The sequence below is a fragment of the Catharus ustulatus genome, chromosome 1 (genome assembly GCF_009819885.2).
Source record: "Catharus ustulatus isolate bCatUst1 chromosome 1, bCatUst1.pri.v2, whole genome shotgun sequence".
Lineage (NCBI taxonomy): Eukaryota > Metazoa > Chordata > Aves > Passeriformes > Turdidae > Catharus > Catharus ustulatus.
In genome coordinates this window covers 67416755-67532670 of record NC_046221.1, presented here as the reverse complement: position 1 = coordinate 67532670, position 115916 = coordinate 67416755, and the positions used below count along the sequence as shown (strand labels likewise).

The 115916-nt window shown below is 40.1% G+C and overlaps 5 protein-coding genes across 15 annotated transcripts in view; 2 read left to right on the top strand and 3 right to left on the bottom strand.

Moving 5' to 3' along the window:
• Positions 1-500: 500 nt before the first annotated feature.
• Positions 501-17753, bottom strand: PAK1IP1 (PAK1 interacting protein 1). The gene is made up of 13 exons (XM_033053159.2): positions 17614-17753; positions 16115-16277; positions 14129-14249; positions 13964-14038; positions 13308-13360; positions 12735-12880; positions 12547-12644; positions 11760-11859; positions 10516-10642; positions 5629-5712; positions 3194-3295; positions 1252-1339; positions 501-1074 (listed from the first exon to the last, which is right to left on the bottom strand). Exons 1-13 carry the CDS (start codon positions 17674-17676, stop codon positions 1017-1019), a joined length of 1278 nt encoding a protein of 425 aa, XP_032909050.1. The 5' UTR covers positions 17677-17753; the 3' UTR covers positions 501-1016.
• On the top strand, positions 17306-30407 carry C1H6orf52 (chromosome 1 C6orf52 homolog). 8 transcript variants are annotated; one of them, XM_033053215.2, is made up of 9 exons: positions 17306-17392; positions 18797-18962; positions 20366-20446; positions 21655-21788; positions 22387-22518; positions 23409-23528; positions 25605-25800; positions 26356-26401; positions 26859-30407. In XM_033053215.2, the coding sequence occupies exons 3-9, from the start codon at positions 20435-20437 to the stop codon at positions 26993-26995; spliced, it is 777 nt and encodes a 258-aa protein (XP_032909106.1). In that variant the 5' UTR covers positions 17306-17392; positions 18797-18962; positions 20366-20434; the 3' UTR covers positions 26996-30407. The 8 variants fall into 8 exon arrangements, with proteins under 8 accessions (XP_032909106.1, XP_032909113.1, XP_032909091.1 ...); XM_033053222.2 differs by lacking the exon at positions 17306-17392 and adding an exon at positions 17765-17853; XM_033053200.2 differs by lacking the exon at positions 17306-17392 and adding an exon at positions 17882-17956.
• Positions 30408-32747: 2340 nt separating this feature from the next.
• On the top strand, positions 32748-76682 carry NUP153 (nucleoporin 153). Of its 2 annotated transcripts, none has more exons than XM_033051150.2 (22): positions 32748-32958; positions 49206-49422; positions 51649-51897; positions 53152-53291; positions 53375-53503; positions 55279-55395; positions 55524-55568; positions 55665-55718; positions 58407-58553; positions 59288-59340; positions 61835-61982; positions 63552-63689; positions 64049-64141; positions 64372-64459; positions 64727-64846; positions 66461-67075; positions 69217-69411; positions 69953-70795; positions 71378-71737; positions 73374-73646; positions 74920-75079; positions 75541-76682. In XM_033051150.2, the coding sequence occupies exons 1-22, from the start codon at positions 32866-32868 to the stop codon at positions 75623-75625; spliced, it is 4362 nt and encodes a 1453-aa protein (XP_032907041.1). In that variant the 5' UTR covers positions 32748-32865; the 3' UTR covers positions 75626-76682. The 2 variants fall into 2 exon arrangements, with proteins under 2 accessions (XP_032907041.1, XP_032907031.1); XM_033051140.2 differs by having other exon boundaries at positions 32805-32958; positions 64369-64459.
• Positions 76683-78789: 2107 nt separating this feature from the next.
• On the bottom strand, positions 78790-87721 carry FAM8A1 (family with sequence similarity 8 member A1). The gene is made up of 5 exons (XM_033051160.1): positions 87228-87721; positions 83004-83124; positions 80615-80738; positions 80251-80390; positions 78790-79942 (listed from the first exon to the last, which is right to left on the bottom strand). Exons 1-5 carry the CDS (start codon positions 87712-87714, stop codon positions 79798-79800), a joined length of 1017 nt encoding a protein of 338 aa, XP_032907051.1. The 5' UTR covers positions 87715-87721; the 3' UTR covers positions 78790-79797.
• A 7274-nt stretch (positions 87722-94995) lies between these two features.
• Positions 94996-115916, bottom strand: part of CAP2 (cyclase associated actin cytoskeleton regulatory protein 2) — a 68767-nt gene continuing 47846 nt past the window's right edge. For all 3 annotated transcript variants that reach the window (XM_033071432.1, XM_033071424.1, XM_033071440.2), the window contains 7 exons: positions 115575-115680; positions 103245-103425; positions 102233-102408; positions 100911-101034; positions 100602-100684; positions 97963-98103; positions 94996-96428 (listed from right to left, as the gene is read on the bottom strand). In XM_033071432.1, coding sequence (XP_032927323.1) covers positions 96345-96428; positions 97963-98103; positions 100602-100684; positions 100911-101034; positions 102233-102408; positions 103245-103425; positions 115575-115680 — 895 coding nt within the window. In that variant the 3' untranslated portion in view covers positions 94996-96344. The remainder of the gene's footprint in view (positions 96429-97962; positions 98104-100601; positions 100685-100910; positions 101035-102232; positions 102409-103244; positions 103426-115574; positions 115681-115916) is intronic.

Genomic DNA, 115916 nt, shown 5'->3' with positions numbered 1-115916 from the left:
TCCTCCCCTGGGCTGCGGCAGAGGAGGAAAGAGAGCTCTCCCGCCTCTCTCCCCGCCCCCCGTGGTGCCTGCAGGGAGCCAGGGCAACACGGTAACACTGTAACAATCGCGGAATGCCGGCTTTTACTGGCCGGTGCTTGGCTCGGCACTCTGGCTGGCACGTCTGGGGTTGTAAATGTCAGAAAATTATTAATATATTAGCCGCCCCCGCACTTCCGGGTTTCCACCAAAATTTTTGTCAAATTGCTGCGGCTTGTATTCGTGAAATTACTGTAATCCACAGGGTAAGCTCCTTTCAACCAACTTTTTAAATGAAGTGTTAATGAAGGCCCATAATTTAATCTTCTGTCCCTCCATTTATAAAGTGATTTTTAAATATAATTGAATGACAGCACTTGAATAATAACAGTCCACTGCAAAGACTTCCACTGAGAAAACAAGATGAAAAAAATACCCCTGTCTCCAAACACAGAAATTGTACCCAAAAAAAAAGCCAAATACACGTTTGTAACAGATTTTACTTATAGAAAAGCATCATTTTAGCATAATTTCACAATAAAAAGGCAAAATCTGCTTGACATTATAAAGACATGGTATATCAATTCAGAATGCAACAGGTAAAGCACACTGTAATACTCAGTATAAAAAGCTTGAGATACACTGTTGTATTTAGCCAGTTACTCCTGGTGCCTCTTTGTGGATATTTTCTTAATTACAGCATATTTTCTCTCTACTTCATACATGCCAGAAGTATAATTTGGAATATAAAAACACGGAAGTGTTAAAATGCATTGAAACATGTCCAGAAAAATCAAACCCAGGACGCACTTCTCTCTATATACAAACAGCTCTACCTTGTATAAAAACTTTCTGTTCCATCATTCTACTTCCCCTTACAAATAAAAAAGATTATAAAATGTCTTGATGCAGAAAATTTTTCCATCTTCTCACTTTTGCATTCATGCAACTTCATGATCAGGTTTCCTTTTCCAAATACTAAGATGTAAAATTAACAGTTACTTTTCCTGAGGCTTTTCCAACATCTTCAGTGCTAATCTTCCAACCATTAGCAAACTGTATAAGGGGAAAAACCATATAATTAAAAAATAACCCAACAACAATTTGTCAATTCGTTTTCAAATACTTCATGTAAATGGGACCAAAAATAATACACAAAATATGATTCACTCCATCTAAGTTTAATTAAGTGAATAAGAAATCACACACAGGAAGTTTAAAAAAGTATTGTACCTGACACCAGCAATTAGCCCTGCAGGCATGAATTTTCTGGAGTGGTAAAATCTTGTTCCCATGATGGCAGTCAGTGCTCCAGATGTAACTTAAATGAGAGATTGTACAGTCCCATCAGCAGAGATGCACGTGTGGGAGAAACATAATTTAAAAATAACAGAACAGAGAGAAGTAGCAGCACCAAGTAAAAAAAGAAACAGAGTTACTTTTCTTGATGGACTAAGAGAGTCAATAAATTGTTTAAATTTTAAAATGCCTCAGTTTGTAAAGAGTAAGTATTCTATATCAAGTTCTAGAACACAGTGCATTCCATTTGCTTCTGCACATACTTCTCAAATTTGTTTTTCAAAACGTGCTCTTTTTGAGACTGGAAATAATTTATGATGCACTGCTCTAGAACTCACTCCTTCCCCACACAGGCAAATCACTAAACTTGTGCACACAATTCCCCCACTTCTCAAAAAAGGGAAACAGCATTTGTCTAACTTGTAGTAATCATATATAACATGTAGCATCATGTCTAACTTGTAATGTTCTGAGAATTAACTAATTTATGTTTTCAAAAGACTTCAAAAGGGAAGTGTGCTAAGCATTACCAAGGTGAGAGTTAATTGTCCCTGACCACTTGACACAGAGACAGGAGCCAGGTAGTTACACCGACTCAGCAAGACAGAAAGGACAGTCCCTGGAACATGGTATCTCAAATAAAGACTGAGTACTAAAAAACTATAAGGAAAACATACACTGATGAAATCCTTAGTATGCATCAGCTACCCAGTAGTAACAGCTACACACATATTGTTCCAGCAACTCTTTTATCCCCTACTGTTGCTTCTGTGATGACTGGTCCTGCAGGATCCAGTTCATCTTCAGTCTTAGCAATGACATCCTTCCACCCTAACACCAGCCAAATACTGTCACTGACATGTATTAATCTCACGGATATGTAAGAGACTGAGACCATAGTCTAACATGCAATACAACTAAAATACTTCCATATTAAAATGCTTCAAGCTCTAATTAGCAGCCAGTTGCCAAAATGTGCATACCTCACAATGGAATTTTGTTTCAAACAGCAGTGGAACACAACTTTCCCAAAAAATTTAAAGCATGAACAGGAAAAGACACTAAATGCTATTGAGCTACAGAAATGTATCTGTCTCTCACATTTGGGAAAACACTTGACCTCACACTTCTAAAGCTTGCTGAATCAGCAGTTTATATTAAGTTATTAAGGCTTGACCATGCAGAGCTTTTGGCCAGCAGGTGTGGAAGTGGACTGCCTGTAAAGAAGTTTAAGTGGAGAGAAATGCTGGGCTTTCCCCTTTCACTTCTGCCTTGCACATGTCAAAGAGCCAGATGCTATGCCACTGCTTCAGGCAAAAACATGCTGCAGTCAGTGGTGGTTCCTTAAACACTGACTATGCAGTAACTCTCTACAGTTACCTTCTCAAACTGGGGGGAAAGGAAGCTCCAGTTCTGAGAAGGATGAAACAGCATTACTGAAGCTTGCTTCTCTCTTAAATCTCCCCAGGCATCAACACCTTTGTAATTTCACATATTTATCATATATAAAAATAAGCCAATCACAATCTTTGCCATTTTCTGTGATAATAAAATAGTCTGCTAGGGATATGGTCAATCTGAAAGGGAGTCTCACTTCCCAAAATGTTACAGCCTCCTGCAGGATGCTCCAAGTAGGAGGATCCAAAAAGAGGTCAGAAATCCATTTATTAGCACTTCCTTTGCACTATGATACTTCAGACACATCAGTATGAGACAGATGCATGTTGGCAGTCAGCAGTTCAGTAAAGTTTAGACAGGACTGAATTTAGATTTGTAACACTATCTGTGTTTAACTCTTCTGCAAAGGTTTTAGGTACTCATTTTAAAAATATAGGGTAAATATAATATTTTCTAAATAAAATTTTAGATTACTTACTCAGAGATACCCAAATGTTATTTGGATTCTGTGAGACCTGATAAGCACCCAGTCCAGCCAAACTTCCAAAGAAAAGGCCAGCAGCTAGTGATGGAACACTACCTGAATAAGTAGAAGATAATGCCTTTATTAGAAACTTTAAAATTACCTTGGTCAGTAGCTTAACTGTTTTGAAAAACACCAAAAATTTATAAAAATAAGATGGACATTCGCTGTCATAAATATTAGAGAAGGGTTTTTTTGAGACCATCTGACCAGCACCAAGAAACACTTCAATTACTCTAGTATTTAGTTCTCTAACAAGCCATTAATACATTCACGACTGAAAGAACGGTGAGAAAAAAAAACCTGGTGTCTTCCTTGCATAAACTGAAGCATGTTGTTTCAAAATAGTATTATGAAAATTCCTTGAGAGGCAGTAAAATAGAAGGACTAAGTTGTAAGGATTTAAGATCAGAAAAAAGGATGTAGGTGGAGGAGGGCATTAAAAGAATTGCCAAGAAGTAGGACAGAGTTGAACAACAGAGGTCATATCTCCTAAGTACACCTGAGATTTGATCCAAAGGTAACTGCAGACTTAGGAAGAAGGTTCCCTGAACACACCTAAAGTTTGAATCAAGTCCCCACTATAAATGATAACCCCAAGCTACCAGAAAATAAAGGATACCACATCTAAATTGGTGATTTATAGAATATATCAAGTAATGAAGTAGCATGACCACTGTGAGTGGTGAATGCCCTCCATAAGGCTAATGGAGAATTAAGGACTTAATGCTACTGAACTTTATACACTACATTTCTGAGGTCACCTTTCAAAGACTTGAGATTGAAAAGCTAAGCTGGTAAAGATCTCCCCTCAGTGTTAAAGCAGGATTGCATATTGCTTCCAGAAAGTAATAATTTTTCAATCATCAACAAGCTTGCTGTTGTATTACTTTACATCCTGCTTTTGATATAAAAAGCAAGAGACAAAGATGACAGAAAGCACCTGATACACTTGTACACGTGCAAGGAAAAGGTGCACACTCTAGTAGGTGGCTGCTTTGCACAGAGTAAGAGTTAAAAACAAATCTGTGGTAGATACAATGCTTTCCACAAGCCTGTGAGCCAAGAAACATCCATCATATCCTTGAATTTTACCTCAAGGCATTATTTTAAGTAGCTATGACACATACTATGACAACCACATCACCTCTGACTCAAGAAGTTCCTACATCTCCAGAGAACTTGCTAGATGAAGAAGAAAAATCAATCAATGGATCAATAAATCACTCAGTCACTCTTTGATTGCCATGTTCTTCCAAAGGCTGCTACTGCCCCCTGTCTGTGTGGGTAGATAGAGCTGGTTGTAAAAGAACAGATCAGATCAGCTTAGGTCTGTGCATAAAACTCCCACTTTCTTTTGGTTTCTCCAAGTTCTTAGTAAGGATATAATGGCTCCTTTGTATAGCTGGGTTTTTTTCTCTCCAGCAGTTACCACACGAGTTTCTGTTCCCCTTCAATAATCCTGTGACCTGGATTCCCTTGCCTGAGCATAACCATGTCTTCCCAATTGGGTTCCAGAGGACAAGAAAGACATCTATAATTTCATAATGGCCTTGGAGAAATACAGATGCAATTAGTTACTTAAGTTCTCAGTATCGTCCCTTCGGTCCTAAACTCCACTCACAACCCAAAGGATAAATCCGAGCCAGTGGAAAACAGAATAGGCAATAGCATCTATGTAGTCAAATGCACTGGTAAGAGTCTTACTGACTTCAGTAATGCCCCTTCCTATCATAAAAATTGGCTTAGGGATTTTCAAAGTTGAAAGAGAGAGTGTTGCAGCAGGAATTAATCCATAGATCTGTTTGGAGGAGGGCAAACTTAGAAAAAGGCCAGGAAATGAAAGCAGTAGGTCAGAGAGTAAGCTTATGATGCAGAGCCCAGAAGAGGAACAAGTTTAAGGACTGATTTGCACTGTTCAGCTACACTTGGAGAAAAGATAGTTCTAGAAGCTCTCCACAGCTTGCAGTATACTGTTATCAACAAAGATTAAAATGCGAATAAATCTCTTAAGGGGGGAAAGTGGCGATTTATGTCATCTGAAGATACAGAACACTTATAGAATGCTTGTATTTTAAACAGCAGGGGAAAAGCCTTTCTGAAGCAAACTTATGACAGTTCACCCAAAGAGCACAGTACAGATATCAGCATCCACCAGAAGGCAGATTATGGCCTTATCAGCCCAAAGCAGCAGCCCAACTCGAAATCCACCACCACCAGCAGCAATTTATCAGCACATGGCACAAACCGATAACATTTACATAAGGGTCAGCTTGGAGATAGGAGGCTTTCGTAAAAAGCTGCCCAGCTCACACCAAGTTATTGGGGAAAGGGAGGACGGGGTGGGGGGGGAAGAGGGAGGGAGGTAGAAGCACCTTTGGGCACCTCACCTGCTTTTGCATAGCCAATGATCCCTCCTGATGCCACCAGGGCGGCGTAGCCAAAGCCGAACCAGTCCACTGCCATGACGAAAACTGGAAGAGAAAACTGGGGTGAAGATCAGCACCTCTTAACCTTTTTCGGGGGAGGAAAAGGAAACAAGGCAAAGCATTTTGCCATGGCGGGCTGTTCCACGAGCAAGGCCCGCCTAAAGCCTAAGCGCTGAGGCGAGCCCAGGCGATGAAGCCGGCTGTGTGGGGAAGGCAGCCGGGGCGCAGGGACACGGCCGGGGCACAGGGACAGGCTCACCTGCGCGCCGGCCCCGCTCGCAGCACCCGGGGCGGAGCAGGCGGCGGAAGGGGAGGCGAGGGAGCCACGCACCGCCCAAAGCTTCCCTTTTCCGGCTCTTCTGGGGAAGGGAGGAAGGGGTGCAAGCGCAAAACCCGAGCAAAACCTTCCCTGAGAGGCACGGCGGGGTGCGGCCCGCAGGCAGAGGAGGAGGCAGTGTTCAGTGTTCAGTGAGGGACAAAGCTCCCCCGCAGTCGTGTGCGCCTCATCCATCCCGGTCCTCATCCAGAAGCGGGGTTACGTGGTACGGCTGAGAATTTGGGCACGGGTTTTGGTGTGGCATGAGCTACAACTCTGGGCAGCCTGCAGGCTGCTTCTAGCTTTGATCGGTAATTTCGGTATAGCTCTTGTATGGAACACGGAGAGGATTTCTAGGACCTCCAAATTACAAACTAGTACACCAGAAAAAAGTAGTCTTCTGCTGTAGAAGTTACGCAACAGTAGGAGATGGGAAATATCTTGAAAAGAAAACGTGGGTTTTTTTGGGTTTTTTTTGGTTGTTGGTGGGTTTTTTGTTTTTGTTTTTGTTTTTTTTAATCCGGAAAAATGTAGAGATACTTAGATATTTATGCCTACAAAGCTAAACTTTTCTGAGTGCTGAAACCGATTCTCTTCATGTAAATGGCGCTCCATGACTTCACTCCAGTTGTCCATCCACATCTCTCCCATGGACGCTTCACCATATAGAAAGAAGTACTCCTGTAGCCAGATGTCTAAACTGACGGGGTTCGATTCCTCGTCATAATACAAGACATAAAACATGAGAAGCCTGTACTTTCTGCAAACTGCAGCTTTCCGTAGCTGCATTTCAAATTTTGCCATCTTTATGAATTAGCCCAGTGGTCAGAAAGCGGGGAGCAGTTTAATTCCTTTGTTGGCCTCAGTGGTTTAAGTAGGAATCTCCTCCCTCTGTGCCACGTGCCAACCAACAGATACCTAGGCTACACTGGATGAGATTTCCTTTTCTATTCGAGCTGTGTAAGTGAGGTTCAAGCTTCACTGGGCTCTGCTCTGTGATCCAGCACAGGGATTCCCCAAGAGGGGGAGCAGGAGAACTGGAAGAAATGCACAGTTGCTGGAGCTGTTGAACTCACCCGGGGCTCAGCTGCTCCCTGAGCTGCTGTTTCTTGCAGCTCTGGCTCCATCTACTCTGCCAGTGTCATGCTCTCCCACCACTTCTGACAGGGACACCTTTGTTACCGCTGACATCTCCTCTCTTTGCACTGCTGCCTCTCCTCTACCATTCTAAGCAGTTCCCTGAGAACTAGGATGGAAAATGTACTGAAAAGGATACAAAGATACAACAAATTGCCAAGTACTCATTAGTAGCAGAGGAGTCACTCAAGGTATAAAAAATATGGGTTTCCCCCTAAAGACTGTTCTCTGTTTCCAGTTCACAAATTGTTCTGAGTGTCATGACATGCTTCATTCTTTGTTACTACACAGGGGCTTTGGATTTTTCCAAAGGTGTAATATTTACTTCTAGGTCCAAACTTTAGAACCAAAATTCTGTGGAATTTTTAATCTTAAAATAATGTGCAGACTGGATTTTTTTTCCCTAGTGCTTCTGCAAATCTGCTTCTGCAATTGTGATGACTGTGTCCATGAGCTCATGTATTTAAAAATTCAACAATAAAAATCTGGTTTAGTAGTGGCAGACATTTTGTCAAGGACATTGATGCCTTAAGTTTTTCTGTTGTGCTTGGGTGGTGAAGACAAAACAATCCTATCACGGCTAAGGACTCAAGGACAATTTCTTCAAACTTCAGGCCCTAAGCATAAAAAATGTGAAAAGAGGAGGGCAGGCAAGCAAGCAAGCAAGGAGGATGAAACTTCACTATTTGAGACTATTAATTGGACAGTTGACTCCTGCATGCAAATGGACTAAAATCTATAAAGATGTAAGCATCTCGGGACCAAGCCCTCTTTTGTTTCCATCTTGGAGCCATCCAGGCAGGGGCCACAACTGGTACTGGTACTGGTACTGGTACTCAATAAATAGCCATTTTATTCCCCTTAACTCTGTCTAGCCTCTGTTCCACCTCCTCTAGGCATCATAATGATGACATAATAATAACATAAGCACTATCAAATAGAAATAACACTTTACAAGTGAAATCACTGTACACAATTCCCTTATTTAAGCTTGTACTTTTTAAGTCTTGTATTTACTGTAGAAGCCTTATGAATTAAAACCTGTTTTGGCACCTCTTTGTCAAGTCAACAAACCATTTGAAGTCCTATATTATTTGCATGTGTTTGTGAACACATTTAGGGTATCATTAAAATTAAATGATCAATTAAATGAGCTGTGTAAGCTCAAACTTAATCCCTTTAATGTTGAATTAAACTGAGCTTGCATAAATCAACTACAGTAATTTCACAACTATAAGGCGCACCCTTTTGACTAAAATTTTGGCCCGAGGCTGGAAGTGCGCCTTATAGTCTGGTGCGCCTTATAGTCGTGAAATTACTGTGTCTTGAATATCCAAATAAGGGGCTCTGATCATTTTGTAAGTAAGGAAAACAGTTACAGAAGATAAATATGGACACCCCTTCTAAGAGAATACTGCTAGTGCCACAAGAACAATTCTGTAACAGCACTGATTGATGCTCATTTTGTGTCAGTGTCAGAGGATAGAACTGGAGTTACATCCTGGTTCATATCCCTAAACCAGCCTGCATTCCTGTCTCCAGATTTAGCTCAATCTTTTTTTTTTCTGATTTTTTTTACTTTTTGTCTTCCTACACAAATAAGGAGGAATGAAGTTAATCAGAATAAAGTATAATTCCAATTACTCTTTGAAAACAGAAGTAGTAATGGGTACTCCGGTAGTGCAGAAAACAACATTTAACATACCTTACACCTTAAAATAAAGAAAGCAAACATTTATTTCAGCTCTTTGACATTGTTCTCTCCAGCTCAACTTTGTTTTTCCCACTGTATATTTGTAATAAGGCTTAGGATAAATTCCTGTTCCCACTGACTGAGAAGGTCAGGAATTTACTTTTTGTTTAAGTGCAAGCAAAAAGAGATAGGTGACATTTTATCAGCAAAGCAAAATTTTCAAGTGTTATATAATTATTTTTTAACAACATGTCTCAGATCAAGGACTTGAGAAAATACAGTGGGAAGGGGGAGGGTAAAACCTTATTGATATAAACACTTCCCCTAAAATTATGTGTCATATTCTGAACAAAATGTTTCAGTCATGTGAACCATGGGTGCTAAGATTTTAAAAAAATATAAATATATTAAATATGAACACAGTGTGCTTATAAAGTTCATGTATAAGTCCACATCAAGAACTAGAAATTACAGTATTCCATAAGAATGGGATATGATTGTCATATTTTAAGTGATTTCAACATGTTCTTTCTTACAGTAGGAAAAGAAATGCAGGACAAAGGCAAACCATGCCTTGATTCAAATGAACAGTAACATTTTCAACACCAAAATGAAAAATTTAATATGCATTTAAGTGAAACAAAATGTAACTGAGACTGAGCTATTTTTATTATTTTAGCTGGTTTTTTCCAGAGCCAGTTAAAAAATGTATATTACTGCTAATAGAAAAATATAAACATTACATATTATGAATTTATTTTTGCTTTGTTCACTTAAGGAAAAGTTACCAGAATGATCAGGCAGTTTATTATGGCAAGGACATTAATTATTTTTAAACAACACATTGGGTCAGAGGCACATGTCCTGTTAGGGTTTACATTCTTATAAAAACTAGGGCAATACCAGCATTTACTTTTTATACAGGAGAGAAAGTAGCTGCCTTCATGCCGAGCTATTCTGTTTCTTTTTCTTCTTTTGCACTGGAGCGTCCAGCTTTTGTTTCCCAGGAATAATTTTTCTCTTTCTCTTTGCTATTTTAACCCTTTTAGTAGTCCAAAAATCTTTGTCTATCCTGGCTATTGATGATTTTTCATCTTCTGTTTCTGAAAAAAATAAAGGAATTATTCACACTGACCTTTATGTCTAGTCTTTGTAGTCTAAATTGCACAGAGACTTATTTGTACCTCATTTTAAAAAAAGGTTATAAATAGCTTTTTATTTTACAGTCAAAAGTGCTATGTATGCTAGTTTTGTCTGTGAAATTAAAATATATAAAGATCAAGTATGTAAACAGATTGCAGGAAAACAACAGCAGAAAACAAATCTGAGCTAGACTTCATAAGTTTGCCCAGCTACAGTGGCCTCAGGCCTTATTCTGCTTATAGGAAAACAAGATATGCAGTTCTAGCAACTGTTTATTTTTTATCTGTCTCAAAAGGTTCACAGTGGCTTCCTCAGTATGTTATTCCAGTAAATAGAAAGAAAACTTTAATAAGAGTGAAAAGAGGCTTATGTTCTCTAACAAACATATAGGCTTGACACACTATCAGATTGGTAAGTCTATCTGTATCGATTGCCAGCATCATATCCCCACTTCTTCAAAATACCAGAACATTTTCCAATGGATATGGCAGAAACCTCCCACTTGGTGTATTCCATTTCACAGTCACATTAACAATGCAACATACAAAGTTCTGTTTACCTTGAGAAGATGTTGCAGTTTTATCAGAGTTTTCTTTCATTTCTGAGGCTTGGTCAAGCCATACTGCAAGACATGTTAGCCTAGCTTTGGTATTGACTTCACACAGTAAAGATGGCCCATCTTTAATCTGAAAGAATTAACATAAAAGAAGATTATTTAAACTTATTTTATTTCTGGTTAATTTTAATGAAGTATTTGAAGTGATAAAGCATCTTACTGCCCACTTTCATTGTTAGGCAAGTGTATCACTCAGCTCTTGGAACACAAATATTCTATTACAGATATCAGGGGATAAAGTGTCACAGACACATGTGCAGTGTTAACAGCAGCAACCCACTGGAAACTACTGTATTAGGATATTCTACCCCTCAGAGCTGGGCCGAGCAGCCCACACAGTCATGCAAAACTTTGCCTGAAGGGAAAGGAATTTGGTCAAAATAAATACAGTATTACACAGAAAGGTAAAGAGTTGTCTGATCACTCTGTCAATTCTGTACAACAAGTATAAAAATAATCAGAGTGGGTGAAATTAGAAACCGGCAAATTCAGATTTGAAGTGTATATATGTTGAGAAATAATTATTTAAACTATCCGAGATAATCACCATAAAATATAGTACATCCTTTGCAATTAGGCGATAAATTTTAAAAATCTATCTCTGATTTTAAAAGCAATAGACTTTAAAGATAAGACATGATTCCTTGTTGAACTGTGCTACTCAGAACTGTTTGAAAACACAGAAAATACAAGTAGCCAGTACATTTATGTATTTGAAGTTTTCCAAAGGGTAAGTTCCTCCCCTGATATGAACAACCACCTTCCCCTGCCCAAACCATAGACTTTGTGTTTTTAAAAAGAATAGCAAGTCATCAACATTACAAAATTTCACAGCAATCCTTAACTAATTTCATAGTCATAACATACATAACTCATTAGATAGTCATAAGTCTGGCTAGGTCTGATGGGAAGCATAACTTTACATAAAGTGGAGATGAGATCTCTTAATATCATCAGATTTTATAGTTTGTTTAAAAAAAAATACAAAGATGAAAAAAATACAAGTGCATAAATATATATGTGTAGACATACATCTCTACTGAACATAACATGGAAGAAGATCAAGACATCCACATTTCACATAAAATTTCCTCAGTGATTTAAAATGAACTCTTACAACAGAACTGTCTACAATTCTGGTTCTCTGTTAATTTTCTTAAATGTAACAAGCAGTCTAATACACCAACCTTATCAAGATCCAGATTCCACATTTTAATGTAACCGTCGCTGGATGCAGTAACAATAACATGCTGTCCTTCTCTTTCAAAACTATAAATATCTTTTATTCTGTGAAAAGGAATACATTTTATAGCATTGCAGTTCACTTCAGACCAGTAAGCTGAGAGAAATTAAAGATGAATAGGCAACAGTCTACAAAATCAATTTGAACAAAAAGCCCCTAAGTGACAGGCAGGAGTTTGGAACTTGGATATGCTTTGAGTGCTGTCATTTATATTAGGAGCATTTGCTTTTGCTAGTCTTATTAGGATTCAATTCAGAACTCTTTAAGACTTTAAAGCATACACTGTTAGACACATCAGTAACATTGCTGCTAATGTTTTTGTATTTTGATGAATTCAAAGCAACATTTGGACAAATATTTGGTATTCAAAAACAAAGAATATGTGATTACACTCCGATTGTTTGAACTGAATAAAACTGGTTTGTTTTTTTGAAGCATTCTAAAGAGTTTCAGTAAAGACTGGTTAAACAAACACACACACACTCTCTTTCACTCATAGATTTTGAACAGTAATATTCTTAATTCTGTAGCCTATTGTTTTTGTAACATGCATGGACAGCACAGTACTTGTGCTCATACAAAAAGCAAACAAGTCTGGAGTTTAGCACATAAATAAATTCACTTTCTATACTAAAATTAAAGCAAAATATGCTGAACATTACAAGCCATTGAACTTTAGAGAGGACTCAGCATTGACATAAATATTTAAATAGTAAACAAATATAGCATACCTGTTTTCATGAGCTTTAAATTCGCATAGGCATTTTTGAGAGTCACAGCTGTAGAACCTAATCATTTCATCATCTCCAGCTATGGCAAGGACAGAATCCTTGGAATGGGAAAAGAGAAATGCAAGTGTGATTAATTTCATGCGTTTCAAACCAGTTAATTTCCCAATGCCTCTCGTTTTTGTACTTACTGTAATAAATCTAAGTGAAGAAATCCTCTTCTCTGTTGTAATGGTGCCTGTGATTGAAGCTGTGTCAAGTCTGTAGATATCCACTTTGTTTGCTATCACGGTCACATATTTCTCTCCATCAGGGGACCATTTAATTATGTGTGCATCTGTACACATTGATACAGAGAATCTAAAAGTAAGAATCTTTGAATCTGCTAGACTCTGTTTTCTACCTAGACCTAAGAAAATATTCAGTGAAAAATGAAATAAACTAGAATAAACAGCTATGCTCTTAAATGTTTATTTCTGATTATCAGAATAATGTAAATAAAAAAAAACTAACACACATTTATTTAACTGCTCTGACCTCAAATTTCAAGAAAAAAGGATTTACTTTAGTGGTGCTATGCTTTTTGTTTGCTAAATGATTATTATTAAGGACATGAGCTCACATATGCTTGCCTGCAAATGTAAAAAAAGACATTGTGAAAGTTTGCAATTAATTGACTTGATTAATTCTGTCAACTTTTATTTACATGAAAAACAAAACTATCAAATTGCACTTAATTAGTGGATTTAGATGGATAAACTCACTTTGCTTCAGGTTTTTGATGAAGGCTGATCGTCCTTCAACAAGATTCCAAGTTCTGAAACACAACAACAGGTAATGCGCACTCTGGTTAAAAAAAGCACAGTGAAACTGAAATCCAATCTGCTGACATGAGGCACCCAAAGGAAGCTTTTAAGCCTCTCTATGCATTTTTCTGCCTTCTTAATGCAAGAGAAAACGATGAGTTAATACATTGCTTGCAAGCTATAATGTTGAACATGTGTTATTTATTTTCTAAACCACCATTTGCAATACTGAGCCCAAAAGGAGGCCAATAGCAATTTGTGCTGTTAAAATAGCATTTCATGTGTTTAAAACAGGTATTTACAGCAACATGGAAACTCTCCAAGTGAAAAATCACACTAAACAAAACCTGGCAGTTTTCAAAAGTTTAAGCAAATGGTGTTCCAAAACGCAAACATATTTAAGTATCTACAAGTGACTTGTGTAGAGTCAGAGCTTACAAGAAGGAAGAACAGCTGGCACTTAGAACTTCAAATGGATCTTTGAACCATTTGATAAAGAATATGTTTTATCAGTGTTGCATGGCCTAGTCCCAGCATGGAATTGCTGCTTACACCACCTTAGTAAGAGTTACTGAATTATGATTCTCAATACTCCTTCATCAGTTTTGACTCACCTTAATGTTTTATCTGTTCCAACTGACAAAGCTAATTTCCCAGAAGGATGAATAGAAAGAGATGTCACATGTCCCCTGATAAAAACAAAACATTAGCCAGATGTATTATTTACAAGGAAAATAGACATGAAAATGTATGTGAATACTAAGATTTAAGAAACTCACTTATGTGCCTTAATGGACTTCAGACATTCCCATCTCTTTGTGTTCCAGATACAAATGAGTCCATCCTCAGCTCCACTCAGTAGATGTGCAGTCCCATAGAACTCCAAACAAGTTACCGTGCCTAAAAATACAATTAACAATGTTGCACACATTGAACAGTTACTGTACAAATTAACAGAGAATGTACAACTTAACAGAAAAGCTTCTTCCATCAAGGCATGCCAGCTACTACCCTAACCTTGGGAAAATCTAAATTTTTCTGAAGTATTTCTTCAAAAAACCCTCAAACTTTCTTGCTATATTCAATAGTCTGATATGCTCTACCAGGCACCCTTTATCCACACACGTCTGAACTTCATCTGGTCTGTTCTCTGTCACAGCAGTACTCAAACTCTCTGGCAGAGAGCTTCTACCAGTGATAGGAATGCTCCCAGTGCCAGTGTCAAAGCAGTGTCAAAGCCCTGCTCCTGACACACAGCTGAATTTACTGCCCATGCTGCTTCCCCATAATCACCAGACGTATCATACATGAGTTAAATGCAGCTACCATGCTCAGTCTAGCTCCTGGATCTTTTTGGTTAATCAATACTGAGCTATAAATGACCCAAACATTTATGTGGACAGCCATTAACAGACGATAGTACCAATGATATAGACAAAGGGTGCACCCTCAGCAGGTTTGCAGATGACACCAAGGTGTGTGAGTGGTGAGGGGTGGGATGTCATCCAGAGGGATGTGAACAAGTTCAAGTAGTGGGCCACGGGAACCTCAAAGCTCCACAAAGCACAGTGCAAGCCGGTATCAGGACAGGCTGGGGATGGACAGATTAGGGCAGCTCTGCCAAGAGGGATTTAGGCTTGGTGAGGGATGAGAGGCTGGACACGAGCCAGCAGTGTGTGCTTGCAGCGCAAAAAGCCAGATGTGTCCTGGGCTGCAACAAAGGCAGTGGGGGCAGTAGGTAAAGGAAGGGGACTCTGGCCCTCTGCTCTGCTCTTCTGAGACCCCACCTGGAACACTGCCACCAGCTCCAACAGGACCCCAGCATAAGAATGATGTGGACCTGTTGAAGGAAGTCCAGAGAAGGACCATGAAGATGACCAGAGAGATGGAACACCTCTCCTGTGAGGAAAGGCTGAAAGAATTGGAATTGTTCAGCTGGGAGGAGACTGCAGGGAGACCTTATTGTATTCCAGTACTTGAAGGTGGCTTACAAGAAAGATTGGGACAAACCTTTTAGCAGGGCCTGTTGTGACAGGACAAGGGGGAATGGTTTTAGACAAAAAGAGGGACAATTTAGATTAGATATAAGGAAGAAGTGTGTTTACAAAGACAGCAGCCTACACTGGAACAGTTGCCCAGACATGTGGTTGATACTCTGTCCCTGGAAACATTCAAGGCCAAATTGGAGGGGGCTCTGCGTAACCTGATCTGGTTGCCGGTGTCCCTGCTCACTGCAGTGGGGTTGGACTACAGTATCTTTAAAAGATCCTCTCCAGCCCAAACTGTTCTGTGACTCTATCATGTACTTTGCAGTTGTAATTCAGGCAGCAGTGGGAAATGTACCAGGTTAACTCTCTTGCAGCAGCAGCCTGCTCCCACACACAAACGCTCTCTTTTGTGTGGCTCTTGTACATTTGTGACAGGCAAGAACACTGGGAAAGACAGTAATTGGAAGTAAGCAGATAGATAAACCGTCCCCATAGAAGAAAAATGGCACATAAGCCATTTGTGGGTCATGACTCCTTAACCAGTTAAAACTACAAATAATTTAAAGCAGCAGCAATATTTGTAAGCTAATACCAAAATATTTTTTTTAACTTTTATGCTCAAAAGCTTACCTTTTTGTATCATCACACCATTATGACTGTAACACTACCACTACTACAGTCTTACTAGAAAAAAAATCAGTTTTCTTCTGGCAAGAGCCAGTTTTTCAGCTACAATTTTTCATCATTTCTGTTTTTTACAAAGAAATGCTCCCTTACCATTGTGCTGTAGCAGAGCCCCATGTTCTATCTTCTTTTTCATGTCATAGATTTGGATTGTCTCATCTCTGCTCCCAGTGACCACAAATCTCTTATTCACTGCTACAGCTGACAATGAGGCAGAATGGGCATGATGTGTAAAATCAGGGACGACTGTCCAGGACTGTAAATGAAATGCAAAACAAACAGGTCTTTCTCAAGTTTACCATAGAAATCTTCCATTTCATTGTCCTGTAATTTTATTTTTTAAAAGCAAAAGCTGAAGAAGTACATGTGTAAAAATCAGAATCACAGAATCAAATAGGTTGGAAAAAGCTGCTGGGATCATCACGTCCAATCCATGACTGAACCCTGTCACCTTGTCAACCAGACCATGGCACTGAGTGCCTCGTCCAGTCTTTCCTTAAACACCTCCAGGGATGGTGACCTCACCACCTCCGTGGGTGGCCCATTCCAATGTTTAATCATCCATTCTGTGAAGAAATTCTTTCTAATGCCCAACCTAAACGTCGCTGGCACAATGTGAGGCAATTGCCCTGTCACTGATTGCCTAGGAGAAGAGGCCAGCCCTCACCTGGCTACACCCTCCTTTCGGGCAGTTTTAGAGAATGATAAGGTTCCACCCGAGCCTCCTTTTCTCCAGGCTAAACCCCTCCAGCTCCCTCAGTCACTCCTCACTGGACTTGTGCTCCAGACCCTTCAGCAGCTCTACTGTCTTTCTCTGGACCTGCTCCAACATCTCAATGTCTTTTTTGAATTGAGGGGCCCAGAGCTGAACACAGCACTCGAGGTGTGACCTCACCACACCTCGAGGACGGGGGTGGGGCGGGAATTATACTTAGCTGCAAGTCTAATGGGATCTTACTGAGTTAATGTGCTGTTAGGAGATTAGTCCAAAGGATTTAAGCGTGCAAACCGCCCCTTGTAATCAGGGCTGTGTTTATACGAAGCTGTATCGGCACAGAGATAAATCCCAAAGGCAGAAAGGCGGATTCTCTCGTTTTCCATCAGGGCAGACACGCCTTCCACCTGGCCCCAGCCTCCAGCCCACGTCCCCTCCATCCTCCGCGCCGCCTCGGGAGGAGCGCCCTCGCACCGCGGCGCCCGCACCCACGTGGCTGTCCGCAGCCCGGAGGCTCCGCCACTCCCGGGAGCGCTGCGGGGCAGCGAGGGGGCCGAGCCTGGCGGCAGCGGCCGCGGGAGAGCCCGCCCCGCCCCCGCAACGCGCTTTAAGAGCCCCGGCAGCGCCCGGAACCGCGGCTGCGGACGGGCGAGACGGTGAGTGCCGGGGCGCGCTTCCAGAGGGGCGGGCGGGGCATTTCCCCCACACACTTCCCGGGAGGCGTTCGAGACCGGGCTGGCTGGGGCTCTGAACATGCTGGTCTCGTGGAAGAAGGCTCTGCTCATGGCAGGGGGTTGGAAGAGATGGCCTCTGAGGTCCCTTCCAACCCAGCCCGTTCAGTGATTCTTTGCTTCTTCCCTCCCCCAATTCCCGTTACCTGGCCGGGCCGCGCGGCGAACCCCAGCAGCACCTGCTCGTAGCACCCCGCCACCAGCTCCATCCGCCACCGCACGGCGCCGCCCCGGGGCTCCGCACGGTTCTTCCGCCGCCCGCCCGTCCGCCGCGCTGCCTGCGCCGCTCCGCGCCGGCCCCGCGCGTGGCGTCCGGCAGCGCTCGCTCCCTGCGAGCGGGTGAGGAGGATCCTGTGGGAGCCGCCGCGGAGCGGGACGCGCCGGAGGTAGCGGGCAGGGGTCAGGCTGCGCGCGGGGCAGCCCGCGCAGGGGGGGCCTCGCGGGGCGGAAGCGGCGCTGGCGGTGATGGCGGCGGAGAGAACGAGAGGCGTTAGTGCCGGGATCGCGAGGGAGGGGAGCGGGGATCGGAGCTGCTAGCTGGGAAAAGGGGCGCGAACCGATATTTTGGGAACGAGGCGGGGTGGGATGGGCTGTTGGGGCCTATCCCTTCCCTGGGGCTGTGGGGCCCCCGCCTCCCTCAGGGCGCGCGGGGCGAGTAGGCCCCGGCGGTGCTTGGGCCGAGGCACCAGAGAACCAGCCCCTCCCCAGCCGCAGGCCCCACCGGCTTTTATTATTATTTCGTTGGGTCGTTTGATATTTTTATATTACTTAATTTCTTATCGCGTAGTACAATAGGCGGGAAGCGCGGCCCCGGCGCCAGTGTGGCCGCTCGTGGAGGGCCGCGGCCGGGCGGGGCGCACTTGTGGTCGGGCTCTTCCCGTCGTGCCGAGTGGCTCGGTTAGAGAAATGCGTCACGGCTCAGGCCTGGGCTCGGCCCAGGCCACCGCGCCGGCCCCAAGAGCTCGGGGAGGCTCCCTTATCCCCGTACCCTGACCCAGCGCCTCGTGTGAGCGAAATTAGTGCGGAAGGAAGAGGGGGAGAAATTGCGCGCTGCCTGGGTGAGCGGTGTTTGCGATTCAGGCCCTGAACAGCTTCGCCCACTTTTTACCCATATGAACGCAATAACGCAAAAAGTAGAATAAGATAAAAAACTGTTATGATGTGTGTGTAATCTAGTTAAGGAGGTGTTTGAATTCTGGAGGTTGAAGCTGCCTCACTGCTTAAATGAAAGCTAGCTGTGACTGTAGATATAGTTAAAACAAATATAGAAAACCGTGGTATAATAATACATGCTGTTCTAACTGCTTTTAAAATGTTTCCGTTTTCTAGTGAAAAGGTCACCATCGGACAAGGAAGTGTACAAAACCGGTTCTGCATAAAAGTTGGTGATAACCAACTGAGAAGCATTTTCATCACTTGCCTCCTGATAGCCTCTTGTAACAAGAGTGCTCTGTCGTGCTGCCATCTTCCATTAGGTCTGCACGAGTGAAAAGTGGTAAGTTTAAAAAACATTACTGCACAGCTGTGAACTCGAAAATCAGTATTTCAGTGTTGTGAGCATGGAGGAGTTTATGGTTACTTTTATTAAAAACTGTTAGAGGAACATTTTTATGTGGATATTTGCATTAATAATGATCGCCCTTAACAGAAAGAAGTTGCTGCTGATAATTCTTTAAGGAACACAATTAGTTTGGTAGCATGTGCTCACTTTAGCATACACTAACCTTACTAGTATTTAGGCCTGTATTTTTAGGGCTTGTTTGTACTTGACTCTTTTCCTGGCTTTACAGTGGCTGTGGAGATGGAGTCTGGTAATTCTGAATGGCACCATGTATGGATGTTCTAATTATGGTTTGTGGCTATCCTATGTCAAGTTAGTCTAATCCATGTTCAGAGTGCTCTGAACTGCTCCACTCTGCAGGCAAGCCTTTAAGGCATTGTAGATGTTCTGTGTTTTATTGCATTATGTGCCTGTGGATTTAATCAGTCAAAACGTAAAACATTACATAAATTCTTGCATGGAAATGGGAACTAAAACTTCAGCAGTTAAGTATCTGCACAGGAGTTAAACCAGATGGAAAAAATTGGTAGGGGTGAATCAGCCTGTGTGTGAAAGTAAATGCAGAATATTTTGCAAATGAAATTTGAGATTTGCACTGATTTATATTTGTTGGATGACTGGGGAGAAAGCCTAAATAAAGGATATTGGGATTAGTGAAGATACATAGCTCTTCAGGAAAGTGGGTCCACTGGTTTAGTGATGGCAGTAAAATGTTATTTGTTGGTTTTAGTTTTAATGGTAATGAGTGAAATGTGTATGTGGAGGAGGTGAGAGAGAGGGAGGAGAAAAGGTTCAGCAAAAGATCATGTTTGCTTGTACTGTGCCCTCATCCTGGTTTTATTTCTCATATTCTTTAGCACATAGGAAGTACCACTGCTTGTTTTCAGCTGCATAGTTTGTGGTACCAGTAAATTCAAGTTTGGCTAAAAGGGGAAGAAACCGGGGAAGTTGTGCAAAGCATACTGAGGCCTGTATATTTTGCCTTGTTTTTAAGTCTTCTAGAATCTTTGGGATTACTGGGTTATTATATGTAGGTATTTCAGAATTAAGGGTAAGGTGTATGTGACTTAAAAGATCTCTGTAATTTTCTGGTGCTTTGGACAAGGGAAACCTTTGTGGTCTGTTACAGTTTAGGACTGAAGATTACATCTAATCATAATCCTATTGGCTATATATCCTTTTTATCTTCCTTGTTCTAGTAGTGACAAGTCAAAACTTAATTTTTAAAGTTTTGAATTAATAACATGAAGGCATATAGTGAGGTAAATGTATTTGGAAGTAATTAATATTAAGAATAAAATCCTTCATCCTCCTTTTTCCCCCCACACTTTTTTCAGCTGAAGGAGTGTAATAAATTGAACCTGTGCAGTTATACTGATCGAGAAAGACAGAAGACAGTTTGAACCATGGCAAGCCAGGTAAGATCATTTAGTCAGAAATACAGGCTTGCAGTGCCTAAATGGATTCCAGAACCATACTCAGAATTCCTAATAAATGTAAAGCTGACATAGCTAGCTTGCTCTGAGTTGGGTTATCTTTTAGTCCTATGATTTCTTCCAGCAACGTGGTAATCGGTGGCTGTCCTCAGGACACTTAATTGTGTCAACTCAAGCAGGTTGGGGGGCATTCAATTAAGTTTTGCAGTTTGCATTATTTGAGCATGGGTTCTTCTGAAGGACCTTGTGCATAACACTCTCTGTGTAAGATACACATGGAGATGTTATAGAGGAAGAACATTAAAGCCTGCGTAAGTAAATGGTGTGGAACATCATTCTTATTTTTGGAAGTCCTTGTTCTTCAGAATCTTAATTGAGGGAGACATCTGGTGTTAATAAGGCTATTTCCATTCCTCTTTTGCATAGTTGCCCCACTCACTTCCTTTTTGAACTGTGGCTTTTGGGGGTTTATTTTTTTTATTTTTAGGGTTTTTTTAAGTTGTTTTTGTTTTTTTTATTTTTTCAATTTTTTTTTTCTTCCCTGAGAGGCACTTTTTATGCCTCTTTCTTCCTGGCCTTGTGTCTGGGTTCAAGTTTTCCCTCAGCCAAGCTAGTGCCTGTTCCTGGTCTGCCTTCTCCTTAAATTCCCTTAATTGGCCTCTTGTTCCTGGCCTGGGAGAGTGGCTCACTGCTGGGTAGCGAGGAGAAGCATCTCACAGAAGAAGAATTCCTAGGTGAGGAGAGTTAGGGACAGCGGAGATCCCTTCTAGGCAAGAGTGACAATTTCCCTGCCTCTTCATCGTGAAGATCGTGCTGCGGCAGGGGTTTTTGCATCCTGGAGCTCAAGTGGAACACAGTCCAGTCCTGAAGCTAATTAACATTTAGGATTGGCCGGCATCAAAGGGCTATCTGGTTTGTCCCTAGTTCCCAGAGGAAGCTGTCAATCCTTTAGCCAGCTTGACAAGTCAGGGGAATATGGCTGTTCATACAATCCTTTGGCTCTGTTATTTTTGCCAGGCGTTTTCCCCAGAGGCTGCTTTCCCTCATGGGAGGCGGAGGGAGAAATGGGACCCCAGGCTTCTTTCAAGGGCAAGGTGAATATGGGGAAATCACCTGTGGTGATGGGGAGTGGGAGGGAGGAATGTAAATGAGGCTAAATACTATAAAGGCAATGTTTTTTCTCCCTACAGGACTTGATGGCAAAAAAAAGAGAATGTCTCCAGGCCTACAGCTGGTGGAGAACACCACAGAAGAAACGGAAGAAAAAGAACAAAATAAAACCAGGAAGAATAGAGTTCGTTCCAAGTAGTACTAACACAACCAGGTAAAGACCTTTAGAAAGGAGCACCTCTGATCCTTTTATCTGTTCAAATTGCTAATGACTAGCAAATGCTATCAATTATTTTAAAAATCCTGTAATGTCACACCTGCTGCCTGTGCACTAAGTATTGTTTGTGGAATTGAATTGCCATTTGAATAATGAAGATTTTCTCCTCATTTTTCTCTCTCATGATTGCTTGAGATGTGGTGTCAAAATAGTCTTAGTTCTATTTGAATTCTGACTTAACTTAATACTTTTTCTTGGTATTTTTGGGTGTCCTGCCCATCAGACAACAAATAATAGTTTCTAAAACAAACTTCTAAAAAACATTCTCTAATAAATTTGTTTTAATTTGTGTAATTTAATTTGTTGTCTTTGTTGAAATGTTTGCAAAAGTAGTAGAATGGACTCAGAAATTGAGAACTTGCTGGAGTGATGGCATTGCAGTTCTGTACTGCTCAGTAGAGTTTTGCAGTTAATCCTCTCTTCATATTTTGTCTCATTTGTCCAGTAATAACTACTTGCTTGTATATTAGAGACTTTAATACTGAAATTAACAGTTATTCTCCAAGTTAATGGGGTTTCTCTTATCTTTTTCAAGACCGGATTATTCAATATTTGTTGGGGAGCTGACTCCAGAAGTAGATGATTTTCAGCTCTATGACTATTTCCTAAAGAGGTACCCTTCATGTATCGACTGCAAAATAGCAACAGACCTGCTGGGATATTCCAGGTAATGCCTGTGAAAATGTGTTAATGCTGTCAATGTTTGTTGCCATAAGTAGTATAGAAGAACTGGTTTTGAATTTTCTTCAGAAGCAGGAAGAGAGATTAGTCTCTGGCATTATTTTTTAACAATAGATTCTTGTGGTTCTAAAATGTTATGGTTAGTTTTAGCTGTTAATATGTTAAGCTTCAATTCAGCCAAATGCATATCTGCATGAAAACAGTTAAGATAGTGCAAGAAGGGAGAGCTCTGCATGGACATCTGTGCTTACCTACAGCAGTCTGTCCACTTAGTTGTGTGCAGTACTGAGGACAAAATAATTCCCTTTTTATGTGTGGAAGAGAAGTAAGGCCTAGCAAACCTTAAGGGGTTGGGAGATGGAACTTCTAATACTAGTAAATAAAGCTTAGTAGAAGTTACACTGGCCAGGCAGAGTGTGAAGCAGGAATGAGTGAGTTTGCTGTTCAGAAAATACTGGCTCTAATGGACTAATTTAAGAAACTTAAAAAAAAAATTAAATCTGAGAGAGCAAATTTAGATAGAATGTTAGAGCTATAGAGCAGTAGGAACTAGTTAATACTGATACATTAACTGCTGTAAGTATAACTGCATAAATACAGAATCTGGTTACTTACGCAGATAGCAGTTAACTTATATTGTTTCACTGCTTTCAGCAAGTTGCCTCTTAATGCTATCAACAAGGCTTTTTGCTTCTGGCCCAAGTTTTTAATTTTGTGAAGGCATCTTCTGTGCATGTGCACATGCCAGAGATTGCTTAGGAAATAGGAGCTATAGTAGCTACTCTTTTCTGTTTTCATGAAGACAGAAATTGAATTAATTGGCTTTGTAACTGTTATGAATACTAGAATTTGTTTTCTCCCTTTTGAAAATTGTAGAGGGTATGCCTTTGTCAGATTTGGTGAGCAAGGTGATCAGATGAGGGCACTGCAAGACTGCCAGAATGCACCAGGTCTGGGGGGAAAACGAATCCGGCTGAGCATAGGAATTTCTAAAAGGTAACAAATGAGTTGTGCATTGATACAGTAATTCTAAATAATCGGATTCTTTTAGCTCTGCCTTTGTAAAGACTGTGGCCCTTGCTATAATGGCTCTACACGACGCAAAATCAAAATCACAGAAGCATTATGTTTTGACTGTCTGGATCCATCAACCTCTTTGAGGATTGCTGGGGAAATCCAACTCTTAAGTCTAGCCAGATTGTATAACTTGGGCTTAGCTGCTCTTGTGAGCAGCCTGAATGGTTATAGTAGTGAAGCTGAATGCAATTGTAAATATTTCATGTTTGGGCCTGAAGAAGGTAAAAGGGACAAGAAGTGTTTTTTATACTAGGTAGCTTTTCTTTTATGCGTTTCCCCTTGCCTAGGACAAAGTAGCACATTGTTGATTCTAAACTAGGCTGACAGAGGAACTCTTCAGTGGAAAAATACCGAACATAAGGGGAAGAAGCCAAAGGAGACGTTGCTTGAGCAGTTTGTTTAGGATACTGCTCTTTGCTTCTGAAGTGATTAGGGTAGTCAGAAATTTAAAGTTGATTGGTTTTAGGAGGGTTTTTTTTCTACCAGCACAGTTCTCTCAGTCAGTTAAGACAATCCAGTTAGAGGCTTGATACTAAGTTTGATAAACTTACATCCAGAATACAGATAAAAATAGAACTTTGTATGAAAAAATTTCAGTATACGTGAGGTTAGCTTGTGTGTTCTGTTAGAAGGCTAAAAATAACAGCTCCTGCTTCTTTTCCCTTGATAATTTTGCTAATGTTGCCTCATGCTTTGGAGCAGAAATGGCCTTACCCAAGAGAGCACTTCAAGATTTGCTTTGACTAACTTGCTGTGAAAATGAGGTCCCAGAGAAAGTTTCCCTTGCTTCTGCTATCCAGAAGCATGTCAGCAGTATTTTTAGATTTTTCTTTCCTACAGAGTTGGATGTTTGAGAGAAGTTGGAAGCGGAAGACTGAGACATTGTGAAGTCATTTGTTTACTACAGTAGTAAGACAATAAAATACCTATTTATTAGAATGTATGTGTAGCTTCACAGTAATGAAGCAAAAATGTGGATATTCAAATACACACCACTAATTTACACCTGATTCTGAATGGCTGAGTACTATGCTCTCACAGCATCCAAAAAATCCAGCTGTCAGAGTAGTTTGTCATTAAGTCACTTGTGTTGGAAACTATTTCTGAGCTCCTTCAGTTTATGTTCTTGGCAAAAAGCCCCAATCTGAATTTTCTGTAGCAAAGTGGGGATGAAGAGGCATTGGACACTGCAAGCACAGGAGGTCTGCTTGTATGTAATCAGTGAGGAAATGTCTAAGCATAGGGGATTTCTTGGAGTGTGCAGTTAATTTATCCCAATTTTTTCATGTGGTGTATCTCTTGTTTTAGAATAGACTATTCTTGTTCAGTGATACTTGTCATTAGTCTACTTGAAGTTTGTCCCTGAGAAAAACCTGCTCAGGAGAGGGAAAGTAGTGAAAACTAATCACCTGGTCCTTCGGTCCTCATAACTAATGAGTTTTGTCATTTTCCTGCTGCTTTGGCTTCATTTGGATAATGACAGTGCTGACTTCACCTGACAGCTAACCTTTGGCATCTGTTCATGGACCAAAGCTTGAGAAGGTGAAGGCAGGCAGTGTCAGGTGCTCCTCTGAAACAGATAATCTGACTTTACCCTATTGTTTCTGGAAATTACAAGATTTTGTTTTAACAAAGCAAAAGGTGGAAGGACTAATTAAATGTTTAAAGTGTCTTTAAAACAGCAGTGCTTGGTATAGGTCTCTGATCTTAATGAATATTCTTTTTTATCAGTGGCTTGCTTAAACAGATACCAACAGATATTCTGTTTGAATACAGAGAAATGTAACTTGAGTTAATCCGTAGAAATAATTACTTTTGGCATTGGTGAAGGTGAGCATTTGCTCTCCTCATACACATGAGGTATTGTGCTGTGACATTAAACTTAGGCAACTATTTAGAAATATTTCCTCATAAATTTGGAAATTGTTTAGCTTCAATACTGGATTTACAGTTTGTTCTCAAACTCTTAACTATATATACTTTGTCATGTTTCAGGCTGAAAGCGGAATTCCAGCGGTACCAGTCATACAACTATAATGATTATTATCAAGATTATCAGAACTACTATTCACAGTGGAATTATGATCCTTATGCTGACTACAACTACAGCTCCTATACTCCCTATGATAGCATGCAAACTGTTGGAGACTGCTCTTTAGGAGATGCTGTTATGGCTCCAGCTGTTTTTGAGGTAAAGATACTACACAGTTAATTAAAAAAAATGAAAGATGGCTAATAAGTCATATGGACTGTGTAAATCAGAGCAAAAGAGTCCTAAAACTGAAATAATGCAGGCATGTAAGTGTGAAGGTTATGTTCAGTATTTTGGATTTAAGTTCTTGAGTAAATCTCTAGAATTAGAATTTAGGCAGTAATACTTGTTCATGTATGTCAAATAACAGTTCTGACAGCAAATTTTTCTGTTGCGCTCATCCTGTTTTTCTGATGTACTTTGCTTAAAGCAAAATAAAGAATTGTTGTAAGATGATCATATCTAGGTCATGCAGTTGATCAATTACAACTTCCAAAGTGCATTTCAAGTGGAACTGTACTGTGGTTTTCTTTAAAAAGCCCAACCAAAGCATTAAAAAGCAACAAACACTCCACAAGAAACCCTTCCCTAACAAACACCACCTGCTCCTGCTTATTTTACAGTTGTGGAAGGAGGGGAATATTTGGGAGCATAACATTATTTTGGATTTGTGATGCTTTCTGAAACTGACTATGATTAAATTTTCTTTTTTAGGAAGCTTCAACTATGACTGAAATTAATGATGACTTAATAACTGAAGGTAATGATAATTCCATCACTGCAGCTTGAGTTTTGCCATACTTCTGCCCTTTAACAATACAAGCCAGTGACTGTTGCATCAAGTAGAATGGGACATTGTCAACAACGCTTTGCAGTAGGCTTCTTATAACTTTGCCTTCATTCTCCTTCCAGAAGGGTCTGTTGAACAAGTTACTATATCCTTGTAATGATTCTGCTAAGAGAGACATCCTGTAATAGTGTCCAAAAATTTAAATTATCGCCACATCTGTGCCAGTATAGTTCTAGTGTTTGACTACATTAATTCCAAATGAAGCTGGACTTGTTAGCTTTGTTGAAATTCTAGATGAATAAACATCTCAGATGTACTAAAATAATTAGATTTACCTAAAGTACACTTTATCAGGCATTTACTTCATGCTTTTGTGTGCAAGTCTCCCAAGTTCTGACACTTGTACTTAACAGGCTTTTTTTTTCAGATCCACAGCTATACTTGGATGTTGATGAAATGAACAGACAATTTATGGAGACAAGTGAAGAACTTTATGATGCCCTCATGAATTGTCACTGGCAACCTCTGGATACGGTCACTTCTGACATCCCTTCTGCTATTTAAGTGTCTTATATAGCATGACCGTAATGACCAAGGTGCTAAAAGTACATTTCTTCTACATTACTCTAGATCATAAGTTTTAAAGCACAATGATAGGTTGGGTTTTGTTGGGTTTTGGTTTTTTTTTTTTTTTTTTTGCTATGCTTTTGGCAGTTTCTGTAATTTTTTTTGTTTTGTTCATCACTTGGAGCATCTTGAAATCATGTAAATATTCTAGAAATGTAAAGAGTTCAATGGGGTCTAAAGATAGACTTGCCTGTGTAAATAAAATTTTGTTTCTGCAAACTGGCCAGCAAGGGATTTTACTTATGTATGCGAAACACCTTCTCTTCTGGCTTGTGGAATTTAGCTGGAGGCAGTAGGGGTATTTCACTTGTCTTTGGTATGGGCATCATCCACTAGCAAGAACTAGCTCCTTCCAAGATACCTAGGCAACCTTCAAGCTCTTAATTTTAACAGTTTTAACATACAGAAGGATAAACTTTGAGCTGCTGTAGCTGCAAGCATTCCAAAGACTAAGGATGATACCCACTGAAATTTGATTTTTGCCCATCTTGTTAGTCTTCTCATCTGACCCTTTACAGCAAAGAAACTGCTGTAATATAATATCTGTTCTTACACATAAAATCTTTGGAGAAAAAAACCCCTGTGGTTTAAAAGGAGGTAGAAAAACCCATCAGGAATTACAGTACCCCAGAATCCTCTGTTATTTGTTCAGTCTTCATGCTGAGATGTTTCATAGTGAAGAGATTTATAATATTTTAGTAGGATGACAGTTCTCAGTGTTCAAGTCAAGAGATTAGGGGAGGTGGCAATGAAGAAAGTTCTGCTTTAAGTTAGCAACTTCTGAGGTGGCTTCCTCTAACCTGTTCTTATCTGAAAGGATATAAAGTATTTTCTAGTCATAGGGACAGCTTAAGCTCCTGTTGGTACTTAATGTACATAATAAAATAAATTCAGGCTGGAAACAAAAGAATACTTCTTGAAGAGAAAAAGGTAGAAATTATCTTATAGCTAATATATGTGAAAGGTTCTAAAGCTACTCAAGGCATTTTGGTACTGCCCTGTGTATTTTGGGGGCAGCCTAAACCATAATTGCTAGAATGGCAATTTTTTTTTTCTTTAATGACTTAATTACATTAAAGTGGTTGTCATAACCTATATGCTGTTCTTAAATGTGAAACAAGTACTGCATTGCAGAGTGATGACTTGGCATGGCAGGTCCCTTCTACCTGCTCACTAGAATCTCCCTCTTTTTGCAGTTTAATTTCAACTGGGATTTTTTTAAGTCCAGCCCCCATGAAAGGTCTTTTGGTGTAATATAGGAACTTCATTCTTCCTGGATTTTGATCATTGTGTATGTAGAAGGACAGAAAACAACCCCCCCTCATTTAGGCAGGGAGATTACTACCACAGTCTTAGAAATTGTTTCCCTGCTTTGGGAAGAACTAGTTGCAAAGTGGCTGAAAACTGGCATTTTGTAGGTGAATGTTTCCCCAGTGTGAACTGGTCAGTCTTTGGAGGGTCATACTAGGGAGATTATTAATGGGAATGTGACAGAAAGTGGAATAAATGAAGCAAAGAGTCTAGATGGGAAAGGGATTGTGTGCCTGCATAGAAGTGCTTCACAGGATTGCAGAAGGGAGGAAACTCAAGATCGGCCCCTTGAATTTGGATGTGGAGATGTTAAACCTTCAAAACCATGCTGGATTTGATGTCGTTTCAGTTGTAGTGCACAGATGTGGTACCTGAGCTTGGTAGTACAAACCAGTTGCTAGGCAAAGGATTTTGTATCTAGCAAGCACTGTCATCATAAGATGGAAGATTATAACCCAGGCACAGACCTTGAAGCTTCCTGCTTTGAAGTGCATATCCTGTTTTGCATAGTGTTACCTTAACACCATACTTAAGCTTCAGCAAGTAATTTGTGGAAACCTTTCATTGTGTTACCAGATGCTAAGGGTGCGTGTTGGCTTGGTAGAAGTCATGTGGAGTATCCGTCGATGTTTAGCTTTTGCAAGGTTGATCCATTTGTGCATTATGTAATGAGGAGGCCATGTAGTTGTAGTTGTATGATTTCCCTTAGATCAGCACTGTATCACCACAGCTCATAAACCTCAGACTTTGTAGTCTCCATATCTGTGCAGATTTTACATGTTAGCAAAGTCTCCACACTCGGCATTAGAGACTGTTGTCAGACATGCATCTTCTGTTCTAGCCTGTAAAGTGTCTGTATAGTGAAAATACTGTTTATGAAATCAGTGAAAGAGGTTGTTTGGGCCATTAGTTCTGCAAACCTGAGAAATGTTGGGGAATAGATTTTCTTTAGTCAGCACACAAGAAAAGTGAGGTAAAGAAGGGAGTCTGCTGGTTGCAGCCTTGTGTTACTCTTTTAAATACCTCTCTGTTTTCTGTCTCCTGAGCCTTTCTAGTCTATACTGCTTACCAGTTAGGAGTTCATCTATGGGATCAAGATACTGTGTGCAGCACACATTCTTTACTGTAAAGGCACACCAAAAAAACTTTTCTGTATTGACATAAGCACAAATTTTGGGAAAAAGTGAGCGCATCAGATGTACTGGCGTTCATTGCTGAGACTTTTAACTGAGGAAACTTCCAGCACTGGTCCAACTACTGCCTGCATTAGTGAGCTTACACAAAGACCTGAACACATCCATCATGCAGATGCCTGCTCTCGGTTCTACAAAGAGCTGATTGCAGTAGAAACATTTAAAAAGTATTGGGAGCAATGTTTTCCACACCATGCTATTTCACTTTGGTTGTGTTTTGTCTGTTTTACCCAGCTGAAATGTTGTGGGGTTTTTTAAGTCTGATGAAGGGGTTTTTTGAAGAATATCTAGTACTGGTTTTATAACCTCTTCATTGTACCTAGCTCTGATAGATAGTGCCTTTACCTGAAACCCACTTCTTTCTTGAAGAGTAATGTTTTTGTTTTCCACTTATCTGAACAGAAGAGCTTTAGTACCATGGTTTGAGGGGCTAATGATCTTGCAGTCAGTGAACAGGGAAAAAGAAATAGGCTAAAAACCCGTGAAGACTGAAAAGTGTAAGGTTAAATGGTACTTAAGCCGTGAATGTTTCTTTTTGCAGGAATGCTCTTGGACCAACAGCTTCTTTCTAGCGCTACCTCAAAGTAACTTGCAGATATAACTCACAGGGAAGATTGATCAAATGGTGATGATCACTATCATTCTGCTGGAGATATATATATATTTGCCTTTTGTTTTGTCTCATTTTTAATGACATTTATTTAACTTCAGTGACTCATGTCAATAGACGTTGTTTGACTACATCAACAAGTATTTCTGAGTCATGAGTTTCTTTAAAGGTATGTCACCATATGGAAATTGTTCTAAATAAGTAAATAAAGCAGCACTTGAATTTACAGAGCAAACATAGTGTAGCTGCATTTGACATGTATGTGGAAGAGAAAAATCGTGTTTACAACTTACCATAATATTTTTAGCATGCATAAAGAGGGAAGGTTGTATTAAATTTGCCCAGCTCCTACATGACCAGCACAGGAATTATTTTAGTCAGTTCCCCACACAGGTACCATTTTAGAAGCCAGCATTGTTACTAATGAATGTCTCTTACCAGTGGGCAGAGTTTCCATCCCTCTGTAAATCTAGCTGTTCGCATAATGGAAGCATATTATGCTCGCCTTCCTTCCCCTCCTCTTAAGCTGAAAGCCAGTATGGTAATTGCATCCTGGGCAAAATGAGTTACAAATCCGGGCTAAAATGCAATTTTTAATACTTTGATAATTATATTGATGTAGATCTTGACATGCCCATTGTAGAAGCAGACCATCATCCTAAAATTTAGTCAGCAGCTATAGTACACCAGCCATTTACCCAAAGTGAGGTGGTGAGCAGGTGACTTCAAACACGCATGTTCCCAGATAGGGGATTGGCCATCACTGCAGTCATCCTTCTACATGTAAAATTGCATTCACAGTCGTGGGGCAGGAGAGTAAGAGTGTAGTTTATGAAGAGGAATATCTGGAAAGTAATTCCTCCCTGCTGGGTATTGGATAATTGTTATCTCCTGTAGATAATGAAAATGCGACAAAAAAAATTGAGGAGTTAAAGCCATGTAGGAGAGCTGGGAAGACCCCCAGTGAAGTTCAAAAAAAGCCAGTATGAAGCAGAGATGAGGCACCACAAAATTCCCCAGTATAACTTCTTACAGCTGCTCTCTGTAGCTGCTGCCTGTTTACATTACTGCATGCTTTCAGAATTTACCCTTGTTTGAGCGCTCTATAATCCTCTCCCAGTTCCACACACCCTTTTTTCAGGTGTGTGCTGGGATAAATGTGTTTGGGTTTTTTTTTTTGGTGGCAGAAGGGGTGTGTGGTGCATTAGGACTCTATCCTGAGTAACATTTTTATTGACTTGCACATAGGCAAGGTACTTGTGATTTTCACAAGCTGTTTCACAAGTGATTGTGAGCTCCATCCTTCCCACGGCATGTTGATGCTAAAAAATAAAATGTGAAACTATAGATTTTTCTCAACTTTCAGTATAATAAACCCACCCCCCACACATTTTTATGTATTTTAACTTTGTAATGTAATGCACTCTTCCTCATGTTTTGAGGAAGTAAAAGCCATGTTTGAAGCTTTTTCTCCCTACCTCCTTTCCATATGCCAACACTGAGCGATGAAAAAGCTGCACCTCTCTTTCTCTTGCTCACACGAGCCCAATCACTAGTGGCAGTCTGGGGCAGCACCGCGGACCTCCCGCTGCCGTTTTTCCTGCTGCGTTCTCCACGCTGTTCCTCGTCAGGGACAAGGGAACATCCCCCTCGAGCTGTCTCTTGGGGGAGGTTCAGCGTGGGTAAATTGTGCCCCTGGGGCAGAGTGTCTGGAGGAGGGGGCCAAGCTCTGCTCGGAGGTGCCAAAGCAGCCGGTCAATAAGGCAGCGGGCAGAAACCGATGCACAGGAAATTCCACCTAAATAGGAGGAAAAACTTTCTTTGCTGGGCGAATAACCGCGGACTGGAACACCACAGAGGCTGTGGTGTCTCCCTCGCTGCAGAAATTCAGGCATTGTCTCGATGCAATCCTGTGCTATGACTGAGAAGGGCAGCCCAGATGATTCACTGTGGTCCCTTTCAACCTGAGCCTTTCTGTGAAACGCCGCGGGAAGAGGGGAGAAGGCGGTGGAATCAACCCCGGCACGAAGTCCGCTCTCAGCCCTCAAGGCGTCCCTAAGCTGCGGCCGGGAGCGGACATTCCCCTCTGCACACCCCTCTGCGGATGGCGGCAGATCGCAGGGAGCGCTTTTCCCGCGCAGCCGGCGCGGCCCGGCCCCTCTCGCTTCCCTCGAGGCGGGGGCGGTGCGCGTGCGCGGGGGCTGCCGGGCCGTCCGCCCGGCGCCGCTGGTGTGACGCGCCCGCGCGGGCTGGTGACGCGCGCGCGGCCCGGGGCGGCCGCCGTGTGGTTGGTCGGCGGGGCAGGGGGGGTGCGGCGGCGGCGGCGGCTCGGGCCGCGGGCGGGCGGGCGGACAGCGCGCGGGGCGCCGCCGCCGGGCGGGAGATCGCGAGCGAGGAGCGGCGGGCGGAGGGATCGCGGAGGGAGCGCGGGGAAGAGAGAGACGCGCGAGAGGGAGAGACGCGCGAGCGCGGGTAGGGGCGGGGCGGAGGCCGCGGAGGAGCCCCCCGCGCGCGCACCAGAGGCCGCGCGCAGCGCGTGGCGGGCGGGAGCGGCGCGGGGGGAGAGAGGCCGGGCCGGGCGCGTCCCCGCGGGGACAGTGACAGCGACAGCGCTGCCGGGCCGCGGCGGAGCGCAGCGGCCGCACCAGCAGGAGGAGGACGAGGCCGCTGGCGGCGGCGGGCCGGATCGCATCATGGCCTCGGGTGGCAGCGGCGGCGGCAAGATCCGGACCCGGCGGCACCACCTGGGAGTCGCGAAGCCGCCCTACGCGAGGGGCAAGCAGCAGGTGAGGTCACGCGTCAGCCCCGTGAACCCTTTCCCCTCCTGCCCCGCTTCTCCCCCGCCGCTCCCCTCAGCGGCGGGAGGAGGCGCCCCAGAGGCCCGGCCCGGCAGAGCCGCGTCTTCCCTCCGCCACCCTCCCCCTCCCCCAGCTCTCCACGCAGTCCCACGTGCGCGGCTTCGGGCCGGGGTTTCCCGGTGAAGCGGCCCGCGGGGAGGGAGAAGGGAAGGGTTTCCCGCCGGGGCCGCGGGGATTGTGGGATTTCCGGGCGCTCGCCCCGCTCCGGCACCGTCGGGCTGCCGGGGGGATTCTCGCCTCCCCTTTGTCTCTCGCCTGTCCCCCGCTAGGCAGGAGCAAAGGCGGGAGGAGGAGGAGGCGGCTGGGAAGGGGAAGGTGCGCATTCCCTTTCCTCGCGGCTCGAGCGGGCTGGCTCCCACTCCGCGGGATGCTCGTTTTGTCTCTTGGCTGCCCGGTTAAATCATGGTTGAATTGATCTTAACCGGGTTATCAAGTTAGAGTTACTCGTCAGATTTAAGTGCATCGCTTCCGATATTTGCCTTTCTTGACAAATTCCAGGTTGCAGATGAGTCTCTGAGGGTGCTGGGTAGTTAGGCATCTTCCATTGTAGTAGGTTTTTTTTGTTTTATTTTGTTTGTTTTTTGTTTTGTTTTGTGGTTTTGTGGGTTTTTTTGGTAGGATGCTGCCTGCAGAACCCCTGGTGTCTTGCCTGTACCTAAACGTGCTGGTGCAGTGCAAGCGAAATGTAATTCATGAGGCGTTTGTTCTCCTTTGTGTTGTTGGACAGAATAGATGGATAACAGAAAAAAGCACTTTGTAAATTGCAGTACAAAGATCCTGTACCGTTTAGAGTGGCTGCAGGGAGTAGAAGCAAAGATCCTTCCCAACTCCTGTTTCTCAGGGAATTTCAAGATGCCTGGAGACAGTGCTCTGGAAATGCCTTTCACGTGTATTTATGAATGTGAAATTGACTGTAAAACCAAAGCGTTTACTTTATTAAATCGGTCCTATAAGCCAGGAGATTGAATATGATATGCAAATTTGAGGGTGTGTTATGCATAAATTGTTGCTCAATTCGTTTTTATTATTTGGGAAGTACTGTATGTAATCCTTTGTATGGCACACTGATCAGCAGGGTTGTCCTTGTAAAGCGGGCAGGGTGATGTTTCATCCAAAGAATCACTGCGCTTGCAGAGCAAATGTTGAAAGATCTTACGTTGAAATTGCAATATCCTACACGTGGTGATACTCTGTAGATAAAACAGATTAATTTAAAATAATTAGGTTAGATGGCTTTCTGATTATTCTATTGTCTGTTTCCTCTGTTTTCTAGTAGGTTTATTTAAACAATGGGGCAAAGCAAACACGTGCTTGGGGGGTATCTGTGGGATTCAGCCCAGAGCATGGATGCTGCAAATCAAATATATCAATCAAATTAACAAGTAATATATTGGGGAAGAAGTGGTAAATAGGCAAACGGATAGGTGTCAGATATGTGCATTTGTTGTAAGAGATAGCTTTTTAACCCTATGTAGCTTGCTCACCTGTGTTACATAAAAAGGTGAGCTCTTGATAGATAGCTGACTTGAACTGGAAATAATTGATAAGTGTTCCTTTTTTCAATATAACAGCCACTCTGCAGAAAATATTCTGTGGTTTGGTATTGTCTCTCAATAATGAGTTTGGGAAGACATGGAAGTGCTCAATGCAGTCTGGACATGATCTCCTGCTCCCCTAACTATTGTCAATAAGTAAGCTAATAAAAATACTTTATTAACTGTTCTAAGAGCTTGGGGTCAAGACTGCAGTCCTGAAAACTCAGTCTTTTATCATCAAGCTCCAAAGGTGCCTAAGCACTGAATGCTATATTGCCAATACCTTTCAAGTTCTTAGGATATCTGGTTCTTTTCCACTTGTATGAAAGATGAGTAGCATGATGCCAGGCTTACAGTAGTAAGCCCGTTGTATGTTTTTATGATGTCGTTATGCTTTCTTGTTGTTGTTTTGCCATAGTCTCCCAGGGAGCTTGGTCAGGTGGGAATTCTCCTTTTGTGCCCAGCGTGCTGCAGAGTCAGTCTTCTATTAAGTGCAGCAGTGGCTTTAGAAGACATTTGGAAGAGGAGGTGATGCTACTTTTCAAAGATTATTAGCTAAAGCATTTGTTCAAAATGTGGTAGACCCTGCTTCAGATTTCTTTTTTGCCTTGAAGCATCAACCTACATCTTCCACTTTCTGGGCAAATATCCCAGTTGCCAAGCTGTGTGTTGTCTTTGAGTTCTTCTGACTGAAACGGTGTTGTTATCCGGAAAAAGAATGCATGATTTATTGAGCTAGGAAGAGGATGTAGACGAAGATGTTACCTTCCAAGAGTGGAGGCATACAGCCTCTGATCCATGATATCAGGCATTATTTGTTTTATATAGTCTTGGAATAAACATGCAAAGTGCAAAATTTCCTGCCCTTTTCTCCCCAAGTGCCTGATAGAGCCGTATTTCATTATGTTTGCATGTGTGGTTTTTTTTAAGTGTAGAGTCTTTTTTTAAACTAGTCTCAAATAGGAGAGATGAACAGATGCTGCTTGGAGGATGTGACTTGCAGCTTGTATTTTTCTGTTGGAAGATTAGTAGATCTCCCCCACTAGTGAAGGAACTAAACCATGGCATTTTCCTTTCTGGGCTACCATCCTGCTTTATAAAAAGTGCACTGTCAGCAGCTGTGTTATTAAACCAAGAAAAAAAAAAAGTACCAGTACCACCAGGTAAGGATGGTACCCACTCACCCATCATGAAGATTTGAGGTGTGGTAATAGCATCTCAGAATGTAAAGAGCCTTTTTATATCTCTTTGGTGGGTGTTCTTGGAGTAGAATTGTGTAGTTCTGCCCATTGACTATGCTTTTCTAGGGGCAGAATGTTGACAGCTCCTCACTGAATGCACTGACTTTAGGTTATGCTGTGCTCAGCATGCTGTTTATTTGGCCATCCCATGCGGAAATATCCTGCCTTCTCCTGCACTTTTAAAGAAGCTTAGGCACATGGGTTAAAATTACAGCTTCTTTAAGAGCTAAGCACATGCCAAGTGAGGGAGCTGTTGTGTCCAGCATCTGGGTTTCATCTTCCAAATGTGACCCCAGTGTTTCTAAATGCTGGTTTGTTCTGGTCATTTGGATAGATTGCTGATGGGAATTACTGATGCAGCTGTGTGAATGGGAAGGATATTTGCATTGCTGGCTTATTAAATTGCTTCTAGCAGAGTATCTTTGTGTTTCTGCTAAAATTCTGTTAATTTTACGTTTAATTCTGCACTTTCATGTGTGTGCACATGCTGGTTTAACTTGGAGCAGTGCCATTCTCATCCAGCTTTCAGAGATTTTAAGTGTGACCTAAAGGAGAAGAGGAAAAAAAATACTTTTCTTGGTAATTTAAAAATTTGATAATTAAGCATTCAAATGAAGGAGTCAGAGAACTTTGATTCTTCTGCACTTTTATTTAAACTCATACAGGCAGATTTAAGCATGAGAAAAAAACAGTTACCTGAAAAGTGTTTATAACCTTCCCTAAACTTCTATATTCATATTAAGCTTTAACTTAGAGCTGTATGATATTAGAGATAATGTCTGTAGATTAAAACTTCTGCTGGGAAGTGATTTTTTTTGCTATGTGTATATGTGCCAGTGCATATTTATAATGTAGCTGTCCAAATACAAAGATGTTTTCCTTGATGAAACCGGTGTAAGGCTCTGCATATATTGTAGTTGGTATTGTACTGATGTAGATAGGATGTAACCTAACAAAGGGGACCAGAAGGCCGCTGAAAGTCACTTTCATTGGCCAGGTCATGAAGGCCCCTCTGGATTAGTGAGTTTCACCAAGTCTCTTGAGACATCTGGTAAAGTTCTTCCCACAGGGACTAGGTGCAGGATTAGGAACTGAAAACTGTATGCAGCAGAGTCTAAAGCATTGCTTTGTCACCTGCTGCTCTCTTGAGGGTAGGCCTTGCTTGGCAGTGACTGCAGACAGTGGGCAGAAGGGATCTTACAAACCACAGGTTTATTTTGTGAGGGAATTTTGAGACTTTGAGTTCCAAGAGTATCATGTTGAGTAATGTCACCTAGGTAAATGTTTCATAGACCTTAAACAGGAAAATGCTCATTAAAGAAATCTTTATTAAGAGTATCCACATGGACCTACACAAGTACAGTTGTATAAACTGCTGTCAACAGGATTGCACCTTGAAGCACACTTAATGTGTATTTGTATGCAATTCTGCTTGATTTGGTTTAGTAGTAAACTAGCACATTGAGCTAAAACAAATAGATTTGAATAAATGTTTAATGTGTATTTAAAGATTTGTTTTAAAAGATGGGCTAATAGTCAACATCAGAAGTTTTGTCACTGTCCCAGCAATATGATACTGTATTAGCAAAACAGGTGTTTAAATTTGACACTTGGCTTTCTACTGTAAACAAAAATGTATCCTAATTGGGAAGAACTTATAGAACTGAGATATTGACAGGTTTCTCTCATTTAGGTTAGCAGTACACTTCTACAAATTGTAGATGATGATTGCTATTGCATTTCATTAATATTCTGGGGTTTGTTTCAAAGTGTTGTTGTGACAGTCTTGGAGGTTGTGAAGTGTTGAGGACAAACTATTAGTGAGGGGTGTCTTAGGAGGAGAAAAAAGCAGATGAAATAATTGACTGTGTTAGCTGGGACACTGCAAATTGTCTTTGGTTGCTGGCAGCACATCACTTCCTCTGAGTTATTTATTCCTCCAGTCAGTAATTAGAACCAGTTCATGGTCCCTGCTGTGGACAAACTGAGCTGCTGCTGATTCTAACAATTCGGCAGGACAGAGTTCAGAATCTCTTTTTTGTGCCCAAAAATGTTTGAGCAAAAGTATTCCAGGTTGGTGCAGGTGGTGGGCTACCATAGCATCATGTAATGAATTCATAACACTGGGATGACTGGCTCAGGGGACGTGGGGCAAACAGTGGATGTTGTTTACCTGGACTTTAGCAATGCCCACAGCGTGGTCTCCCATGTGATCCCTGCTGTCCACTTGGCGAAGTACGGACTTGTCAGGTGGATCGTAAAGTGACTGGAAAATTAACAGGACCATTGACCTCAAAGGGTTGTGACCAGCAGTACAAAGATCCAGTGGCAACCAGTTGCTAATAGAGCTCTCAGAGGTTAATATTGAGGCTGATGCTCAGTCTTTATTAATCTTTGTTATTAACAGCCTGGGATGAAGGAATGGCATGGATCCTCAGCAGTTTCCCAGATAATACCAAACTCTTGGGAACTTCAACCCTGTTGTATAATGAAGAATAGGGCTGCCATTGAGGGAACTTGACAGAAATGGGCTGCCAAGAAGCTTGTGAGTTTTAATAAAGGCGAATGTGAAATGTCCTTCATCTGGGACAAAACAACCCCACCTACCTACTGGACAGCAAGTTGGATCTGAATCAGCAGCACACTCTTGAGGTAAAGAAGGCCAGCTTTATACTGGGAACTATTAGTAAGTGTGTGGAAGGATGTTAGGGGAATTGTTTCTTGTCCTACATGCAGCACTTCTAGGACTACATCTGGAGTCTTGTGTCTAGTTTTGGCCTCTGCAGTTTAAAAAAAACCAAAGAAAACATATAGAGTGAGTCTGGTTGAGAGACACCAAAATGATGACAGCTTAGAGAGCTATGTGTGTTCTAAGAGCAGCAAATACCTAATAAGACTATAGAGAAGGTGTAGCAAGGCACTTCTAGGAGATTCATAGAAGTACAAAGAGACAATGGACTCAAGATGCATAAATGGAAATTCTGATTTCATAGTAGGAAAAGTCTTTTTAACTGTGAGGCTAACCAGCATGTTGGAAGAACTGTCCAGAGAGGTCTCAAAACCCAGCTCAGCTGTGGATGACCTGCTGGTTTTGGCCATTTGCTGAGGAGGAGTTTGTAGTAGTAGGTGATCTCTCAGGTGCCATGCAGCCTCCATGTGTGTGTGGTTCTGTCAGAGCTGCTGCAGCTGGACCACAGAGCACAACGGGCATGTTTCAGCGTAAATGGCACTGTTACTCTAGGTTGGTAATCCTTTTGCTGGTCCATTCTCTAGCTCTGTCTTCAGGGTTGTGCTGTCTCTTGAGGAAGGAAATAATGCCTCTGTCTCTGTTGCGGTTTTTCCAGAGTAAATTGTGAACTTGCCCTTAAAAAGAGAGTAACTAAAAGGCTTTTTTCCTAGGGTTGCTGTTTTGCAGGCCAGTTTTTAAAAATGCCTTCCGTCTTCTTAGTGATAGGTCATGTGATATATTTTTCCATTTTTCTGCTATTAAGTTGTAAAAAATCCCATGTTTTTTTGCTTTTTAATGTTCTGTGTAATCAATTCAGTATTTATTGTACTGCACTTGGCTTGGTGCAACTCCAGTATCAATGCAATCTGGGGCATGAGTAGATGGAGAGCAGCTCTGCCAAGGACTTGGACTTTAAGTGAGAGAGGGTTGATTCACACTGGATGTAAGGAGGAATTTTTTTTTAAAAAATGAGATAGTTGAAACTCTCTCTAAACATGAGTTCATCTTTACATTGCCATTTGCTGGGATGAAATGTGTGTGCTAGCACAGGATACACCAGCGCACGTTGAGTCCTATGGCTGTGAATAGCACACACACAATTTGTGAATACTTGAGCCTGTAAAACATCTTCTTTATCCTTGCTGAGGCTATTAAATATTTTCTTGATGGCGCTTGGAAAAAGTTGTGTGAGAGTATTTTGGGGGCTGGCTGACCTTGCTTTTGGTTATGACTGTATTTTGAATCAAGTGTTTTTGAAGTAGGTATGTCTCAAGACTCCTTCCCTTGTTAGAACTCAAGGTCTGGTGACTTCCAAGACTGAAATAAACCAAGCAAAGAGCAAAGCTGTTCAACTGTCATTTTCTTTGAGACAAGATTACAGTGAGGCACTGAAATATTTACAGTAATGAGATACTAAATTGGTGAGGCTGCAATACAGGTGCATTTGTAATAAAAATAATCCTAAAATAAACAGATGAAAACAAGGTTTAAATTGATTTAAATGTCGTTGTGTTCAGGAATTGCTGTGGTGCAACCAGATATGTATTAAATTTATCTATTGCAGTGCATATGTTGTAATGTCAGCCTTCAGTATTTGTTACTAAACTTACTTTACAGAGTTGTAGAATTTATACAGATTTGTAGATTATTTTTTAGTGATCTTCAGTCACTAAAAAAATAATCTCTATATGCAATGGCAATTTTTCATGTTGCTGGTGAGAGAACAGTGTCTGAAGATACTGGTTATATGTTTAAAGTGAGATGCTCTTAGTTCTGTCAGTTGCAGTGTGATGAAAAAATACTCCAGAAAGGCACTGCTGCCTCTCACAACTAAAAATTACAACCCTGCAGCAGAGCTGGTGCTACCTGGGCTTTACAGTTTCAGAATATTATCTTAAAATGTCAAAGAATGTAAAAATATCCCTCACTTCTCCAGCTAAAGCAACTGTGTCCAGGGGTCATTGCTTTGGTTTCACTTAGGCACCAATTCTTACATTTTCAGATCTAGTCAAGAAGTGTGTGCACCAGGGTTAGATGTGTCCAATCTAAAGTAATTGCAGGTTATGCTGGTTAGATGAATTGTGAGGCTTGACTTTTGTATGCTGCACAATGTCTGTGTATGATACTTAAAGAGTAGGAAGGCTTTGAGTTTCGCTGAAGTACCAAATTACTGCCGCGAATAACTAAATGTGATTATTTAGTTGATTTTAGTTGATTTTAACTTGCCTGTTCAAATTTGTGAATTAGATAACATACTGAAAGTGCAGCAGGATTGGCTGTAGATTTTGCGAAATGGCTAGTATGTGGTATTGTCAGCTCAGTTTGTAGATCAACATGGACAGAAAAGATACTTCACAGGGAGGATGTGAATATTTTGCAGTCTTTTGCCAAAAATGCATTATATTTAAAAATTTAATTCTAGTCTTCTGTTTTGAAAACTGCGTTTTCCAGAATGTCAGAAGTGAGATTTTGTAGCTTAATTTTGTGAAATGTGCTTCAAACCTTCAAGCCTTGTCCTTGCTCAGAGGCACTGAACGCAGGGATGGGGCACGACCAAGCTGTGCGATGACCTCAGATGGCATTTAACTGTTGCTTCAGGAGTTGTTGGAGAATTTGGGCTGCCCATTTTGGTGTTTTAAATACATAGTGTGTCCTCACCACTAGGTACCATAGATTAGCCTGTGATACCATGTTATGTTTGTGAGTGCTTTCAGGCAAAATGGCATTAAAAGTGTTTTATTCTTTGCTGGGAGCCTGATGTACGTTGTAGCAGGTAGCAAATTTGTAGTGTGAGGTATGCGTGAACTTCTTGGCTGTAAAAGGAGGAAAGAGGATGACTTGGCCATTATCAGTTGTGTTTGGTGATTTTGAAATACTGTAATGAATTGGGTGTTCCTGTATATAGAATGCCTATAAATAAGATGAACAATTTTATGCCTAGTGTATTTAAATACTAAATATAAAATTTGTGTTATACTTTGCTAAACGTGATAACTTGTGCTAATGGACTTGTAAAGACCATCTGGTGCCATGGAAAATGTACTTCTTCACCATTCTAGTTTTAAACTTCTTTTCCGTGTGGTTATGTTAGAAATAAAAGTAAAAATAGTAAGTTTAAGCTATAGAGTTTCCTTATAGGAAAGATACTCTAAGCAGCATTTCAATTAATATAATTCTAGTTACTGCTTATGAAACTTAGCTGGAGACACACTGTGGCAGCTAATTTGCAGCAATCTTCAGTTAAAAAAATACTTAACTGCTTGGAGTTCCTTCTTAAGTTGGGAAAGAATGGACTTTAAAACTGCATGTAAAATTGTAAGGAAAAACAGTCTCATGAATCTTAAACTTTTTGGTTTTGCTTCTCATAGATTCCATCTCAAAGTGTAACACTGAATGTAATTTACAGTGCCCAATGCTGATCGCTGCTGAGGGTTAACTAGTGCCTATGTAGTGCTTCCTAAAAGGAAGGAAGAAAGGTATCTTGTACTTCATGGTGCCGTTTTGTGATGTTGTCACTGTGTCAGCTGAAGGTGTGAACAAAACTTGAGATAAAACCGTTCAGTGTCACAAGGATTTAACCTAGTGGGTTAGGCACTGATTTATCTCTCTTTATGCTCTCTTTAGAGCACATACTGCTGTTTTGCTCTCAGTTGTAAGTGACAATGATGTGTACAGATGTGCAAACAGTGCCAGAAAATACCTGAATTTCCCTGGAATGTTTGTTCTAAAGCTAACTAGACTAAGGAAAATGAGGCTCACTCAAGCAATAAGAAAAAAATACACCAATATCTGGCAATGTAATCCTTTCTTCATGACTTTGAGGAGTAAATCTGAACTAGCCTACTTGCCTTAAATAAAATTTTTGTTTTTCAAATGTTACGTAATTAATAACATTCCTGAAACATATTGTTCATATTAAATCATAAGTCTTATTGTCTTTTTTCTAAATGAAATATCAAACTCTGCTGTCCTACATCCAAATAGAAGCCACTCCCTGAATAGCAAAAGCAGAGTTAGTCTCAGCCAGTCTAAGTCTGCTGCTGCAAGAGACAATCATGTCATGTTTCCATTTCTATTCCTGCTTTTGCATGAGCATCAATGCAGGCTCATGGTAAGCTGCACCAGCAACCTGATGCCCTCACTGTCACAGTCTATTGACAGATTTTTGGTTGGATCTGTTTAATAGAGCCTTGCTACAGTTTGTCACTTGGTTGCTTATATGTGCTAGTGGCAGCAACAGGGAAGGGTGAGGTGAAGAGGAGAATGGGGCAGTGTCCTTAATGACAGTATGGACACAGGATGATTGAAAGGACAGAGAAGTTTTATTTTGTGTTCCTCTGGTTCTTGCTGTCTGATTGTGCTTACTCTCAGGCCAGGTCTGGTGCACTGAGTCAGTTTAACTCATTAGCCTAGCAGAGAAACACATACTTTTTGCCAGATTAATGAATTCAGCTGCTATGGAGAGTAGCCTTCTGTGTGCCAGAGCTGGCATAAGCTAACTGTGGGGGATGGAGGGCAAGAAAACTCCTTTTTAGTGTTCGGAAATGGTTAGATTGATCTGCTCTGTCTCAGTGAACTTCACCATTAGGGGCAAGTTTTCTTTTTGAGGACTTACTGATTCATATGTTCTTATAACTTCATACTTAAAGTTGGAAGCAAGGAAGTCTCTGAGAGGCTGGAATTTGATGCTTTTCAGAGGTGTGTGTATGGTGAAGTGGAAATTAGCTCTTCTACCCAGTTGTGTATTTTGCATTTCTGACAAATTTCTGTAAGTGTATGACTGTTATATGATTTTTATACAATTTCTTTCATACTTCAACCTCCTGGACTGCAATCATCTCGATTACAAAGTGTTTTGAGTAATGTGTCATTGCTGAGTGCTCTTGCCAGCACTTTCCTCACTCTATGCTATGTGAAAGACCCTTACAAGCTGGAACAACTGTTGTATTTTGTAAATATTTTTTGCCAAGAAATAGTGTGCCTTTAAGTTTGGAATTCAAACTGTGACCACGAACTACTGATTTTTCTTTCTTTTCCTTTGAAGAAATGGTATTTTAAAGTACAGTAATTTCACGACCATAAGGCGCACCGGACTATAAGGCGCACCCCCCTGGAGTCGGCAAAATTCGCAACTTTGTAGATCAGATAAGGCGCACCGGACTACAAGGCGCACTTTTTTTTTTTGCAGTGAGGCTCCGCCCCCAGCTCACCCCGTGCGGTTGCTGGCCAAGGCCCCGCCTCAACCCAGCAGCCATGGGCCCCCGGGCCTGCCTGTACCCGGCAGGGGCGGTGCCGCAAGCCACCGGGTTCCCCTGGACCCGGCAGCCATGGGCTCCCGGGACTGCCTGGACCCGGGAAGGCGGGTGCCGCGGGCCCCCTGGGCGGCATTCACCCGGCAGCCATGGGCCCCTGGGACTGCCTGGACCCGAGAAGGGCGGTGCTGCGGGCTCCCTGGCCCGCCTCCACCCGGCAGGGGTGGTGCCACAGGCCTCCGGGCCCGCCCCCAGCTGGCTACTGTGGCACTTCCGACTCCCCCCACGGCTCACAGCTCACACTTCTGGTTTGGCAAATTTCGCAACTTTGTCCATCAGATAAGATGCATCGGACTATAAGGCGCACTTCTGGGTTCGAGGGAAAATTTTAGTCAAAAGGGTGCGCCTTATAGTCGTGAAATTACTGTAATTAATTATGACACCTGTTTGTTAACTGATACTAATGTCTATATATCTTTTGCTTAGTGTTGCAGCCAGCAGGGGTTTATGAAAGGCGAGTCCTGCTTGACCAATCTGATCTCCTTCTGTGATAAAGTTACCCACTTGGTGAATGAGGGAAAGGCTCTGGATATGGGATGTCACCTACCTAGAATTTAGTAAAGCCTTTGACACCATTTCCCATGGCATTCTCCTGGAGAAACTGGCTCCCCCTGGTGTGAATGGGTATGATCTTTATCGAGTAAAAAACTGAATGGCCAGGCCCAGAGAATGGTGGTGAATATGATTGCATCCAACTGGCGACCAGTCACAAATGTTGTTTGCCAGGGCTCAGTTTTGGGGCCAGTCCTTTTTAACATCTTCATTAATGACCTGGACAAGGGGATCAGTTGCACCCTAGACCAGTCTGCAGATGACACCAAGTTGGGCAGGAGTGTTGATCTGCTAGAGGACAAGAAGGCCCTAGAGGGGGATCCAGAAAGGCTGGGTAGATGGACTGAGGCCAGTTGTATGAAGTTCAATAAGATGAAGTGCCAAACCCTGAATCTGAGTCACAACAACCTCCTGCAATGCTACTGACTGGGGTAGGGGTGGCTGGAGAGCTACCTGGTGGAAAAGGACCTGGGGCTGCTGGTCAGCAGTGGATGAATAGGAGCCAGCTATGCCCAGGTGGCCAGAAGGGCCACTGGCCTGGATCAGCAATACTGTGGCCAGCAGGACCAGGGCAGTGATTGTCCCCCTGTACTCAGATCAAGTGAGGCCACACCTGGAATCCTGTGTTCAGATTTGGGTCCTCTCTACAAAGAAGACACTGAGGGACTGGATGGGTCCAGAGAAGGGCAGTTGGAGCTGGCACTTGAGGATGTGGTTTAATGGTGTACATGATGGTAGTGCTGAATTAACAGTTCATTCAACAGTTTGATGATCCTAAAGATGCTTCCAACCTTAATGATTCCATGACCTCATGAAAAGAGGGCTTTGGACTCTCCATGGAAGGATTTGAGTCTTCAACACAGGACCTTGGGCCCTGGAAATGGGCTTTTGGAGATGAGAAGGAGGGTTTAAACCATGAGATTGGGTTTTCTTAAGTTTTTGTGCTCTCAAATAATGCTTCAATATCTTGAACTAAATCTTTGCTCCCTAGAAATAGGTTTTGGAGGCATAGAGGAAGGCTTTGTGCTCATTAGGTGTAAGGCTGAATCCTAAATAGAAGGTTTTGATTCCTGTAAAGGAGGCTTTGGAAGCTAGGATTTGAGCCTGAAGATGTGCCTTTGTGCTCTAGGAAGAAGACTTTGAATTCTGCAAATGAGGCTTTGGGCCTTCCAAATCAGACTTGGTGCCTTCAAAATAATGCAGGGCTTGAAAACTCACAAATGAGTGTTTGTGCCCAAACAAGGAGGGTTTGGACTCTGGTAAAAGTTGGACATAATAATCTAAGAGGTCTTTTCCAGCCTTAGTAGTTCAGTGATTCCATGATGTCAAGCCAGTATGCCTTGGAGTAGCTATTACTGTAGTTACTGTTGCTATGATGTTTGTATACATAGACTTAGATAGACCTAGCAAAGCTGCAGACACTTGAGATGATACACAGATTTTGAAAAACTGTTGTAAGTCCCTATTCATATGCTACTGGTGTCTTTCTGGTGGATTTTCATTTTGTTCAGCTTTCCTGCTGATATTTTTGGGGATGATTGTATTTAAGTGTGAAGACAGCAGTTGATAGTGACCTCTGAAATCAGTCAGTTAAGGAGTAAAACATGTTCATTGAATAAAACACAGCAGTCACACAGTTGGGATTGCCCCACTGTGTCTTCTGCCCTTCCATGATACTAAGTTTGGTAGCTGTGTGGCCTGTAGAAATGTGAAGTTATGAGTATTGGACTGCATGCCAGCACCACGTCGTTTGCTCTCAACCTGAGACTGGGAACTAGAACAGTTTTTGTGCAGTAGCATGTTCAGACTGGCTGTATTGAATGAAGGTGTTCTGGAAGACACTGGTTCATATTTGTGGCATGAGAAGATTTGGATCTGAACAGTTTGCTGGAGAATAAGCCTGCTAGAGTTGTCTGTTGCTGTGTCTTTTGTATTTCGTATCTGAAGATCTGTTGGCATTAATAAGATGTACTGTCCTTGTCAGCCTTCTAGAAGGATTAATGATTTCTCTCTGAGAAGATGGGATGGACAAAGGGCAGAGCTGGTGACACAGTACTAGGGGGGAAGTGCTCTGCTGCTGACAGGGTTTTGTTTGCATGTGCTGGGAAAGGATGTTCAAATGCATGTGCTGAAGATAAGAAAACTGCAAGTTAGGGAAAGATTAAAATGCCAGCTTTAAAGTGTAAGTCATGACATTTTGCTGAATTGTTCTGGCAAGAATAAGGAGTATGTATGTTGAAATGTGTAGTTGGCCAGTGGCACCTTCACTGCCTGACTTGATCAGGAATCCAGCCACAGAGCTTTATTGATTGACTTTTAGCTCTGATAGGCAGGTAAGAGATGATGGAAGGAATTTTTTTTTATGTGTGTGTCATCTGTGTGTATTTGAATAGGCTTACGTGGGGCTTGTGGAATACTTTCAGGGGGAAAGTGTCTTTTGTTTTTAATGGGATCTGTGTTTTGATGATGGCTCATTCATAATGCTTGCATAGTTCTTTCACAGTGCCTTTAATATACTTTGCAGACAGAAAATGTAGGTGCCTTTACATGTATTTTGCTTTCTCTTGCTTTGTCACTAAACCAGCATTATTCTGCAGTATAAAACTGTGCTCCTTGTCTACCACTGTGCCTAAGCCAGATGAAGCAGGCCATTAGTACTTGGTGTAGTATGGCTGGACTGGGTTCCAGCTCATGGGTAGGTTTGGGAAGTTATCCTGTGTTACCCAGCTTGGAATGTTGATTATGTGGAGAATGGCAAGGCTGCCATTTGCATGAAAGGGTCAAACCAGTCTGGTGTCAGATATGGATGGTAAAATGTCATCTTGGTTAATTACTAGTCTGGCTACATTCTCCAGTTACTCATTAGGATTACTAATGATTGGGTGTTTACCTTTCTGGGTGACTATGACTTCTTCCATCTTGAGTCTCAGGTAGCTTGCAGTCCTGGGAGGATTTCCTCAGCAAGAGAATCATAGTAGCACCTGTTTTATGGCTAGTAATGCCTTATTCTCTAATGGAGAGACTCTCTAGCAATACTGAATGTAGTAATGCCTAGCTTCCTGGAAAGCATATTGCCTTGGATGCAGTTTGTGTCTTGACCATTTGCTTCTTTTGGCAAGTTTTCACTCCTCTGGGTACCTGATACGCTTTTATTCGAAGCAGAAAAATATTCACTCCCCTGATGGGGGGACACTGTGTCATAAGTAAAGGTGAAAATGAGGGGCTGGGTACAGAATACAGACTGCCTCTTTGCTGGTGCCAGACACTGAACTGCTTGTGACCTCTGATGTACAGTTTTTGTTGTTGGAAAGCTGAGGCTTAGTATTTATGTAGAATAGCAGCAACATCCTGAGCATGGCATATTAGTGTGCATCTTAGTGTGGTTTAAGCTGTCCCAGGCTAGTTATTCTGTATTTGTGCAAATAAAATATTGAATTACAGATCATTATGAAAAATGTCAAATTGTAAATTAAGATGACTTTCTTTCTGTGAAAAGACTTTTGTTTTCTACCTTCCATTTCTCCTCTTTGCCAACCCCCCCTCCTAACTCCAGATTCAGGGGTGTCCTGTAAGTTGGTGCTTGTGTATGAAAGAAGTGAATGGCAGATTTGGGCTTTTTCTTTCATGTGTGCTGATTTTTTAAAGAAAGTTGAATGCAAGGGTTCGTGTTTCAGAGTTGTTTACTAGACTAACGTGTTCAAAGAATATTCTCTATTTTCTACACGAGTAATAATGTTTAGAAAATTTTGTTGCCTAAATCCAGAAAAATAACGAAGTACCTCGATGCACGTGTTAGCAACTGGCAGTGAAATTCAACAAAATTATTTCTTACACTCTTGTTGCTTTTCAGTTTCCAAAGTGTTGAAATTGTGGAGGTTGCTTTGGTGCTTTCTTCCAGCTTGTGCAGTTCTGTGGTTCTGTGGCTGCAGTCAGTGTAAGAGGGGCAGCTCCTATGTTGCAAACCCTCTGCTGCACAAGGTTGAGATTTGACAAGAAAGCATGTTGAAATTTTGAGGACACGATGGGAAACAAGTGACTGCCTAAAACAAAATGTTTAATAAATATTTCTTACTAGAATGTGAGCATTAAATAATTGGTAAATGTCAAAATGGAAATTGCTTTTATGTATTCAGTAACTGCCAAATATTAAGGTTTGGAGATATAAAACTTTAACATACCATGAAATGAAATTTGATCAAATTGAATCTATTTAACAGTCCTGTAGTGAAGAGAATGCTGTTCATCTGTAGCTGTTTTTTCCAAGGTCCTCTCAGGATACCCTCACTGTTCAGAGCATAATAGTGGGTTTTTTGATGCATATTGTTCCTGCAGTTCAGCATTAGAAAAAGAAATGTTCAAGTTCACTGATTTTAGTAGCTATTACTGCTCATCACTATTACTGTAGATAATTGCTGAGCTTCTGGGTTTGATGGTTTTTCAAAGTAAAGGTGTTAGAAGGAAAAGTCCTCCAAAAAAAAGTACGTATATCAGGAGTTATTTAGAAATTTGATTTTTTGATGACTTTGTGACTTGACAACCCTTTGGTGGGCTTCAGCTGTAGTTTCAGAATGTGGAAGTTTTGCCAAGGTCACTGGGAAGTGCAGAAACTGGTGGGTTAGTAGTAAATCAATGTTAGGTGCATTTTTGTCATGCGTGTTCCAGAAGCATAGGAATTCTTTATCAAGGATCCACCACCCTCTTATCTTACTTGTCTTAAATATTTCTCTTTAATGTCTGTCTTGGAGGTCTGTGCAAGGTTGCATCCCAGAGTATGCTGCTGACTGTGTTCCTATATTTTTCTTTCAAGCTGGGGCTCCTTAGCAGAGTGACCGAATCAGTGAAAAATATTGTACCAGGATGGCTGCAGAAGTATTTTAATAAAAGGGAAGATAAATGTGTAGATATGAATGAATCTGCAAACGAGGAAGAGAATCCAGTAAACTATCACCATGATTATGCAAATGAAGATGCCATGGTAATTGATGGGAGAGTCACGCCTGAATCAGCAAGAATTAATTTAGAAGGTATGTGAAGTATCATTTCATATTCTGACCATCTGTATTTATTCACAGATTTCTAGTTTTGAATCTACATTTCTAGGGGAGGCTGGAAGAAGCATTTGGATAGAAAAAAGCAAACAGCAAAAAGCCCCACAACACCCAAACCAAAATGACCAACCAACCAAAAAACCCAACCCAAAATAACCCCACACATAGCAAAAACAAAGGAAAAAACCTCAACAACTCAGTTTTTAGAATTGCCTTAGCGTCAAAGTTTAAACATACTCAAAGTTGAATTAGGACCCTTTGAAGTCATGAATTAACTTCAGGTAGTCAACTAGCCAAGTGCAAAATATTGCTAGCATTCATTTGCAAGTATGCTGGGTTGCATTTTCTTTTTAAAGGATCTGGGATGAAAGTTTATCTAATTGCCTAAGGTAGTAGAAACATTAATTTTTTTAGCAAAAGACCAGATGCTAGAATGCCAGAGGAAAATTCCTTCATGTGTCCTGATATTTTTTTTCTCTTCCTTTGGACTTCTTCATTCAATTTATTAAATTTCCTCGTTAGTTTAGTGGAAATCTGGGGAACTTTTTTTATCACATTGTTTTTAAAATATTTTGTGCCATTAACATGTGGCATTACTAACTTGAGGTCTTTGAAAACTATTTTGATTTTTGGCAAAGTTTACAACCCTTTTATCATACTAGAATTAGTCCCTGCTTTTATCTATGCCTTTCACTGTTTCTGTAGTGCTCTGTGAATTTTCTTATACTCTCATATGCAGTTTGAGAAACTCATTTGAGTTTCTCTTAAACTAGCATTTTTGGGAACTTAGTTTTTAATTAAGTGAGAAATTGTGTCTGAGCACATGTACATAACCATCTGTGTGGACAGTCAGCTGCTTCTCTTGTTGGCAGAATGAAAAGTAATGGGAAAATACCTTTCTCACCCATGTTATCTAATTGTGAGTAAGGAGCTTTACTGCTCTCTGTGTAGTTGTAGCTTGAGCATAAGTTTGTATAAAGGAATAGAGAAGGTTTTCATGAATGAGTAACACGTGTTGGCTTTCCTGAAGAATTGTGTGAAAGGACCTTTCAGTGAGAACAGCTGCACAGCAAACTTTTCTAGCTCCAAGAAATCAGGAGCAGATGGGACTCCCTAGAACCTTCAGTAGCTCATGTTGCAGTTTGTGGACATTGTAGTTAATCTTTCCTAGCTATAGTTAATAATATTTTTTTAATTGTTACTGGTATTTTTATTTTAGAAAGCCTGTTTCTTTGGCTATGAGGTACCAATGTGCAAGAGCCTGTTTTCCTTTGCTTGGCCAGCCTTTGGTCTGATAACGCTTTCTTTCGTCTCAAGCAAGACAATCCTAAAAATCTACCAGTACTTTGGAGAATTAATTACTAGTAGTGCAGTGCTTATGAAGATTGAAGTAGCTAGTTTAAGCTTCAGCACAAATGTCAGGACGACAGTGACTCAAAACTATAGTCATACCCAAAAATCATGGGAGGGACTGTAGGAATATGAATATCAGGCAAGATGGCCATTAGTTGCTGTTCTGTTCATGATGGAACTGAGACCACCTCTCACAGGAAACTGGCAATGTTTGCAGACCCTTTTCACGAGGAAAAAATGCCCATCTTACAACTGAGTCCACGTTGCTTTCTTGTCCTTTGTGCCAAAATCTTGAAAACTAATGGATAGAAGATAATTCACCTATAGCATTACCTGGTATGGTAGAATTTGGAAGGGAGGATGATGACACCAGAACAAATAAACCTCCAAAAATCTTTGCAAATACATATTTTCATGTTATATATTCAAACTAACAACACCAGGTTTTTTTTTACAAGATGATAAAAACTGCAGAGTTGACTGTAACTTGTCATGTAATCGCAAATTTTGGAAAGCTTATTACAAGCATTACCTGGAGGAAAATGCATTTATAGATGTTTGATTTAACAAAAGGCACAGTTTAAGCGCCTGAGTGCAGGGTCAGATTTTGATGAAATTCAGAAAAATCCCATCCTTAAGGACTTAATGCCACATTAATGCTTAGTATTGCAAGCAGTGTTGCTGTTGTAATCAGACTGATGAAACCCTATCTGGGTGAGGAAGTTAAATTCGGCTTCTCTATTTTTGTGCTTAGAACTTGGCAATAAGCATGACTGTTGATAGAAAACAGGTTTTGGCTTCTGTGAGCTTGTCTATAGGGAAGCTGATTGTCTCTCTGTTCTTGTTTAGAACCATCTACGAGCAGGTCTGCACTGAACTTCTCGGATGTGTTAACAAGGCCCTCCCTTCACCGGAGCCATTTGAACTGCACTGTGTTGGATTCCACAGTCCCACACTGTCAGCCCTCCACATCTTCTGCACTTGGCATCGGCAGTCCTGGGCTGTCCCTCGTAAAAGAAATAAAAGATTCTACCTCTCAGCATGATGACGATAACATCTCAACAACCAGTGGCTTCTCTTCTAGAGCATCTGATAAAGGTAACTTATATATTCTCTATTTTGATCTGTTTGATAACATGAAGTACTTTGTATTCTTTAATATTCCACATTGCCCTAGTAGGTAAAGTAAAAATGTCAACTCTAGATATTAGAATTAAATTTATTTTTTAGTATTTTAGAAGTGTATAATCCTGTTACCTTTTAAATATAACCATGGGTTGGAATACATTTATAAGTACCTGATATTCTAAAGAGTCACTGCTGATAAATACAGTTTTAGATTGATATCTGTAAATCTTGAATGGGGACAGTAGGAGATGAATATGACTTTTTGTAGCTTGATAGCTAGGCTAATTTCCTAGAAGGTGGAGTGACTCCAGATATCTCACTCACAGCTAGATATGAGTAAATACAGTTGACAAATAAAAACACAAGATAGTCTCGTATCTCTTTTTACCAGGAGTTAATAAAGTAGCTATTCTGATTGAACAAGTTTGGGCTGCTTTTGTTTTTTTGCCGTTCTTGGTAGAGGGCATCGTTTGTCAATACTTTCTTGTTTTTTACCAAATTCAGTAAAGAATGTACACAATTTTAAAGCAAAAGAACCCTAATATATTGTATTTATGTAGAACCTAACCTAGGTGTCTCACTGAGAAAGGGCAAACGGCAAGTTTGCAAATTTTTCTAGTCCCCCATTTAAATGGGGATGGAGGCATGCTCAGCCAGTTCTCTGGAGACCGTAGTTTGACAATTCAGAGTAGGTATTGCCAGGACGTAGCAATATAACCTGAGTTTGCTAGAATTTTCTGGTGCATCTCCATAAAACATATGGAAAATAGGTGGTTAACTGTTAATTCAACCTCTGGGTAATTTTTCAGGTTTAAGACGTGGTCAGTTCTGTCCTATGCTGGTTTCCAACCCTCTACCGCATAGGAAAAACTTAGTATCATTAGAGATGCACCAGTGTTTATGCAGTTCCTTTATTTTATCATGAAAGAAGAAAAAATAAAATTGTGTTGTATTGGAAATGCACTATTACCTTGTGAATGCTTTTGAAAGATTACTGAAAGGTCATGTATTCACAGTTCTGTGAACAGATTTTTAGGTTCAGAGTTTGTACTTGGGTTTCATACCATATGTGAAATTAATCTGTTTGAAGAGCTCTGAAGGTCAGAGTGCCAGAGAAATGAGTGTTAAGGGACCTTTTAGTTTTGTGAGAGTTTGTGTGATGTTTAATGCTAAATTTCTCTGTGTACACAAAGCATTTACATATAGCATTTGTCATTTTGGCAGATATCACAGTTTCAAAAAATACTGCAGCACCACAGCTCTGGTCCCCAGAGGCTGAAAGATCTCATTCCCTCTCACATCATCCTGCATCTAGCTCCAAAAAACCTGCATTCAATTTATCTGCTTTTGGATCGCCCTCTCCCGTAAGTACTGCCCAGTATTAATTTTAGTCAAGTTGAATGTGCAGCTGTTTTACTAACCACTTACCAATAATACCTTTCTATAGTCGCTTGGAAACACTTCTGTCTTTAAGACAAGACAGCTTGGGGATTCTCCATTTTACCCTGGAAAGACCTCTTATGGTGGTGCAGCTGCAGCAGCAAGACAGACAAAAGCGCAGATTTCTCCTTACCAGGTATGAGAACAGTAGTGCAGTGTGGGGGAAAACAATTGAAATACAGAAGGGAGAGCTCGGCCAAAAAAATCTCTGAGCTGGGAACTTAACTTGAAAATTGTGGCAGCAGTTCCCATCTTGCCCACTCAGCCTACAATTTTTGTTTAAATTCTTGTGTAACACTTTATGTGGAAATGCTTATCATAAAGCACGAGAGTGACAGTAGCATTTTAGTTGCTGGGCAGTTTCTTGTAGTACAGGTTTCCTTTGTCATGTCTTCCAAAAATTTTCGTTTTCTGACATGGCCTTCCTCTGACTGTATTATGGTAAAATGATATGTAAATAATTACAATGATGGCATAAGTTTGAAAATGTTGTTAATAGCAGCAAAAGTTACCTCCCAGGTATTTGCCTGTAGGTTTTACACAAGTATGCAAACTATGAACATACTGTGCATTTTTTAATATAGTAGTATACAAAAGGCAAATTTGCTCATCCTTTGCACTTTTGTTACTGAGCGGGAGGTATGCAGTCCTACATGCTATATCAAGATAAACAATAAGGTGCTCTATATTTTACTGTCATTTAGATAGCTCTTGAGAAAGGCTGCTTGTCCCCCCGTGTCTTTGGTTGTCTTTGTGGTCTAAAATGAACCAGCAAATTAAAAATCCTTACTGTTTTCAGTAGTTGGAATTGAATCTAAAAGAAAGTCAGTAAAATCTGATTTGGTTCTAATTTGTTTAAATGAAAATGCCCATTGTTAAAAAACTAAAAAGTCAAAAGGAACTTTAAATAATTTAAAATAAGTTTGCTGGACCTATTTTGGCTGTCTGTTTCTACCATGGAACAAGGGGACTTAAAATTTCCTGATTCAGGGAAATCTTGAGCCTTGCAAGTTTTGCTGACTTGGTGTTGAGTCAAACCTCAGAACATGTAAAATTTCTGTAAACTAGAAGTCCTTTTTGGTCTGCTATTTTTATTTTTTTACAAATTTTGTGGAATATGTTTAAAAGAGGCTTTTATAGGAGTAGATAGGCTTTTAAAGGAGATATTAGGCTTTTAAAAGGAGAAAAGAGTTTGTTGCTGCATACAGCGAGTCTTGCGTGTTCTCTGTGCTGTGTGATCTGCTTCCTGTCTTCATGTAGTCGTGTGGGAAGCATGGTGTGGTTACATAAGAGGTTTAACATAGTTTTAAAAAAAATGGTCACACTGAAGTTTTTTTAAATTATGTTCAATCATGTGGTACAACATGTACTTTTTCAGTGCATTGTGTTTAGATCTGTTACAGTTCAAATCAGATCTTTATCTTTCTAAACAGAGTAAAAAGATCTGCAGTTAGCTACAGTCTTGGAGGAAACGAGGGAAGCAGAACTTGAAATTCATGATGATGATTGTATACTCTGGTTTTAAGATGCCATGCTTATGCCATCATGAAACTCCAAGATCTGTTTTGCTACTGAAAGTACTTTCTGCAGCACAAGCCTTTGCTTCAGTTCTGTTTTGCTAATCACTACTTCAGAGACTCTATGAACTTAGCATCATTTTATGACCTTTTACATTTAAAGATTTCTTTTGTTGATTTATCCCATTGGGAAGATGTGCAGGGCTCCACTTAAACTTCTGTAACGTCAGTGGAGTGTATTTTTCTTCTTCATGCCTTGAATGCTCAGTGAGTGCGTTTTTCTCTGTCATTATAAGAGTATTGGTTGTATCACCAGTGTAGCCCTAGGGCATAAAATACACACGTGTGTAACTCAGAATCCAGCATCGTAACATTGGCAATGCTAATTTTTCAGCCACCAATAAAAAGACAAATGAAAGCTAAACAAGCAAATGTGCAATCCTATGGTGTGACGAGTTCCACAGCGCGGCGCATCTTGCAGACATTGGAGAAGATGTCAAGCCCTTTGGCGGTAAATGGCAACTCCTTTTAATGTTTTATTCCATGTGTTTGAAAAACATAGTAAATGTGCCAGTATAGGATGAAAATGTTACTTAATGTCATGTCTGCTTTAATTTACTGTACCTGTTTTTTCAACAGGATGCTAAGAGGATTCCATCTTCTGTTTCTAGTCCTCTGTCTTCTGTAAGTTGATCACAAACCCCCCATGTTTTTGTTGGATGGAACCCTCTTGTAGGGAAAAAACCATGCTCTGAAATTTCCCCTTTTTTTCCCTATTAGCCTGTGGACAGGAGTGTGCTGAATGTGACTAGCTTCCAATCCAGACAAAACCAGGTAAGAGCCAGTAACATGTTAAACTGAGATAGGTAACTTCCTCTGCTTTACATCTCATAGGAGAAATGTTACAAACCTCAATGACAGCACACACGTTCAAGTTAATGTTAGCCTTAATGTGAGCTACAGCTGCCTTGGCTGTGTGGAAATTGCTAAAAATGTCTTTTCAGTCTACACTAGATGAAGGACTGTGAAGATTACTCAGGTGAATAATTAGTATCTTTTTGTGGTGGTGTGCTGATATGTCAAGAACAACTTCTCTAGAACACACAGAGTGGTTTTATCTTGGCCTGGAACTTGGGGTTAAGTTGCATGATAACATTCTTGATTCAGAAAGTTTTCGCTTGCAGAAATAATCAGGAATAGGAAAACATTGATTGTTCAGATCTTGTGCAGGTTTCCATGTTTATTTTAACTGAAAAATAAATGCTTACGTTGTTTATTACTACTCAAGGGAAGGAGGAAATTGTACAATTGTTAAATTTTGTTACTTCCGTTAATTTATGCTCCTAAATTCCTATTTGGAAGGAGCACTGAGTTGTTGCTGTGTTAAATCATTATTTCCTTGGTTTTGTTTAAAAAATTACGTTTATTAAATTGTGAAACCAAAAAAGATCATTTTTAGCTCAGGCAACCAAAGGAACAAAAATGGTTTTTCTTCAATGCAAACTTTTAATCTGCTGTTGTAATGAGGAAGCAGACAGAATGTTTTTAAAAGTGTCTATGCTAATGGCTAGGTTCTGAGTATAATTAATTCTGCAGTCACTTGCGACTTTATAAACATCTCAGATTTCCCATACTGTCTTTGGACATGATAAATTACGAGGATGTTGAAAAGTAGAGCATGTAAGCTTTTTACCACCTCTTAAATATTGTCCCAGCAACTGAAAACAAAGCTGATATGGATTCTACATTAAAATGCAGAACCACACCTGTGATGAGGCATTTAAAATGATCTGCCAGATTTGCAGCATAGACCCTCAACATTGGTCAGAAAGTGAATGTTGTATACAGCTGTCACTGGGTCAAAATAGAGAAATTGTCTGCTCATAATGCTAGAATTCATAGAATTTGGCAGGGAAAAAGGGTAGCCTTTGATGAAAAGAGAGGACAGGATTGTATGTGCCCAGAAGAGGACAGGATTGTATGTGCCCAGAAGAGGACAGGATTGTATGTGCCCAGAAGAGGGTTGTGTGTTTTCCTGCTAGAAGTGAACAAATGGTTGACAGGACACTTGGATACTCAGGCAAAAGTTTTACAGGTCTTTTTTTGTGATATTTTTCTTATTTTGATGATCTACACCAGACAGAATAATTCTTAGTGTATTGAACATATAACTGGGTTACTTTTTTTCTTGTTGTACGTACCCGTTTCACTGCTTTGGTATCCTTTTACAATAATGTCATCTGCCTGGCATGTGAAGATAAGGTGGCAAATGTAGTTTCCTGGATTGTTGTGAGGCTTTTGGTGCTGTTTCTCTTGCATCCTTCTGGAATGAGCTGGTTGAACAGCAGGATGCAAAAGGTTGCAGTGAATTTGGCTGTGTCTGGCTGGTGACCGGTCACCAGCGGTGTTCCTCAGGATCAGTTCTAAGGCCAGTGCTATTCAAAATATCTCTCAGTGATCTGGAGGCACAAATTGAATGCCCCATTAGCAGGTTTGCTGATTATATGAAACAGGGAGGTGCTGCTGACTCTCTTGAAGGACAAGAGTCCTTGCAGAGGGATAGAGTGGAGCACTGGAGAGGCATCAGTGGGATGAAATGTCACAAATCCAAATGCCAGATCTTCGTCATTGAGATCGCGGGACTGAGTGCACCCTCAGCAAGTTTGCAGGTGACACCAAACTGAGTGGGGCAACTGGCACATCTGAGGGATATCATCCAGAAGGACCAGGACAAGCTCTAGAAGAAGTGGGCCCATGTGAAGGTCATGCAGTTCTGCGCCTGGGTTTGGGGCACAATCATCTGTTGATACTAATTTAAATAGTAGATACATCCTAAGTCTCATTCTTCTTATCACCAAGGCTACAGATGATTTGATATATCATGGGGCCTTTTGGGGTCTTCCTTCTTTCTCTATTCACTTAAGCCAGTTTTGCAGAATGTACAGTGCTTTCTGTTCAATAATTAGTCTTTGTCTGTAAAAAAGTTTTGACAAGAAAAGTCAGTACTTCTAAGAGCGTCAAATTCAAATCTAAAACATGGGAACATACATTAATGAGATTTCTTTTAAAATATTTCACAGTTTTTTAAATGTGTAATTTCAAAGGAAGAAAATGTAGGAAAAAAAACCCCCAGAACCTGGTTTAACTCTACTTAACAGTTTCAATGTTAAATTAATGGACTAAGGCAGTAAAAAAGAAAAAAAATCACAGTGAGGGCAGAGCAGAGGAAAGGATGGGAGCACATTAATGTAACATAAGTTATTTTACTGATAGTTAATTTGTCTGTTAATTTTGACACAGAATTCAGTCAGACTTTGACTATTCCTGTAGCTTTTTGGATTTTATAACTGATTTTCTGGTGATTTCCTTCTGCAAGCTAAATGTTTTCAACACTTCCACGTAGTTTTCACTGGGTGCTGAGACTGGTGGGAGGTTTATAGTTCTGTAACTTTTCTCATCAGTAAATGCTGTGATAAGTTGGGTGGGTGCGAGGATGAATTGATTGCTGCTTCCCTTTCAAAGATGGATTCGCAACATCCACCTGTCCAGAAACTTGTGACACCAAAGCCAGTCTCCCTGACAGGGAGTCGGATCACGTATTTTAAACCATCTTTGAAATCAGCTACTAATTCCAGAAAAATTCACCAAAGGGTAGATACAGACCATCACGTAAGTAAATTTTCATGTCCTAATTTGCCTGCTTTTTGCAAGATTGGAATGTGTCTAACCAGTCTACTAAGGTGCTCTTTTTTGCATGAGCACCTAATAGTATACTTGAGGTAAGCATTCAGAAAAGACGGTGTGAACCATTGTGAAGGAGATACTGAGAGGTTTTATGAATGTAATTGTATCTTTGGCACACTAAGTGGCTGGTGTTTATTTTCAGAAGTGGTGGTGTGCTGTTGGGCCAGGGTTTTCACACTGAAAGAATATTAAAATTCAGAAATACAAACTTCCTTTACATTTGCTGCTGTTCATAAAGCTGATGGAACATCCTGATGTTGTGTATAAAATGTTTCAGGTGAACTGTGGGCTCCGAGTCAGATTTCTAGCAGTTACCAATTCAGATCACTTTCATAATTACCCATAATTATCACTTCGGTGTAGTTGGAGTCCCCAAAAAGCCTTCCTTAAAATAATACTGGTATTTCTTTCAGAAAAAGAATCACTCAATGTTCCAGTATAATTTTGAATGTAAAAATGACCAGGTATTAAATATATGGACTGGAGATTAAGTGGGTAGTCAGGATAGTCAGGGAACAATCTTAAGCAGATGAGGTTATTTAGTGGTATAAATAAAAAAACCAAAAGAGCACAAAATGTGTGTTTGGTTGTCTTCTCTTTGTGGTTTGTTTATAAATATTTTCAGGAAAATCTTGAAATAAATTAAACTTATTTTGCAGGACATGATGGAGGAGAGTTTTCCTGCAGAAAAGCCTGTAAAATCATCTGAAAGGTATGACAAATCTATTAATTTAAAATACTCGAAAGAAGAAAGCCCCTCATTTGTCGGTAGAGTCTGCATACTTGCCTTCTTTTGGAAGGGCAAGAAGAGTTCGCAGTAAAAGTGAATAGAAAAAGTGAAAAAAACCTGTATTATGAGTTTAAGGATTTGTGCATCTTGGTATTCTTTAGGGGGAGCAGCTGCTGGTTTCAGGTAATTGAATAATTTCCTACAGTCTGAAGGCTTTGTCGCACAGGAAAAATTTTCTTTTTGAAAAATTCTTTATAATGTAAAATGCCTTGCAGTTCAGGAGCAAATTCAATTTTTTGGTGTGGGATTTTTTTTCCCTTTAATATTTATTTGTTTATTGATGTATTCAAAAAGCTAGAGGAAGACTGTTTTCTAATGCTCCTTACATGACAAAGGCACTCTGCTCTGTGAGTTTGCATGAAGAACAGAAGCCCTTCAGAGTCATCTGAAGACAAACGCCAACTTGTCTCTGAAAAAAAAAACATCGGGAGAGTTGATAATCGTATTTCTTCTTGAGGAGATTGTCTTGCATTATGCTGCTTGCTCGGCATAGAATGACTAGAGATAATATTGGTGACTCTCCCTTCTGGGTAGCTAATCTTTTGGATATTGCTTGAATTAAGGCACTGTGTGCTCAGAAGATACCCTTTTTTTTGAGGATTCAAACCTTTTAAAGAAGAGCATTAGGGAATCTGCTAATGTGTTGACTCTGTGTTCATCTTGCAAGCAATTCTTACATTGCCTTTGGCATTCTTTGGCTTGCAAAAAAACCCAAAGCCAACCCTTTGTTTTACAGTCTAATAGTTTGACTTTACAGGAACCATCTTTGGTTTTGGCAGAGGTGCAAGCAGATGTTAGGTTTTAATTGTGGGTTTTCAAACTGTTCTAAGTTTTCTTTGGTGCAACTCCTTTCTCCATGTAGAAGGGGAGATCCAGGAAACTGCTTTTCATTTGTTTCACAAGTTTTACTTGCTGTGTTTCTACTTTTGACTTAAGATTAGATGTTCCTTTTATTTTAACTCTTTTATAAAGCCAGTCTATGTTGATTGTCATATTATGGAGTAGGAATACAAAACTAGGAAGGGCCGGAGTCTCTTCAGGCAGCTAAACTGCAGTACTTTGGTACATCTCTGCTCCACTTAACAAAGGCTGTTTAGTTTTTAAACCACCATCAGTATTGTATATGGACTTGCTTGAAGACAGAACTGTCTTTGCCCCTTAGAAGCTGACAGGTGTTAACAGAAAAGAGGAATATGGGCTATCATAGACATGCTATAATTGTCTGAATAAAGATTTATTTTGACATGAGTTTTTATTTCCTGATTCAAATTGATTGTCACTTTGGATTAGGGAAAAATTTGAACATATGGCTTTAAGGATCTGGCTTCTTCTCAGTGGTTACAGTGCTGAGCAGATGTTTGCAACTATTTGAGAGGTTTAGACCAATTTTCCTCAGTCCTCTAAAAACTTGACCTGGTATCTTCCAGTGTTATCCAATGTACTTTTGTAATGACTGACTGATTGGCTGCAGGATAAGCTTGATATTGTAATTTTTTTTGAGGGATACTTCATCGTAATGCGATACTGCTTTTTATTATTGTTACTCCTTAGTTCACTTCTGTGTTGGGATGAGGCATGGGTTTGGTTTGTTGTTGTTGGGGGGGTTATCTGTGTGTGTGGCAGGATATGTGTTTACTTGTTTTGAGGTTTTTCTTTTGATTTTTCTTTTTCCTTCCCCTTCCCACTTGGATTAGGGAGTCTTTCTGGTTTGGATCTAGGCTTTTGTAATGAACAGAGAAATGCCTTTGTATGCCTTACAAAAGGGATCTGTATTCATGTCTGAAAAGACTTCTGGAATGTTGGCACACCCAAACACCTCTGCTGCTTCTACTGATGGCCTCAGGAAAGCCAGAGCTGCTTATGAAGCTTGCTTCTGTCATATTTTCTTGCCACACAAGTTTAAGCCTCTCATTTCCATAAGAGCTGTTGGCAGCATTTCCTGTGTGAACACACGCACACACCTGCCCGCCCCCTGCCCATATATTTTTAGTTATTCTTTTATATCCCTTCAGAGATACATGCTCATCACAGAATCAGAGAACTGGCAGTCAAAATTTCCACTGTCTGGACTATTTAAAGCAAACATTAGAAAATAACAATCTAAATCAGTTCTTCTATTTGAAGTCTTCTGGCTTAGTCATCATTCCTTTATGGATGTTGTGACTGTTTTTTATGTATGTTATTCTCACTGCTGCTCTTACTCAGCTTTTGCTCTTTAGAGCACCAGCTATTTACCATCATTTAGGAACTTGTGGGATGTTTTTTTCTGTCTCTAATTAACAGGCAACTATTCTAGGATTAATAGTGGCTTTAATAGCTTGAAGCAATTATTTGATAAATTTGGGGGTTTTCTCTTTTTTTTTTTTTTTTTGCTTTCTTTTTAATCCCCTTCCTATGTATTTTTATTCTGTGCCAGCAAATTGAACTACCCCAAACTCGATACTCCTGCATCCAATGGTCTGTCTTCAGGAGGAAGGATGGATAGTTCCTGTGGCAAGATGAGAAGGGAAAGGGAACGATACAGTGCATCAAGACCTGGACAGAAGCAACAACAACAACAACTGGTAAGGGTGTCTCAGGTTAATTTATCTCACTGTGGTTACTGAAATAAGTATCTTCATTGCTTCTCAGTAATTTGCAATAATGCCATTTCAGTTTTATGCTGTGGGTTTCAGAGCAGGCTCTGGTTTAGTTATCTGTGTAAGTGCCGTGACTTTGGTTTTATATTTTTAAAATCTTCCATTGTATTATCTTGGATATTCTTCATACTATAAAGTTTCTTATTAGTTGTTGAATTAATAACTTTGGTAGAGGTTTGTAGAATTTTTAAAAAGGAATGACGTGCCAAGTATTAAAAAACCCCTTATTTTATATGTAAATAGTGTAGAAAGGTACAGGCCAAGAGCCTGAAGCAGAAGACAGTGTTTGGCATGTTTGCTAATGATCGTTCACAATTTTTGGCACTTATTCAAACTCATTGTGAACAGTTTCTTCTCTTGTTTTAATGAGAAAACTCAATTTAATACAGTGATAGTCATTATGACCCTAAGGATTATCTTCCTCCGTGAGTGTTACATAAGCTGCCTACTACTCGATCTTAAATCTAAAGAGGTTACCTCGGTCCTCTGGCTGATACAAAATAAAGAAGTAGTAAATACTGGAGAATGTTTCTGTAACAAAAATGGTCTCAATATCAAGGTGTGACCGACTCTTCACATCAGATCTCTGAAATATGTAATCTGTGGTGTACATTAAATGTCTGTAATAGCGATGTACATCTCTGCTTAGTCACTTCTGAGTAGACATCAGTACTACTGTCCAAATTGTGAATAGATTGGCTATTCCCATTTAAACCCTAACCAATTTAATCTTGGTAATCAAAGGGTTTAAAAGACAAGGGTAAGAATCAGAATTCTGATTTCTGAATTTTAAATTTGCATCCTGATACATGATACTGAATAGATTTACCAGAGTATGATCCTCTGTGTTGCTCATCAGGGTTTCATTTTGACTTTCTGTGGTTTGTTTGGGCATTTTGGTACTCAAGGGAGCACACATTCTTCGTAAAATATTTTTTTCCAAGTTCAAGTGACTTCAGAGACTTTGTCAGTTGTCCTACCTAATTTTGCAAGAGGAACACTTTCTTACTTGCCATGAAGTTGTGCTCTTAATTAAAGAGATAAGGGAGTCATAGAATTCTGGAATGGTTATGTCTTTCTTAGATCTTTATTAACTAAACGACAAAACAAAAAATAAAACTTATCTGCGCCCTTCTCTCTTCTGCTTAGTTAACAATTTTGAGCTTACTTTCAGTATTCTTGCTGGACAGGTGATGGATGTAGTATTGTATGGAAACAGACCTGCCATAAATAAAAATGATGTGGCAGACTTGGAGAGGTTAGGATTCCTTTGAAAACCTGCTTTGTTATAAATCTCTCTGTTGCATTTAACTTTGTTAAGAAACTAAAGGTGGGAAGGTAGTAGGTCTTGCAAAAAAGAAAAACTAAAATTTACAACTATTTAAAGAAAGAGAAAGATTAAAATCTAAAACTTATAAAGATAGTGAAAAATTAGATTTTGCAGCTTCTTTAAAGAAAAAAATTAAGCTAACAAAAATTAAAATTTGCGCCTAGGAGATGGAGCAAGAAGAACTACCTGAAGTACCCCTACCCATCAATACTGCATCGCTGCCGACGTTCAACTTCAGTTTCCCCGCCAGTAGTGCTGTCTCCTCATCACCCAGCATTGTTTCAAAACCAGTGATGAACAAGGTAAATCTTTGCTGTATACTGTGAATACTTTTTCAGGGTGAGTATACATCCTCCTTGCTGAATGTTAACTTTCTGTGGTACTCATGAAACTCACCAAGCTGAGTTTATAACCTGCTGAATTAAACAGGTTAGGTTTCAGACTGGGGGGTGGTAAGGAAGACATACTTTGGTATGACTTCTGTCCATCTTACACACTCGCAAGCTTTTTCTTACAACTCTTAGCTGTGGATCAGAAATATCAAACATCAGATTTCCCAACTTCATTGCAGAATTGTCTATAAGTGAATTCAGGTAGCTGCTGTTGTTTCACCTGGATGCTTTTCTTTAAGATACAAACCTTAATTCTTTTGAAAATACAGGTACAACCAGCAAGTAATGTTGGCAGTCCTACATTTGTATTTTCATCTCCAATTGTGAAATCTACTGAGGTGAAAGTGCTACCTCCATTGTCTGTAAGTAAAATAAATCTCAACGTTTTCTCAAGGCTTTAGTAGAATACTGTGGAACAGTAAAGCAGAATTGGTCCTGGTAAGGGGGGTAAAAAATACATAGATTTCTGACTTGCAGTTTTTCAGCCAGCACCCACCAAAAGTTTGAAGATTGGATTTCAGATTATTATTTGTATGGGAAACTTGATTAAAATTTCTTAGAATCTAAAAAACCCTTCTCTTTTTCACAGCAGATTAAGTTTACATTTAGTGTTCCTGTCGTAAAGTCATCAGAGCTTTCTGGATCCACTGATACACCAGTGACATCCATCCTTAGTCCAGGTAACAAAAATTTTAGCATTTCATATTCATAGAGTGATAATTCTATTTTTTTAATATATATGTTAAATAGTTAATATGTTGTTTCGAAGCTTGTTCCAAATTCCAGGCAAAGTGTGTTTTCAGTGGCAGGTCTGCTTTTAATCAGATTGTAACTATAAACTGTTGTAAATAAGGTCAAATTTTAAAGATTCTTATTTAAGAATAATGAACGTGAATATGTTCTAACTGGATTTCTTTTATAAGTTGGGTTTTGTTTTATTTTTAAAGGTAGTGCCACTGTAAACAGCACCAGCAATAAGAAGGAAGAGGAGGAAGAATATGATGGGATCTGCAAACCTGCTAAGTTCTTAAAGCAAGGAAGTGTGTTAGACATTCTAAAAAGCCCTGGTGAGATAATGAACTCTTTTAAAAATATTTTTTTTGCAGAGAGTACACTTGCATATAGCTGCATTGATTTTTAAAAAGCCCAGCTCAACAACAACTAAAAAACCCCCCAGACAATTTGTCACAGTTAAGGCAGTGTCAGCAGTAAATACAGACTTAAATGCTACATCTGTTGTGCTTGATGCCCCCTTCTGTTATAAGGGGCTTTCATTGCTGATGGGAAAACTGCAGCTTCAGACCAGATGCATTGCTTCTCCTTTACATGTTAAATTGTAATTCAAACTTGAGTAGAAAAAGAATTAATCAAAGAATCAGTTTTGTTTAAATAAATAAAATGTATGTAATTGGAAAGGAAATGTTTGTAAAATGCTTTACAAACATTCCTCTCCCGCCTTGGACATCTCCAGAAATTAAGAATGGTAAAGATAACTTCATTCCTAAAGGTTTTTCAAAAACCATTTGCATATCTTTTGGCCTTAAATGTTGGCAGTTACTCTGGGTTCAGATGTAAATTTTAAGTAGCCGTGGGCTGTCTCACTTTAAAAAAATATGTTTCAAGTCATTGCAATTGTTTTCAACTGTTGAGTAAAGAGTGTGTACATAGATGATGTTTTTTGTTTTAGAGAAAAGGACTTAATTGAACTTGATCTTTCCCATAAGCCTTGAGATACAGCAGAACTTTTTATTATGAAATATATGTACAACTTAAAAGGCAGTGCGTATTTATATTGGAAAGAGTTAAGTGAGAAAAAATACACTGTATGTTTTGTTTAAGGAAAGAACTGTGGGTGAAGTGGCATTAGTTTTCTTTATCAGTTTAAAATAATCAGGTTCTGAATCCACACTGTAAGATTCCACTTCTAATATTTAAAAAAACCTCCCAAAGCAACAATAACATATCAATAAAAAGAGAAACTAATTTAGCTTTACAGTTAAAGGTGCTGATATTTAACATGTGTTAGTGTAGCGTTTTCGTTAGTGTTTCCATATTGGTGGTTCTTGTTTTCTGAAAAAGTTTGCACCTTTATATAAAGAGTTGACTCTGCCCAGTGCATTTTGAGTAAACTTTATAGAAAAAAATTGTGTATTTGTCTTAATTTTTATTGCTTAATTGTTACTCTGTATTTGTGGGGGAATTCTGTGTGGATTGCTGCTCTAAGTACCGACTGCTGTACAGCTACTAAGTAAATGTGAGTCATCTACCTTGGCAGAAATAGCTTTAGAAATTTGATTCAATTGGGCATGGTGTCTTAAAATGAAATTGGATTATTTCCAGTCTGTGACAGATCGTCAGCTTTCAGTACTGTTTGTTTATACTTGTATCTTCCAGTGTAGTGGCAGATACAAATGAGATTTGTATTTAAAATTTCTTGGAAGTGAAGAGTTAAATCAAGATTTAAATAAGTGTTCTGTTGTGTCCCAGCTCAGCATATGAAATTTCATCCCTTTAGATAAGATTTCCATGGACTTCCTCTTCCAGTTACTTTCAATGTATAATTGTAACCACTGACACTTGGTTTAAATGTGTACTGTCTAGTATTATTAGTAACTTCTAAGCAGCCAGGGTACAGACAGCTTCATCAGTAAGACCTCTCTTTTTTCTTTTTTTTTAACTAGGCTTTATGTCTGGGAAATCACCCTCCTGTTCATCTGCACAACCTGTTACAAGCACAGTAGTCTATACAAGGCCTGCAATAAGTAGTTTTTCTGCAGGTAAAGACACCTCTAAACAAGCATCCTCATTTTGGCAGTCTGACACACAGGACCCATGTCTGCAGAACAAAACCACAGATGGCAAGTGTGTAACATGTGAAGCTGCTAAAGTGTCCACTGTTGAGAGTACGAAGCAGACCGTCAGTGTGAGTCCCTGTGTCTCCACCAAGACAACAGTCCCTACATCAGGGACACTGGGCTTTGAAGACAAATTTAAACCGGCACCCAATATGTGGGATTGTGATACCTGTCTGGTCCAGAATAAACCTGAAGCTACAAAATGTGTAGCATGTGAGACACCAAAGCCTGGAACAGGAGTGATGCCTGCTCTGACAATGCCAGTGATCACAGACAACTCGGTGACAGTGACATCCACCTCCAGCAGCACTGGCACAACAACCACTCTGGGGTTTGGAGACAAATTTAAACAGCCAAAAGGCTCTTGGAACTGTTCAGAGTGCCTTCTACAAAATAAGGCAGAAGACAGCAAATGTGTAGCTTGTCAGTCTGAGAAACCAGGTTTGTTCTGTTCTTCTCTGTTGTTTCAATCTTAGTCTATGTACATGTTTTAGAGAATAAATGTGTTGCATATACAAAATATTTCAAACAGCATGGCTGTATGCCAGACAGGATGGATTAGTGGCTCTCTGCAGGAATGGTTGCAGGCACTTTGGAGGTCTCAGCCCAGATTCCAGCCTGTCACATGAGTTGAACTGATTGTGAAATGTATTAGTGCAGAGCTGAACTGAAGCAAATACACTCTGCTTTACAGCTAGTGAGGAAAGATGACTAGAATGGATGCCTTAATTAACTTAAAACCAATTGACTCATTTTCATTGGGGAAAAATGTGAGCTCCTTGCAAGCAGCTAAAAGCTATTGGATTTGTTGGGATTTTGTTTTCCTCTTTCAAAACATAAGTAGAAGCCGTTATTTCGCAACATGGCTTAAAATGTCTCCAATCAGCATTTGTGTGGAACCGAGCAGAGGTATGAAGCCAGATTCCAAGTCAGTGTATGTGGGAGAATAGGAATGGGGCTTCAGCCGAGCTTCATCTGTAGTGGGGTGCAGCTGTATGAGACAGGGGAACAGCACTGAAGGAGAAGCTTGGAATGCTGATGTGTATTGAACAATCACAGAGTAAAAGGGCATGCAGTTGTTATGCATGTGAGATAAAAAGGTATGAGAAGTTGTACTGGGGAGCAGTAAAGGGCTGATGCTTCCCACCAGTTTTGGCATCAGCTGTGTGTCTGCTGTCAAGTGTAGTCTTTAGCTAGTGGTCTTGTGTTAAAGCAGAACCCTATGTTCGGCTAACGGCTATGGTAGTTTTTCAGAACATGGATAACCTTGTTTGGAAAGGTCAGTGTTATTACAGATCTTGGAGAGGTGGGGGGCTTCTTAAGTTCATTTATGGGTTGTTTTCCATTATATGTCATTGTAACTGATTTCGAGAGTTTATTTTTTAAAGCGCAAATAATTATTTTAGTATTAACTTTTATTGGCTTTTAACGTAATTAAATGTCAAAAAGATGCTTGCAAATGCATCCTGGGGGAAAAAATGTAAGATTGAGCAGATTGTGCTTTAATAAATCACTGTGTACTAACAGTGGAATTTCTTCAGATAAGATAATGCAATTTAAAGGAAGCTTATTCTCATGGACTTTCAGCCTCAGAGTGGTCAGCTGGCACTTTTGTCCAAGGCTCTGACCATGGCTAGGAAGTTAAGGGTTTGCCATGACCACCACGGTGCAGAGAATTGCAAAGTTACATTATGTTTGTCAAGGGGATGAGTGAAACAAGTTAAATGGGAGGGCATAAATTTGCTGGATGTGCTGTGGAAAAGAAGACCCATTCCCATCTAGGAAATGTTACTGCTTTGAATTTGAGAAATTATCTTGTGTCTCTCTTGAATGCCCCAATCAACTGGTTCACTGTAGGTGAATTTATGTGATGCTTTTGTGCCTTTGGGATGTCTGCTTCACTCCTGACACTTGTGGAGCTGAAGTTTGCTCTTGGGTGCAGCATCAAGTGCCATCTCTTCCTTTACAGGAGAGGAAAATCAGAGGGCAAGTGCTGGATTTCGCACCTCAGCAGCAGTAGATTTCTGCTGCTGTTGAAGGCAGTGTAGCATGGGTGGTGTACACAGTTGTGGATTTGGAAGCTTTCAGTTACATTTTTTCTTTTGTCACTGTATAGTTTTGAATGTGTCCTGTCCTTGTGACTTGCTGATGAATCATTCTAGTAAATTCTCAGCCTTGCATCACTTGACAGTGATCATTAACTTGAGCAATGCTAACTTTGTCCGCTGGTAACGGTGTCACAAAATAGTCTTTTAGTAATTTTAGTTCTATACAGTACCTGTAATTTACATCTGAAATGGGCTGTGTTGCTGTGTTTTATGAACTGCAGTTGCTGTTTAAATGTCACTGGTACAATTTGTGCTTGAATTAATATATAGATTATAAAGAAGAATCCAGGTTTACATGGATCCAGGTTTAGAATCTATGGTTTACGTTCTCAGATTGTATTTGACTCAAATAATTTTATAGCTTGATGGTTTTTTTTACTGTTACACTTGTGTGCTTTGCAATTTAGTGAGCATTTCTTAAAAGATTTGTGTATGAATTAAGCAGGATGATTAACTATCTTGCTTCTTTCTCAGGGAGTTCAGTGCCTGTGACCAGTAGCAGTGTTTCTGCATTTTCTGCTTCTTCTGGAGGTTTGCTGGATTTAGACAAATTCAAGAATCCTGAAGGAAGTTGGCAATGTGAGGTCTGCTTGGTCCAAAACAAAGCAGAAGCCACACAATGCATAGCCTGTGAAACTGCGAAGCCAGGCACCAAAGCAGAGCTCAAAGGTAATACTTACTGAGAACAAGGATATGCATTCTGCAACCTTTTTCTCCCTTTTCCCTGCTCCTTTTCCCTGCTCCTTTTCCCTGCTCCTTTTCCCTCCTCCTTTTCCCTCTTCCTTTCTCTTTTTTTATTAGTACAGTGTATGGCAAAACTGTCCCATTCTTGTTTAGGAATATTGCTTAGATAAGATTGTGTGCATATGTTTCCACACCCATTCTCCAGAAAAGGATTGAGTATTTTACAGGAAAGCTTGTGTCACTGACATAGTTGTCTGTTTCAAGCCCTTATGTGTTGTCCATTTGGAGTTTAGACTAAAACCATGGTTTTTCAGAGTTCAGCCAGGTGCTGCACAGAGTATCACCATTACAAAAAGATACATGTATAGAGGAAGTGTGGAGTTTCCTTACTTGTCTGTATGTGTGTGGCGGTGTTCTGTTGAACAGCTTTGATGTTGGGAAAGCACGAGAATCCCAGCAATGTAGCTAAAGCCTGCATGTATTACATCATATATTGCAGACTTGACATTGTTGCTTATTTCTGCAGCTTTTGGTACTACTACTGTGTCTACAAATGCTTCAATGCCATCGTTCACATTCGGTGTCCCATCAGCATCCTCTGAACCTTCTCAAACATTAGGTAGCACAGGAAATTTTAAATTTGGAGAACAAAGTAGCTTTAAGTTCGGCATTGCATCTGAATCTGCATCGTCCAACACTGTGACTGGAGGATTTAAGTTTCCCACTGGTTCAGGGAACTTCAAATTTGGAGTTTCTTCTTCAGACTCTAAATCAGAAGACAGCAAAAAAGAAAGTAAAAGTAACAGTTTTACCTTTGGACTTCCATCTACAAGCAGTCAGACTCCTTCAACATTTCAGTTTGGAACGACGAGTCTGGGACAGCAGGAAAAGAAAGAGGAACCAGTTTTAGGAGGTTTTAGTTTTGCTACAAGTTCTACTTCTTCCATAGCTACTAATGAGAATAAAACTGGAGTTGGTGGCTTCACTTTTGGAACTGTGGCAGAAAAGGATGCAGCATCACCTGCTTTGCCATTTAAGAAGTCAGACGAGAAAAAGGATGAAACCGTTTCAGCGAAGGGAGGCTTCTCTTTTGGCAGTGTGGAGTCTGCACCTGCTTCACAGTTCGTTTTGGGAAGAGCAGAAGAGAAGCAGGACTCTGTCACTTCCGCCGGTCCTTTAGCATTTGGAAAGAAAGCTGACAATGAAGAGTTAAAGGCACAGCCTATCTTTTCATCTGCGACAGCTGAGCATACCAAAGAGGAGAGCACAGCAAAACCTGTATTCAATTTTAGTTTTGGTAAACCATTGGAAAAGGAAAGTGAGCAGGCAAAGGCACCTTTTGCATTTGGGGCACCAACCAGTACTTCAGGTAAACAGAACGTCTTTAACCTTCACTTCTCTGCTCATGTCTATCAACTAGTACCTCTGAGGCTGTACTGGACAACATCTATGGGATTTATATACTACCTGCAGCCTGTCTTTAGTTCTAGTTGTTGATGTGTCGACAGTATGTGGCAATTTCTTTGTAGACAAATTCTATAGTGAGTTTTAACACTATGTTTAGACAAAAAATTTGCCATACCTTAAGGAACATGTATCACTGTTGTGTAAGCACAGAAATTGTGCTGTCTCAGTAGTAGCAGTTCAGGTGGTGATAAAGTCTCTAATATGGTGCAGTATCGGGGCCTCATACTAGTGTTTTTTATAGTGAAAGGAAAAGAGAGAGGAAATATCTTATTTCCATCTACTTGCAACTCTGCTGCAGTCTCTCTACTGCTACAAAGGTACAAAAATCACTTCACAGATATTGCACAGTTTTGTATGCCTTTAATTTGTTGAAAGTTTCAGTGGAGGATTAGTTTTTCAGTGATGGTTGCTGTGTGAAAAGTTATTGGTTGTTAAACTCCATTTGTGAGACTTTGTAAATAGTAACTGTGTTATTTCCTTTCAGATCAAGGAGCATCCTTCAGCTTCTTGAGCTCCAGTTCCTCCAGCACAGTGGCACCCACCACTTCAGCCAACAGCAGCAGCGTGTTTGGCAGCACGCTCTCTTCCTCAAACCCTCAGCCAGTTCCCACTCCCTTTGTGTTTGGACAACCCAGCAACACTGTGACCAGCTCTGTTTTTGGCAATCCTGCAGAATCTACAACATCTCAGTCATTTGGCTTCTCTCAAGAAAACAAACCAGCAACCACATCTTCCAGCACTGGCTCAACTCTTACTCCGTTTCTCTTTCGATCAGGAGAGAGCAGTACCAATGCAGCAAATTCAGGATTTACTTTTGGAGCCACAACTACATCAAGTTCAACAGGTTTGTTTTAAATAGCTGCTCTTCTCATTTTTTCATTTTTGTCATTATGTAGTGGACTAAGGAGATACTGTTTCATGAATATTTTGCTTTGGAAAATGTGCAAGCTAAATGCATGGAAATAGAGAAAAATACTGAGGATTTATATTCAGCTGTGTTAATTTGGGCTAATTTTTCTTCACTGTGGGAGATACAGTTTAGGAATGAACTGGAAGTAGAGTTGTTTTGTGCAGAGGACAAATCTTTACTGGTTTCAGTTTGTATAGGAGCTTTTCACCATGAAAATGATAATTTCTTTCTTCAATCACTGTTAGTCCAGTGTTTACAATTAGAAGTCAATGAATTGCAACTTTCCTGCTTTTTTGCTCCTATACCTAAAACCCTGAATTCCAAGAAATAGTGTCAAGCTTTGCCAAGTCCTTCCCTCACAAGTATATGTAAATAGAATACCTCAACATACAATTAATGCTGCTTTAAGAGTTGGTTTCTGCTGAGGAGCATGGTCAGTGCATGTTAATTTTCTAGGAATTTAGAGAAGACAGCAATAAGAAATACAGAGTTTCTTCATGTTTTGTGTTTGTTACTCCATTGCCGAATTGCTTGAATAAATGCATGACTCAAGACTAAATCCACCAAATAACCTGTATTCCTATGAGCCATGCAGGATGTAAGATTGAATCTGTAAGGGAAAGACTTAATCTAGTTTGATCCTGATGGCTTGACTTTATAGTCACAAAAGTTTAATTTGCACACTTTTTTATGTATCAGAAACAGAGAAAACAGTCCTAAAGTACAACAACCAACGGATCAATTTAAACTGCTTACAAATCAGTAACTTGCAGTAGTTTTGTTAGTGAGTGACACCATATTTCAAACATCTTCACAAATTCAGAAACCTAAGTTCTACCATGTATCTCATCTTGGAAAGAAAGTCAGTCATTCCAAGTTATGGTGAATTAGAGGGTATTTCCTGTTGTATGAGCATTAATAATGCTGTTTAAAATGTCCCTTTTGCATAGCAGATCTGCCGTGTATGTTCAGAGTCACTGTTCAGCTGCATTTCATTATTTCTGCTGGCCATGCAGCTCAAAATTTGGGCTGGTTTGTTGATGATGATAGGTAGAGAATTACTCTGCTAAACCAAGTTTTTGAGATTACTGCATGGTTGGTTTGGCCTCTGGATAATGGTAAACACTTGAACAGGGAAGGAGAGAGGTGCAGTTGTTGAAAAGAAAAGATACATGTTCTCCTAGTCCTAATAAATCAGGAGCTGTGTTTTGCATGTCTGAACAATCCACTTTGAGTGAATATTCCATGAGTGTGGTAGAAACAGCTTTTAGTAAACACAGATTAAAACATACTGTCTGTAGGAATCTATCTGTACAACATGAAGAGGCAACCAGTGCATTTGAGATTTAATTTTGTCTGACTCTCATAAACACAGTGCTTTTCATGTTGCTTAAAAGAAAATATGTAATTCCTGTTGTAGCTGAGGTAGTATCTGTTTTATATAACACAAGTAGTTTGAAATTGAGTATTCAACTACCAGACCTGAGGCTTGAGAACATTTTGTTTCTGGATTCATCGTTGAGGGTAGGAGGGAAGGGGCCCATACTGACATCCCTCTCTGTCCCCCTAGGGTCATCGTCTTCATTTCTATTTGGCTCTGGGCCTCCAGCGCCGGCTGCTGGCCCAGCCTTTGGCGCCAGTCAGCCACCAGCATTTGGCCCAAGCCCAGGCTCCGGCCAGCAGAGCGCTCCAAGTTTTGGATCACTGTCGACAACATTGTTTTCTGCTGGCTCTCACCCTGCTCCTTCTGCCTTTGGCTCAGTGACAAGCAGCACTCAGCCCTCTATGTTCGGACAGCAGGCAACCCATCAGCCAACTTTTGGCTCTGGTACCCCCAATGCTGGTGAGTGCTGCTCATCCTATTCCCTTTTGGTCTCAAAGTTTATATATATTTTATTTTCTTTTTAATGAAGTGCACCATAAATTATATGAAGAAAGCTGACTTGGGCATTGCGCATCTATTTAAATGTAGGAATTTCCCTCCATAAAAATAGTGGGTATAGGGTTGTCATTTATATCCCAGTCCTGACTGTGGAGACACAACGTGTCACAGGTACCCAGCTTCACAGTAACACTTCTCCACAAGGGATTTAGCAGACATGGAGATTGCAACTCTGCAAGTAAATCTTGAGCTTTATTTTCTTTAAAAACCTAATGATTAAAAGCAACTGTTGAAAACAATGGAGTAATCACTGGTAAGATTATACAAAACAAAAGAGCAGACACACTGCAAAACTTTTATTTTTTTATTTGAGAAATTCTTAGTTATTGGACATGAACAGGCTTTAATTGTATAAAATACAGTCAGAATTGTTTGGGGGGTTAAGCATTTATGGGTTAAGACTGTATTAAGATCTTTTTACTAATGAAGTATAAAAAGGGGCAGAGATTGGAATTTATAACTTAAGAAAGGCCTATTCCATACTAGTAATCATTAAAAAACAAAAACAGTGCCGGATTGTCTATTTGATATCACATCAAATACTGAAAGAGCCTCCTTTTTTCCTCTCAGAAATTTTACAAAATAGCCTCCATTAAAAGTAACAGACATTTTTGTACTAACCAGTAGATTAGTACAAGCAGATTAGTGCACAACACATTGTTCAGTTGATCTTTCATTAATCAAGTAGCGGTTTAAAGGTAAAGGTCTCTCTGGATTTTCTGTATTACATATTAGTTTCCTCTGATGGTTGGAATGTTTGGGGTTTTTTCAGATGAGGTGCTGTTAGTACATTAAAGGAAAGGAAGTCCCCAGATCCACTACATGAACATGGGAAAGTTTACCTGAATATAAATTTACAATTTAAGACTTGATTAATAAACTTCAATATGCACAGGTATAAAATTAATGGTGGCACAGAAGTTAGCAAACAACTAATTATCAGTGTGCCACCAATATTACTTCAAAAATTCCTCAATCTGTGTGAATGGATTCATTCAATATACTGTTCCTGTTGTAATCTGACACTTCTGGTGCCCCTTCCCTCCCTCTCCCCCCAACCTTGTTATCATGAGCAACCTGTAAAAAGAAAAATGGAAAGAGCATGAGGATTTTGCTGGAAAGGATGAACTGAGATTTCAACTTCCTTACTTTTGCTTCCACCCCATCTTCTCAGGTTCTGTATTCCAGTTTGGAAGTAGTTCTACTAATTTCAGCTTTCCAAATAACCCAGGAGTATTCACTTTTGGTGCAAATCCTTCTGCAGCAGCAGCTCCTGCACCACCTTCTGGCACTCCAGGATTTACGTTCAACCAGCCTCCAGCATTTACAGTGGGGTAAGAGACTGTATCAGAATTTCCCTTGAGCTTTGGGTAATATCAGTGGACAGTGTTCAGCCTCTACTGCTGTTAAATCATGAGGTGTTCAGATGAAACTTGGAGTTTGAAACTAAATTTGGCATCCTTCCTTGTATTAGCCTAACTGGCTACCTAAGCACCGCTATCTGTAAAGGAGCCTAGCTGTCAGGAATGTCACACATCAACACATGTGAGATTGTCTTGTTCTTGAAAGGTAGAACCCATATCCAGCCATTATGCTGCTGCTTACCTTCTGAATAAGAGAGATTTAATTGGTTTCTGGAACTCTCTTCCTCCTGTTCGTCATTTGCTGCTTGTTGCCAGCTGGTAACTAGTGAGACAAGACTATGAAACAGTTGTTCTGGAATATCTACTCAGTGCTGCTACTGAATTTTCAGCTACACTGTCCTAAACTCTGAACTACTAATTTCTTTTAATAGGACTAATGGGAAAAATGTTTTCTCTGCCTCTGGACCTTCAGTTGCTGGTCGGAAGATAAAGACTGCTGTTAGACGTAGAAAGTAAACGCCTGACTGGGTAAAGCATCAAAAACATTGGAAGCAGCTACTATCCTGAATTGTTCAGCTACTATCCTGAATTGTTCAGCTTCTACCCTGAATTGTTCAGTTACTGGGATTGTACCTCACGCTGGCTTGTTGGAAGTCAGATCTGCCTAAAGGAATATAAAACTTAGCTTTCCTGTCCTTCCCTTCCCCTCTTCCCCCCTACGTTTTTTGGTAGCAAGTAAAGTTGGCAACAAGGCTGTTCTCAATCAAAAGTCTCAAGTTACTTCTTTCACTGACTCGGCATGGTCTGGCTGTAGCCCTGAGTAGAGCCTGCACAGTGAATGGCTTGTCGATACCTCTTCATCTGCACCACTACGTGCGCTCATCCGCGTTTACTGACGCCTCGAAATTGTAATTATATCAGCGAGAGATGCTGTATAGAGTAGAGAATGTTGATAACGAATGATTTCTATGCTGAGTTTGTGCTGGTGTATGTGTGAAGTGAGTGAGTTTGGGTGTATTGTGCACTAAAATTTTCTGATAGGGGAAGACTGATTAAAGGATGATCCATGCTAAGGACTTGTTAGATCTGTAGTTCTTCATTTAATAATTATATGCTATTTCTATATTTTCATTCTTACAGCCCTTTATCACCTGTCTCGCCTTGTTATTTTATTATGAAATGTGTAAATACAATTTTGTTTCTCTATGTACGTTTTTGGCATAACAAATCTGTGAAATTGAAATTTTAATTTTGTGTGTTACAGCCATTTTTGTTTAGTATTGTCTCAGATTTTATGTAAATCCCATTATTCAAAGTTGCCTAAATCCATTTAGAAAATCTTTAAAATTGGGAATTCTTAAAGTAAGTTTATTGGCTTTTCTGATCCATTTTTGTTTGGACCAAAAACCAGTATTGTACAAAGTATTAAGTATATATTTTTATATTTACTGAAATGGACTGTGGTGACTTTGGATAATAAGGAAAAGTTTAATATTAAAGCCATGTTTATTACAGTATAATTAACATGTTAAACCATGGGATAAATGCCATCAATAAAAACTGCGAAATATTACCTGGCAATTTTAACTCTGTGAAGGCATCCCCAGCTGTTACTGTAAGAGGTGGTTCCCTCAACCTGAGCAATGTCTCGTGCTTTCTTCAACCTCTGCTTTTTCTCATTGATTGTAGAGGATCTTAAATTAGTTAGAGGTTTCCTTGGAGGAAGAAGGAAGGAGTTTTACTGTAGGCTGAAGCTTGGCGCAGCTTATCAACATGTCAGCTGACTGCAGTTAATTTTTTGTAGTGCTATTAAAGAAACCCAACCTAATGTTGCAAACATTCACCACTGTTCTAACTGAAAAGATTGGAAATGAGTGGGGGGCGGGGGGGGCACTTCTGTAGCGCTTACAGGAACTTCTTGGAGAACAGACATTATTCTAGTAAAATCAGAGGAAATGCTTGTTCAGCTGGGGACGTTGCAGCTGAATTTGTACCAAGTCACAGCAGTCTATCTCTGACTCAGACATGAATTCTTCCCTCAGCTAGAAGGGCAAAGACCTGCATCACTGTCAATGGTGTAAATGTCTTCAGAGGCACTGCTGGGGTCTTGGCAGGCATGTCTGCCATGCATCCCAGCACTGCTCCCTGGTCCTGCAGCAGGTGCAGCTGGTACAAGGTGAGATGTCTTTCAAGCACAAGCGGGACATGAGAGGAAGGCAAAGGCCAACTGGTTTTTTTCAGGTTTAGGGCTCCAGTCACTGTTTCTAGAACCAGAAAGTGCTCAGCAACTCAACTTTCAGGCCACACACACTCGCTGCTATTCAGGCAGTCAGATCATGCCACTATAGCCATGAAAGGATTATATACAATTACCTGATTCCAGCTGTCTACATGTGAAAAATGCCAGAGATTTCCACTTTCTCCCCCTTAGCCTTAAATCAAGCCAAGCACTTGTCCTTCAAGCAGAAATAAGCCACATCTGGGATGCAGCTTGCGTAAGAGACAAACAAAAAGACAGCCAACAGCACAACATATACAACATTTCCACAGACAGGCTCTGTGTTCTTGCACTTCTGTTTTCTTTACCTGCTGTGGATGGAGTGGCATTTTTCTGCAGGTATCTTCCCTTATATCTGAATTGGTAGTACAGTTTTAGCCAACATTGTCATTTTTCCCTTCCTTCCCCTTCCCCCCGTTTTGAAGCCTAGTTTTTAGGTCACTGCTACAGTAAACAGAATAAAGTTCTTGTTGTGAATAGGCAAAACTACCCTAGAAAGGACTTTTAATTTGGTTCTGATAGCTTTAGCTTTCATCAGGCTGACTGCCATGCTCCACTTAAGTCTTTGAAAGAATGGAGCACAAGTCCTGTGAGGAGCAGCTGAGGGAGCTGGGGGTGTTCATCCTGGAGAAAAGGAGGCTCAGGGGTGACCTTATTCTCCACAACTTGCCTGAAAGGAGGGTGTAGCCAGTGGCAGGGGTTGGTCTCTCATCCCAGGAAAGAAGTGGTAGGACAAGGAAAGGGCTTTGGTGGTGTCAGGAGATTTAGACTGGATGTTAGGAGAAAAAAATAATGGAAAGGGCTGTCAAGCATTGGAAGAGGCAGCCCCTCTAAACAGTAGGATCACCACCACTGACAGTATTCAAATAATGTGATTGAGCAAGGACTCTAAAAGCAGTGTTCTAGCTAAGACTACTTTTTTTCACTTTACTTCACAAGTAAATATTTAAAATTAGTTATCTAAAAAGTTAGTGACCTCATTCTGGAGACAGATGGCACAATGTCATTCTGCAGTTGCTAAGCAGGGGATCTAGTCCTGAATCATCTTTCCAAATGAAAACTGAAATGCATGCAGAATACAGTCATACACAAAAGAATACGACTTGTCAAATGAAAATACTGCAGCATATGAACACATTACTGATTAGGTTATTACACCTGGAGGCAAGAGCAATAACCAAGCTCTCAAACAGTTTTACTGTCAACCAAACCATTGTCCAAAACTGAAGGCAGGACAAGAACTTCAACCACTGAGTGGCATGTTAGGCCTAACAGAGGAACACACAAAAACTGTGAGTGACGAGTTCCAAACTGACTTAGATTTCAGTAAAACATTAATATTGCTTATATTCATTTCCTGAGATACTAACAACATGAGAATAAATGAATCATCAAAGCAATATAATCATGCAAAATATTAGGTTTCTTTATTCAGAATTTAAGTTAATCTGAATATACAAACAATTAGCCAGAATAATAAAGTGAAAATAACCAGTATTTATACTTCTGCAGATTTACACCAATAACACATTTCAGTTAATGTTTTTTGCGTGCTCCTGAAACACATTCACTTCTGCTCTGCACTGTATGCAAGAAATAGACAAGTGCTTTCACTCCAAACAGAAGCAAAAGTTACCTTTCATTAGCATGGTCTGTACTGTTGATGGCTCTAGAATTATTTACACACACCAGATCACTAACACTGCAGTGTAACATACCCTTCCCAGAGGAAAAAGCAGCTATTGTTTCACTTCTTCATTAGTTTGGACAAGTGAAGTAAGTGACTATGCTTGAGACAATCATGCAAAAAATCTTTTCACATCAATGTTGTGAGAAAATACTTAAAAGGTGAGGGAATATGATCTGTGAAGCAGTAATAAAAGACACTGATAACTTCTGCTGCTCTCTCTGCTTACAGGCAATTTAATTAACATCATTTGCTTTGCTAATACTCTAGGTCTCTTTCCCCTTATCCCTTGATAGGCAACTGTCTGGAAAACAACTTCATTTTCTAGTTACCTGCCAACATTCAAAACTGCAGGAGTAACATTTCTTTTATTCCTAGGGATCTGTTTTCCACAGTCTAACAAACAGAACTCCTTTTTGCAGTTAAAGCAGCCAGTTTTTGTCCCATCAGTCAGAGGTTAATTAATACTCCTGGATTTAATATGTATTTTCTCTCCCAAACTTCTTTGGCATCTATGAAAACTCCAATGCTTTGAAAGAAGTTGCTGGCATCATACAGGAATCTTATATTTTCTTTAGCTTCTGAATCAGTTCCTATTTAATTAGGGCAAAAGATTCCAACAGACACCTCAATTACAGTTCTGGGTTAGGTCTTTAAGGTCTTTAATTCACTGGGGTTTGGAGGGGATGTTCAGAATCCGTCCCAAAATCTCATTTTTTGGTATCATCTGACTCCATTTCTTCTCACCACAATAGTTCCTGCTACAATATCGTAGGCTGTTCTGTTATGCTGGAAAAACAGCAGTGTAATGAACGCAGGAAAAAATGATGCAATAGAAAAATTCTTGATCAAAGCTCGTACTGTGGACCTGAAATCAGAACAGAGTATTCAGTGCCTTACTTCCATTTTTCTGCTTACATTAGTAATTAACTTCTAAGTTTAGCGACCAAGTTTTGCACAGCACAAAAGTCAAGCTCTAGAGGAGATTTAACCACCTACCCTGAAAAATATTCCATGTGACCAGATAATTTCCATTTTATTGTTAGATCACAGAATGTGACAATAGCTGTTGCAGTCTAATTACTGCAAAGGTCAACAACAAAGCGCACTTCCTTCCGAACCACACGCTTTTGACAATTAACCTGAATGCAATGAGACTGAGCCAGGAGCACTTACGTTGTCATACTGACATTAGAAGATGGAATGACTAACACACGGCTGGGTGCAATAAGTACAGATGTTTCACATGTCACAACTCGCAGTCCAAGCAAGAATTTCCCTGGGGTTGCTCCACCTGCTCCCCAAATACAGATTATCTGTAAAAGAAAGGTTATTTCAATTCCACACACCACCGTGTAGTTGGCAGGTTTCACAAACTTGGCTGTCCTCAGAACTATGTGAATGTCACGAGCTTCAACATAATCCAAAATACCATAAAGAGGTTTTACTTTATTGGCCAATGATAACATTATTTTTTAAAACCATTTCTTCAACAACTCTCAACTATTAATTACAGGAGTTAATGTTTATGAGTAGTTACCTCATAAAAGCAGACTAATAACCTGTAGATGAGAGCTACTATCATCATTTTCTGCAAATCTTCCATGGACGTATCTTCATCTATTTCTTCTATGATGTAATGCATGGCAAATTTAGAGATGTCCCTGTAAAAATAAAACAACTTTAAAACCATCCTTCTCCCAATACCAGTGTTACCCCTTTAATACCAGAATTCACTCCCTCTGTTCTGGTATTATAAGAGAACAAAAGCTCCTTGCCCTCTCTGATACTAAACAAGCCATTAAAATTCAGAACACTCAGTTTCATTCTGAGTTGCTGCCTAATACGTTTTGTCTTTTTTATTAAGAAGAGATCATTCTTTATTACCGCTTTTGCACAATGGTGCCCCTGGGTAGAACTGCAGAACTGTTCTGAGAATTCTCACACTTTTTGGGAGGTAAACAGATTCTGCACATAATCATCTAACTTGATATAAATGGAAGGCATCCAAGTCTCCAAGTATCTTCTTACACAAACACTCAAGGAAGAAGAAAAGGGCACTCTTTAGGAATGCAAGGGAGAAGTTGGCAGTCTCCCTAAGGAATCAGAGGAGCCCTATATCCTCCTTTGCATGATCAGGGTTCCTCATTCTCATTCTTTACTGCTCACCATACTTGTCTGGAAGCACCTTGGTATGCAATAGGAGGATTTAAACACAAAGCAATTGAAACCTTATGGTTTTTAGTTTAACAGCTGTGCAAAACATCCATTTTGAGTTAATGGTGTATTTTCAAAAGATAAACTCCACAGATCAAACATTCTTATCTGATACCTAGAATGGATATACTTGCAACACACTAAGGGCAAGCATTTTTCACTCATGCATCTAATTAAAGCTCACACAGAACTGTGCAGTCCCACTTCAAAATAGTCCATCTAATATTTGTGTTACTTTTCCTCCTCTTTATTCAGTCTTAAGGACTGAAAAAAACCCAAACCAACCTAGGAATTAAAAAAACAGTGTAGCACAACCTGCATTTCCCTTCAATACAGCTTTTGTCTGAAGTGCCTTTCTTGAACCTGTAAGCCTGTTTTTCATAACAATTCAGCCTAACCCCAAGCACATCATGTCTCTTGAGCAGAAAACCCCCACCGAACATTTCTCTGAAGTTCCCTGTAAGCAACTGTCTCACAAAACTATTAATATTGAAAATGCTGTAAATTACTCTTTCATCACTTTACAGCAGCAATATACATATAATTGTTTCTCATCTTTCCAGTACATCACTTGGTATCATTCTCCATCTACTAATGGCAAAATAGAAACACAAGCTGTCAGGATACAGGTGGTGGGATCTGGTCACTAAACAGAAATGAACGTTTGGCATTTTAATTGCTGCTTATCTGAACCAAACCCAGTGATCATTTACATCGAGGTATTTATTGTTTTGACTTTGAGCCTCTTTCACACCCCTTTCAAGCTGCAGGTGAAGGTGTCTGGAACATGTTATCTGTATAGTATCACTTTACAATCAGGCAACATTTGGATGGTTCTGGAGCAGAAAGTCTGGGTTCTGAAATGTGTCTGTACGGTAGCGGAATTATCAACTACACCAAGATCTCATCTCTTAATCAGACTGAAATATTTGATTACACCAATCCAAAGGAGAATAACTGAATTAAGGAATAACTCAGTTAGCTACAGTAAAGATAATACTCAGCAATATTCAGTATCTACAGTAAAGAAGCAGTTAAAGAGGGAGTGTTTGAGGTAAATTAGTACATCTGTGTACAAAAACGTGAAAAGACAAATCTTTCAGCCTAGTGTACAGTTGACACACACAATGCTTACCTGCACTTTTTAAGAAACCCAATTTACACCCAGTGAAGCCTGCAGTGTGGTAGCACTCTTAGCAACCAGGCTCTATTTTCAAAGAACATACCTATCTGGTCTGCTTGATCCGATTTTTTTTTGGGGGGGTGGGGGGAGGGGAGGAAGAGGTTTGTTTAAGTCAGAAATTTAAAACACAGCACCACAGAAGATACTATACAGAAAATTAATCCCAGCCAGATCTAGTACATTTTTAAAGGTCGTTTTAAAAGTTTCTCAATATCTTTTCTTTAAAAAATATAAAGGACTTATTAATAATCTTGCTATTCTCCCCACACCCCATAAATGTGCAAGTCTAATCTTTCGTTAGTAGGGAGTTTGTGAACCTATAGACATGTACAAATTCTGTGTTTCCATCAGTTGACTCAAAATCAGGATGTATTTACAGGGAAGTTAGCCTAGTGGTGCTTTTCCTCAACTTCTGTCAGTTATTTAATTATATCATATGCATAAACATACCACAAATACAACCTGACACCTCAAAGAGCATAAAAAGTTTAAAGCTGTATGTAACAAAGCTTTAAATTGTTCAACTTACTTTATTCCACTGAGGTGCATAATACTTAAAATGATGGTTGCCTTTATAAAAAACAGAATAAAAAAATCCACCATCTCTGCTATGAACCTGTGTGCCAGTGAAGGGATAAGGAACTCCCGACCTGCAACAGAAATAGTTCACATTACCCAGATTTTACTGCACTAACACAAAGTTAACACTAACATCTAAAGCACAACCAACATTAACCTCTCTGCAAGAACATAATCAAGAACTCTCCTCACATGTTCAAGGAAACTTCTAAAAATGCATGCATAAAAAATAATCTGAATTGTTTAAGTTGAATTTGAAGTAACTTCTTTAAGAACATTAACTCTTTCAGAACTGAGTCACTCATAATTAGGATCACAGGCAAAATCATACCCTGCTAAAGAGATGAAGTGCATTGAAGATACATCAGTTTTTGTGTTATTTTGTTCAGAACAACCTCACAGAGAACAGTTTATGTAAATCTGAGAGGTTAGATTAAAAATAAAATTAGACCTACCGTAACTTCTCTATCCCTCAGCACCAAGGCTTCTGTGTATACACAGAAGTATACCAAGTACCAGTCCTCAGATAAAACACAGCTTATTTTATCTCCACTCAAATATAAACAGGAATGGATGAAAAGATCAGTCATACTTGACATAAACATTCCTACAGACTACTTATAATAAAAAACCAGCATACTGCTCTACCCCCAGCAAGAAAATGTAACACATTTCTCCAATTAAACTGGCCACATGAAAATGGGCATAAAGGAGTCACTTACAAGCTTTTGTTGCTCAGGTGATTTAAGCAGAGAAAACATTAAAGAGTGTCTTAGAAAATTTCCAAGAAAGTGTTGCAAAATAATTTCATCTTGACCCAGCTAGCTACTTCTAGCTACTCTATTTCCCAAAGAACAAACATGACTCTCATGTGAAACCTGCAATGACTCGCATCAAAACTTCCCTCAGAAATGCCCTTCTATTACCAGATGGAACCTGCGGGAAACAGCAACTGTTTTTGTTACTGCTTCTGAGAATACTTAAAACCATACAAAGAAAGGACAAAAGAGGAAAGAAAATCACACCACTCTCTAATCTCAAAAAGCATCCTCAAATTTCATTTAGAATAAGCCTCCCCAATTCAGCTGCTGAGACTGCAAGCCATGGCCCTGTGCGCTGTGAGAGCCAAGCCAAAAGCCCACAGCAGTTTTAAATGGGGTAAGGAGAATCAGGCAGGGATCAGGTAAGAGCCAGCTCTTATTTAACACACCTGAGCTTATACAGCTTGGTGTCATACCTGCTACACTGATCGCTCTGCATCAAAAGCATCAAGTAGCCTGGCTTTAGGTAGCAGGGGGCCACAAAGATGGCTCCTGTAGGAAGCTGCTGGAAGCTTCCACCATGTCCAGCAGGGCCAATCCTTGATGGCTCTGAAGATGGACATGCTGCTGGCCACAACTGGGCCCATAAGGGAGGCTGGTAATGCCTCCGTGAGAACATATTTAGGAAGGAAATCAAAACAAAGTCACAGGTTTTGCTTCTAGTCAGGGAAGAGGAGCAGGTGAGAACATGTGAGGGAAACAACATGGCACCACCAAGGTCAGAGAAGGAAAAGGTGGAGATCAGTCAAGGTGGAGAAGGAAGGGCAGGAGGTGCTCCAGGTGCTGGAGCCAAGATTCCTCTGCAGGCTATGGTGAGACCATGGTGAAGCAGCTGTGCCCCTGCAGCCCATGGAGATCCATGGGGAATGCAGAGATCCACCTACAGCCCATTAGGGAGGTGCCCATGCCAGAGGAGGTGGATACCTGGGGGAGGCTGTGACCCCACAGGAGACCCGGCGGAGAGAGGGGGCCTTATCTCACTCATGAACCCCTTTGTTAACTCTTTTTCCTTTTTTCCTCCTTTGCCCAGCTGTGGTAGGGAAGGGTGAGTGAGAAACTCAGTGGGTGCCTGGAGCTGGGCCAGTGTCAAACCACAACACGTATAATACTAAAATGGATTCCATTGGCATTGTCAAAGCCTATCCAAGTTGTCCGTTAAATTCTAATTAGAGATCTTTCAACTAAGGCAGGAGGGAACATAGCTAGTCTCCCAATCCTGGCTTGAGCAGACAGCACCAACTGAAAGATTTCATTTGCTCTGTTAAAAGCAGCACATTTGTTAAGTTGGTGGCAGAGACTGATTTATTCACCAGTGAATAAATTAAATTAAATGACTGCATAAAGAAGAAGCTACATGGGGCTAGGAAAATAAGTATTCAAATTATGTTTAACTCCATCACATTAAGAAACCTTGGCAACCCTTAGACTCTGGCAGATTTACACTGCAGTGTTTCAAGATGTTCCTCATATCAGAAATCCACTCTTTTGCCAAGGGTTACTATTTATTCAGCAAGGACAGCCAAATGCAACATCCATCCAGCTCAACGTCTAGGATCTTGCATCCACACAGTGCTTAACAGAGCTTTAGCACCAGTCAGCCTCAGGACAGCTGGGGCTTGATGCACCTTTTGCCCTACTGCTCCCAATGGATGAACAGTAATCTCCTTCAGTAAGGCAGGGAGGGACCAGGCAAGGAGGGACCAGGCAAGGAGGTGTCTTAAATCATGGTGACTGTCCACAAAGAGCCTGCCACTACCCAGGGTGCTGTTAAATGTTAAATGTGTGTGCTCTGGCACACACCTGCAAGCAGACTGAAGCAGCAGAGGCAGTTAACAATCCCACTTTCTGACATCCCAGTTTAAAATCTGCAACATTAACATAAGCTGTCACTTATTTCAGCTTACATAAGCACACAGGCTGTAAACTGCATTGGCACAGGGACAGATACATGACCTGCCCTGCGTCGCCTGTTGTGTGGGCAATAATCTACAGCAGGGAAGAAGGAGCCCTAATCACTTTAGCTGTTCCAGATATATCCATCTACAATCTGAAGCTAAAGCATCAGCACAACAGTCGTTGTTTAGAACTACTGTATCACTGCATCACATACCTAGTCCCCTTAAGAAGGCCAAGTGTGTTGCAATAGTATGCAATATTCAGAATAACCATGTTCAGCAGCACAAAATGCTATTCATGCCCTAAATTACCTTTAACATATGGAATTAGTTCCTGAAAAAACAGGTACAATCCAAGAAGCATTTCAGCCTAGCCTTTGTCCAACCCTCCCTTTAATGACTGGTAATATCAGTTAATAAGCAAACTATAACAGAATCAGGACATAATTAAAGAAAATACTATTTTGTGTTCTAACCATGTATAAGCAACATCTGCTTAAAAACATAAGAAAGAAGCAAGCTCGGAAGCTAGGCTCCCTTCCCTTGAAAATAAGGAAAAAGGAACAAAAAACATCTTCCACACACATATGCCACGAAGCTTATAAATAATGTCACAGATCAGTGATGTCGCACTTTGTCCTGCAGAAAGAAATGAGCTCTGGCTTTTTTCCAAAGTCCATCAGCAGTACTCTCCTCCTCAATTTCCTACCATTGCTCACAGAGGTACGAATGTTCACGGAATGTGACCTAGGCGCTCCTCGACTTGGGAGGAGCTGTTGCTGCTCCAGGTTTTGCCTCTCATGTGATCAGAGTTAAGTCTGCTTTACTCCTGAACAGGCCTGCTGTGCACTGCCTTCAATGTTTACAGCTGCAACAGACATTTGTTTATCTCGGGTCCCGCCGCCTAAGCTCGTTCAATGTCAGCATGTTTTCACTTCTCTGCTTCGATTTGATAAAATTATTTTATTTGAGCGCCAAGAGCCCACTAAACAGACAAAGACAGTTTAGATTTCATCATCCAAACAGGCTACTTATACTCACATGTATTACAAGTCTGTGACCATAAGAATAAGTTCCACTGGAAAACAACTCAACTCCTTCCCATATAGGAAAACATCTTCACCAGCTCTGAAGCTGTAAGCTGTATATGCAAGTCAATCCCCTCAAACCTGGTTATGCACCAGTTTCTGGATTTACAACCTAATTATTAGGGCTGTCACCCTCTATTCAAACTTGTTTATGGACCAAGTTCTAGGCTTACGATCTCGGCAGTAGGGCTGTCACCCTGTGTCACACGGCACAGCCACATGCCCGGGGCCGCAGCCAACGGAAGCGCAGCGACTCCCAGCGCCGCACACCCCCGGCTTCCCTCTCCACATCCCGCTTCCCGGAGCTGCGCCTCTCATCAGGCTCCTCTTCCTCCCCAGGCCGAGCGGCCCAGCCCCGGCCCACACTCACCCGCCGGCCGCCCCGTGTCCCTGGAGGCGCCGCTGCCGCTGGTGCCGGCGGTGCTGCCGGAGGCCGCCCTGGGCAGGGGCGACACCGCGCCCGCCGCTCCCGGCCAGGCTGGGGTGGCAGCGGCGGGGGCGCGGGGCCCCGTCCCCGTGGGGGCCGTGTGTGCCGGTGGCGGAGCGAAGAGGTAGAAGGGGCTGTAGTAGGCAGCGGCGGCGGGCGGGGGCGGCTGCGCGGCGGCGGCGGCGAGGAAGGCGGGTGCGCACCCCTGCCAGCACAGGTACCCGCAGTACGAGTCCCACAGCCACTGGTGTACGCGCCGCGCGTATTCCGCCGCGCTCAGTGGCTTCGTTCCGCCGCCCTCGGAAGAGGAGCACGGCGGTGGTGAAGATGCGGCGTTGGCATCGGCTGCCTCCTCTCCGGAGGCACTGCCGCCCTCCGCCATCGCCGCCGCCCCAGCGCCAGCCCGGCCGCGCTCCGCCACCTCCTCCATCACGGAGGGCACTGAGTGTTCACCACGCGTGCGCCGGGGACGCGCCTCGCCTGTCCCACTTACCGCAGCGGAGTGGGGGGGAAAGAGCCTGATGGGAGAGCTCCGGGCCACAGGAGAAACAGGCTCCCCCCCCCCGCCCTTGCCACGAGATGGTATCGCCGAGCCCTGAGGCAGAGGCGGCTGCCCCAGGCGGGCAAGCCAAGCAGTTTTCGGAGTTCCTCACGGTCTGCCTTTTTATTTTCCTGTATTAAGGTTGTGGGGTTTTTTTCCTCTTCTATCATCCCCTTTTCATCTTTCCCCCTATAACATATCATGTTCGTCCTCTGGACACAAAAACAAAAACCAACCAAACAAAAAAAACAACAACAACAAAAAAACCAAACCCTACACAAAACGAAAATAAACAAGCCCCCAAAAACAACAAACAAAACCCCACAATCCACAGAAACATTTAGGTTGGAAAAGACCTCTGTAATCGAGTCCAACCTATGACTGACCGTCACGTTGTCAGCCAGACCATGGCACTGAGTGCTGCCGCCGGACTCCTTAGACACCTACGGGCACAGTGACTCCAGCACCTCCCTGTGCGGCCCAGTCCAATGTCCAGTCATCCATTCTGTGAAGAAATTCTTCCTAATGTCCAACCTGAAACTCTCCGGAGAAGAGGCACCTGGCTGCACCTTCCTTTCAGGTACTTAGCGAGGGCGATAAGGTTACCCCTGAGCCTCCTCCATGCTGAACACCCTCAGCTCCCTCGGCCGCTCCTCAGAGGACTCGCTCCCCTCAAATGCTGAACAAAGAGCCAGCAGCAAGTTTAAACGCAGCTCTTCAAACTAACTTTCAGTCTTTTAAAGTTTCTGTGTTCTATGAAGCATCTCAACCAGACCTGGAGTTACGTCTGACAGAGATGTTGGCACAGCTCTGTACTGAATTAACAATACGTACTGTGAACCTGGAATGTTTCGCTTGTTGAAGACAGCAGACATCACAGCTGAACAAAACTGGAAGTCTCTCCCTCTCCCTGTTACACTATTTTCCCATTTAACCTCAACCAATGTAAAAAAAATGAAGTAATTTCATAAAACCATAGAATCATTGAATCATTGAATGGCCTGTTTTGGAAAGGACTTTAAAGATCCCTGCCCCATGGGCCGGGACAGCTTCCACCAGTCCAGGTGGCTCCAAACTCCATCCAACGTGGCCTTGAACACTGCCAAGGATGGGGCATCCACAGGTTCCCTAGGCAATCTGTTCCATTGCCTCACCATCCTCACAGTAGAGAATTTTTCTCATGTATCTAACAGAAATTTCCACTCTTTCAGTCCTAAAAATTTGTGTGGAGTGAGTCTCTAATACACACAAGCTGAGGTGAATTGCCCAAGTGATTACCAAATAGTGACCCATACCATATTATGCAGTTATGTAAGGTGCTGGCACTCACTATGTTGCTATGGTTTTAATTACACTGGTGTGTTTTGTAACATAGACCTTGGTGAAATCAATATGGGTAAATGTTTAGGGAAACACAGCAAGTTTTAGCATGATCAGGAAGGAGAAAAGGAGGGAAGATAGACAAGTGTATAGAGGAAAACATGGTTTTAAAACATCTATTAATTCCTAATAGAAAAACTATTTTGGAAAACTGACAATAAATGTAATGTAACAAGGCTTTTTAGTTTTGTTTTGGGTTGTTTTTTGTTTGGTTGGTTGGTTTGTTTTGGTTCCGGGTTTTTTTTTGTTTGGTTTGGGGTTTTTTTGTTGTTGTTGGTTTAGGTTGGTTGGTTGGGGGTTTTTGGAGTTTTTTGGTGGGTTTTTTGTTTGGGTTTTTTTTGGTTGGTTGGTTGGTTGTCTTTTGTGCGTGTGTTTTGTTTTGGTTTGGGTTTTTTTTCTTTTTTTTTTTGTCTCTGTGACCACAGGCTTGAAAGCCAGATCAAATCTTAAATACAATTACAAGATCTCAGAAACTTCATATAATGCTGCCAGTCACATGTAAATTTTAGGCTCACCAGCAGCAGTATTACCATAGTTAGAACTCGCTATGAGATTATTCTGGATATTCAAGGTGAAACATACTGACAGCCTAGAGCAGGGACTAACAGGTAACAATGTAATGTTTCCTCATGTCCAAATTTTTCAGTTAATAGTTTTTCATTCTTCTACCTAAAAAACAAATAATCCACAATTGACCCACAAATTCTGCAAGCATTCAGATTTTTCTATTCTGGGACACATATGACAGAGATGCTGTGACAACAGGGCTTGCCAGTAGTGAGAAACTCCCAACTTAGGCCTTTGATGACAGAGGTTCTTGTTTCTTTGCTGTGTCTGATTGGCACACAAGGCAGTATTTATAGTCTTCTGCAGCACCAGCACCAATTTCTTTGCTTTCTCTTTTAGTTGGGCAGCTCATTGTACCAGCTGATGAAAGTAAGTAGTTGGATGCCTTGGCAGTGAAATATCCTCTTCCCTAAAAATGAGATTTAGGCAAGAGGAAATGTTTTGAACTAGATCAAAAGGAGGATGTAAGCATCTAAAAACTGGTATCATAACAGTTAAGGTTTAAGGGGAATCTGGAATCCCACCCTAAACTGTTTAAGTGTAGGTAATGCTGAAAAACCTAATCTGTCACTCCTGAGTAGGCAATCCTTCATGGGAGGTAGTTGAACACTGGTGTGCTGTAAATCTGCCTGTTGTACAGAGCTACAGACATTGTACCTTTGCTCATTTTTTATATGCCTTGCAGCATCTTGCTTTCAAGGGTTTTAAACCACTTTTAAAACCAAGGAATTGCCAAGGCATTGAAGTTCAGTTATTTCCTTTGCTTGGGGGATAACAGATCACATCTCCTGCATCATGCTGAAATACTTTAATAATAGGAGCTCTTCTGAAGAGTCCTTGGATGAGAGTTGGACATTAATAAACAACAAACTCTTGTCATTGCAAAGTGGTTCATTATTGTTGGGCCCAGCAGCTACAATTCATGCTATTTAGACATTTATATCAAGTATTTATGTTCATGTACAGAATGAAATTAAATGCAAATGATGGTTAAAGATATTTTTCATCACTGAAACTATACAGAGCCACCAAAGAGTGAGAACCTTCCCCCTTGTTGGAGCAAGCATCCTGATCAGAACATAAAACTTGAGCCAAAAAACATATGTATGCATTTACATAAATTTAATGTAAAATGTTATACATTTACTGTGGAAAATGCTACAACTTTCTCCCAAATAAATTAATTTACCCTTTCACTCTAAAACTGATCTGTCTCATCCATCTAAGGAACTTGAAGGAGATATTGACTCTAAAATCTTACACAGTTGACCGAGGCAAGTTCTGTCTAATAGATAGAGAGAATCTGTATATACAATGTATATACAGATAATACAGAAAAAATACAGAGAAAACAGAATCCTGGTGGTCACCATTGATAAAAAGGTCATAGCAAATCAGCTGGAGAAAAAAACCCAAGAAACTTCTCCACTTTTATCTTAGGGTACACAAGTTTTTTGTGTGGTTGCCTCTTTATTAGTACTGTCTCTTTTAGGAGTTGTGCTTAAACACCTTTATTTGCCTCTTACCTTGGCCTTGTTTGAAGGAAGAGTAACAACAGAACAGCTTTACTCAGGAACATGGCACTGGGAAGCCTTCCTGGTTACCTAACTCCTTTCTCTGATGGATTCCCTTTTCTTTCCAGGGAGGAAATATGGTGGTGTCTCTGTTGAAGCAGCAGTGGGACTATGGCTTTGGAGACTAAGATCTTAGGTGGTCTGTGGTGAGCAGGTAAGGTCCTCAGCATGCAGCACAACCTAGGGAAGAAGGGTTAAACCTAGGAAGTCACCACTGAGTTTTGGGTGGTGGAGTAGGGAATGTTCGCTGTTTTCTACAAAACTTCTGGCACACAAAAAGATTTTTCAGGGTTATTTCAACCATAAAGACAGAGCAGGTTCTTGTCTTCTGGTAGTCAGAACATTCCTTGGGGAGTATTATTTATGATTTTTATCTAATAAGTGGGGGATTTTTTTATAAGGGGCCTGATTATAGACATCTTCAGGGAGCAGTAGTTACTTCTGGGCAATATTTTCACAACAGTTGGGCCCAAATCACCTCCTTAATCTGCTTTGAATGTTCTTGATAACTGCTGTGCTTATAAGCATATCGTGTAATGGACTGAACCTTACTTCCATTTGTCTGGAAACTTCTACATTCTAGAAGGAGCCCAGTTGAACAGCACATCAGGAGAGTGCACTGAGGGTGCGCACTGAATTGAGCCCCTGAAGCATTCCAAATGGACAAATAGTTTGATCTCTAGGAAAGATACGTGAGGCACAGGGTGATGAACACCTAGTGCAGTAACATTGAAGGAACTTCTGCAGATCCAGATACATTGAGGATTCAGGAAAGAAAAAGAATAAAAATTATTTTTTATTAAAAAAAATTAAAAATATTAATTATTAGTCTGCAAAATAACTATGGCACAGAGAAGCCTTAGCAAGTGCCTAATTCTCTGGCACATGGAACAGATTTTTGGTTTTCAAACACAGATTTGAAATTACTTACTCCTTTATCTTCAGTGGCTCTGTTAAATATTAGTTTTAAGTTCAATCAGATATTTTTTCAAATGGAGATATGCTTAGCAGTGTTAGAAAAAAAAGGGAAAAACAACCCAATAGATCAATTTAATAATTGGTAGCAAGTAGTTATTTTTGATTCTTCCTTGTTCACGCCACTCAAACGTTTACCTTTTCCCGAGATGATAATTTCAAGATCAAAATAATATTAAGAGTTTTTACAGTGACTTTTGGAGGGGAGGATTCCTCAGCCTCTTGGCAAACAGCATTCACGTCCTTTGTAAACGCAGGAATCCAGCAGATTGTCATTAAAAGCATGCGAAGGCCTGGCCTCGGCTGTTTCCTGCCATCTGGTGGGTACTTGGAGTCACTGCCTCGAGGCTTCTAATTTCCATGGGTTCTTCGTAACCAATGTTCTAAACAGCTAAGGGAGTGTCACAGAACGCGGAAGGGCTGAGGTAGGCAGGGACCTCTGGAGTCCACCTGTTCCCCTGCCCAAGCAGGGCCTCCTAGAGCAGGACCATGCCCATGGGAATTCTGAATGTCTCCGAGGATGGAGACTCCACCGCCTCTCTGAGCGACCTGTGTTTTAGTATTGGTCACTTGCACATGACAAAAGAGTTTCCTGACATACAGAGGGCAAATCCGGTGTTTCAGTGTGTATCCATTGTCTCTGGTCCTGTCACTGGGCACACCTGAAGAGAGCCTGGCTCCCTCCCCTTTGCACCCTATTCTGTTTAAGAAAGTTTGACATCCATTGAAGCTTTTCATAGGAAAAAAACCCCTCTTTACATTTAGACACTTAAATTAAAAACTTGTCTTCTCTTTCACATGTATTTTACTGCTGACTGACAGCATCTGTACTAGGGAATATTTGACCCATGAAGGCTTATAGAAATGAACTGGCTAATTACACCATACACATTTTTTCCATATCAATATATGAACCAAATTCACTGTTTTCTGTTTCGGCAGTGGCACTGATTTTAGGGCATGATCACAATATTAGTGCAGTGTAAGGCACTAATCAAGGGGTATATCTTGTGTGACAGCATGCAGCAAAAAAAACCAACAAAACAAAACAATGGGACTTAGGAATGCTTGGCTTTTAGCCGTTCATTCCTTGCTGGAATCAGCCATCAAACATAGATCAGTCTTGCTGCTGAAAACTTGGTGGCTGCAAATCCTCATGGTTGAGATGACTCATCAAATCATCATTCTGCAGTTTGTTGGCTATTTCTATTCTTAAGATAAACTTGATTTTTCACAAAATTAGTCTTTAACCTTTAATTGTACACAAATTCATGTAAAGCAGAAGCAGATTGTTGATCTAGCACTCCTTTGTAATTTTGAATTTAATGACAGGTTGCAGAGAAAGAACAGTCTAACCTACTGAAAATGTATGATAAGTATTTTTTATGATGACCAGAACTGACAAAAGGTGGTAACAGATTTGTTGTTGTTATGTGGCTGACTAAGAGTGCTGGATATAATCTCTTTTAGAAATCCCTCCCCTACTTTTCTGGTAGCCAGTAATGCATTGACTTGGTATCCCTTTTTTCAGCTGAAGCAATTGCCTTGGGTGTGTTCATACAAGGCCTTCTTCCTTTTCTTTTAAACTTCTGCCCTCTGACAAAGGTCTGAGGTGTGCTCAGCCTGTCAGGCATGTGTTATTACTTCACAGAACCTTTTTCTGCTAAGAAACCAGTCAAAGCAATGTACCCAAGACCCAAGTCTTGTCCATTGCAGGACTGTGAATGTTAAGGTGAAGGTCTAGCCACAAAGGAGTTTGCCTTCAAACATTTGAAGAAGAATCAGGTCAGCCTTCACAGACTTTGTATTTGATGGGGGAGTTAAACCCCTCAGAGGAACTATAAGAATTTGCCTGTGTAGTGATTCAGGGCTGTCTTGCTGCTTTCCGTTTATCATCAGAATTTGATACTTGGTTTGTGTCTTACCTCCAAAGCAGTAAGTGGCATCCTGCTGCTGCATAATGCCTTGTCTCCTCTTTGATGCTGTATAAAAGAGTCAGTATCTCAGGCCAGAATGCTCCAGAATGAGATTATTTTGTGGAACACATTACAATTATGATTTAAGGATTAAACAACCCTTCAACAATCCTTTAATCACAGGTATGTGACGCCCATTTTTCAGAGATGAGGCACATCTAAGTGGTATATGGAGTGGATCACCTGTGATTGAAGCCATATAGAGCAACAACAGGAAAAGCTAAAAATAGAAGGCAAACCTTACCAACTTGCACTACATCATAATTATCTCCCTTAGACATAATCCCTGGAAGACAGAGGTGTACCTGGAAGTGAAAATCATGAAAAGCTCAGTTTGCTGGCTGTCACCCAAGTTATGTGCATGACACTTCAGGTTTATCTGCTGGCATGCAGAATATCCTCTACTCACTGTCAGGTGGATTATGGCAGCAAAAGCGATAATATTTTAGGTAAATGGGACAAGGAGCTGCTTTCTCTCACTCCAGATTTTGAAACAGGGTTTAAGGAAGAGAAAGCCTGTAGGACAAACAGTGCAATAGAGTAAGCTCTGAACAACTTTGTTTTTAAACAAGTACATTTTCCTTTTTATTTCGTAAGAAGTTTACTGTTGAAAAAATTATATATATTAAAGCAAACACATTATACACATAGGTTAAACATCAGATAGCAAAACTGTAAGGAACGAGCACTACTGTTTGTATTGTATGGGGTTTACAATCAAAGATATACTTAAAAACCCTTAAGAGTTAATGTACTTTCAAGGTAAGTTAGGCACAAAATTTAGCTTGTAACTAGCTCTGCAAGCATCTCACTGTGATTTCACTGATACAAAGTATTACAAGTGATCAAAAACATAAGCCGACTTTTAAAATTTTTTAAGTTTTATTTGTACTATGTGCTGAAATAGTACAAATATACACAATACTCCACCTTTGTTAAAAAAAAAACATAGGGACAAAGGGCTGAACGGGAAATTACCCCTTTATTTGGGCTCAGAATTAGTATGGCATAAATCTATGGCTTTGCTTTGTGGACGTATTTGAAACTGAGTAAGTCTTACAAATGTGGGGGGAAAAACCCCCAGGATGATACTTTTAATGAACATGATGAGCTACAATACAAATATTTTAAAGGAACTTTATTAGTAAGGAAAACTAGCTGGTATCAGATGTGTCTGTCTTCCTTTGTTTTCAGTATGAGATGCAAGACAGAATGTGAAATTTAAAAAAATGAGAGATTGCGTCACCATAAAAAAAAAGGGGGGGGGTGGAGAAATCCAAAGAGCAAAAAACTGTCAAGTAATTTCCTGCAAGGTTTTAGCATTGATGAGGCCCTAGCTTAGAAAGAATTACTAATTTGCAAGAAATGAGAGGGCAACAGCAAGTCTGTGAACCATAATATAATCTTACTTCACGGAAAACTTCCGTGGGATCTTCTAAATATGCGTATTAGAAATGTTCTTGATTAAATAACCAGATTTTTTTAAAAATTTTCAGTTAGCTAAATGTATTGCGGTTCTGAAAGTTGTCCTTTTTTGCTTGTTTGAAATAAAACACATTATGATTGCCACAGAACTGCAAGAAACTGCATACTTTCTACAGGGACATTTTTACTGCATCATACAGGAATTGCTTAACAGGTAAAAATAAACACCTTAAAGTCTTAATGCTGTTTTTGATTAGCAGAAACACAAAAAGGAATGCACTGAAGCAAGATGATAAAGAAAGTGTATCATGCAGTATGTTGGCTTAATGTATACAGTATTTCAAACCAATGATGTGATTGGAGGGTGGGAGATTTAACCTATTACATTCCCATTCAGAATTAAAATTGTATGTGAAGGCAAACTGTGTGGAGACGTGACCAGGACCAGGATGCCTAACGAAAGGGTGCCAGATGTGTTTTTGTTCCTAGCATGCAGAGCTAATGCTTGAAGGCCTATAACAGCAGCATGAACTCCTGCTACTTCTAGTTCTTTACATTACTGCTTTGTGTATGCTGGCCGCAGTCTGGCCGTGGTCAGCAAGTGCTCTATGGCATGAGGAAGTCAACCCACAATCTCTGCAGGTTCAGTGACCAACTTAGATCCATCCCACGCTGTCTTGAACTGTTCAGGAACCGGAAATTCTTTCTGGTAGGAAACAAAAGCAACAATGATGGTTAAACAAACAGGGGATATCTCATGAAAACTGGTGGAATACTATTAGTTCTACATGACTGCGAAAGCTTTGATAGCTCAGACATGCCAGGATTAGAGAGAACCTTCTTCATTACCCTAGGAAGCTATTTTACAATGCCACACCGGAAAAAGCCTGATTGCTACCCAGTTTCAAATAGCCTTGGTATGGTACTACTTTGCAATAATCCCTCCCACACCGTTATCTGCATCAACTAAGTAAATAAGCCTCATGTCAGAAATTACTTCAGATTCCATCGGTGTCTGGGTTGGAGGACAGTAGAGAGGATTTAGATGCGGAGATTAAGCCAGGAGTCTAATTTTAAGGACAAAAGCAATACTGTAATATGGAAGAATAAAATAGAATCAGAAACCCCAATCATTTTAAGTGTGATACACTTCCAAATAGTCAGCATCCTTTGTGGGGTACACAAAATGAAGCAGAACACTAAATGAAGTACCCTTCCATTCTACAAATTTAGTGAAATGATGGGAGATATTGTTGAGTATTTCTCTGTACCCAGTCAACAAAAAATTATGTTAAGAGAAGGGTTTTTCATTCAGACCTCAAAGAGGTGTTTTGATAGCCACTAATTTCTGATGTTATGGTGATTTTGAGGTGCCCCTGACCAACAAGACTCATTTTAAAAAAGAAATAGGTGAATATGCACCCACTAAAACTTGTTCCCTTTTTACTTGTCTAAAGCTGGGCATCCAGCAGTCACTTTAGGGAATATGAAGCATAAAAGTTCTCATTACAAATTTTATAAAGACTAAACCCCTGTACTAAATTCCAGCCCAAAAGACTAACAAAAAAATTTAAGTTCTGGCTATGGCCATGCACTGCAATTTCAACTCTGCTCTGTTGAGGACACCAGGGAACTATTACGAGCACACTCTGCCTGCTTGTGTGTGAAGTGACAGAGCATGACTTCACTAGAAATGCCACTGGGCACAGTATGAAAATTTGACTCCAATAGGAAAGGAACTGGGAAAATGCACCAGTTTAAGTGGCTTTTAAGGATACATGTTGAAAATAGTACAAAGTACTACAGCTGCTACCCATGTATCAATAGCTTTAGAAAAACAAGTATGTTATACTGTATTATTTCACCTGTAGTAGTATTATATTTATCTTAGTTTTAGCCTCATCATATTCAGACTTAAGTGCTCTTCTGAGAAGTTAATTTCTTTGGGAGATTATGTTTAGATATAAAAAAAGAAGATCAAATGGACAGGACATGAAGGCATTATCCATTAGAATGGAAAGAGAGGACACAATTTCTGATCTCTGAAATTGCTTTGTGTCCCAGAAAATAAGACATTCTTCCTCCTGAAATACAGGAACATAGAAATTAAATTGTTTTGCATCACTTTTTGGTGACATAATCTCTGTATTACATCAGTTTCTTTCCTACCAGCTTAAGTGCTCTTAACTGCCAAGACTAGTATGGAACAGAAAGAAAATTTTAAAAAATATCTCACTCACATAATCACCATCTTGGGGGATGAGAATGTTCATCTCAGATGACTTGGCACTCACAATCTCACAATCCAATGACTCCTCACTGAGGTAGATGTGGCAGCCTTCTGTTTTATTAATAGAAATGGTTGGCACTTTCCCCATCACCTGAAAAATAAAATCTACTTAACATCAAATCTTAAAATGCAAACAGAGATACTGTTAATAAAATCCTCATTGTCTTCTAGGCCTTATTTTGACCACCAGCATTTGATCTATGTGTCACCTGCCTGTGTGATGCTTTGATTTGATTTGTTGGACACTAAAAATTCCTGGTGGTGGTAACAAAGCACTATACACAACAGCAAACCTGTAATTTACAGCAAGCTTTTAATATACAGTTTGATGACAGTGTTTCTCTGATTCTGTCTTATTTCAGTGATACTTTTGTGCTGATATTCAGGCAGTGTTCACTTTGTTCATCAGTACATATTGGCTAAGAAGTCAACCCAATAAGGGCAAAGGAAATATCCCAGCATAAAGTAGTACTCAACAAAGGATCTCTGAATATTTCAAAGCTCTTGTAGCATGCAACAGGAGAGGGTTTTTATACCCTTCAGGCAAGCTACAGTTCTAAATAAGTACTAAGAGCAATTTAATTAAATCTTTAAAACTATTTAGTATGTCTCTTTAAGAGCAAGTACAAGATTTACTTGAAGCGAGGAAGGGAAATTTCTCTTGTTTACAGTTTTACAGATTGAAAGATTTCTTTATGGCTAACAGTCTGAATCACTGGTTGTCAGTAAAAATTCCTGCTCCTGCCCTCTCTAGCAAGGATGGCAATATACTCTGGACATTAAAACAGCAAAGATGATCCTAAGACATACAACAGTGACAGCATGTGACAGAGATGTACTTGTTACTGAGGGTATCTCCCACCACTTAATTAAAGAATATCTTTCAGCTCCAGTTCCTTAAATGTGGCAGTAAACCAAGTGGTCTGTCCTCTTGCATCCCACCCTTATCCTGAAGTCTGAGCTATGCAGTGGATCAATGCATCTTACAGTTCTTTTTCTTAAATCGGTTCTTACACAATGGAGAACAGAAGGAAGGGATGTTTAAAAAATTTTGCAAACATCTGGCAAGAAAAAAAGATAGTACTGACATAAAGGAGAGACAAGCAATATGGCACTGAAGTCACTATAGCAAAATCTGTAGGATTACCTTACTGAAATCTGTTGCATTAACATATCATGTATTTGGACATTATGAATTCAGGTCTTCAAATTACTGAGAAAACCGAGGTGCTTAGCACTTGACATACACCAACCCTGGAGGAGCTGCCTGATTTGAGCAGCATACAGCATATAACCAGCCCCTACCTTCTTAAGTGGATCTCCACTCTGCTCCATGACATGCATAGAAGCCTTATGCAATATTCATAGAACATGATTAATTTTGATTCTAAGAATTTTGATTCTTAGAAAAGGTATTTCCACTTTATTTGAGTATTAGCGAGCTGTGATATTGCTATTCATTACATACGATTTTTTCACCTTTCATGAAAGTTTAAGAGGTAATGATTAAAAATAATACAATTATTTTAAAATAATTAAAATAAGTGCCTGAGATCCTTAATTAACTGCCTCTGCTGTAAAAAGACATGTCGTGATCATGAATAAAACAGATTGTTACAGTTCAGAAGATAATGCAGTGTTGGTAGCAATGTCAATCACTTGCATAAGGTTCAAAATATAAAACCCCATCTTGCTCCTATTCCCTGTGGTGGCTGTGACCATTATTTCTGAAGCATGGAGCAGGACTGCCTACATTTAATGTCATACAGCAAAAGACCTCACTTTGAAGAGTGGCAGTTTAATGTAATAATTAACATTTCTTTTTCACTTTAAATAATATGTCCTGGAGTCCTTTCTTGAGATTATATTATGTGTCAGACACAGTATTAAAGCAGGTAGTTAGACCTCTTTGGAACTGGGTGACTGAAGCGCTGTAAATGTCAAGCAGACTGTGTATTTTAAGCAGGACAAGTATCCCCAATAGAAAGGGCAATCTATAGATTTAAAACACATACATTTTCTTTTCATGAGAATCTCAAGAAGATGATCTCTGATTAAGCTTTTTGAAGGCAAATAACTACATTACTTACTCATATAAAGTGTCACATCACTGGCCAGGGAGATTTTTTGAAATCCCAGCACCTACTTTTATTTCATAGCATTTAGCTGTTCTTTGACAGTCTATTTGAACATTTCCATTGAGAGGATAAGAAAAAAAGTCTTGTGCACTTAGAAATCAATTAGCTAACTGCTAGAATTTCTTCTGTAAGCACCACTGAACTTTCAAGTGCTGGGAGTTGCTTAGCATGAAAGCAAGTAGATCGGGGACAGAAGTAACAGTTCTGTGTACAGATCTCTCAGCTTCACCAGAACCAGAATGCACTTGGATATGGGAGGTTTGTTGATAGTAAATAGTTTTCACAAGCATTTCTAAAAACATCAGCAGCATTTAGTGCATAAAAAGATCCATTTGGATTCTTCTTAATTTTCTTGTGCGCTGTGAATTTTTAAAATATCTTGCAACTATGTGTTGGGCTTTTTTCGCCCCAACTTGTTCTAGGTCTGTCTTCATCTCAGTTACATCCTTACCTGAATCTGAATATCCCTGGAGTTGATCACTTCCACGATTCCCACAACATTGTCAAACACAAGGCCAAACTTTTTACAGTTGTCTAAAATAAAAGCAGTCATAATTCTTATGAAAGACAAGACAAAAGTAAATACATGCACACCTGCTACATTAACTACGAAAATTCCCAGTCCTGCACTGCATAGCTGAGTGACTTTACTCTCGTGATCAATCATTAAAGTGAACTGAATGATTCAGATGCATTATTAATCATGTAAATCAGTTTTTTCAAGATTGTCACTTAAAGCCCAGCTGAGCTACCCACTCACCAATAGTAATTGAGTTGATTTTTCCTTTTATCTGAAGTGTAGATTTGTTACACTTAAAAATGTAGGCCACTTGCTTGAGTTCAGTGTTGTTAATGACCAGGTCATTCTTATCCTCTTGATATTCCTATTTCAAAAGAAAGTTTATTTAATTGGTTGTCTTTAACTAACAGTCTTTAGCAAACAGTCAGACAGAGTTTAGTACAATTTATTCTCGAGTCATTGCATCTTCAGTTACAACAGAGCAATGTTCTTCCTGTGGCTTAAAATCCTAATCTGCTTGGTGACCAGATATCTCACCTAACTGACCCTTAGATGACACTGTATCTTTCTGCAGAGCTGAAGAAGTTAGCACAGAGATAAATCCATTAATTTTGAAGCACAGATGTTATGCTCACAGTTTAAAAAGGCACTCACAAAACTGCTGTTTAGCTCCAATCTGATTCAGACTGAAGAAGAACAGAGCAAGTTTTCCTTCCCCAAGTGTTATATATGTTTGATACAGCATATTATGAACACATACAGGCATTACCATATACAGAAAAGGAGTAAGAGGTGAAGAAACTTCCTTTCATTAGGCTTAAAAGAACAATTACACTCCATGGATGCCAGGGAAAGGCTAGGGATTCACAAGGAAAGTTCCAATTAGTAGAACCATAAGGCAACATAACACAAATGGTGACTGCACCTTATGCAAACTGGACTCCACTGTAACATACACTGACTGTGTATATAACCTTCTGCACGACTAAACTGCATATTCTTTCTGCTCTCTCTTAACCAACACAGTCATATCAATCTTCATTCATAGATTCTTTGGTATATGCCTACATAAATTAACACCCAAACTTTAAACAAATCTCCTTTCCCCATCTGTGGATTGGGCAAAAGGAAAGCACTCCTCTACTTTTAAGCACAGAAGACATGCTTGGATGGAATGGGCAATGAAAAATAAAAGTATAATTCCACTGGTTAGGGAAACTGGAGAGAACTGACTGTTCTCTCTCATTCACAGGAATGGCCTGCAAAAAGGGATTTTAATTGGTGTTCTCTACTGGATTTGTTTCTGGGCCATTGTCTGATTTTGCAAGGGATTTACATGCTGGTTCTGTCATTTTCCAGTGAGATGAATTAGTAAGTGAATGTCAGAGACAAATGAATTAACTAAAGATTCTGCACAACAGTAAAAGTTGAACTGTAGCAATGCAGAGAAATAGAGCCCTTTTAGTTACAACTTTATTTTGTTGCATGTTAATGACAGACAAGAGCTTTCAGTGCTCCTCCTGCTTTGCAAGGTGCAATTCAGAGGTGTGACTGGAACTCACCACTCTCCACTTCTTTCCCTCTAGCTCCAAGACAGGGGGATGGTTCTGCTGGGGGGAATTCTTGGGAGAGGTAGGACTTGGAGTATGGCTTTTTGTTGGAGAACGAACAGGTGGACCTTGGGCCCGTAGGCTGGGGTTCTTGTGAGTTTTCTGGTCATCAGAGACATGTCGAAGCCCTAAAAAACAACAACAAAACCTGTGCTTCTGAAAGACAGTCTATTTCCCAGTCCTAAAAGTGCTCATATTAAAGCACAAAAAGTTTGTTTGTAAATGTGTTATGTTATTCTCTGAAATTACATTTTTAAAATTTCTTCAAGGTTTACCTGGGTAACTACCTAAAGTGTAACTGCTGACATACTTTTAGAAGATCATATAAAACCTCTTCTACTGTGGATGGGCTCTTAGTATCTTCAATGGAAACTCCCACAATGTCTTCTACGTCCCTCTGTCTGTAGCAAGCTCTGAGAGCTTGCTGTATCATGTTTCTCCATCCGAAAAGTTTCTTTTTTCTAATTTATGACAATATTTGACCTATCCCTGCAGCATTAAATGCAAATATATCAATCATATGTATTTAAATTCATGGACATACACTTAAATTACAACTGTCCAATATTAATACAAAAAGCTTTATTTCACCTGACATGTATGACATTTTGACACAGGTTTGTACACTCAATGTGAGTCAGAAAGAGGGATAAAACTTGATTGCAATTGCAACTTAAGAGGCTGACCAGCTACTTGGGGCTGAAGATATCCAGCTTGGCTGCCTTAAAATTAAAAGGATACCTCTAAATGGTGTGAATGTCAGGTATACTGAACTTATTTGGGTGCTGTAGCTTCTAAAAGAGGTTTTGGTATGCAGTCTTCTCCACCTGACCATTGCAAGCTTCAGAAGGATCTGAGCTGCTAGAACGTAACTTAGAAATGCTGTGAAAGTTATGTTAATCCATGTAACAGCTCTTGATGCAGTTTGACTCCTTGATCACAATTCGATTTCTTTTCTCCTGACCTTTGGTGATTGCCTCTCCCTGGTTAAGCTGTGCAAAGAGGGCTGAGCGAGCTGCAGTTCCTTCGTCCTTTGGGGTTTCTGTGTCGAAGGTGGGGGGCGGTCCTGGTGGCGGAGGTGGTGGGGAAAGGCAGGAACCGCTGGTTAGAACAGATCGCATGGACATGGAGGATGCGACTGGACCCTGTTTGAGACAGAGGGAAATTATTTTACATACAGTGTTTCAAGGAACATTGTATCACAATAGTTCTTATTAATTAACATCCTTGAATGCTCCCAGTTTGGGTGACTGGAAAGCCACAGGATCCACAGGAGAATTTCTGGCTCCATAATTGAATGTGATCCTATGAATCCTTCCCTACACCTGAGCAAGGGAAGCTAAAAAGACTGACAGCACAAACTCTACCCTTACTGCAGAACTACTCCAGCTAAAAGATTTGTCTCAAACACTTGGAAGGGCTGATGATGAAAATCTTTAACAGTACCTATTCCATAATTTATTTCAGCGTTTACTTACATAAAAAGGATTTTTTTTTTTCAGATAAAGAAAATGTTTTGGTACAATGCAAATAACTGAGAATGTAATGAACTGTCAGTTATACATAGGGAACATGCTAAATTGTATGCAAGATGCAAAATGCTATTCTTTGAACTGTTCAAGTTATCTGTAAAGATTTGAATACCACAGAATGTAAAACTACGTTGATATAAGTCTCTTGATTCTGAAATTCAATTTGTGAGACTTTAGTTCAATTTCTTACATTATTTTTTCCTTTTTTTTTTTCATTTGCAGGAGATCACAGCACACAAGCTATGAGTGAAAGGGGCCTTAGCAAAGTAAGTAACAATCAGTTTGCATAATCAAAAGTACATATTTTGGTCTGAATTACAATGCTTACATAGAATACTATCAAACAGACAGAAAATACTAATAACTATCTGACTAAAATTTTGTAAGAATGCCCTAACATCCTAATAATAGATATTAGAGGGAATCTGAGAATCACTTTTACTGTCCTGCCACTGAGTGTCACTCTGATCCTACCTCTCTGCAGCACAGAAGGACTTTTTAAAAGAACTATTGAGAAAATTAGATTGGTTCCTGTGTGTTCAGCTAGCTAGAGAGATACTGTGCATTGCAGCAGCAAATACTAACAGGTGGGCAGATACAATGGGAAAATTACAGCGACTTACAGAGTCTCAGCTCCTCTAACTGGCTACCTTGGTTAAGAATTGCAGGTTGTAAGTGCATCCCTGGTAATCCATCCTGGAAATAGATATTGCTTAACTGGTCTCTGAGGACATTTTTAGCCACTTACAGTACTACTCCTTCTGCTTTCCACTACACTGAAACAACAAAGTATTGATCTGGTTCATGCATCTCACAGGAGTGAAAACTACAGCTGTTTTTTAAATGTAAAACTTGTTCTGGCCTGTAATCCCAAACTGGTAACAGGAAAGCGTCTGAGGTCACATGCTTTTTTACTTACTCTTCAGATACACTTTAGAAACAAAATAAAAGTCCAAGATCTCCTATGAGATCTCCTTAGGAGATTCTCCTTTTGGAACCATTTATCATTTATTGTCAAGATATACCAGGACTAAAGTCACTGCTTTTAGAGACATTCCATTGTTGCGGATACATGCTTCTGCTTACATACTTCCTTGTTATAGGTCAGTGTTTTAGGCTGGGGACAACTTCTTCACTGGGCCCTCAATTTATAGTGCCTGTTCCCTGCCTCTCCTAATGCCAATGAAGTTACCTGCAGCAGACTCAGCAGAACTGTGAATTACTGTAATTACAAAAAAAAAAAAAAAAAAAAAAAAAAGAATTTAATTGGATTTAGTGGTACAATCAGTTATTGCTGCCTGAGGTGCAATACAGATCTTCCCCTTCTGTTGCCTGCAACCATAGCAACTGAATCCACTATGCCCTGGTTATCCAGAATTATGAACACTGCATTTGCAGGGCTTTTTAAAACACTCAAATACTCAGAAATGGCACTCACCATTCACAATGTGAACATGCAGTTATGAATTATGTATGCCTTATGAAAGGCAATTAATAGCAGTAGTGGTAGTGGCTAATAACTTTTAGTCTGAGATGAAAATCCACTTGCCAAATTCCAGACTGACATCTGATTTCTCAAAAATACCTACTGCTTCCACCTGTCTATCAATACAGTGCTGTGATTTTCCAGAAACTTGTGTAAGATGCACACATCCATTTATAATTAACACCATCTAAATTGTGCAAATGCTGCAAAGATGCATTAGAGAGAAAATTTCTGGAAGCAATTGGGGTATGCTGCATATAACACAGAGTGGTAGATAACTCTGCCAGTCTCTTTGCTTCAAGAGAGGCCATCAAACTCAAGGCCATCACAGATCAGTGCAGGACACTCCGGGTCAAAATAATTCTGCTGAGTAGTGCATCCAAGGCAGTTTCCCAAATGGCAACTGAAGTATGGGAATGTCCATGTAATGAGATGGAAGTAAAACTCAGAGGGGTTTATCAGTGAAAGTGGGTCATCTCTCTTTCAGAACTCTGAAATAACTACCTTGTCCAAGTACAGATAAAAGGAACGATTTTAAACACATCAGTTAAGTTTTGCCATGGTTTTGTGTGACTGGAGATTGTTGTCATATTCATTTTCAAGAAACAGAAGATGTAGGAAAGGATCTGGGAAACTAGGAGCTTTTTTCCTTTTAGAGCAGTACTGATGAAAAAAACAAGTCTACTCAAAAATCTCAGTTCTTGACCTGAGCAGTTAAGACATTCTAGTCCTTCAAGTGGGTTTCAAAAGTAAGAAAAAAAATGTATTCATTGCACTCATGCTGCCCCCATCTGCCTCTACTTTTCTTTACAAGCCTGATCCCTCCACCAAAGTCAGTGGCTATCTCCACCGAGCACAAAAGATTTTGAGTTATATCTAATTAAGAACATAGAATTTGTAATAAAATAAAGGCACCTGAGGTTCTGTCACCCTTACCACTTTTCCTCTTAATTTTGTAGTCACAGAAATAAAAGACAGACTGAACCCTGGTTGTTAGCTTTTTTCCTGCATGGCAAATCTTGTCTAGTTTAAGACCTGAGCTACACCTACACAAGCTAACTGATATTGTAGTATGCTATTTTCAACATCTAGGGCCATTCTGGAAACTGCAAACAATTTCAGTCATTAATTAGGCCAGGCAAAATTGAAGGACAAATCACAGGAAAAGAAGTCTCTAAAATACAGGGTTTAACTGCTCCACTGTAGATCTCCCATCTTACAACATGGACTCATCCAGTAGGACCATCCCCCATTGAAGTAAAATGGCATGGAAAAGACAGACAAGTGTCACTAATGAAAGGGCATACAGACCTGCTGGGAAGGAGGGTACAGTCTAACTCTGGCTACAGTCTTCTTTTCTTTGCCATTTTGATGTACCTAACTGAAATCAAAGAAATATTCAAATGAGGTGAAATTCTCTGTGGGAGAGTGGCTCAGGGAAACTCTCAAAAGGGGACAGAAAGTCCAAAAGTGAATGGGAAATGCAGAATACACATTTCACTTCTTGCATTCCCTGCATACCAGGAAGACGGGATGTGCTGCACTCAGATACACTGATGTAAAGGGTGGTTTAAAAATCAGCCAAGTAAAGTAGTTCCAGGAACTTTTTTTAAAAAATTCATTTTGACATCTATTAATAAATGAACCTTCAAGTTAGCAACCTCAGTCACTGGCAATTACTTTGCTTTTCTTAGTTAGTCTTCTAAGACAACCTCAGACTCTAGAATATTTCTGAACCAGGCTCTTAAACTGTTCTGGTATCTGGTAATACTTGTGTATAGTCCTATCCAATTTCAACAAAAGTGCCCTTCTTAAAGTCCATTCATTTCTGTTCTGTATAGGGTGGTGTTTGTGAGAGCTGCTGGGAATAAAATAGCAAGTTACATGCCCACAAAAGTTCATCTATCCTAAAGCAGCAGGTGTTTAGCAGCTTCGCTATTTGCAAACAACTCTTCAGATTAACTCCACGCAGATGTTAAAAACAGTGTGTCTTTACATAAAAACTATTAGGAGCCATTTGGACCAGTGAAGGCGGTTGTTTGCAAGCTGCCTTTCTTCCTCTTTTATTTCAGCTGTTTGCCTCAGCAACAGCTGCTGTTCTCAGTGCTGTGCTGTCTGTAGACACCACATCAAGTAATACTGATATCTGACTGGTCCCATTAACATGCTAGAGTGGTCATTTTTCCATCATTTACAAATGTGCCCCTAGTGAGAATTATGCGGGAAATATACAGAGTCGTCCTTACTTCATGAAAATGTAACACAATAGCAAGCTATAACTTTTAACCTGGTAGCTTTGCATCATAGTGAACTTGATGTGCTTTGAACTGTGCTCCTGGAGCTCTTTGAAATGGAGGAAAATATAATTCTGTGAGTAAGGTCCTGTCAGGAACAGGAGATGCAGGCCCTGTGACCACGTACTAAGAGCTCTGGAGGGGTTAAAATGAAATTTCCTCTCAGGGAAAAAAACTGTCTTCAGCTTCCAACCATGCTCTAAATGGGGTGACAGGAATGGGTCAGGGTTTATCCAGCTCCTTGCTGGATAGCCCCAAGCCGTCTGCAGAGAGGCCCCAGGGCCTCCCATTGACTGTGGCAGAGAAACTTCCTTTAGCAACAGTGTCTGATGCTGCTCACAGCACTGGGTCTGATAAATGTCACTGTGCAAGCGTTTGCAGGATTGCAGTACAGCCTCAAAATATGTTATATTTCTACCTTCATCTCATATAACTGCCCAAAGGGTGAGGTACACTCCTTTTTCTCACTTAAGTGGCTCGCTGGAAGAAAGAAATGTTTATGTTGAAATACCTGCCTGGTTGAAATTCTCATTTAATTCTCTTGAAATTACAGCAGAGCTGAGTGAAGCCCTTTGCTTTTGAGAATCTGGGCCTTGTTAAACACATTTCTTCTAAAGGCTTCCTTCCCCCAGAGCACAGGGCAAAGCCAATCTTGTTAGAGAAACAAAATTCTGTCCATTTATCATATATAACACAAGTGCTCTGGATGCCATACTGTCACTAATTTTTGGTGGGCATATGCAGCTTGACGTGTCTTCAGGTCTGAACCCAGCTACTGAGAGACAGTAAGAATTTCTTTTTATGTCTTATCGCAGATGTTACTATTTCCTGAGCTACTCTTGCTGAACAGCTCCCTGGGTTAGCCTTCCATGTCACTGTTACTATATTTGTAGTACTGCAGCAGCAAGGAGCCCCAGTCAAAGGCTCCTATCTCCGGGGATATGAGTGGCTTATGTGCCAGACCCTGTACAAACACCAGCAATGTTCCCCTTTGTTTATCCAGCTTTTGGCTGACACAGTGCAGCACGGAAACTGAGGGGAACAAAGTTCTTGTGCTGGGAACCTGCTATGGAGCATCTGAACAATGCATTTCTTGTAGCTGCAATGGTTGACTTTACTCTGAGCCAGAAGATTATAAGCATCAATATAATACATATAAATAAATTATATATGCATGTGTATGATATATAGTACCTATTTTGTTAGTCATTCCTATTAAGAGGTAAGTATCTATTTGCAGCTGAAGCAACAGGTGGCTTAGAGAGAGGTCATGAAATCCTTCCCTAATTTACTAGAAAGCCTTCTTTTCATGGCAGCAGACAAACAGGAATCCTAATGAGGAACGCATTCTTCTAAAAAAAACCAAAACAAAAAACCCCAGAAAACCAAAAGAAGAAGATATACCTGTTTTCTCCCCCTTTATAGTAATCCTAGTTTCACACCTAAAATGATTACAGCATTCTGTATTGTTCTTTCTGTACATATGCACAGCCAGCCAAAAACAAGAATTGTGAAGCTCAAAATATCACATATCAACCTCTGGGAACAGGTGGACTGTGACTCAGAGGCACAGAGCTCTTGTTAAGGTGTTTTTTGTGTAAAAGTAGCTTAGCACAACAGTTCTATTACCTACCCTATTTAAGCCACCTGTCTGCAACAAGTTATGCTGCCTGGAGAGCTGCAATTTACTGGATGAAACAGCTGACTTACAGGGCCTGTAATCTTTGTCAGTTAAAATAAAAAACAAAAAAAACCAGGTCCGGTTCTCTTCTTGCTACTGAGTCTCAGCAGAATTATCTGTAGAGTTTTCAAGCTTTGCAGCTCCCTGTAATATACTTTTGCCATTCATCACCTGTTCAGGATTTAAAATTATGCTTACATCTTCAGAGTTAATCAACCAGAAATCTTTTATACAGCCATGGTTTTCTAAATCATTTGAAAACTGCAGGATAATGTAATTGCCAACAAATAATGTGCTCCAAGAGGCGGATTTAACCATCTTTAACTTACAGAAAAATTTGGTTAAAAAGATGACCAATCCCTTTAGCAAGATAGCAAAGTTTTAATAGATGTACCTTTCATTTTCTCTCTATTTTGCATACTTTCAATTTTGTATTTCCTTTTCCACTGGAACTAGGCTGCATGCTTTGCTCACGTTTTCCTTTAATATATCTGAATGGCGCTTGGTCAAAGTTAAGAGAATACAATTGATACACAGTAAAGACAAATATTTTCAGCCACTGTTGGAGTAAAAGAGTAAAAATACTTTCTTTTGAAGGGACAGGGATGTGATTGAGGCAGTCTTCACTAAAGAGGCAATTATACTATAGGTGCCGGGATAGCCAGTTTTTTAACTGATCCTGTACCAAAAACCAGAAGACTGCCTATTCTCTGAGAAAGAAACACTTGCAACTAAAGGATACAATTTTTTTCAACCGAAAAAAAAAAAAAAAGGTAATAAGGAGCAGGGAAGGATAGAGAAAGGAATGGAAGGTATACAGAAAAGGGGAGAAAAGGCTATCACTGAGAAAAACTGAGCACTGTGGAAATGTCTACGTCTTATCCAAGATACAGGCATTTAAACTGGTATATCTATGCTGCCCTTACTTCTATCTGAACAAGGCCTCTGGGATTGCAGTCGTGGCTGGAATTTGGCACTACAGTTTTGACCTTTAGCTTCAGTGAAGTGGCTCAGACGATGGCTGCTTGATAAGTAGGTCAAACTAAACACAGCACAGAAGAGATACTGGACAGATAATAGGAGGCTTTTGCCTGCAGAAGTTGGTCTTTTGCAGCTTGTTCACATCAATATGTACAGAGACGATGTATTACAGGAAAATGTTTTGATAGAACAGGAGAGAGGCAGGGACATTTTATAAGAAAATGTCTGGAGGTAATTACTTTAGACTAGAATAAAATGCCCAAGTCTGCACTAAGACTAGGATAATTGCACTCAATAAGGCTAATGTAGGAATTATGATGGTACTTCTTCGTGTGGAGCATGTGGAGAATTTCAGCTTTTAAAGAATGTTTTTAGAGTACTATCTAAGGAGTAATAAATGGTTTTTTAAATACAACTTCAGGAATAAAAAAAAAAAACCACCTTGAAGAGGCTGGCTTCAATGGAAACAGGATTTAAATAAATCTTAACTGCTTTTAAAGATATGCAGACATCATCCTAAGTTGTTTTCATTTGTAAAGAGGGAGAGGATTTCACTCACCACTTAAGTGAAATTCTGTATTAGAAACTAAATACTGTAAATAAATTCACTGCTAGTTTCAAAATGTTTCCTGTTTGTAAATAAACCTGGTGGTAAAACCTATCCTAAATTACTATTGTATACAAAGAACAAAAAGTTAAGTACAGATCCACCTGCAAAACATTCAAGACAATTATCTTTCAGCAAGATTTGTGTCTTAGCACTTATGTGATAAATGGAAAACTACAGCAGTCTCTTAATTTTACTGGTTTTATTGCTGCAAGCTCAATCTGCAGAAATAGGAGCAGAAGTTTCACTTCCCCCAGATTACTCACACAGGTCTTGTAGCAAACAAACTTTTCATTAGGCATTCTTGTGAGATTATATTACAGCTGTTCATTTATTTGCATCACCAAGAAGAAGTGGAGGGTAGAAAGAGGCATGGTTCAATAGAATTCCTTATTTAAGAAAGCAAAAGGAAAAAAGGCACTTGCTCTTTATCAAAATGAACTGAAAAAGGACAGGTCACTATTACAGCTGTGGATTGCTTGTTAAAGACAGAAAGCTGTAGCAAGCAAAAATGACAATTACTGAAGAGGTAAAATGCTACCCTGGGTGCTTAAAATATTTCATTGTAACAACAGCTTTTTCCAAAGATTCACTGACATCTAAGAATGTCATATCTGGTAACAAATTAAAACAAATCTCCATTAGGCTGGTAATTGCTATTGTCCCCATTGTCAAGATGGCTAAATTGAGATGTAGTGAATATAGTGAATGGCCACTCAGCACAGGGTGCAGAAGGCAGAAGGACTCTTTGCATCCAAGATAATGAACTACAAAATTACATTTTTAAGGATCCGTCTGACTTGCACTGACAAGCATATTTTCTCTGACATATGCACAATCAATGAATGAAAATGACTGTTTCAGGTTATGTTGAAAATACATGGAACTTTTTACTCTCTGAGACAATCCTGCTCACAAAGACACATTAGATACGTACTTTTGTTCTGTGAGCACAGTACCATCAAATATCCTAACCATATCCATCATATCTTGAAATGCCAATTTACATAGTCCTGTCCAGTTCTGTACCACCCCTCCACAAGGGGAGCAAAACAGGTCCACATGCACAAAAGTGAAAAGGTCCTTAACTACACTATTTCCTTCTAAGTGTATTCTTAAATACGCTACATTCTTCACTATTTCCTTGGCTTTCTCCTCACACAGTCACAGACAATTGTGCCCTCAAGAAGTAAAATAATCACACATCTTGGCAGAACCAAAGTAAGACTGAACTGTGTTAGATCCAAAAAATGTATGAACATCTTTTTTATCACAAACATTTTATAAAGTAGATAGAGATAACTGTTATTGTCAGAAGTGACTGCTTGGCCATTATTTCAACTCTTTGCACCTGTTTTTGGGTCCATATTCTAATTTATTAAGACATTCCTTTCTCTTTCCTCTGAAGTCTGCCTATGTGCCTGCTGCCAGAGCCAGAAACACTTTCCTGTATGCACTAGTGATCTGTTCCAAGGCTGGCTGCAGCTGCCCTGTGCAGCTTGATGGAAGGCTGTGGGGGGTTGTAAATGGCATAGCTTTGGAATATTGCATGGACATAAATGTGCACACCACAGTGCACCCATAGATTAGGGGGCCAAGTGCAAACTCAAAAATCCTGTCCCCTTCTTTTTGGAAACCCAAGCACAGGAAATCCTCTGATCTAGGCATATGCTCCTGAGGTTTTGTTGGAGTTCAAGCAATGAGAATACAGCTGAATATTCTTCCTGACTCTTCACTCGTTAAAAATAACCAAATGTGTTACTTAAGAGCTTTTTTATAGAAACTTCATGCATTGCTTTGTTGACTTCTGCAGATATGAGGGTAAATTATTGGTGTAATACACTTTTAAATCTGTACTTATATGCCCCAAGACATTTCTCTCTTTCTCTCTTCCTCTATAATAAAATACCTTTTTTACACCAATGTCTACCTTTCATAAATGTTCCACTTGGTTAATGCCTTGCCAAACTATTGCTTTTTCTTTTTTTGCTTTTATGCATGTAAGTGGAAGCTGCTGTGTGCAATGATTAACAACTGTGTCTGGAATATATCTGCAGCTTTTATATATATCATATTTCTGTCTAGACCCTGATTCTGCAGACCTTTATGCTTAGCTTCACACAATGCGAATCTGTGACTTTCATTCTCACTTTAAAATGTATAACAAAAATGAAATTATCACTTGAGCAATTCATTGCTTTCTGGAATGTATTTGTTCCCAAGCTTCATAGAAATATTTAAATAACATTTAAGGTATTTAAACAACCTGCTAACTTACTGGATTCTAATTTTCTTACAAGTACATTTAGTACAACTTAAAGAAACATATACATCCATAAAAATGAGTCTGAAATTTAATCTTTCAGACTCATATCACATAAAGGATAATTTAAATGAGCCATACTTCTAAGACAACTTCCAGATATGAGTGATATCCTAAGTGAAGTGAAATCAGTACTTCAGATGCAGCGATGGGCTCATCACTCATGATGGAATGAGCACTGTTGGCAGGAAACTATGCTTAATATAAAGAAAAAAGTCACACCTAGATTTCAGCAATTTCTTGGACAGTTGAAGATAGAGAAATATAAGGCCACAATGGCTGAGGTACTGGTTTTAGGACCAGTCAAGCATTATCTGCATCAGCGACCCTTCTGAGTAAGACTACCAGCAACTCACCTGCACTGAGAGCTCGTCCTGTTTCATCAAATGGCTGTAACAAACCTTTCCCTTATAACACTATTTCCATACTTGTGCAGTTCTATTAAAGGTGAAGATTATTCTTTTTCTGTATTAACAGGACAAATTTTGTCCCAGATTCTCAGGCTAATTCAGCTAATGGGGTACTACAATTCCTTTTCCTTATGTAATAATTTAAAAATCACTAGGTCTTCTCACGTTCACTGATCATAATAGAATAGGATGTACCAAGTGCAAAATTTTGTACTAAATAGAAGAATCATATTTAATATTTAAAATTTTTACTACAGAAACTTACAACGTAGCAAATAATTACAGTCTTCTAATTTATCACGTTCAAACATTTTTGCATTGCTTCAGACTAAAATGTACACGCACATCATGGTTCTCTCCCATGTTTGAACTTGTTCTCAAATACCTGAGAGCTGAAAGACCTTGTACAATGTCTCATGAAGGGTATGAAGAGAAAGCTGAAATCTGTTGCTGTGAACAAGTAACCTACATTTTCTTACATGGTTATAACCTCCATAGATGAAGAGAGAAAACATCTTTTCCAGGTACCATAGAATCAGAGAAAGGTTTGGGTTGGAAGGGACATTGAAGATCATCCAGTTCCAAACCCCTGCCATGGGCAGGGACACCTTTCATAGACCATGTTGATCAGAGTCCCACCCAACCTGGCCTTGAACACTTCCAGGAATGGGGCATCCACAGCCTCTCCAGGCAACCTGTTCCAGTGTCTCATCATCCTCACAGTAAAGAATTTCTTCCTTACATTCAGTCTTTCAATTTAAAACTATTGCCCCCCGTCCTGTCATTACAAGTCTTGGTAATGTCTTTCTCAGTCTTTCTCACAAGCCCAGTTTATATATTGCAAGGTCACAAAAAGGTCTCTACGAAGCCTTCTCCAGGCTGAAAACATCCCAACTCTCTCGGCCTGTCTTCACAGGAAAGGTGTTCCAGCTCTTATTCAATGTTGAGCATTACATGTTACATCCTTCATACAATCACAGAATGGTTTGGATTGGAAGGCCATTAATCTGAAAGTTCTACTTCACTTCCCTATGTTCCCAAGTTCTTAAAATGGTTTGTTTTGAGAACTAAATGGTGGCCTGTATTAGTCCTCTGAATAGTCATTCAATAAAAAATAAGATATTTGCGTACACCTAAGAAATTATAAATTTGGTGTGAAAGACTGCATGTGCAAGTATATGGTAGGTTTAGGAGATGGTATCAGTAAAGAGCAGGCTGATTACATTTTTAATATATTTCAGCAGTTCTCCTAACCTGATAATAAACATGAGCACATTATTAAAGTAAAATAGAACACTGTATCAATGTAGACAGTGGACATAAACTCTTACATTTATGCCCAACATAAAAACCATTTTTCAAGTTTACACCTCTCTTAGAGAAAAATATTCATTGCTATCATCTCAGATGTAACACACAGAAGTAGGTTATATAAGGAGCATAAATAATTAGGTATGCAGTTATATTTACTCTGTTTCCAGAAGTTATTTCTGTATGTCTAAAATAATAGTTTTATAAAGCCAGCCATCTACAAAGTTATGTATCCCTTGCCTTTGAGTTTCCTGTTATTAAATCTCTCTTTGTTCAGATTCTTCCCACCATCCTTGTCCTTTCCATGGCATGCTCCCTCAGTTTTCCTTTGGTCTGACATGTCCTTCAGTTTTGCATTTTGTCTTGTTCCTAGCTTCTACAGGCATGGAGAACTGTATCTGCCTCTCTTTACCATCTTCAGCTGAGGTTATAATAATCCCAAGTAATTCTTTTCCTCCAAACCTGTACCACAATGGCCTGAACATCTCCACCTATATTTCAAATATTTGTTTGCTTGGTTAGGAAATTCATGAACCATGACATCTCCCAATTTTTCAACTTCTGTTCCTTGCCCAGGTATTTCTTTTTCCTGAGCTAATGACCCGCATTAAAAGACAGACTGGTTACTGGTTTTTTATGGTTCTTCTTGAAAAAAGAAAGAGTACTTACAGTTTTACTCCAAGTGAGACCTGTGGTGTGATGCTCTTTGATATAAGCTTGAAGCTCAGACCAGATGTTCAGATATGACTTCACCCAATCAACATGGCGTGTGTCACTGTAAAAACAGGCAATATTTATGTGTGAATGTACTTAAAAACAGAGACCAGCTCTTGCTTAAAGCAGGTAAAACCCAATGTCTGCCTTAAAGCCATGGACAAATCAGTTATCAGGCAGCCAACCAGCCCAGTGCTGCAATGACTGAAGCTACCACACTGAAAAGCTTCTAGATCTTTCTAGAGGACAAACAAGGGCAAAGGATGCCTCTAGCAGAGAGTGCTTCCTGCTAGAAGT

Excerpts from the sequence above, each read along its gene's own strand:
- PAK1IP1 (XM_033053159.2), bottom strand. The coding sequence starts at position 17,676 with ATGGAGCTGGTGGCGGGGTGCTACGAGCAGGTGCTGCTGGGGTTCGCC. Across the intron at positions 16,278-17,613 it reads TCGCCGCGCGGCCCGGCCAG|TCCTGGACAGTCGTCCCTGA; the intron begins GTAACGGGAATT and ends TTTCATTTACAG. Across the intron at positions 12,881-13,307 it reads CATCAAAAACCTGAAGCAAA|ATGCACACATAATTAAATGG; the intron begins GTGAGTTTATCC and ends CAATGTGTACAG.
- C1H6orf52 (XM_033053191.1), top strand. The coding sequence starts at position 21,529 with ATGGGACCCCAGGCTTCTTTCAAGGGCAAG. Across the intron at positions 22,519-23,408 it reads GACCTGCTGGGATATTCCAG|AGGGTATGCCTTTGTCAGAT; the intron begins GTAATGCCTGTG and ends TGAAAATTGTAG. Across the intron at positions 25,801-26,355 it reads TGGCTCCAGCTGTTTTTGAG|GAAGCTTCAACTATGACTGA; the intron begins GTAAAGATACTA and ends TTTCTTTTTTAG.
- NUP153 (XM_033051140.2), top strand. The coding sequence starts at position 32,866 with ATGGCCTCGGGTGGCAGCGGCGGCGGCAAGATCCGGACCCGGCGGCAC. Across the intron at positions 49,423-51,648 it reads AGCAAGAATTAATTTAGAAG|AACCATCTACGAGCAGGTCT; the intron begins GTATGTGAAGTA and ends GTTCTTGTTTAG. Across the intron at positions 59,341-61,834 it reads CCTGTAAAATCATCTGAAAG|CAAATTGAACTACCCCAAAC; the intron begins GTATGACAAATC and ends ATTCTGTGCCAG.
- FAM8A1 (XM_033051160.1), bottom strand. The coding sequence starts at position 87,714 with ATGGAGGAGGTGGCGGAGCGCGGCCGGGCTGGCGCTGGGGCGGCGGCG. Across the intron at positions 83,125-87,227 it reads GGACACGGGGCGGCCGGCGG|GTCGGGAGTTCCTTATCCCT; the intron begins GTGAGTGTGGGC and ends TTTCTGTTGCAG. Across the intron at positions 80,739-83,003 it reads ATGCACCTCAGTGGAATAAA|GGACATCTCTAAATTTGCCA; the intron begins GTAAGTTGAACA and ends TTATTTTTACAG.